The sequence below is a fragment of the Balaenoptera physalus genome (assembly GCF_965194825.1).
Source record: "Balaenoptera physalus genome assembly, chromosome: 4".
In the NCBI taxonomy this organism is placed as follows: domain Eukaryota; kingdom Metazoa; phylum Chordata; class Mammalia; order Artiodactyla; family Balaenopteridae; genus Balaenoptera; species Balaenoptera physalus.
In genome coordinates, this window is record NC_138891.1 from 71,914,614 (window position 1) to 72,058,792 (window position 144,179).

Below are 144,179 nucleotides of genomic sequence, written 5' to 3' on the forward strand. Positions count from 1 at the left end.
TGTTTCCTCTCTTTAGGAAGCTACCCACCAGACGTTCACGTGCTAGCTCCCTCCTCTGTTTCAAGCCTTTTCTCTAAGGCCTTTGCTGACTGTGCCATTTAAACCTGCACCTCCTGGCACTTCCTTCTCCCCGTCCCTGCTTGATTTCTCTCTCTAGTACCTGTCATCTTTTAATATACTATCTTACCCATTTATTTATTTTGCTTGTCTACCTCTCCATCTAGAATATAGGCTCCAAAAGAGTAAGGATTTTTTAGATTTTTATTTATTTATTTATATTTTTTATTTATTTATTTTTTAAAATTTCTGCTTTTCTACCATGTAAAGTCATGCAACTCCTCCTTAAGAAAAGTTCCATTAATAAGTATAGAAGGAATGAGGGAAATGATTAGACTACACCAGGAATGATTGCCATAGGCAAGATCCTTTGATGGACTATAAAATTAGTGGGCAGAAGTGTAAGCAGAAACAGAATATTTGAGTAGTCTTGAAGTAACACCCCCCAAACATTTAGGAAATACAAAGGGGAAAATCCTAACTGTACAGTGGCCAGTTCTGGTGGAAACCATCTTCACCTCGTGATCATGGTCAACAACAGCAGTGAAATAGAGCAGCATTGTACAGCCCCTGACATGCTGCCCTGGAAAGGGCTCACCAGCCCTGTGCCGTTCTCCTTAGTGACAAAGCTCCTCTATATAATTGTGAGAAAACATCAGACAGACCCCAGTGAAGGACACTCCCCGAAGCAACTGACTAGTACTCTTGTCGTATCATGACAGACAAGAAAAGACTGGAATTGTCACAGGTTGAAGGGGGACTAAAGCGACAAGATAACTAAATGCACTGTGGACCCTGGATGGGATCCTGGAACAGGATGAAATACAGTAGAGAAAATGATGAAATCCAAAACAAATCTATAGTTTGTACCAAGATTATTTTTCGATGATCAGTCCATGGTTATATAAGATAACCATGTCACCAGGGTGGGGTGTGTAACAGAGGGGAAGCTGGTTAAAGGGTATAAGAGAGCTGTACTATTTTTTGCAACTTTTCTGTAAGTCTAAAATTCTCTCAAAAAAATTTTAAGGGTCGTTGGAGTCAAATTTGGCAGTTATTTTTCACTGAACTCTAGGCTTTGGGGCTGAAAGTAGGGAAAATAAGTCTAGGAGTTACTATTAAGAGTGGAATTGTGGGGCTTCCCTGGTGGCACAGTGGTTAAGAATCCCCCTGCCAATGCAGGGGACACGGGTTCAAGCCCTGGTCCGGGAAAATCCCACATGCCACAAAGCAACTAAGCCCACCGTGCACCACAACTACTGAGCCTGCGCTCTAGACCTCATGAGCCACAACTACTGAGTCCACGTGCCACAACTACTGAAGCCCGTGAGCCTAGAGCCCATGCTCCACAACAAGGGAAGCCCCCGCTCGCCGCAACTAGAGAAAGCCTGTGCACAGCAACAAAGACCCAACGCAGCCTAATTAATTGATTAATTAATTTAAAAAATAATAATTAAAAAAAAAGCAGAATTGTGGAAGAAGGGTCTCCACAATTAGTTGTTCGAGCGACAGCCCTGCATGGTATCTTTTGAGTCCTCTTTCCCCACCATGACCCAGTCAGTCGCCAAGACCTGAACCTCTTTAATCCATTCCCCCCAGCCCTCCAGCCCCCCTTTAATGAAGGCAGGTCTCCACCCTCTCCTCTGCCAGGGCCTCCCTTGCACCAGGTGAAAACGGAAGAGGGTAACGAGTGGGACTCTGGAGAAAGGGTGCCCCTAAAAGCCCATAAAGAGAATCCCTTGCACACCACTGACACAGAGTGACCAGACAGGTGGGAAGAAAACGAAGGCACATGACATGGAAACCAAGGGGGAAAAGTTGCCTGACCTCTCAGCAAGTGAAAGGGAAAATCAATAAAACTCAAAAGGCCCCATCGTGGTCACTCCACAAAATCTTTATTCAGTGAGAGAAAGCGGTGGGCCCCGCACAGGGTATCAAAGACTGAGAGCCCACATTATCTCCATTTTTTCCTCAAAGAACCCAGCATATTTGGGTGTTTTTCTTTTTTTAATCTGCCCCCTTTCACTTATTGTCTCAGGGTAAACACTTGTCATTCATAAATGCCTGAAGAGTGAATCAGTATTCTCCTGTTCAAACCAGCAGAGGCCAAATCCAACAATAGCCCACAAGGTATTATTAATCATTAAATAGGCACATATTGGAACACTCAGGTGAAGGAGCCATTTTTCTTTTCTTTCTTTTCTTTTTTTTTTTTTTTTTTAAGGAAATTAACAAAGCCCAAACCTTGAGTTTGAACTATTTAGAAAAAGAAATGTGTTTTTTGTTTGTTTGTTCGGCTTTTGGTTTTGGGGTGGGTTTTGGTTTTTGTTTACCACTAAAGACTTAGTCAAATTCAAGGCAAAAAGAGCAAATATTTCAGGTGGGAGAATGTTCTTTCCTTTGGAGTCTTCCTTCAGCCATTAAACAATGGACTGAGTGTCAAACTGCAGCACTCACTTTTTCCGCATTCACATGCCCAAGAAAAATGGATGTTCTCAGCCATGGTTGGTCAGTGCAAGAGTCTCTGGCAGCATTGCTATGCTGTAGCCATAACCTGGGTGCAAACTCGCAGGTGGGGAAGCTTGGACCACACCTGCTCTATCGAAGAAGAAACAGAGTCATGTCAAACATGCCTTAAGCACAACCATCCAACCATCACAGGGCCTCCCTCTGACCCTCCCTTCTCCTATACACACTAAGGTCCCCTAGGTTCAAAACTGGGGCTTCTCCCTGTATGGAAGGTAAATCAATGGCATCACCTTCCAAAGACGAAGAAATTCTAAAACATTAGTGACTTAAAAATAATATTTCTTAGGAATTCCCTGGTGGTTTATTGGTTAGGACTCCAAGCTTCCACTGCAGGGGGCATGGATTCAATCGCTGGTTGGGGAACTAAGATCCCACAAGCCGCATGGCATGGCCAAAAAAAAAATTTTTTTCTTCTTAGGAAGCATCTCTGATAAAAGATATCTAAATAGACAGATGAACAATCTAGGACCTGCCATTGTAGGCCCACAGAACTACGACGGTCATGTGTCCCAGTTTTTATGCCAATTGTCCTGACATAATTGTTAATAGCATTAGTTTTCACTCTCAAAAGTGTTCCAGTTTAGACCATAAATTATATCGGCATCTACAAGCAGGAAAGGTCTCAGACGTTCGTCTTTCCCACCCGTCTTACCTCATGGAAGTGTGACTGGCATCCAGGGAGGGCCTGCCCATGTTTACTCTTTTGGATGAAGTTCCCTCGACAGCCCTTTCCGGTCCCTCGTGTTGTCGGCGAGGGGGAACGAATCCCCCTCCAGTCCACAGCCTGTGTGCCTGGTCCCTGCCGATGCCCTTGCCTCCATCTGGAGCTCTACTTTCCATGGGCCTGAGGCTCATTTTAATTATTCCAGGCAGGGCTACACCAAGGTCTGCACCTGCCCACAAACAAAGCCACCAGAGTGCTTAGATGGTAGAGACCCTCCTCCCTGGAAAAGAAGAAGAAGCCAGATAATTTTTTAGGTTCCTCCTGGTCCCACAGCCTTTGATTCATAAAAGACTGCTGAAGCTTTTGATCTGTCAAATACCTGTAGACCAATTTATCACAGTGGTTGTCCATCCATTTCTTTGAGAATATTAACATCTGAATATTTTTTAAATGAATGAGTGTCTATCTTGTATGCCAGATATAAATATAAACATATATATGGCATATATATAGCAATATGATAAAAGTATCTGAGAACTTACATTGTATTTACAATATGCCAGGCACTGTTCTAAACATATTCCATATATTAGTCCTCCTAACAATCCTATAAGGTCAGTACTATGAATTTCTCCCCATTTAACAGGCAAGTAAAGTGAGGTACAGAATAGTCATGTCACATAGCTAGAAAGTGAATAAGCTGGAACGTGAACCCAGGCAGTCAGGCTCCAGAGCCTTTGCTTTTTCGCCACCCTGAACATATATAGAGATATGCGCTCAACATTCCTAACAAATAATCACCGGGTCAGTCAAATCTCAGCTGTAAAACATTGAGGAAGGTGCTATTTAAATATAAGAGGCCATTTCACCTCGACTTTACAGCCCCCTTTATCAATAATGCTCAGCATCGTAAAACAACAGGTGTGTTGGGGTACTCTATAAAAACAGGTGTTTTTGTGTGCTGTATTGACACTTTTTTAACCCAGTGTGTCTGGGCGTGATTCCTACATATTCTTGGTTACACGCAATCTTCCACGAGGGGCTGGCATGCATAGGGAGGGTGAGGGCAGGAGACGAGGTGAGCAGTGGTCCTTCCTGGGGACCAGGTGTAGGCTTCCGCACCTCCCAGTGACTGCCCACCAGACTCACCTTTCCCAGGTATCCTCCTTGTTTTCTTTCCCAGTTTTCCAGCAGGACCAGTGATCTCTCCTGTGGCCTTTTTCCTTTCCATCTGCTGCCCAGTGGTGGAACCTGCCTGCTTACATCTTACTTATTAACTATACGTAGATATGGCAGACTGCGATTACAGTAGAATTGTTTGGGAGCTCAATATCTCGCTCCTTCCCACGTACCTTACCCTGGGAATTGCTTTGTACTTTCGTATTGCCGTGTGCTGGTGTGTCTTTAATAACCATCAATAAAGATAGGCCTGGGAAAACACAGCCGTAGATGCCTCTCAATTCTCCTGATTGTAACAGAGGAGAGCTGTCCGCAGGGGTGTCCCTGCTGCCCAGAGGTGCTTACCTGGAGTCGTCGAAGTAAACCCACTCCCTGGACTCAGCAATCAAGGAAAATTTAGAAAAGTACCCTGACCCTCTCAGGGGTCCATTGAATTGCCAGTAAAACATTTTTTTAAGTCGAATTCCACTCGTGCATTTATTGTCCAAATATTTGGGGGTGCCGACTCTGTGAAAGATATTATAACAGACACCATAAAGAGTTTCTTTGCTTCTTTATCAGAGAAGCAATAGAGATGAAGAATGTGGAGAGTAAAGGGGCAATTTTTATAATATAAACCTGGGATGTCACCCCTCTGTACAGATGGATAGCATTTGAATAGCAGGAAAAGATGGAAGTAACTGTCAAAGTAGACATGCAGTTTTGCCCTCCACATAGTAGGTGCTCGCAAATAGTCATTGACCTGAATTAAGTTAAACAGGCAACTGGAGATTGGACGGCTTTCACCCCTGACGGGATTGACTGGCTACCATCCACACAGGTTCGCTCCATACAAAGAAGACAAGCTGAGACTCCACCCTCTGTCCAGATGACTTGGAGTTCTAGACACCAAGTCCAGGTCTGTCCCAGGGGCCGGGACTTTGAGGGTAAGTGAGGAGGGTGTAGAGGGTTGAATAGCCCCCCAGGCCAGGGAGCTCAAATACTTGAACGTGAGTACCAGGTCCCTCTGTGACTGTGGGAGCCTGGTGAGATAAAGGCCACAGCTGGATCCGTGGATGAGACCCGCACAGCTTGGCAACCTGCTCCAGGAGACAGCCAACGCTCAGGGACTTTATCAAGAGAGCTCCATCGGTCAGGCAGGAGGTGCCGCCACTCACAGCCTCCAGGTTCCTCTCCGATTTCAGTCAAGGGGCCTGTAGAAGCCCAACCCTGCAAAAGGAGCTTCCTCTCCTCTACTTTCCAGAGTAGAGGCAGAGTTGGGCTGAGGGGACCCAGAATGCACTGCAATATGTGGGCAGTTGCCCACACGGTCAGGGAGCTGGAGATGAACCCTGGGTCCTCGGTCCTTCCCCTGGCACTAGAAGAATTTGATGTGCTTGCCTTCCCCTCTGCTCTGAGTCACCCTGCCGCCTCCTCTCCAGGACGACCACCCTCAGACTGGCTACAGAGCAGGATGCAGTCTCCATACTGCCCCTATTCCCTGCCATCACCCCAAACAATCCCACTGCTTTTTCTAGTCTGTGGGCTCTTGTGTTATGCCTATAGCAATACAAAAGCATAGAACAAATAACTAGTGAGGAAAAGTGATGTCGGTTCCAGAGTTCTACAGGCCCCCCAGTCACAGGCCCGGTCTCCCTTCCTGAGATTTTCCAGGAAGCCTCTCAGAAGGTACCAGATGCTGAACTAAGCAGCTCAACCTCAGCCCAGTGAAAACTATGGTCATCAATTTTCCATGTCCTTTCCGGAACCTGCTCAGTCATCTTCTTGCTAAGTGGGATTCCTTCCCCTCACCTTCTCCACCCTGGCTTCCTGCCACAAGAAAGTACCCTTCCTCCTTGCTCCCCGCCCAAGATGTGTCCTCCGGATTACTGATACTCTCTAACAAATTGACAGTCATCTCCCTTCTTCCCTCTGCTCCAGTTTCTTGACATCTTATTCTTGCCGGTGGCTGAAGGAAAGTCTGTTCTCTCCTGGCCTCTAAGCTCCCTGCCCTGTTTCTCTAGAGGTACAACTTTCCAGGAAGCTTGTCTATCCTATATCCTGTGCCCTCGACAGCCCATGGTGTCCTGAACTAATCACTTGAATCCTCTCTCTCCCCCTCCCTGGGCCTTCCACCATGTCTTTCTAGGCTAGGTTATAAGGATATATATGAGGACAAAATGCTGTAATGAACTATAAAGTGCCTTGTCCACTGTCAAATACTACAAGGCAAGAAGACAGGTACCCTCCGACTCTGTGGAAGAGACCAGAAGCTCCCGAAATGCTAGAACCCACCAGAGTCTTAAGTGGCAGTTGTGGCAGCTGCCCAGACTGTCTTTTCTTGTTCCCTAAGTCTGATACCTAAAAGGAAAACGTATATCTCACATGCAAATACCATCTCTCTACCACTTGGAAAAATTCATTCTTTTTCTCACCTCTTCCTCTGCTATTCTATGTGGCCCCTGCGAGCGGCTTCCGGTCTCCTGGAACTCAGAAATCAAGATCTCTTCTTTTCCAGAGGTCACAGGGTGGTGAGCAAATTCTAGAGGGAATCACGGTGCAGCAAGCCTGGCATTTAACCACGCTGTGTGCTGGGCATATTCTTTCACACCACCACACTCGCATACCAGCAGGTAGCTCCGGTTCTCAACCGGAAAATCCATCTTTGGTGGTAATGTTAGTCACTTGCTGTAGATGATATTTCAAAATGTTCTTCTCATACAGATACAGAGGGGCGGGTTTCTGGACTGGTGGGTAGGAAACTCGAGCCTAATTCTGGCCTTCTCTTCCCTCTCTGGAGAGGCTGTTACACCTTAGTCCAGTCACTTCTTCCTAGGCTCAATTTTCCTTTGCATTCAATGAACGGACCCATTAAGCCACCTGTTAGGTCTCTTACTTTGCCTCCCCTACCCCTTTCCTGTAAGCCGAGGAAAATAAGCAAGGGTAACAATGACAGTGACTTTGATTTAAAATATGCCTTATACATTCATCCCATATCACTTTCTGGCCCTAAGTTTTATCCAAATGATTCTCTTGGTTAGTTGCATTATTTTTGTTTTTGATTTTTTGAGAAATTTGATCTGATGTCACAATTTGAGCAGCTATCAGCAAGCCCAGCAAACCCATGTCCTGGGTTTAAAGGGGCTAAGACTTCACCCCACCTTCCTGAGTCTTCCAGAGGCCCCTACAGGCACCAGCCCCCGTGCAGTTCTGAGCCTTTCACACACAAGGGTGCAAGTCAGCAAACGTGCAATCCCTCAGAAATGCCTGCCTTCATCCCTGGGCTTGCAGGCTTGCCTCACTGCAGCCCTGCTCAGAGAATAAAAGGTTAGCTGAGAGCACATTTAGAGCCTGCCCGCCATGGCTGCTGTGGCCAAATGTGGGAGTTAAGCTGTCCCCGGTGCCCTGCCCCCGCCCCATGGGAAAGGCTTTCCTGGCAACCATCCTCTTTTTGGGCCCATTAGAAAAGTGCACATTCCCTTGGTCCCACTGGCTGTGGTCAAGTTTTCCAAAGGGCTGGGGGGAAGCAGAAAGCATTACAGTCTGCTATGAGCCAATGCTTAAAAGTTTGTTTTTCCACCTTCACCCGCGATTTGCAGTTCGAGGTCCCAGCTTGGCCAGAAACCAACTAGGCAGTTTTGTTTAGAAGTAGCAACTTATTTTTATCAAAGATGGAATGCAGAGCTGCGGTCGTTTCGAATGCCACTGCATGGCAACCAGGACTCTTGCTGCAAGCATTCCTGAATCCTCTTCTGTCGGTAGACACTTGGCTTTCTTGTCTATCCCTTTCTCCATCCAAATGCTGGGTGCAGAGCCACTCAAGTGCCTCAAAGTTAAGAAAAAAAAAGTTCTGGAAATTCAAAGTATCTTTATTAAAGTGTCTATTTTATTTTATTTTTTTTATTTATTTATTTATTTAAAGTGTCCATTTATTTATTTATTTATTTATTTATTTATTTAAAGTGTCCATTTCAAATCCAAATTCTGGCAGTGATCACAACTCTATAAACACATCCTCAGTTTCCCAAAGCCCACAGCACTGTGGCGTGATGGAAAGGGCTTCGAGCTGGCTTCTGGCCCCCACTCTGGCCCTATGTTGCTTGAACCAGTCCCTGGCCCTCTCTGGGCCTTAGAGTACCCACTTGTAATCAGAGATTGCCTGGAACAGCTTCCTCAACGTTTCTGGGTCAAAAAAGCTTTTGAGATTCTGCTAAAAGCTGTGGGCCTTCTCCTTGGGGGCGGCGGGGGAATGATGCATTTGTTCATTCATTCTAAAAGTATTTATTAAGCTCCTGCTAAATATGCATGGAGAGACATAATTTTGAATTCCATTTCAGGGGGTTCCCTGGGGGTTCATCGTGAACCTTAAGGTCAGAAATCCCGGTCGTGAATTCTGCTGTGACGAGCATATATGGACTCATCTAGAAGGACCACAATAATGATTTTAGTAAAGGATCACAAAACTACCAGTCAGGTAGATGCCAGAAGATGAAGGCAGCAAGGCAGTCATTACATCATGCAGGTGACGCCTGGCTTCCCTCGCCTTCTCGGTGCCCCCAGCCAGCACGCGCGAGGGCAAACACGCGCGCACACCGGGGCAGGAACGTGCTGTTTCTGGGCACTTGTAATGTGGGGAGCTGGCTGCAGCCCTAAAGAGACAAACATCTCTTCTATCCTGGGCTTTATTTTTCTCACGGTCTCTGAAAGGGCTGCGATCAGGTGATAGGTGTGGGACTGCTCCCTGTACAGGTGCGGAGCAGGTATGGAGGGGAGGGGAAAATCCGCCCAGTGTGTACTTACTCAAAGCTCTTTCAATAGCCCTCCCAGGATAGCTCTTGGCAGGGCAGCTACCACGTCCCTGGCAGGCTGCAGGGAATCTGAGTGTGAGAAAGTCAGTCAAGCGGAGGAAAAGGGGAAAAAAAAAAAAAAAAGCTTCAAGTCCTCAGGCAAAATACCTTTTTTCTTCTTCTCTCACTCTTTCTCCTTTCTTTAGCTTTAAACCAAACCCACAAACCATTCCGATACCCAGGGACAAAGGGGTGTCTCACTAGAGATGCGGTTGTTTTATGGTTTAAAGCAAACAGGTGATGCAATAAGATGGAGAAAAATCACCCTTCATGGGGCAGAAAGGGGGAAGGAGACAAACACAGCAGCCCCTGATTGTATTTATTGGGCATGATACAGTGGGAAAGATTCCTGGTGTTTTGCTGGTCTCACATGGGGATCAAAGAAATGACCTCCGCTGATGAACAGGGTTCAGTTTTCTCTGTGCTTTGGGAGGAGGGGCGGAGGGGATGAGGAAGACGGAAAAATAAAGGCTGTTTCTCTCTAAGAAGAGCTTTCCAAATCCAAAAGGCTTTTCTTGAGTTTAGGAGCTTAGTTACCCATTTGAGAAGGTGCGGAGAGTGTCCCGTTGGTTGGTACTGTTTTCACTGCCCAGGATAAGGATGCTGAAAAATAGCCTCTGAGCACATTTGCAAAGAAAGTTTCTACTTGAATGGTTGGGATGGAGGGCTGACAATTTCATGGCTTGGTTTTTTGTTTGTTTGTTTATTTGGTCCAGAAACAACTTCATGGCAAAATTTTGACCAGCTCTCTCTATCTGAAAATGTGTGTGTGTGTGTGTGTGTGTGTGTTTAAATTATTTGCTCATTCTACCAGTCTAAGCACTCCTAAAGTGGCAGTAAACGAGTTGTTGATTAACTATTTGGCCAATGAGGCTGTTTTAGGCACTGCAGTGAGACCATAACTTGACTATGTTCAACATTCTCCACGCACCTTCAGGGTGCCAAATCCTCAGGAGATGACAGAATCAGGGGATAAAAAAAAAAAAAGGCTCTTAGGCTAGAAGGGACACGGGGTGGCATGCCCTGCTAGTTAATTAGGGCCCAAGAGAAGACAGCAGTCAATGTCATAGCAGAGTTTAATAGAGGAAGTCACTGGCTCTCATAGATTTGGGGGTAACCTGGAAAGGGTTAACAATCTTCCCTGGGAAGATTTTCATTCCTTGGAAGAATCTGGGTCAGAGTATTTATGCAGTTTTTAAAAAGTCAGATGCTGAGCAGAAGCATTTTAAGAAGCTTGCAAAGTCTGTACAGCAGAAAGCAGGGTAACTCATAGTCTCATCACCTTTCACCAAGAGGATGTCAAACACACAGGGAAACTCCACTTTTTTCAAAAGCAACAGACAATTTTCTGTCATCACCACTTTTCCATCTGTTTAAAATAAGAAAGAAAAGTCCTTCCCCACTGGCCCAGGTTGCAGGTCAACAAAGGAGGCATTGTTCATCATTTCTTCAGAACATGATAGGGCACAGCCCACTTTGCAGTGTGTAAAGAAAACACAGAAAAATCCCAGAGAGTAGCCTGAGGGGCAAGAGTGAGTAAACTCAGCCTGCAATGAGGTACAGGTTTGGCTGCAGACTTGAGGGCTGTCCTGGAAGACGGAAATGAGGCTTGGAAGGTAAATTCGGTCCCAGTCACAAGGATTCCTTGGTTGGACTCCAGGTTGTGGGGGAACATTGCAGTAAAGGGTAGGCAGGTTTCTGCAGAACTTGGATCATTGGACAATGTGCAGTCAACGCCCAGGTGAGCTAGTTCTAGGCAGGTGCTTCCGGGTGAGTGTCAGTCTACACCTGTCACCTAGGAACCTCCTTTACTGGTTTGAACCTCCTAACTGGGCCCTCTGCCTCTGAACCTTGCAAACCACTCTCCACGTTTTCCCGGAGCCATCTTTCTAAAGGAGAACTGTGATGTCCCTTCTCTGCTCGAGAGCATTTCATAGCTCTCCACTGTCTGAAGATAAATCCAAAGTCATTTAGCAAGATGTTTAAGGGCCTTAAGTCTCCTCCTCCTCCAGTGCCTTCTTACACTCCTGGCTGTCACACACCCTAGGCTCCAGACCATGTTCCCTGAATAAAGACCTCAAGTTCCAAAGTCTAGGCTTTCAGTGCCATGGGTACTGCCATCCTCCCCAGCCCCATGACTCACTACATTTCCAATGCCCCAATCCTACCTATTTTTCAAGATACAAAGCACAGGACACCTCCTCCAGGAATTTTTCCAGGATACCCCAATTTATGAGTAATTCAATTATCCTAAAACTTCATAGCATTTTACTTCTATCTAGACACATAACTGTCTCTCTTGAACCTAGGACCTACAAAAGGAATATACGTGGAAATAGGCAGGTATCAGCTGCACTTAAGAGTTCAGTGTCTCTCTGCCCTAGGTTCCCTGAGGGCAATAACTATTGTATTTATCCCTGTACCCCCCCCCCCATATAGACCAGAAATAGTGTTGCCCATACAGGTGTGGTTCAGTGTTTCTTTTAGGTTCTCCTGATCTGATGGCTTGGGCCATCATCCAAGCCCTAAAAGAAAGGAATAATAGAGGAATGCTCGGTCATCAATCAGGAAATCAGTCTGTCTGCCTCCAGAGTTGCAACTCCTTACAGGCTGCCATTCTATCTCTCGTCGTGGTAATCCCAGGGTTTAACACAGTGTCTGGCACAGAGCATGCGTTCCGTAATGAAAAGAAGAGAGGGGCTTGCCCAAGGTCACCCAGAGTCGGGAACCGCTGAATCTCATCCGGGACGAGATCTGGTGAAATCATTTACAGCATTATCTCAGTGGGGAGCTCAGAGGAAGGAAGGAATGAAGTGGCTGAGAAATGTGTGCCAGGCCTCCGGCGGCCTCTAAGCCTAGGGAAAGGCTGGGAGGGCGGGGGGCGACATCAAACAAGACGCGCTCGGCTCCCGGGCTGCCCCGAGCCGCCCGAGCAGCGCCCCGAGCTCCCGGGCGGCGGGAAGGGCGGAAGGGGTGGGGGCGCGGGGCCCGGCGACCCGGGCAAGCGGGCGGGAGGGAGGGAGGCGGCGGTGGCGGCCGGCCGACCGGCCGGGGCTGTGCGCGTCGCCCGCCCTGCGCGGCAAATCCCCCAGGGAGGCCGCCGCCAGAGCCCTGGCGCTCCCGGCCCGGCGCCCGCCACGTGGCACCCGGCGGCGGCAGCGGCGGCTCCTCCCGGCGCGCGGCCCGGCCAACCGGCAGCACGCAGCCGCCCGCGCCGCCCGCCTCCTCCCGGCCGCCCGCCGGCGGCCTCCCGGGCGCAGCGAGGGGGAGCTGCCCGGCCGCCCTGGACCCGGGGAAAGGGCGGGCGGCGCGAAGCTGCTTTAACCGCAGCCGCCGAGCGGAGGCAGGAGGCTGACCCGGCCGCTTCCTAAGTGCGGTCAGGCATCTCGTGACCGCGGCGGGCGCCGGAGGCCCCGCGGTGGGAGGGAGGGCCGGGGCTGGGAGCAAACAAGAAGGCCCCCACCCCTCCCCCGGGCTCTTGCTAGTGAGGCTTTCGGCAGAGTTAAAACCTCAAGCCCGAAATCAGGGGTGGAGTGGGGGGTTGGAATAATTCCCCACTCTCCACCCCAGGGCGTGCGCTCCCCGCCCGGAAGGGCTGACCTTGGCCCGGCGGAGTTGGTGGGGGTGGTGGGTGGGTGGTAAGCTCCGGGGCTCGGCTCCCGCCGCCCCCTCGGATTCCTGGCCCGGCGGGGACCAGAGGAGGGGGGCCCGGACACACTCACACACACACACACACACACACACACACACACACACACACACCCCCCACACGCAGCGCGCGCCAATGAGCCCCGGCCAAGGCGCAGGGGGCGGGGTTTTCCCAGGCTCGAGCACAGCAGCTGCTATTTACCTTCTTGGCTTCTCCCGGGGACCAGGAACCAGCCCCCGCGCTCCGCCGCCCGCCGCCGCCCCCCGCCTCCCTGCCCCCGGGGCGCGCGCACACACACTCACACACGCACGCACACACACATCCTCCCGGCCCGGCCGCAGCCGCGGCGGCAATAAAACATCCTGGCACGTGCTTCGGCTCCTGGCGCGCCCTCGCCGGCCGGCTGATGTCAAACTGCAGCTCGGCTGGTGTAGCTCTTAAAGGGCCCGCGCGCGCCGGGTGCCGAGGCTGCCCCGGCCGCCCGCGGGGCGAGAAGGAGGGAGAGGCTGCCGCTCGGCTCGCCACCTCAACATGCGGCAGAATCGAGAGCCGGCGGGTGGAAAGGGAAAGGGTGGCGAGGACGCGCGCGCGTCCCTGAGGCATTGCCATGAAAGCCCCCCTTGTTCATCTTTCATTTGAAATTCCATTTCCTTTCTGCTCAGTTGGAAATTATTCTGATTGTTTCCTGGGGAAGCGCGGGGTCCAAGCCCCCAACTCCAGAAGAGAAATGAGGGCCGGGTCGGGGTGGGCGTGTGGGGGGGGGAGGGCGGGGATCAAAAACCACCTTGCTCTAAAAAACCTGCAAATGTAAGATGGAGGCACTTTTCCTGCATGCAAAAGAGGAATTTTTTTTGGTCCGTTTTCTGCATTGTCGACTTTCACCCCTCTCCTCCCCCGAATGTGCGGAGTCTGAGCGGCAAATCACTTGGATGTTTCCGTAACTCACACCCTTACACAATTCCCCCCTTTTAACCACTGCAATTATAACCTTTTATCCTTGCCCTTCTAAACCTTTTTAAAAATATATTTCAAATGAACTTATTAGCGTCAAAGCAGCTCTATTACACATGAACGGAAATAAGGAGCAAAGACCCTAGCCCCAAAAGAAATTAACTAGACCAGAGCAAACCCAATGCGGAAAAATCCTCTGTAAAGCAAAGCCCAGCAGGGAGAGTAGCAAAGGGTTAAAATCCTTTTGATTGACGTTGTAGCCTCTGGTGCCCCGGGCTCAGGCGCGCGCCATTGGCCGCCAGGCCTTGTGCCTGGCGGCCAATGGGGGGGCGCGGTCCACGAGCGGTGCCGCGTGTCTCCTCCTCCCATTGGCTGAAAGTTACTGTGGGAAAGAAAGTTTGGGAAGTTTCACACGAGCCGTTCGCGTGCAGTCCCAGATATATATAGAGGCCGCCAGGGCCTGGGGATCACACAGGATCCGGAGCTGGTGCTGATAACAGCGGAATCCCCCGTCTACCTCTCTCCTTGGTCCTGGAATTGCGCTACCGATCACCAAGTAGCCATAAGATATAGTAATAAACCCTCAGCACTTGCTCAGTAGTTTTGCGAAAGTCTCAAGTAGAAGGGACATAAACAAAACAATTTTTGTGTGTGTGAAGAACTCCAAAAATAAAATTCTCTAGGGATTTAAAAAAAAAAAAGAAAGGAAAAGAAAATGCCAGCTGATATAATGGAGAAAAATTCCTCGTCCCCGGTGGCTGCTACCCCAGCCAGTGTCAACACGACACCGGATAAACCAAAGACAGCATCTGAGCACAGAAAGGTAAGGGCAGTACCTGCATCTCTTGCAGCCCCAAGAGATTAAGACGGGGTTGGGGGCGCCTTTCTCCCTTAAAATCAAGGGGTGAAATGGCAGGTCCCATGGGAACTCAGCGCTCTTTTTTTTTTTTTTTTTCTTTACAGTCATCAAAGCCTATCATGGAGAAAAGACGAAGAGCAAGAATAAATGAAAGTCTGAGCCAGCTGAAAACACTGATTTTGGATGCTCTTAAGAAAGATGTAAGTGAATAATTCTGCTTTTTTTTTTCTTAAATAAAAAACCAAAATACTATTTCTCAGGTATTAAGAATGAAACCCCCTTGCCAGCGGGATCTCCGCCTGTACTGCATTCTCTGAGGCGGGAGGGCTGAGCCCCTCTAGCCAGGGTATAGGGATGTCGCCACCACGGCCGGGGTGGGGAGGGACCCCCAGCACTCCGAGGCCGCTGGCGGGGCTCTCACTTTCCTCCCTTGCCTTCTCTTCGGTGCAGAGCTCACGGCATTCTAAGCTGGAGAAGGCAGACATTCTGGAAATGACAGTGAAGCACCTCCGGAACCTGCAGCGGGCGCAGATGACTGGTGAGGGCGGCTCGCCGCGTCCCCCTCTTCGGGCGTTCCTCTCTCCCCGCGGTGATTTCTTCCAGACTTCCGCCCGTGGTTGTGAGAGGCATTCAGCTACATTTTACTGCCTTGGCTCACTCTTGCGTTCCCACGGTCTGGGGCTTATTTATAGCCACAACTCCAAGTTGTTACTGTTCCGGAAAGGGAGGGAGAGAGGTTGTAGCAGCGAGGGCGGCGGGCGGCTTGGCAGTGGGGGAAGCGGGTGGGGGCGAAAGGACTTGGAACCGTGGCGGTTTTTAAGCTGCGTGGAGCCTGGGGTCATCTGGTTTAACACTCCCTCCTCCCCCACTACAGAACGGGAAATAAGGCTAGGATGGTGGAGAAGGGGGGAAGGGCATTATCCAAGGTCACATCGCGCGAGGGTGGGGAGGAGGCAAATCTGAGGCTTGAGATCGGTTTAAATGGAGTGACAGGGAGCGGAGAGGGAGCGTCTCGGGTTCGGTCGCCAAGCTAGTGTGGAGAGGCGGATGGTTTTTCTAAACCCAGCCCGGTAGCCAAGAGGCAGTTCCGCGGGCGGGTGGTCAGGGAGGCGCGCCGCGGGGACCTCCCAGGGCGGAGGCGGCGGCTTCGGGGCCAGGGCTGTTCGGTGACCCGTCTGTCTCCTTCTGGCCCGCAGCCGCGCTAAGCACAGACCCGAGCGTGCTGGGGAAGTACCGCGCCGGCTTCAGCGAGTGCATGAACGAGGTGACCCGCTTCCTGTCCACGTGTGAGGGCGTTAACACCGAGGTGCGCACCCGGCTCCTCGGCCACCTGGCCAACTGCATGACCCAGATCAACGCCATGACCTACCCTGGGCAGCCGCACCCCGCCTTACAGGCGCCGCCGCCACCCCCTCCGGGACCCGGAGGTCCGCAGCACGCGCCGTTCGCGCCGCCTCCGCCGCTCGTGCCCATCCCCGGGGGTGCGGCGCCCCCTCCCGGCGGCGCGCCCTGCAAGCTGGGCAGCCCGGCTGGAGAGGCGGCCAAGGTGTTCGGCGGCTTCCAGGTGGTGCCGGCTCCCGACGGCCAGTTTGCCTTCCTCATCCCCAACGGGGCCTTCGCTCACAGCGGCCCAGTCATCCCAGTCTACACCAGCAACAGCGGGACCTCCGTGGGCCCCAACGCGGTGTCGCCTTCCAGCGGCCCCTCGCTCACGGCGGACTCCATGTGGAGGCCGTGGCGGAACTGAGGGGTTCAGGCCACCCCTCCCCCTAAATTCCCCAACCCACCTCTCTTCCCTCGGGACACTAAACAGGAACTTGGAGGCTGGGAAAGAAGGGAGGACTTTTGTGATTAAGTGGTTACTTTGGTTTTTTTAATTTCTAAAGTTACTTTTTTGTAGAGAGCTGTATTAAGTGACTGACCATGCACTATATTTGTATATATTTTATATGTTCATATTGGATTGCGCCTTTGTATTATAAAAGTTCAGATGACATTTCGTTTTTTACACGAGATTTCTTTTTTATGTGATGCCAAAGATGTTTGAAAATGCTCTTAAAATATCTTCCTTTTGGGAAGTTTATTTGAGAAAATATAATAAAAGAAAAAAAAGAGTGAATGCTCTTATGTCTTAGAACTGATTATTTCAGAATATGTAAAAAAGAAGGTCTCGGGCAGAATTTGAATTATATGTAATCTGAGAATTCAGGAATTGTCTCTTTTGTTATTAAAAGAACATTTTTAAAAATCTGTCCAACCTTCTACCAACCCTCCTTGAACTAAATTCCATTTAATTTGTGAGAGAACCCATCTGATATGGCTTCCCTGATCAATTTGTGGTCAATCTCTTAAAGGATTTCAAAAACTTTTCTAGTTGCAATTGGGTAGTTCATTCGGTCCTGGTGCTCATACTGGCTCCTTCTGAGGAGGGTGGAACAGGGCTGAATTCATGAAGTTCATCAATCCAGTACTATTGCCCACTGCACATTTACGGGTGGCTCCTGCACCACTACTGCCCTGGGGTAGCTCACCAACATCCAAGTGAAAACAGTCTTCATAGCTGCAGCCTCCAGCCTTCAAGTGTCGGAGTCTTCCTTTAATTAGTCTTTAGGTGCAGCTAGACATTTTCTGTACCAGCATCTAAAAGTTTGAAATGCCTCTCTGCACCCTCTTCAAGCAAGCTGAGAAGGTCAACAGATTCCTTCTGCCAAGGAACAGCTAGTTAGACTCCCAAGTGGAGCCCGAGTCCAGATGATTAACACCAGACATATGTTTTTGATAAGTTTCTGTGCTTGGCTCTAATAGAGAAAGCATGTGGGGGCCTTGCTGGCAAGCACACAGGCCATCTTCCCCTTTTAATACAAACAGCAAGCGACCCCTTTGCTTGGTCATGCCCCATTTCCAGGCAAGATGTGGGCTCCAGATAGAAGCAAAAGGGTTGTCTCCGGTTTCAGCTCACATAACCCTCCTTAACAAGTCCTAACTCAAAGCGGACAGCTTTAAACTGTGCCAGGATCTGCAGGGAATTTCTTCCAAATCCCATCACAAAGGCTTGTCAGATTTTGTCAGATTTGGCCAGGTGTTTGACTGCATCCAGGTGTTGGGGAAATGAAAACCACGAGCCCTGCGAGACCAGACACATCAGCGGCGCTGTGGGTCTGGCGGACGCGCCTTCCTCCCCCACCGACGGCCAGTCGTCCTCCCTGCCCGGCCCCTCCCGCCAGCCTCCTCTCACCCCCCTTCTTTTGGAAGGGCTTCTGGGAGGAGAAGGATGAGGCGGGAGAGATCAATCTTTGAAGCCTTCCTAACAAAGATAAAGCCAACGATTTTCTGTCTTGTTTCAAAAGCTTTACCTCTCCCCCGCCTAGCTGGTCTTTTCCACAGGCCAGTGTGGAGAGCCGCTCTATCACAGGAATGATCTAGCAGACAGCAGTCAGTTTTCTCAAATACCTTCCACCCAGTTTCAGACCTAGAGTGAGAGGTTTAAAAGATACTTTAAAAATTTTGGCTCCTACTTGCCTCATTTTGTGTCTGTGAAAGGTGTCCAACACACCTTCCCCCCAGAGAAATACACACACATACACACACAGCCTTCTTTATCATATCATTTTTCTGCCGTTTCTCTCTTGTTTAAACACAAACATAATAACAATTGCTCTTTTAAGACACCCATTCCAAGCTCAAATGCTTCACTTGGTAAATCTGTCCTCTGGCTCCGCTGGAAGTGTCCCAGCAGAAATAATGGAGACAACAGGATCTCATTTTTATAGAAGTACATTTATGTTCTTAAAAATTGACACACACACAGAGTGAGATCACTAAATCAACTCAAAACTAAATCTCTTTGTCTTTCCCTGTGCTGAAGGGGAACAACTGAAAAGAGTGGATTTTTATTAATATCATCAAAAGCACACAGATATGGGGGGAGTGATTAAGGAAAAGAAGTAAACATTTGTTCGTTTGAAAATAATTAGTAGTTTGAAAATGGTCTTTTCTCCCTGAATTTGGGTTTAAACTAGTAGATGAGGCATTTCTGTACAATATAGAAAGAAAGGGGAGACCCTAGGCCCCAATGGGGATTTTCAGGCTCTTGTGTCAGCTCTGCCACCAAACTCACTGTGTCACTTTGGATGAGTCATTTCCCTTCTCTGGAACATTTCCAAGTCCGTAAAATGAGTGGGTTTCTGTCTAAGGCCTTGTGCCCTCCTGCATCCAGGCTCTTTCTGGAGTAATTAGTTGGGGGAGAGGAGAAGCTTCAATCTGGCCCCCACCCGGATCCTTCGGGCCTGAACTAATTACACAGCCTCGGGTCGCACCCAGCAGCCCCTCTCCCCCGCCCCCGGGCGGTGACGATGGCTCCCGGAGATCAGGCGCGGCTCCCAGCTCCACGTCCGGATGCTGGCCGCCGGCCTCGCTGCCGCGTGCATTAGCCTCTCAATGGAGACCCTCGGGGCTCCGGCCCCCCGCCGTCCCCGGCAGCATCCGGAGCGGAAAAGGCGCTGAACTGGAAGGGGGCTCTCTTGGGTCTAGACGGGCGCCTTCTCTAAGCGGTGAATTGCTGCGACTGGGAGGCGAGACCCATTGCACCCCACGTGTTGCTGGAGTGGGGACCCAGGGGTTAAGCTGGACCCCCTCATCGTCACCGCCGTCCCGGGAAACCTGTCATTAAAGTTAATTAACTTTTCCCACACCCCTTGGCTGGTAACAACCCGCTGCTAGCTTCCTCCCCGGCTCCTAAGTGCAACCAGATGGGCGGCCGAGCTGCCCCCGCCGCGCGCCCGCCGGGGCCGCCGGGGGTTCCAGGGAGGCCGCCAGGGCCCGCGGCCCGGGCGGGGAGCAGGCCGGGGCGGCCACGCCGGGCCAGCCCCGGCGGCCCTGCAGCCAAGGTGGTTTGCTTAGCAGGCCCGGCTGCTTTCTGGCAGGAAATGAATAGCTCCCAGATGAGCTCAGGCAACCTGAGAGGTCGTGAGAACGGCGCGAACCCCCGCCTGTGCAGCCGGCAGCCTGCCAGGCCGCGGGGGGAGCGGGCGGCGGCGGCGGCGGCGGGAGGCCGGGAGGCCCGGCGGGCGGGCGGGCGGCGGCGGGGGGAGAGGGAGGAGGGAGCCGCTGACACACGAGCCCGCGCCCGCTCCCGCTGACAGGCAGGCAGCCGCCCGCGCCCGGCCGCCTCCCCCGCTTCCCCGCCCGGGGCCCCAGCGCCTCCCAAGCAGCAGGCCCTTAGCCGCAGAAACGCGGCCGCCCGGCCCGCCGGGCCCGGGGGTGGGGCCGCCTGCCAGTGTTTTTCCAGTTCCCCCGGTAGCTCCGGGCCGCATTTAGAAGCCGGGAAACTGGGCCGAGGCCAGTGTCAGGGCAGCACAGGCCCTCGCGGCCGCCGGAGCCCTGCCAAGCGGCAGGCCAAGCCTTGGGCGGCGGGGTGGGGTGGGGATGGAGGCGGCGGGGGGGGGGGGGGAATGGAGACGCGGGGAGATGGAGACGGGGGGGATGGAGGGGGGATGGAGGCGGGGGGGGTGGGGGATGGCGGCGGGGGGGGTGGGGGATGGAGGCGGGGGGGGTGGGGGATGGAGGCGGGGGGGGTGGGGGATGGAGGCGGGGGGGGTGGGGGATGGAGGCGGGGGGGGTGGGGGATGGCGGGGGGGGGTGGGGGATGGAGGCGGCGCGGGGAGCGGTCGGGCAAGGGCGGCTCAACGCACACCGTCGTCCCAAAAAAGACAGAGCCGACAGACGGCAACTCGCGACTCCGTAAAAAAGGAATCTCATCTTCGAAAACCCCAGCACCTACTAAGTGCCCAGTAAGCCCCCTGCAAGCGTTAAAAAGATAACACTAAGTCCCACCCAGCCCCTGCCCTCCCAGAGCTCTCAGTTTAGCTGGGGAGACAGACAAACATCCAAGTGACTCACCCCCGACCTGATGTGGGACGTGCCAGAAAAGAAGTTTCAACAAAGGGCACCTAAGAACAAAGAGACTGATTCTGATTTGAGAGGAAACCAGGTAAGGTCTTCAGAGAGTTGGCACCTGAAGCGGAGAGGTGACAGATGCGTTCCACAGGAAGAGATGGGAATGGAACTGTGAGGGAAAACGCAGAGAGAGGTAAATATGTAAGTCCAGTTTGGGGAATTTCAGGAAGTTTGCCATGGTTGTACTGAAATTTTCAAATATATGAATTGGCTCAGAGGTCAAAAACATAGAGCCAAGGTTGACTGCTTCAGTCCTTGGACTGCAGAATAGCCCAGAGGTTAAAAGCACATGATCTGGCTTCAGGTTGTTTAGGTTGTAAGTCCAGGCAAATAACTTATCTTCTCTGTGCCTCCTTTGTACCGTACGTGTCATTTGTACCTCACAGGGTGGTATGGCATAGAGTTGTGAAGATGAAATGCATAAATGCAGGCAAAGCATTTAGAGTGGTGCTTGGCATGTAATCCCCCAGTGCATGTCAGCTATTAATGATTCCTAAGCCACAGTGAGGGATGTTCACCAAACGGGAAAGTCAGCCCTGGCCTTTGCCCAGTGATTTCAGGAGCTGCTTGTAATTGCACCGGGCCCCATGTGAAAGCACCACTGCCTCTTCCCTAGGTTCTGAATTTCATGTATGCATTCAATAATTATTGAACCAGGTACCATGGAAATAAAGGGAGAAGAAAGGCATGATCTCTGTAGCTATAAAGCTCACAGTCTAGTAGGCCCAACAGACTAATTTTAAAAAAAAATTAATTACTCTATGTTAAGTGCCATAAAAGAGGAGTCGTGTACACTGGTGGTACAAAAAGGTCATAACAGGTAACTTTTGCGGCCTCCAAATCATGATTAATTTTTGTATAAATTTTTGTGACCATAGAAAGTGCTGGTATAGTAAATAACTAGTCAAATTCTACCTAAGAAAAATTAGTGTCAAATGGTTAATTTTAAGATTAATCATTTTACAATACTAATATCTTCCGAATGAGCAGAGTCACCTTGATATGGTCAAGGAATGGACTGGGGAGTCAGGGAATCCTGGTTCCAAACTGGCCACTGCCTGTGAGATGCTCAGCAAGTCCTCTTAAGTCTCTGGTCTTCAGTTTCCTCACTGACAAGGTGAGAAGCTTAGACCAGAAGTCTCTGAAGTCCTTCTCAAGTCCACAGTCTGTGATTATCTCCTCAGCATGCTTCCGTGTGCCTCTACAGCTTGACACTTGTGATGTGGCTACAAGAACCTGTATCTACAAGAACCTGTATCTGGCACATTTCAGAACTTTCAACCAAGGTCCTGGGATGATTTTACATCCAAGTGTTTTCATCTGCAGTTAAAGATTTGGAAACAGACCTGAAGCATGGGCCCTGTACTTCCATTGTTGCAAGGAAATAGGCCACATGTTTTCTTGGAGACCTGCTGTGTTAGTGAGAATCGTGTTCACTGTGTGACCCATCAAAGGAAGACTACATCTGACAGGATTAAATGTATCTAATATCTGCCACTAAGACCCTATCCTTCGCTGTGATATCTTGTTATCTTACTTGGAAAACAGAATAGCAAGAGTTAAAAATGCCATCACTTTCCCTCTTCACCCTAAGCACTTTCTCCCCACCCCCCCTTCACTCACACACTTCTTTTCTGAAAAGAGAATGTGGTCTGTTGATTACCAGACTCTCTCCATTTAGGAAACATATTTCCCCAGCTGGTTAGAGTTTTTCCACTGGTACATTTACTGAAGTAACTAAACTTACTGAATTAGTCTGGTTAAACAAGAAGAAATTAGTGAAGTCAGTCTGAATTAGTGAAAAATCTGAATTTTAAATATCCAATAGGAGGAAGAACAGTAAACTTGGCAAATACTTGTAGTGAGTCTGAATTCATAGTTTACAGAAGCACTTGCTTTCATCAAACGAATGCACTAAAGTCATTTAAAGACTGTATTCTCTTAAGCAGGTTAAACATAGCTCTTGCAGTATTATTTATACTATAAATCTTTATAGTAAGAATAAGAAGAGCCATGATTTGCAGCTCAAGTAAATAATTGAAGTCTAAATTAATAATAAGGCTTTACTGCAGCTATTCTTTCTATGTCTGGATATGCTTCCAATTGTAATTTGCCTTTAGTGAAGCAGGGATCAATGAATCTTCTTTTTTTTTTAGAATTGCAAGTATCAATGATAGTGATGTTATTTAAGGAACATTCTTTGTAGTTTACTATTTTGTTATTCACAAATGTGATCTGTTTTCATGTTAAACTAATTCTGCTAGTTTACTCATCAATATGAGACATGAAATTTATAAATCCAGTTGACAAAACCTCCAACCTAGAGAAAAACTACTTCAACTGACAAACACCACCACCCTAAACTTGATGTTTTCTGTGACATAGTTTCTCTTCTATCAGCTTTTCCCCTAAGCCATACATTTGTCCCTAAGGCATCAAAATGTAAAACAGGAATATTATTCCTTAAGGGGGCCAGGAGAGGGTAAATGCCACGTCAAATCAGTTTCAGAAGCAAGTACCATATACGACATTTAGGAGTAAAAGTAAGTAAAAGTACTCGAGGCATTTCTTCATTTTAGTGAATACCCAACAGATATCTGGGGTCAGGGATGAGATACAAACCATAAAGGAAGGCTTCCCGTACCCCAGATTTGTGAAGAACAAATACTCTTGAACAGAAGTTATTCTTTCCTGTGCCTGTTCCGTAATTAGGACCCATAAGATTATTTTCATACAAATAGAATCTTGAAGGATCAAACAGATATTTCCCTTAAAACTCTATATTACAAAGTAATTGTGGAATTGCCCATTAATACCTTACAGAGGAGAGCAAGTCTCTAAAAAACTCTGAAACCAAAGACTCGTTTGGATTATTTTTCTTATTTTGGAGTTGGGGGAAGGGCACGATGGGAAAGGAGCATAATGTGTGATCATCTAGAGAACTTGGAAACTACTGTGATCTCACTGAGATTTCATTTTAAGTTCAAACCAGGAAGTATCCATCCAAAGAAGAGACATTTTGAAACAGTTTAATGCTGGGAGCAGTTCATAAAGGATAATTTAAAATGTCATTCTTGCCTCAAATATTCGCACAGCTCCTATACAAAGACCTGAGGCTATAGTCATATTTACACGCATATGCTAGTTTAAAAATAGAAGTTGGATTTCAAACAATTGATCATCTTGAGACATAGCAACTGGTTTCTAACCTATGTGGGGTTGAATTCAACTTTTTTTTTTTTTTTAACATATTTATTTATTTATTTATTTATTTTTGGCTGTGTTGGGTCTTCGTTGCTGCACGTGGGCTTCTCATTGCGGTGGCTTCTCTTGTTGCGGAGCACGGGCTCTAGGCAAGCAGGCTTCAGAAACTGTGGCTCGCGGGCTCAGTAGTTGTGGCTCGCGGGCTCTAGAGCGCAGGCTCCGTAGCTGTGGTTCACCGTCTTAGTTGCTCCACGGCATGTGGGATCTTCCCAGACCAGGGCTCGAACCCGTGTCCCCTGCATTGGCAGGAGGAATCTTAACCACTGCGCCTCCAGGGAAGCTCCTCAACTTAATTTTTTAAAAGCCAAGTTTTCATGTTCAGCGTACAGCCTCCAACCAAGGGTTCAGATCTTGCTCTGTGCTGCCCCTCATCTGAGCTAGTCCCTCCTCAGCCTTTCCACTGTTCTCTCTGGAAACTTGTTCTCTTAAATAAATGCCCCTCTACCTGCAGCCTCGGTATGAACACCCCCCGCCCCCCCGCACTGCCGGTTCTGCTTTTCCTTTGAGCCTACTGGGTGGGTGACACATCATTGTGCCCACTCCACGTGTGAGTAGAGTAGGAAGCGGGGTAGGGGAATGAGGGGTGCGGGTCCCAGGGCTGCAGCGTGAGGACCTATTCCCAGTGCCATCCCCCCCCAACACCCTTGCCCAGACAGGGCTTTTCCTTCCACGGGGAAAAGTCTGGTGTCATCCAGCTCTCCCACTCCTTGGTTGTCAGGTCCTGGTCAGCTCTCCTTCTGACTGGTCCTGCCTTCTCCCCTTAAGCTTACTTCCACCTGGCTCCATCCTTCCCTTCTTTCTCAGGGACTGCACTCTGGATGCCTTTCCCCTTCATCAAGGATGTGGCCCACAAAACATCAGCTCTTATTCCTGAATTTTCAACCTCCTTTACATTTTTTACTTTTTCCTCAGCATATAAATACATTCATTTTTCTACCATCTTTCAGAGCCAGCTTCCACCACCCTGCACTCCTCTCTCCACCCGTGACTGCCCTCCTCCCTCCTCACCAAGGACCCTAGACTCTAGTTCTAGCTCATAGCCTCCCTTGCCTCACTTCTCTCTCACTGTTATCCCTGCAGCCAGACTTCTGAATGCCCCTCCCTCTGTGAACAAATCAGATGGTCCCTCTTTTGTTTTTTCCTCTGTCAACATTTGTGAGGTTCTGACCATGTGCAGACTCCATCCTGGACATTCTCTCCTTCCTTAGCCCCCCTGGCGCCCCTTTTTCCTGACTTCCTCCAACCTCTCTGGTGACTTCTCAACATCCATCATGGGATTTTTTTCCCACGACCTACGCATTAAGGTTGCTTCCCTGAAAAGTCTATCCATGCCCTTTTCCTTTTGTCACTCGTCACTCACCACAGTGACTGGTGTCTGCATGAAGACCACCACCAAATCTGGTATCTTCAATCCCAAATTCTGTCCTGAGCTCCAGACCGTGGACCTAGCCGCCCACGGGCCATCTCCACATGAAAGTCAGTACGTCCCCATCTCTGCGAGGTGTCCTACCCCTGTCTTCCCAGGCTTAATGCGTCTTCCTCAACCCCACCACCCATCTCCTCCCTGCATCCCACAAGACACCGGGAACCATCAGGCTTCCCTGTTGTTCGAATCTCAGCCCCCTTTGTCATTGCCTTTGTGCAGGAACTTCGAGGTTTCTGCTTTCACCTCCTTCAGTCTTGCCTCCCTCCAACCCATCAAGCACACTCCAGTCACATAGCCAAACAACCACGTCACCGAGAGAAAAGGCTTCCTATTGCCTCCACCTCCAGAGAAACTCGCGTGATTTGCTCCTGACCTACCCTCCTGCCTTATACCCTACAAGAAGTCAGCATCCCGTCCATGATTGCCCTGCACGCAAAGCTGCACCAGTGCCATGAGCCCTCCATCCCTTTACACACACCATCCCTGCGCCAGAAGCATCACTCTTCCACCTCTCCATCCAGAGACCTCCTACATATGCATCCTTCAAGACTTTGCTCAATTCACCTGCTTCCAGAAACCCATCCTGAGCCCTCCCCGTCCCTCTTGCCCCCTCCTGGAGCATTCAACACAGCACTGATGATACTGGATTATAGTGTCTCTTTATCTCTCTCCCCAACCCAGACTGTGCAAGTTTTGGAGGCAAAAACAATATATTTTTTCTCTACTCACAGCATGTGGCACAATGCCTACCATACAGAAATCCTTCAGGAAGCTATACATTACTAGTATAAGAAGAAGGAGGATATTAATAAAAATAACAACTCACGTTTGAATAATACTTTAAGGTTCACAAAATGCTTTCGCAAACACTCTCTCATTTGATACCAAAAGCAATCCATGTAGGTAAGTAGGACTGAAAATGTTATTCTCGTAGCAAATGTGGATAATTCATCTCAAAGAGAGGAAATGGTTTGGCCAAGGTGGCAGGTAGAGAGTGACAGAAACCTGTTCTCCTCACTCCTGCTTTGCTGCCTTGGATGCGTAACTGAACCTCTCAGGGCACAAGAAGCGCAGGTCCCTTCCATCCTCCTGTCTACCGAGCGGCAGAAGAATTAATGCAATCGAAGCCAAGTTTTATTTTTACACAGAAAGCTTAATGATTCTCAATGGAAAAGAATCAAAAAAAAAAAAAGAATATAGATATATACATAAATATATATGTATAACAGAATCACTTTGCTGTACACTTGAAACTAAGACAATAATGTAAATCAACTATACCTCAATAAAAAAATAAACAAACTGGGTGGAACAAAAAAAAAAAAAAAAGCTTAATGATTCTCAGCACAAATGAATTGCCAGGAACTTTTCAGAACCAAAAATTATAGAGAGAGAATGGGAAAATAAATCCTAAACTTTAAGAAGTAAGAAAAGTATCCAATTTTGAAGATCATATTTGTGTGGCTGGTTTGAGAGTCATTCTTCAATAGGTGAAGGAGTCACACCATGACCCAGAGAAACCAGTGGGTAAAAGCACCTAAGGGTGTAACAAGGTGTTCCAAAGCACCAGCCATGGGGGTGGCCACACCAGAACAGCTGCCAATACAGGGCGGCTATTTGCAACAAGATCAATACAGTCTCTGTAAGCAAAATGTCCCAGAGCCACGAAGCAGTTTCTGAATTTCCAGATGTAGTTTGGGCTTTTCTTTCCTGTCTGTGACTGCTGGTGTTTGCATCCCAGTTTTGTGGTAGATCAAAATGAGCATGTATTACCTGAGGGGTTTCTTTAGAAGAGACAGTTTGTTGAGGTCACCTGCAGCTCAGGATGCGATACCGAAAGCCAGGGGCATCCGGCACCAGTGGGTCACAGGCCCACAGAATAGCTCTCCATTGCAGCTGGCTAGTCATTCACCAGGGATTCGTGTAGCACCTACTTCGTGCCAGGCGCTCTTCTAGGCACCAGAGTTTCTTCAGTGAAAAAGACAGGCAGGCCACAGCTCTCAGTGAGCATATATCCCACTACGGAGAAGACAGTTAAAAAAAAGAAATTAAATAAATAAAGGAAAGAACGTCAGCTCATGGTAAATACTATGAAGAAACTAAAATCCGGTGCTGTGATAAAAGGGACAGAAGTGTGGCTGGGGGTCTAATTTGGGATGGATGATCAGGGAAGGCCTCACTGAGGAGGTGACTCCTGAAGCCAGGAAGGCCAGTAAAACAAAAAGCCCAGCCTGATTTTACAGGTCCGAAAATGTCACCTCTGGCCAGCCTGGGCAAGGTTTGTAAATGGCTGACTGTGGTACCCGGGGCCACAAAGAGGACCAGTGTCATTTGCTGCTGTTTCATGAATACAATTACTAAAAACTTCTCCCAGTTTGCAAAGCACTTGAAATATTCGAGGTAGAAGCTAATTCAGAGAAAACGGATGCAATTCCTTCGTTTCCTGCAGGAAGAAGTGGGGTCTATGGCGCGAGCTTTGGTTCTGTATCCATGTGTTCATTCCATAGATAATCCTCTGAGCTTTCACCTTGCACACAGTGGTGGACTGGGAACCCTGGGGATGCAGTGATGAACAGACATGAAGGCCTTCAGGAGGTCACAGTCTAGAGAGAGCCATGGTGTATGGACCATATTGGAGGAAAAGTGCTGAAAGCCGTCATCCCAACACCCCACCCCGGTCTAGCCAGGAGCCCTTCTCCACGGTTCTGTATTTCTCCATTCATTCATTTATCGAATATTTATTGTATACCCATTATGTGCCAAGCCTGGAGATACAAAGGAGAATAAGGCAGATGGGGGTCCCTGATTTCTCAGGACTTAAGTCGTAGCCAGGAGGAGAGAGACAATAAAACATTAAACAAAGAAATTAACAAGGTAATTTCTAAACTGATGAAGTCTTCTGAGGAACGTAAAATAGGGCATGAGCTAGCATGCTGGTGGGGGAGGGAGGAGTCCTCTGGAGAAGACTGTGAAGGGTGGAAGGATCCAGCAAGTCAAGATCTCAGGAGAGAACATGACAGGCAGGGACACGGTGGGAGAAAGTCCAGCAGCAGGAAAGAGCAACGGCGTGCCGGGGGAACAGCAAGGCCAGCGTGCCTGAAACATGCTGACCAAGGGGAGTGGGGCCCTCACTCAGCCTCAGAAAGGCTGGCAGGTCACATGGGGCTTTGATGGTCTCAGTGAGGAATTTGGGTCCGACCCTAAGAGCAATGGGAAACCACTGGAGCAGCGGTGCCCCATAGAGATCAAATGTGAGCCACGTGTGCGATTTAAAATGTTCTAGTAGCCACACTTTTTAAAAGTACAAAGAAACATTAATATTAATTTTAATATTTTATTTAACCCAATATATCCAAAATATTACTTCAACATGTAATCCATGTGTAAAATTATTAATGGGATATTTTACATTCTATTTTGGGGAACTAAGTCTTTGACATAGGTGTCTGTGTTATACTGACAGCAATTCTCAATTCAGACCAGCCACATATCGAGTGCTCAGTAGACACCTGTGGCCAGTGGCTGCCATCCTGGCCAGAGCAGCATTGGAGGGTCTAATGATAATCGTCTTCCCAGATAGCCAGGCTCAGGGCTATCTTTCATTTCTCCCTTCCCCTCACACCTACCTGCCATCATCATCCACCAGGAACTTAGACAGTTCCCTCTCAAACCACCACATCTATCCCGACATCTACCCCAGCTCAACTGTCTTCAATATTTTGCACACCAGTTATTGCTACATCCTCAGAATTGTGCTTTTTGCCTTTGCTCTATCTCCACCAATCTCTCGCCACCGGACTACTGATGTTTCTGCTAAAACACAGCTCCCCCTTCTCCCTTCTCCCCCCCAAAGCTTCCATAGCTCCCACTGCCCTCATATAACACAGTTAAAACCCAGGTCCTACTTGGTCCACTTCACCTCACTTGCACCAGTGACTTACGCAAGTAATGAAAGTCATGTAATTTTATTTCCCAGAATATCCTTAAACACTATGAACAGTTGTAAAAACATTGAAAGCTTTCAGGCTTTTGTTTCCATTTATTATTCCCCTTTAATAGTAATTTTTCTCTCTGTACAAAAGTGTTCTCTATTTTTTTCTTATTTGATAGTTTTTATTTTGTGAAGTTTTTTTTTTTCTTTTAAAGGCAATTTCAGTGACCTGCAACATTTGGATATGAGTTGCCTACTTATTGCTTGATTTCTTGGTAGTTCTCATCCCACAAGCCAACTGCTAGCAAAAGTGATACATGGCAAACATACATCATCAGGATAATGTACGTAATCACATGGGATGTGTGTGTATATAAACATTTAAGTGAAAGTAAATTTAATTGTGTTTTGAGCCACCTATGACATCACTTGAAATTACAAGAAACTCTATGAGCTATAACAAGTCCAGGCTGGAAATCCCTAAAATCTTCCTTGACTTTGGTTTTGACCTTATAAGAACAACTGAGCTGCCATCTTTGAAGGACAGTTGAAGGCCATTCCTCGTTTTTCTTTTTCCCCTTGGTTGAAACATTTAAGTAGCTGAATATGTAATTTTTGCAGACCCCACTCCAAAAGAGCCATCAAAACCAAAATTCACATGATGCCCACATGTCCATACAACTGCTCTTGACTATGGATGTGAGATATTAACTCCAGAAATAGACTGGATGTGAATTGAGTCACAAATTGCTATTGAAGGAAGTTTGCGCTTACATCCCTGGAAAGTAATATTAAAAGGCCAGGGGTTCACAAGCCTGCTGCAGCTGGAGTCCCCTAAATCTTGTCTATCAACTTGATTTGGCTTGATTCTAATTTGGTTTGAGAGCCTACTTCTGTTCTTTGCATGTATTTGAGTATAAATGAAGGTCTAATAGTACTTTTTCCTTGTCTAACAGGCACATAAAGGCACTTCTCCTTGCCAGACCATGGGGTCCAGGGCTTTTCTAAGAAAATCCACCAACAAAGCTCGTAAAACTTGTGGCTCCCCAGGCTGCCTCGAGTTCTGGTCTCCAATTTTCGTATTTCCTCCCAACATTAAACTCTTACTGAGCACCTACTATGTGCGCGCACTGTGTCACTATGGAGAGACAGATGAATGAGACACTAGTCTCTCCATCTCTGGAGAACTTAGGTATAAATAAAATATTTTCAAAAGGGGGGCCCCTAAGGTGATTCAAACAAAATGAACGCTTCTTTTTTGAAAGGCTGGGATGCCAGCCAGTTTGGCAGTTGAGAGCAGAGGGAGAAGTGAAGAGGTTAGAAGAAGTCCCGGAGCTGGGTGTGGTTTCCAGAGGGAGGGCAGAGAAAGGCCAGGTCTGACCGGTTTCATGTGCTAATGAGTCACAGCCATCAATCAATCCTTGTCCATGAAAGCTGCCTCTTTAAATCCCCTGGAGGGGGCCAGGTGGAGCCAGAACCTGACCTGGAGACGGGCCCTGCCCCAACTCACAGTGACCTCGGCAATGTCACTTGCCCTCATTTAACTCCAGTTTCTTTATCTGTAAAATGGGAACATTGGATCATATTGTCCCAGGAGTCCTCCCAGTAGGCCTGCCCCCCGAATGAGGGTCAGTATATGTGGACAGTGTGAACTGTGGAAGTATTTATGCCAGATGGTGCAGTTAGATGGCTGTGTTCCATGAGTTGCAAGTCTACATTATCTGCCCCCAGACACAGAGCCCCTTTCAATTGCTCTTTTCTCCACCCTCGTCCCGAATCTCTACCCACTCCTATTTCTGCCTCGTTTGTTTCCCTCTACTCCTTTCTGTTTGGTTCATGTTTCATTCATTCATTCAACAGCTACGTTTAGCACCTTGCTGTGTAGTGGGTACTACATCAGGTACCCCTCTCTCTCCCAGCTCCACTCTGGGGTGAACTTCCAAGTGGAAAGGGAAGAAGAGAAGGCAGGGAGACTGGGCTGTCCTGCGCAGTCAGGCTGGTCCCAGGAACCTGATGCTGGGCTCCTGAGCTCCAGGGAGGGCCCTGCCACCCTGTGCGTGGGCCACGCGGCAGCAGCCATCCGTTTCCTGGATTCTCGCCAGATTCCCTGGAGGGTGAGGGGAGCTCCTGTTAACGGGGTCCTGCTACACTTCAGGCTCAGCCTTTCAAAATGAAACGGCCACTCCCTCCTCCTCCCACACTCCTCCCTCCCCAGTTCTTTTTCCCTCTTGCGTTACAACCATTTCAGGCCCTTTGGCCTCCTTACGCTTGAGGATATTTGGGTTTGTTGATGGGCCCAGAGAGGAGGCAAGTGACCCCAATAAGTGGAAGGGCGAGTGTGGGCGTGACAAGCCTCAAGGAGAGGGCACTGGCCCCCCAGCAGAAGGGTAAAGCTGAGTTAGGAAGTTGCGCTGGGGGAGGGACCTCCGATGGAGCGAGGCCCCTGGTGAGGCCTGACGGTAGCTGAGTAACTAGGTTTCGGGGTTCAGGTTACCTGACAGCAGCTGGCATTTCTCTGCCACCTCCAAGTCACCTGCTCTCCCCTCCCTGTGGCTTCTATTTCTTTGAGCTGGGAGGGGCCGTTGTGGAATCTGATTGAGACTCAGAGCCGGAGGACACCTACCTCAGGGGAGCCAGGGCGAGCCCCTCACCCCGCTCCATGGACCAAGTGGCGGGCCTGGGTCCCACCCCACCTGGAGACTGACATCTCCATGAGGGGAGCCGTCACCTTTCCTTCTGTCCTGTGAGAGTCCCATCTCATTTTTCTTGCTCCTGACGAGTGTTTCTGCATGTAAGTAAGGAGGTGGTGAAGGCAGGAAGGGGGAGTGTTGAACCAGGGACCCAGGGCTGCCCAAAGTTGCTGCAACTTCCGAATGAAAGAAGAAAAAAAAATCTCTGAGTTGTGGTGAGGAGGGCTGTTTCAGAAAGAAATGAATTGGGATGAGAGTGGGGTGGTGGGTGTGGAGAGAGAGAGACAGAGAGAGGGAGAGGGAGCGAGAATGAGAGTGATTTATTCTGAGAGCAAAAAGTTAGACTCTGGTCCCTTGCCACAGCCTGAGAATCTCCGTATCTCAATCTCTCTCACTTTCCTCGCTCCTCCTGCCCCACACCCCTCTCCCTCTCTGTCTTCTTTTGCTTCAGTGGTTTGTGTTATCATTTGCCAAGATCCTTGGGTCCTGGTGTGTACTTCAGCCCCAGCTCTAAGTCTTTCCCCGACTCCAGGAATGGTACACATAAACCACTGAGAATGGAGCCCTCCTCAGCAGAAACAGCACACGGGCTTCTGCTCAGCCTCTGTGGCCTTGGACCAGCTCTTGGGATAGGCTCCTGCCTGGAGACAGGCACCCCCACAGCCTGCCTCACAGACGCTGGCCCGGCCGGCCTAGGGAGCCTCTACCTCCCAGGGGAACTGGCAGGCCATGCCCACCGTCACCCCTCACCCTGGGCTAAGCCAGGTCCAAGGCACAAGGCTTCTCTCCCTGGGGACCAACCATATAACTCAGTGACCTTGAGAAAGTTATTTCTGTCTCTACAGACTTCCCTTTCTCTGTTTTAAAATAGATCAGAGACTTAACGCTGCTTAATTCATAAAGAAGCTGCATGGAAAAAGACTGACTTGTCCTGAAGTGTTTTGGCTTCCTGAGAAGAGCCCAAGGTTCCAGGAAACCTCCTTGAGCCACAGAGACGCATGCGCGCACAGACACATGCACGATGCACAGGTCAGCCCCCACGCTCCCTTCGCACCACACCCATTCCCAGACGGGGCTGGAGTGCCGGGGATGGGGACGTCGTTTGTGCACTAGTGGATCCCATGCAAAGTAGTGCTTGGAATAAGGTTAATGCTCAATAAATATGTATTGAATGAATGAGCTTGACAGATACTGCCTGTGTCCCCTCCCTGTGCCAGTCACCATGCCCTCAAGTTGCTCACGGTCCAGGAGAGAGACAAGCACGTAAACAAATACAGCCAACACAGAGTGAGTGATAAGGGCCACCAGGACAGAAGAGAATGCAGGGCACGGGAAGGCTCAGAAGAGAGAGTTTGGCTCTGCCCTGTGGGGGGCTGGGGAGACAGGGGTGTGGAGGTTCTGAGCATTGCAGGAAAGGTGGGATTTCATCAGTTGGACAAGAGGGGCAGGGGCAAGGGCTGGTGGCAGATATCTTCCAGCAGAGGGAAAACATGTTCAAAAGCACAGAGCCCTGAACCAGCATGGAAGAGTCATGACACCCACGAATCGTCCCTCCCCGGAGCTGGACCACAGGAGGGAAGCAGAGCACTAGGAGATGAGCAGGGGAGGCTGGAGGCTGGGCAAGGAGGGCTGGATCCTGTAGGTCATGTGTCTCAATACTTTCAAGCGATTCCCATACTAAACTTCAACATTCTTCTTGGACCCTTAAAATGTAATAGTCTTACTCATCTCTCTGCTGATTGAGAGACTGTATAAACATGACGGGTGTACAAAACCTCCACAGTAACTCTGAGACTCCCCCCACCACCGTGCCTGTCTCCACATCAGCGTCTGTATGTTGGAAAGCATTACTTAGGAGGACCACTTAATTTATCATTCAAACTGGTTCACTTTGGGGAGTGAAAGGGGTCACTATGAATAACTGCACCAGGGCAACAAGCAAGAACTAGGACCATTCTGGGCAAATCAGGATGTCGGGTCACCCTAGCTAAAGATCTTAGGCTGCACTGAAGGGTTTTATAGAGGTAAACAGTGTGATCAGATTCGTGTTATTGGAATTGAGTTACTGTCTCACTTTCATTTCTTCACAGAACAGAGGGAGTAAGAGGATAAGGATGGTTCAGATGTTCTCGGAGGCCCTTTCCAGCTTCGGCACTCTATAAATCTGTTTGGTAGGCATTTGAACAGTGAGAAGGGTTGGATAAAATATAACCTCAAGGAAGTTTTGGGGGTGGACTGCAATTCAACCTAAACTGTGAAGAGCCATACCAATATCCTGTGGTTTTAGTTGAAACCCAATGAATGTACCCAAGAAAAACACTCCCAAGGAAACTCCACTCATCCCCCGATCCAGGAAGGGAAAGGCGATGCCCATGAAAACATTCCATTGAAATTAAAGCCCTGCTGCCAATCAACCTCTCCCACAAGTCCTAGCCCTCCCTCCCTCCTCCTCCTGACTCTGGTAGCAAGCAGGTGAGATGTGAGTGGATCTGTATAAGGACGTGAGCATGAAATGCTTCAGTTAGTGCGGTAGGCTCAACTGCCATAACAACCCTCTCCCTCTAAAAAACGCTCTCTCAGGAAAAAAATCTTCATGGCTCTTCATTGCCTAGAGAACTAAGCACAAACTCTTCAACTTCCATTTCAAGATCCTCTACAATATGAAGACAAGCCACTTTCTTCATGCACCTTTTCTTACAATCTAATTGGACCTTGTGATGACCGCACTTTATATTATTCTCTCTAGGTGCTAACTCAGGTTATCTACACCCTACTTATCAAAATTATATCATTAAATTTCATCTCTTCCATGAAGCTTGTCTTTCCTCCTCCCTCTCTTCTTTTCTTTCAAGTCACTTAAACACTTATCTTTCAAGATACATATATACTATACTTCTAAATAAAGGTATAATTAGTGAGTGCTGGTATCTATCTCTGAATCCTCTTTCCTAAGGAACTGATAACAAGTGTGGTTTAAAGAAGTTTAGATTCGCTTCTATGTGTCCCACAGTAGGCTATTTATGTCCAGTTTGGAGATGCAAAGGAACTAGAATTAGCCAAACACTTTTGAAAAAGAACAAAGTTGGAGGATTACAGTATCTGATTTCAAGACTTATTTGAACGCTACAGTAATCAAGACAATATGGGGCTTCCCTGGTGGCGCAGTGGTTGAGAATCTGCCTGCCAATGCAGGGGACACGGGTTCGAGCCCTGGTCTGGGAAGATCCCACATGCCACGGAGCAACTAGGCCCGTGAGCCACAACTACTGAGCCTGCGTGTCTGGAGCCTGTGCTTCGCAACAAGAGAGGCCACGATAGTGAGAGGCCCGCGCACCGCAATGAAGAGTGGCCCCCGCTTGCCACAACTAGAGAAAGCCCTCGCACAGAAACGAAGACCCAACACAGCCAAATAAATAAATAAATAATAATTAAAGGTGCTAATAATTAAAAAAAAAAAATCACCTTCTCCCAAAAGAATTCCTTAAAAAAAAAAAAAAAAGACAATATGATATTTGTGTAGCAATGAGCAAATAGGTCAATGGAACAGAGAATCCAGAAATAGACCCCACATATATAGTCAACTGATTTTTGACAGACAGGCGAAAACAATTTAATGAGGAAATGTTGATCTATTCAACAAATTGTGCTGGAACAGTTGGATGAACAATGCAAAAAACCAACAAAAAAAGACCTTTGATCTATACTTCACGTCACATTGAAGAAAGAACCCAAAGCAGATCTTAGTCTAAATATAAAACCTAAAACTATAAAACTTCCAGAAGAAATATAGGAGAAAATCCTTGTGACCCAGGGTTAGGCAAAGATTTCTTAGATACAACACAAAAAAGTGTAGTACATTGCAAAAAATTAATAAATTAGACTTCACCGAAATTCAGAATGTCTCTTCAAAAGACATTGTTTTGAGAAATTAAAAAAGAAAAACACTGGTGAAAAAGAGAAAAAAGAATTTGGAGAAAATATTTGCAAATCACAGATTTGATAAGAACTGTATCCAGATTATATAAAGAACTTTCAAAACTCAATAATAAGAACAAAAAAACCAATTACAAAATGGGCAAAAGAGTTAGACTCTTCATCCAAAAAGAATATGGATGGCAAACAAGCACATGAAAAGATGTACATTCTTAGTCATCAGGGAAATGCCAATTAATATCACAATGAGATATGCCCCCATGACACACCCTCTAAAACCAGTCAAAAACTAAAAAGGCTGACTGTGTTAGGTGTTGGAAAGGATGTGGAGTAACCAGAACTCTCACACACCACTGGAGAGAATGTAAAATGGTACAACCACTTTGGAAAACAGCTTTTTAAAAACTTAAACCTATGCCTAACATATGATGCAGCCATTCCACTTCTAGGTATTTACTGAGACAGGAAAGCATATGTCCTTACAAAGACTTATCCATAAATATTCAAGGCAGCTTTATTTGTAATAACCAAAAACTGAAAACAATACAAATGTCTATCGATAGGTGAATGGATAAACAAATTGTAGTATATCCATACAATAGACTCAGCAAGAAAATGGGAAAACTTGTTGACCTATGCAACAACATGGATGAATCTCAGAATAGTTATGCTGAGTGAGAGAAGTCAGAAAAAGAAGAGTATGTCCTCTATGATTCCACTTATATAAAATTCTACAAAATGCAAACTATAGTGACATAGGCAAATCAATAGCTGCCTAGAGACTGGGGGAGAAGGGCAGAGAGGGTGCTGGAGAGGACAGAGAGCGATCACAAAGGGAGAAGGGGAAACTTTTGAGGGTGATGGATATACTCACTATCTTGATTGTGGTGATGGTTTCCTGAGTGTACACATGTGTCAGAGCTTACCAAACTGTACACTTTTTTACATGCATTTTTTAAATTGAAGTATAGTTAATTTACAATGTCGTGTTAGTTTCAAGTGTATAGCAAAGTGATTATATGATAGGAAACATATATATATGTTCTTTTTCATATTCTTTTCCATTATAGGTTATTATAAGATATTAAGTGTAGTTCCCTGTGCTATACAGTAGGTCCTTGTTGGTTATCTATTTTATATACAGTAGTGTGTATCTGTTAATCCCAAATCTCTAATTTGTCCCTCCCCCACCTTCCCCTTTGGTAACCATAAGTTTGTTTTCTATGTCTGTGAGTCTGTTTCTGTTTCATAGATAAGTTCATTTGTGTCACATTTTAGATGCCACATATAAGTGATATCATATGATATTTGTCTTTCTCTGTCTGACTTACTTCACTTAGTATGATAATCTCTAGGTCCATTCATGTTGCTGCAAATGGCATTATCTCACTCTTTTTTATGTACCACATCTTCTTTATCCATTCATCTGTTGATGGACATTTAAGTTGTTTCCATGTCTTGGCTATTGTAAATAGTACTGATATGAACCAAATTGTACACTCTTAATATGAGTTTATTTTATGTCAAGAATCCCTCAATAAAGCTTAATTTTCAAAAATAGACATATTTCTAAAACCTAGGAGCTCAGAGTCATGGGCTCACTGAAGAGACACCACTAGAAGAGAAGAGTTTTCGTTTGTTTGTCTACTTTGTTTTAACCGCATCGAGTCCAGCATCCTCCACAATCTGGCCCAGCAAACTTACAATGGACTGCTCTTCCCACAAAGCTTCCATACCGGCTACTGGGCCATCTGGGTGGGAGGAGGGGTAAATATCTAAGTCTGATTTCTTGAGACTTGCACCAAATGCTTCTGAACCACAAGTGGTCCCCTGGGATAGGATTGAAGGACTGGTCCCCAGGGCCTTAGAACTGAAAGGGGTTTTTGGGGTCTTCTGGTCCCACCTCCATCCCATGTGGGAATCCCCTCCACTTTGGAATAACCATCATCTCCCCTCTGACAATATCTTCCAGGATGGAAAACTCCACTATTCATGAATAGAATGCAAGTAGCTACATTCCAACAGGAAGAAACCAGAGGAGGACAAGAGGAAGTGAGAGAGCTGTCCTCTTGACCCTGAAACCCATCAGGATCCCTATCCTTTCTTTCAATGTGGTTCCTTAGGAATCTTAAATTTGGGAGGAAATCAACATCTTTTCGATAGACAAATACATTTCCGTTGCCCTGTGATGGAAGAGGGATGGGGAGAAAGGGAGATAAATGAATTTGAAAAATGAGACTTGAGTTGCCAACAAATTCTTTTAAAAAGGAAAACAGTTTGCATTTCTGACCCAATGGGCTATTTCTGTTTGGTTGGAGCAGTTTATACGTTAGTTAGCTCCAAAGAATTTTGAGCACATCTCTTAATGTTTCATTGTCTTGGCTTTCCCAATTTTGTGCATTTAGAATCAAGAGCCTGGGCTTGCCTTTCTCCTGCTCAACAAGGCTCATAAGAACACTGGGTCTGGGGAGAGAAAAAAGCTCTGTACAGAAAGACCAGGGCTGTGTCATTTCTATTTCTCCTTGACACCTTTTCAAGCTTGGTGATTTCGGCTACTTCTATCTGAAGGGAATAATCTTTTAAGCTCTCCATCCAATCTGTTCTCAGACAGGAGTTTAAACTCTCTCCCTTTCAAAGTTTATCAGACAGATCTACAGAGACTTCCCGGGAGGATGTTTACAAAGGACTTTGAGTGTTGCCAAGAAAAGAGAGAACGAGAAAGGTAGGGTTTCTGAAGGGCAGTTTCAGAGGCGGTGAGGTTAAAACATAAAAGGACCTTTCATTCTCTTACTAACAGGTTGTCCTAAGGCCAGTGGTGGGCAAATCAGTGTGCGACAGGGGCAGATGTCTTCCCTGTTGGAGAGGGTCCTCATCATCACTTGAGCTAGTGGAATTTGCTTCTCAGGGTAGACTTGCTCTCTCCTGTTGCAGAGTTGGAATTATTCCAGAGATTAAAGCTCATAGTTCAATTTCCCCTCACTCCTCTGCTTCTTTTAGAATCACTTTATTTCTCTGGGGGTTCTTCTTAAAAAGCGATGTCATGCTTAGTAACAGAATCAGATCGACATGACTGCGTAGCAGTAATCGTGTAAGAATAAATTCTTCTCCACTGGGGAGAGGAGAATTCTAGAACACGGTAATCACCATATCCAATAAATCATGTGATACAGGCACAGTGCATTTGGAGTATGGCTTCAGTAATATCAGAATTATTTAGAAATTGTGTACCTATTCAGGTATTTGCAACCCTGAAGGTCCCCAACTGTAGAAATCTAAATGCATTTGGTTTATTAAGTTTGGATACATTATGCGAGAAATTTCTCCCCATATTTAAACATATGTTAATACAAAGTTAGGTCTGGAGAATAACTTCTTTTTATGTATTACTTAGGTGTTTTTTAAAAAATTCTATAAAAACAAACACTTCTACAGCCAGTCTTAAGAAACAATTTTTCTCTCCGATCAAGATGTCTTCATTTTATCCAGTAAAAGATAAGTTTTCATCATCATAATCAAGCAGAAGAGAAATGATTCCCAGTGAGCTGCACGGCAAGTTGGGTAATGGTAGTTAATTTTAATTAACAAGCTCTGTCTTTGAATTGTTAATCACCATTCCTTTCATTTTAGTCAAGACGAAAACTAAATGGGTTTTCCCCCTCCCTCTTCAATGAACTATTACATTTCAAATGTCTTAGGAAAAGAAAATGAACTTCTGCCATTCGTCATAAAGCTGAGGTCTTCAACTGTAGGAAGAAAGACCTTGTTACGCATGGCAACGTCCTTGTGTGATGAAAAAGAAAACCTAAAAGATCTTCCAAAGAGTATCCACTGCAAAGTGAGTGGGTGGGAGGGCTGTGTGTTGGGAGAGAGGAGAGGAGGGTTGGCATTCAGCAGGAAATTTCCACGTGGGCCCAATAGACAGGGAAATCATAATATTAGGTACAAAGCTCTAGCCTTCAAGTCATGTAACATTAACATGAAAAGCTGGGAACCAAATTTTATGTTTCATGATACTGTTTTCAACACAGCATGTGCAGGCGAGCACACACACACACACACACAAACACACACACTTTCTTTTTGGCCGAGTCACGGGCTTGCAAGATGTTAGTTACCTGACCAGGGACTGATCCCGGCCCTTGGTAGTGAAAGTGCAGAGTCCTAACCACTGGACTGCCAGGGAATTCAGACACTTTTTTTTAATTAGTCTTTATTTCTTAGAGCACTTTAAGTTCAGAATATTTTTTTTTAAAGAAGAAAAACCATGGGTCTCTACATATTGCCAAGAAAGACCTCTAAGAACAAAGAGTAGCAGTAAGATTATTGAGAATTAAGCAAAATCCTAGAACAGGCTTCATCGATCTAAGTTACTTCTACCCACCACTGGGTGGTAGTATGATTGAAACCTTCATTCCCAGGTAAACTGTCCTCAAATCTCCCCCACTCTCCTCAGGTCACTGATGTCACCAGCTGGGACGTGTGTTTGTGTGTGTCTGTGTGTGTGTGTTTCTTTCAAATCAACAGAATGCTGTCCTGACTGAATGTGATCTGCAGCCATCGTGACAGAGGGTATTGTTCTGCCCTTTTCAATCAATGGTTTTCCATCCAGGGGACAGAGGGGTGGCTTAGAAAGAGGTCACCACGGGGCATGTGGCCTGCACTATGGTCCTGGGCTTGTTTTATGACACCAGAAGATATGCATAGTCAGCCCAAAGGAAAGAAATCAAAGTCTTTCAATTAAATTTTAAACATACACATGTCCATGCCACTGCCCCACTGAAAGTCAAGAACCTTACAGTCGCCTGGTGTAAAGGATCTCAAACTTGAGTCAAACCCCTCTGAGCTACAAGTTTGGAAAGATTTTTGCCTGTCAATGTGTTACTTTTGTTAAATCATAATTGGATTTCTCATTTTTCATTAATTAAAGCTACTAACAATAACAGCTGCCTTTAATCAAGGGTACACTATGGACCACCCCTAACAACTCTGTGACGTGGATGTGATTATCGGCCTTATTTCACAGGCAAGGACACTGGGGTTCAGAGAGATCAAGCCGCTCCATCAAAGTCATCCGCTCAGGAAGTGGATGAGCACGGCGTGACCCCAGACCTGTCTTCCCGTCAAAGCCCAGGTGATTCATCACAATTCTGTTTGGCCCAGCAGAGCCTCCGGTTGCAGGAAGCAGTCCCCGGTGCACCCACACGGCCAAGAGCAAAGGAAGGGGGCATCCTGTGGACACTACAACCCTTATCCAGGCAAATGCGACATTCCTGGCAAGCTCTCGGAGATGCTGAAAATTGTTCACAGGCCTCTTCTCATCTTCCCCACCATTAACACCTTGATCCCAGAAGTCTGTGGGCTCAGAGATAGAGAATCACTTGCTAAGTCCCATCCCCTCTCCTAAGAGACAGTTTGATTTTCGGTGGGGCTGTGCAGTGGATATCTGTTCCAGGACACGGAAAGTGTGCCTCCCAGCCCCTTCCACTGTTGGAGACCCCCGGAAGAGGAGAAATGGTATACAGGCTTAGGCATGACATGACTCCTTATTTTCCTTATTATTATTATTTTTTTCCTCTGCAAAATTGCTTTCCCTGGGATGCTATTCCTCACTGCCCAAGAAGTAAAGTCTTCAGCCTTGACTAACAAATATTGGAGAATTCTACTGTTCTTTTTTTACATAATTCCTTCAGTTGTATGACGTTACGAGCGTGTGATCTGCTTGCTGTCTCTAAGATTTCGGAGATACCACATGCTGACTGGTGCTGGCCATTTTGAAACAATCTGGGACCTAAACCTACAGGCCAAGAAAGACAAAGAGAGAGCCGGGCCATCAATCATTAGCAGATGTCCTGAAGCTGCTTTCTCACACTGCAGAGGTGGGAGTGGGGTCGGGCAGAAGGATGGGAACATTTAAATAGATCTTACTGGGACTTAAAAAATGAATTAGTACCATTAGATCTTTGAGACAAGCTGAGTCGATGTTGAAAATAATATTTGAAGAACACCACGAACCCAGCTTCTCTTTCAGGTGAAACGGCCCAGGAGCTCACATTTCTGTTGACTGTTAGCTGCTGGGGGCCTGGCCTGAGCCTATTCATCTCCGTGTCCCCCAGTGCCTCATATACAACTTGGCAAGGAAATATGGGCTTTATTACTAAAGTCCAGAACCTCCAGAGTTGGCACTGGAAGAAGACTAGCTAGGGAGCAAGATGGGGGTCTGGGGAAGGCAGTTCCAGGGAACCGCATTCCACATAGGACTCGCCTTCTCCTTGGAGTGGTACCACTCTCACCTCCATGATGGTCTCAGGGAAGGGCTGGACTTCCTCTAATCTGTAGCTTCAACCATCTTTCTAGGCGAGGTCTGGAGCCTGCTGAGGGAGGCAGGAGCATTAGAAAAGACTCCACCAAGGGAACAGAAAATCCACAAGAGGGAGGTAACTAGATCCAGCGAGTCTTGAGAATCTGGCTTTAAAACATGGCTTTACATATCAACACCTTGCCGGTCACCGTGGGCCCTTTTCCCTGCCTCTGTGTGGCAGAGAACATATTTCACCCACATCTCCCAGCAGGGATGCCTTAAGCCTCCAGAATTCTCCATGTCTGCTGTCCGAAGACATTCCACTTAAGTAATTCAGAAGTTTTACAAGCATTACAGTCAAATCTATACTTTTTATAATATAGTTAGAAATATTTTTAATGAGAGAAAGAACTATACTATATTAGTACATGGAATTATACTATATTAACACATCGGAGACCACTAACGGAAATCTATAACTCATTTTAGGGCTGACTTTAGAATAAAAGTTGCTACCTCTACATACATGAGGAGTGTCAATTGACGGCAAAGCCACCCTCAGAAAAATTTCCCATTTGCAACCCGGACATGATGTAACAAAATAAATTACGGAAATTTATCCAATGCAGAGGCTCATAAGACAGGAACTGGCACCCCGTTCTCCAATTTCAAGATTTTATGTTAGTCAAGACAAACAGCCTCTTGTTGAGTTGATAATTGTCATACAGTTGAACATAGAAAATAGGTTTATACCAACGAAACACCACTTTTATTTGTTTTATATATTGGGTTCCACCTCAGATTTTATTTTTTATTATTATTATTATTTTAATTATTTATTTATGTATATATGTATGTATGTATGTATTGGCTGCGTCGGGTCTTCCTTGCTGCGCGCGGGCTTTCTCTAGTTGCGGCGAGCGGGAGCTACTCTTCGTTGTGGTGCGCAGGCTTGTCATTGCGGCGGCTTCTTTTGTTGCAGAGCACATGCTCTAGGCGCGTAGGCTTCAGTAGTTGTGGCTCGTGGGCTCTAGAGTGCAGGCTCAGTAGTTGTGGCACACGGGCCCAGTTGCTCCACGGCATGTGGGATCTTCCCGGACCAGGGCTCGAACCCGTGTCCCCTGCATTGGCAGGCGGATTCTTAACCACTGCGCCATCAGGGAAGCCCTCAGATTTTATTTTTTTAAAAAGACTTCTGTGTCTTAAAAAGTTTGAGAGCCCCTCCCTAAAGCACTTAAAGGAGGTTGAGCCTTTGCGCCTGCTCCCAGGGATCCTGAGAGTCACCTACTCACAGACTTGTCCCTATGCTTTGGAGGACTGAACAGGAAAACTGGGTCTCAAGGCAATTCAACCAGGAGGCACTTGAAGCGGGGAGGGAGCTGAGGGAGAGGGGGGTGGTTCATGAAGTCCTTTGCTGACTCCCCACTTCTCTCCTTTACGGTGGTTTTCTTGGGTCTGGGGAACCATTTTTCTCTTCTAAAGCTGAAGGATGCTGTCGGTTGGTCCACCACACCCCAGCATAAACTGAGGGGAACAGCCATCAGAAATGCTTTAACGGATAAATTTCTTACACACAACAGCCCAGCAACTGCCGAGATTATGACAACATCTTTGCACATCAGTGGCAAAGGGCCCTGCAGAGTGACCTAGACCAAGCTGGCATTTACCTATGAGGACACTGAGGCCCAGAGAGGGAAGCAACTTACCCAAGGTCACACCACGATGCTCCCTCCTCTTTCCATGGTGCCCCCCCATGTCCTCACTCGCGATGGGGATCAGCTCTGAGGTGAGAGGGTTAATCTTCATTCTGAAAGACGTTAGTAGTGATTTATACTTTTAAATGTGGCTAATGGTAGAAATAAAATGGTAATGAGAAAGCAACATAGGCTTTCAAAGTAACTGTTCACCAAAGCGAACATTAAACCTGATTTGATCACACCCATTAGAGATTTCAGCTGAACATTATAGGCATGTTTCTTGGGAATTTGTCTGATGGATGTGGCAGGGTCAGCTGCTAGGGATAAAGACCATCTCTGAAATGTCCAACTAGATAAATTTTTATCAATTACAGGTATAAGAGAATTTGAAACGCTACACGTAAATCAAATTATTTCTAAAATGAAGCAGCTATTTTTTAAAATTATTTTTTATAATGCAAGCCATTTTACCTTTATTGGCCTGTGTAATAAGTAAAAAGGTGCTTGGGGAGGGTAGGTTTTATTTATTAATTGTTTCAGATGTTGGGTTTTATAAAGTGAGAGACACCTATATGGAGAGCTTTAAGTCTGGAAGGTACCTTACAGACTATCTAGTCCAACTCCTTCATTTTCTGAATGAGGCAGCTGTGGTCCAGAGAGGGGAAGGGACTGTCCCAAGGTCACACAGCAATCAACATCAGAGCCAGCACTACAAAAACACCTCCAGATCCAGGTCAAGGCGTTATTTGATTAATAGCCAGCAGAGTTTCCTGTGCTGTGAGTTGCAGGAACAAGATTCCAGAACTGAAAACACAAAGGCGCACAGTCTACTTCCTTTATGTCATTTTTTTCACTTTTAAAAATGTAATATTTTTACTTATTCAATTTTCAAAATATTTAAAAATGGTATGCAATAAGGCACATGCAATTAAACAAGGAAGGAAGGGGGAGGGGAAAGAGGGAGGGAGGGAAGAAGGAAAAAGGAAGAAAGGAAAGAAAGAAAGCAGAAATCAGAACGTGTATATAATGCACACACTTATGTATGGTGTGTGTCTGGTCTTGGGCGGCGGTCAAGGAATACCTATTTTGAGTGAAATCAAAACCTCTAATAAGATGGTCACTAAAATTGATTTAGATCTGAGTTTCCTGGTCATAAAATTTTCATTTGTTTATTTATTTCCCAAGAAATCTTCAATAGAGGTATAACTAGAGATTCTCCCTTTCTCCCCTCCAATCCCATCACATCTCCCTACACACCAGCCTGAGAGCCATGGAACAGAGCTGCAGCACTTGGGAGCTAAAGGCTCCTTAGACACCACTAAGGCCATCCCTCCAGCTGACCGAGGGACAACTGGAAGCCCAGGGAGGGAGGGAGTTTGCTATAGTGATGGTGGAGTCCAAGAAAACTTACGTCTGAGTTTCAGGGATGTTAATGATTTTTTTTTTAATTTTTTAGACTTGTTTTTACAAATATCCCCAGATGCACAGCAATAGACAGCATCCCTGATCCCTAGCCACCGCCCCAAGAACCTTGAGCCTGATGGTCACGGAACGCTTTACTCCCATGGTGTTTTAGTTACAACATTCTTTCATGCCTGGCATGTTCCATGGAACCACAGCTAATGTCTGTGAGGCGAGAGGACAGAAGAGGAAATTGGGCCTCAAAGAGTCAGATTCCACCCAAGTCAAGCTGCTGGTGGATCAGCTCCGGGCTGTGAATCAGGCTCCTGAAGGCAAGTCCACTCTTTCCTCTCCACCCTGTAGCCTCGATGAAAAAGCGAACAGCAGACAGTGACAGAGGAACTAGGGCATCCCAATGCCCACTGACAGAGCCCCGATTAGGACACCGGGATAGCTAGTTAGGGCGCCAGCTCCATGGTCCAAGTACCATGTCTTATAAGCATTAAACATGTAGTACAAGGGGATTTAAGTGAAATGGTTGTTTTAAAGGGATATGGTATTTTTTCGAGGTAAAGCATTCAAGGACTTCGTGTTTGAAGTTTTACAGAACACTAAGGATACCTCAACAGATGACTGGCAAACCTCATGATCACCCAGGGGCTTCTGGGCATCAGGTTAACACGTTCATGATTCAAGGGAATTAAGAGAAACTTCAAAATGAGATTCACCAGGTCTTGAGGAGGTAAGAACCGAGGGAGGCATAGGGAAAAGTAAAGCAATTGTCAAGCATGGAAAAAAAAAAAAAAAAAAAAGAATTCTGTAGTCAGGATCCTACTTCTGGACCTGAGCCATAAAGTTTAAAATAATAATAATAATAGTCATAGTAGTAATAGTAATAATAACCTGGCATCCTGATTCAATTTAAGTATGAAATCCAGTGTCCACAGGCAGCTGCTGAGCTAGGCGCATCCTGCCGGGGCATCCATGAACACATTGTCAGAGACCCAGGAGAACTGGAAGCAGAGAGGGCCCAGCTGGGCCATCCCCACACCCCCCCCACCCCGCCCAGCCCCTGTTTGAATTTGCAATGCCAGCGGTTAGAAAAAGTGTCTCCATCTTGTAAACACAGCAAATTTGATCTGGAAATCATTGAGAAAACATAAACACGGAGCCTCATGTGGTCATGTTTACACTGTTCCAGCCCCGGTGAAAGATGAGCCCGTTATGGAAGGATTGGTTTTTTTTCAAAGGCGCTTTTTCTTTTTAAAATGAAAATCCCAAGTACACATTACCATGAAGACCAAAGTCCTAACAGAGACACCATAAGTGCGTGAACAAGTGTTGCTTAAGCAGGTAATAGACATAATGTGACATTTATGCATGTCTTCTGCAATTGCAGAAACTCTCCTTTTCCAAAAATCAATTATTTTTGAAGTGGAAATTTACAGTACACTACTGGAGCAGTTTCTAAACTATATCTTTCGTTAAGAATATGGTTTCATGGGGGACTTCCTGGGTGGCGCAGTGGTTAAGAATCCGCCTGCCAATGCAGGGGACACGGGTTCGAGCCCTGGTCCAGGAAGATCCCACATGCCATGGAGCAACTAAGCACGTGCGCCACAACTACTGAGCCTGCGCTCTAGAGGCTGCAACCCACAACCACTGAGCCCACGAGCCACAACTACTGAAGCCCACGTGCTGCCACTACTGAAGCCCACGCGCCTAGAGCCTTCGCACCGCAACGAAGAGTAGCCCCCGCTCACCACAGCTAGAGAAAGCCCACGTGCAGCAACAAAGACCCAAGACAGCCAAAAAAAAAAAAGAATATGGTTTCATGACTATTTCATGTTTCCCAAATTCATTCTAAATTTGCAGTAACATGGACCAGGAATTTAGTCCAGTTCCTTCATTTAACCAATAAATAGAGACACAGATGGAGAAAGTGACTTATTTAAGGTTACAGAGATTTTTAGTGCCAGAGGCAAAAATAAGACAGTGATTTCCTGATTTCTACTGGTTCTTTCAGGATATGTCTCTTTCAGGTGTTGCTATTTATGTAACATTTTTGTCCAAGGGCATTTATTAGATATTGTGTTCTATATGGAGCAGGTAATAGGTTTTATTCCACAAACACAGGCATGAAAGAAATGCCACATGATTTTTCTAAAAACAAATGAATTCTTATTAGAAGCATCCAGTTCATTAGGTTGGTGGAGAAATTTACCCATTCGGTCATGAGTGAATGGGGCTCATCCTGGAAGCGGCATTGGGACCATCCACCTGGGGGCCATGGAAGGGGCCCAAGGTTTGGAAGTGGAGCAGCTGTAAGGGCCTCTGGTTATTGATGTCTTCATAGTCCAAGGTCCCTACAGGCCGTCAGCTCACCTGCTCCTGGGCTGTGACCTCTGCAGAAGATGGGGGACCCTGGGCTCACCGAGGCTCTGCCTCTACCCTGGGGCCCTGGGAGAGAAGAGAATAAGGGCCCAGAACCCCAAACTGCTTCTCTTCTAGGTCTGGGAGAACCTCTCCAGCCCACTCTCCCCTCTCGTCCCCTTCTCTCCCCTTCCGCTCCCCAGCCTCCCCTGCTGCCTCCTTCTCCTGTCAGCACAATCCTCTCTAAAGTCAGGCCAGAAATGGGGAGAGAATGATCTTGAAGAACTCCTGGTTTCAATCCTACAGCCCAAAGAGTCCTGAAACAAGGAAACCCAAAGGCTTAATTATCTACCTAGAACGAGAGGGGGAAAAATACAGTAAGAACAAAGTCCAAGTGGATATCTCAGTAAATTTTCCTGCCATTTGTACATGCCAACTTTACCGTGCAGAATTCCAATCCTTTCGCAATGAAAACAATAACACACTTGTACAACATCTGATGGTCTACAGGGCACTTCATACTCACTAGCTCGTTGCATCCTCAAACACTGCAAGGTGGGTCTTTGTTACCCCATTTTACAGGTGAGGAGACCAAGGCTCAGTGAAGTGAGGAGATATTTGTGGTTCTTTTTTTCCTGGTTCTGAGAAGAGGGTGGCAAGCCATGCATGTCAAATATCCTCTGAACTTGGCCGAACTCTCAGTAAACCCACACCTGTCAATACCACTCCATGATATATTTCCTCCTTCCCCTCTAAACAGCCGAATGAACTTGGGTGAAACACCAAGGCTTTCAACATTCTTCTGGGGTGAGCTCCATTGTTTTTGTTCATTCAGCTTCAAGGTTAAAAAAAACAAAAGACCAAAGATCATAAACAATCTCCCTATTTTTGTTCCTCCTCAGCATTTGAAGGTTTTGAAAAGAAATCCAGTGAATGATAAAAAGAATTGTTAAATTCCCTAAGGCTATTTGGTTGAGGTCTTTGTGCCCTGGTACCAAGACACCTGAGACTGTGTCCTCAACCTCTATCTGTCTCCACATGCCCAGCCTGATTCACACCTCCAACAGGGCCGTGGCACTGACTGGTGTCAGCTTCCTCGTCTCCCTGGAGAAACAGGCTGCAAACCTACGAAAGCTTCCTCAGTCACTGATATGTTCTGAATGTTTGTGTCCCCCCAAAATTCACATGTTGAATCCCTAACGCCCAATGTGATGGTATGAGGAGGTGGGGCCTTTGGGAGGTGATTAGGTCATGAGGGTGGAGCCCTCATGAATGGGATTGGTGCCTTGATAAAAGGGACCTGGGAGTGCGCCCTTGCCTCTTCCTCCATGTGAGGACACAGTAAGAAGACGACCATCTATGAACCAGGAAGCAAGCCCTCACCAGACACCAGATCTGCTGGTGCCTTGATCTCAAACTTCCAGCCTCCAGAACTGCGAGAAATAAACTTGTTTGTTAGCCTCCCACTCGGTGGTGTTCTGTTTTAGTGGCCAGGCCAAACTAAGAGAGTCATTCATAGCGTCCAGTCACTCAGCAAACATTTACCGAGCAGCGCGATGTGCCAGGCATTGTTCTAGGCATGTGGATATGGTCACAACCAAAACCAAGTCCCTGCCCTCGTGGAGCTCCTGTTCTGGGGGAGGGAGGGCATGACAGATGGTGAATAGAAATAAATAAATAATACCCCAGGCGATGATAGGGGCATGAAGAAAATACAGTAGGGTAAGGGGGGGATCTTCTTCTAGAGAGTAATGTCTCCAGAAGGGCCTGGGTACATTTAGCAAGCACTCAGACCTCTCTGCTGGGTGTGTGAGCAGGCAGGGAGCATGCAGTATTAGCACAGATGTGCCCTGGAAGCTGTAGAGGGCTGTGCCCATCCACAAAACTGCCAGGACACAGAGGCCATCCAGCCTGGGGCAGGTGGGCGTGGGGTGCAGCTCCAGGTTGAAGTTCACAGCCATTTCCCCATCCCCCACCCACTCTCAGCGTGGCCTTCCCTACCTCACTTCACCTCCCCAGATCCAAGGGTCTTCGTTTATAAAATGGGACACAGCAGGCTGAAAGGTCTCTCTTCCATTCATCATTTTCCCCTAGGACTGCATTCTCTGAGACTTTTATTCCACTTTCTGTCATTTTATTTTTGATTCTAACTAGTTAAATCCGAAAATGACCCAATGAATGGCCGGTAGGCCTGGTCAAAGATCTGCCTTGGGAAAGGATGGGACATTCCTTCTCCAGCAGAAGATGAAACGGCCATCTAGAAATCAGAGCTATTTGCACAAACTCTGGGAGGGACAATGTAAGAAAGTAGCCAAGAGAATTTTGAAAAAGAACAATGAAGGAAAGCTTATCTCACCAAACACCACAACATCACAACGTAGCTAGGACATTTTCAACCAACTTCCTGTAATGGTGCAGGAATAGGTAGACACCCGTGAACTCGAGTACCTCCATAACAGCTGGGAAATGGCTACTGACCCGAACCCCCTGTGTGCCCTGCCCACCCGGCCCCCCATCCTCTCCCTTGGGACCCCCAGGACCCTGCTTCAACACTGCAGGCTGATGGCCAGCATCTGTGCTGATTGGCAGATGTCATTTAATATGTTTAATATCTCATCACCCCCACCACACCCAGCACTCCCATACTCTGTTGGTGGTGGTTTGTCCTTTTGAAAGTATAATATAATTTGGCAGTTTCTAGCAAAGTAAAAGTATGCATACCTTTCGGCCCAGCAATTCCACTACAGTTATTTTTTTTCTACAACATATTTTACATATACGAAACACTGCAGAGATGTTTCTTGCAGTCTGATTTATAATAACAAACAAACAACAAATAAAAACACCACAAAAATCATCTTAAAGCCCAACAATGGAAGCCTGGTTAAGTAGTAGTTCATCCAGGGAGTACCGTGTAGCTATTTCAATGAAGACCCCAACAAACAGCCCTAAACTCTGCAGCAGTTCATTGGCTTATTTAGTGGAGAAGTCCACACGGAGGGAGGGTTTCGGATTCCGTGTTTCTATCATTCTCTTAGCTCACCCTCCTCCATGCATTACCTTCATCCTCTGCTGGCTTCTCTCAGAGCCGACAAACTTCAATAGCCCTCCTGGGCCTGACATCTGCACACAGAGCAGCTCAGACAGAGGGACAGAGGGGTCTGCTCTTCCGGCGGTCACCCAGGAACATCTTGCCCCTCCCCGAGATGGGAGTGATCCTGAGCTCACTGCTGAGGCTGATACCAACCATGCTCATCCCTAGAACTAGGGACGAGGTCAACCGCACCCAAATGCCAAGGATCCTCCCCAAGGGGGAAGGGTCAGAGTGGATGGGCGGGGGCAACCACAGTACCTAGCATGGCAGCCACGAAAAAGAAGAAGGTGCATCTCTACTTGTAATGACGTTGGAAGCTCTTCATAATACATCATTAGGTGAGAATATCAAGGTGCAGAACAACATGCAGGGTATGAGCCCACTTAAAGTAAAAACGTTACTAACTAATATATTCATAAATGTACCAATAATTGTATGTAAATTTTGGAAGGATATAGCCAAACCATTGGTAGAGGTGTCATCTGGGAGTGGAGTGAGCAGGGTAAGATTGTGGTTAGGGTAGGAGAAAAGGAAGGGCGGGGCTTTTGTTTCTAACTCTAAATTTATATTTTGTTCAAATTTTAAAAATTAAATAATCGTATATTGTATAGATTTAAAGTGAAACAAAAAGCAGTATTACTTGGCTAGGCCATGGCTGTCTTTTCACTAAAGTTTCAACTCTAGCGTCCCTCTAGGATGTGACCTTGTCTGACTCTCTAACATCTGCTCCAGGGCCTCCAAGTTCAGGCAGGCAGGCTGTGCACTGCACAACTCAAGGGGGAACCATCACACAGTGCCCTGTTGATTGTGAAAGTTGGGACTCGTCCTCTCCAGAAACTTTTCTCCACCACTGACCTCATGCCATCACATGTTCCCGGTTCACCATTTCTTTTTTTTTTTAATTTATTTTTGGCTGCGTTGAGTCTTCGCTGATGTGTGTAGGTTTTCTCTAGTTGCAGTGAGCGGGGGCTACTCTTCGTTGCAGTGCGCAGGCTTCTCATTGCGGTGGCTTTTCTTGTGGTAGAGCACAGGCTCTAGGCACGCAGGCTTCAGTAGTTGTGGCACTCAGGCTCAGTAGTTGTGGCTCATGGGCTTAGTTGCTCCGCAGCATGTGGGATCTTCCCAGACCAGGGCTCAAACCTGTGTCCCCTGCATTGGCAGGCGGGTTCTTAACTACTGTGCCACCAGGGAAGTCCTGTTCACCATTTCTGAGATACGCAATGTCCTTTTGTTCCCCTTTACATACACTGTCCCTCTCTTAGGAAAGTATCTCTTCACTTTCTCCAGCCTTAAACTCTTACTCTTCCAAGACCCAGTTCAAGGGGACTTCCCCGGTGGTCCAGTGGTTAAGACTCAGTGCTTCCACTGCAGGGGGCGTGGGTTCGATCCCTGGTCAGGGAACTACGATCCCACATGCTGTGTGGCACGGCCAAAAGATTTTAAAAATAAAATAAAATATGTCCACAAGTTTAAAAAAAAAAGTCCCCATTCAAATCTCTCTCTTCTTCAAAGGTCCCCCAGCACAATTTCTTTATTTTGTCCCTACCACTATGACTTCTCCTACCATACTGGTTTGTAATTTTCCCAGTGAACTCCTGGGGACAAAAACTTAATGTTATATTCATTTGGTTTCCTCAGAGTGCATTGTGTGTAACATGAACAAGGGGATCAGTGAATGAACACCAGTAGCAACCCTAGAACCTTGATTTTTTTTTTAAATTTATTTATTTACTTATTTATTTATGGCTGTGTTGGGTCTTCGTTTCTGTGCGAGGACTTTCTCTAGTTGTGGCAAGCGGGGGCCACTCTTCATCGCGGTGCGCGGACCTCTCACTATCGCGGCCTCTCTTGTTGCGGAGCACAGGCTCCAGACGCGCAGGCTCAGTAATTGTGGCTCACGGGCTCAGTTGCTCCGCGGCATGTGGGATCTTCCCAGACCAGGGCTCGAACCCGTGTCCCCTGCATTGGCAGGCAGATTCTCAACCGCTGCGCCACCAGAGAAGCCCTAGAACCTTGATTTTTAGCTTGATTGTCCAAAAGGCTTTCACTATTCGACTCATGCTTCTCAAACTGTTCTGCAAAACATATCCCTTAAAAGGTTAATCTGAATTTTAAGATGAGATTCAATGGACAAATATTAGGAGAATGTTGCATTATGATAAGAGTTTCTTTACCTACTCAGAGGTTTTAATATGCTAATAATTATTTTGAATCACCAAGGAGGGGAAATAGGAAACCAGTTCCAAACTTCCTTGATCACTGACCTACTTTTTCACAAATACCTATTCTCTCAAGAGATCTATTGTTATATTGGGTTGGCCCAAAAGTTCGTTCGGGTTTTTCTGTAAGATGTTATGGAAAAACCCAAACGAACTTCTGGGCCAACCCAATACTTTCTCTATACCTAGTTTCCATACTCCCTAACCAAGCAAAAGCGAACCAATTGTTTCATACATTAGTAAAAGTAAAGACAGGGGGAAGGTTGGGGCCAAACACTGGAGGACTTGCAACGTCGAACTAAGGATGGGTTCTAGTTGGTTGGCAGTAGGGAGACCCTGGGAAATGTCAAGTTGAGGCTTTGTGTTTTAGAAAGTCACCCTGGAGTCACTGGGGAAAAAGGATTGTTAGGGAGCCGGGGTGGACGAAGCAGGAAGACAAGTTAGGAGGCTGTGGATGTATCCTGGCGAGAAGCAGTGGTGGCCTCGTATGGAGTGGTGGCAGTGGAATTGAGAGAGGGACAGAGAGACCCTCAGAAAAAGCTGTAAGGTGGAATTAGCAGGATTTAGGACTTGGTCACCAACTAAATTGCCTCAGAGAGTTGGGAGGGGTTTAGGTGAAGTTGATACCAGTGTGCAAAATTGAAGGAAGAGTCAAAAAAACTCAGTGATCAAGATAAATACCATTTTTATGCCATATTTTTAAAATAAAAACGAATGCAAAATATTCATGATATATAAAATATGAAAAGTTTCAATAAAGACAAGATATCTTACAGAGTTTTTCCTTCTGCTTCCATCTGCAATACGGCCGAGCAGTCATACTGAAGGTGGGAGGGCTCCCAGTTTACAAAATTGTGGTGCTTTTAAAAAGTCAGTGGAGAAGGAATTGGTTTGGAGTAGAAGTTAGTGGGTGTCATTTTGGCTGTTACTGGTATGTTCAGACCCCTCAAGCTGCAGCTGAGGTCCATCCAGTATAGGAAGAAAAAGTCATCTCTGAGACTGTGTGGTGGAAGAGGGAGAAGAGAGTTTCGATTCAGCATGGAGACCATCAAGTTCACTCTCTTCTCAAAATTCACTGTAACCTTTACTTTGCTTCCCACATCAAACGGAATGCTTCGGGAGGAAGTTCCCTGGCAGAGCCCATTGCTTCAAAAGTTCAAATTGTGCAACACACCATCCCAGACCTTCACTCCAGTGTCTTAACCAGGGCTGTGATCATCACAATGACACTCTTGTATTCGTTCATTCACCAGTTTCTGCTCCTCCTTTCCTCTTCCCTCTCCCCTCCTCTCTCCCTCACCTGCCCCCTCCTTCTCCTGCTGCTGCCGGCTCTAGGGTAGGAGATGAGAAAGAGGAGGAGGAGGGAGAGAAAAGTGACAACAGTGGAAGATGAAGGGAAGAGACAGGTTGACAGGAAGAAAGGAGAGAAAAGAAAAAGAAGAAGGGAAAAAAAGAAGGTGAGAAAGAAGCAACGATACTAAGGTCACTGGTTTTCTAAATTATACATAAACTATTTCCTGTGAATGTTAGAGCTGAAAACTGCATCCCTCGGCCCCACAGACTACAGTGACAAACAGGGGAGTGATGACAGATTAAACTTTTTTTCAAAATCCAGGGCACAGAGCTGCCCTCAACCAATGCTCCCAACAAGCACCCTGACTAGGGGGACAGAGAGGGAGACGCCTCCTGGGCACAGAAGTGGTGCTTGCGCTCAGCTTCGCAGCTCCTCAGCTGAATCCTACAGACGCTCGTGAAGTTCCAGTGAGGACGAATATTCTAAAGATTAGTGACTAAAAGAAATAACTGCTTTCTCTTCTTTGAAAAAGAGAGAGAGAGAGGAAGGGAGAAAGGAAGGAAGGGAGGGAGAGAGAAAAGAGAAAGAGAGGGAGGGAGGGAGGAAGGGAGGAAGGAAGGAAGGGAGGGAGGGAGGGAGGAAAGGAAGGGAAGGGAGGGAGGGAAGGAGGAAAGGAAGGCAAGGGAGGAAGGAAGGAAGGAAGGGAAGGAAAGGAAAGGAAGGCAAGGGAGGGAAGGAGGAAGGGGAAAGAACGAGTTCACCGGTAATGGCATCGTTGCTACTGTGAATCTCAAATTTAACTATAACGACCAATCTTGGACAAACACACTGGACAAGAGAAATGAGCTGGAGGGCGCTGAGCCGGATGGAGCGAGTTGGGCAGGGAACTGAGTTTCTTCCAAGTGAGGTTTTGGTGACGTGAATGCGGCCGCCGTAAGAGGCAGCTTCCCTGTAATACCAGTGTGCTGCCACTCCCTGTCACTGCGGGGCCATTCCTCAGCCCTGCAGTCGGAATCGCACACATACAGCTGCGGGCGAAAGGTCCCAGTCTTTGTCTTGGACTCAGGACACCCCCGCCTAACTTATCAGATGACCTTGAACAGACCATGACCTCTTTCCGGAATTCAGTTTTCACATCTACACATTGAGGGTGATGATGTGGGAGTAGATTTCCACGTCCTGTGGTTCCCAGATATATATCCACCAAGCAGCCATATCAGATTCACCAAAGGTGGGATGAGGGGCCGGGGCACTTAAACACACCTTCGGGGCCAACCCCTTAAGTCTGATTGCACAGGTCCCGGAGCCACCAGGCTGGTGCTGATAACTGTTAGGTAATCGCTGGACTTAAATGATCTCTGCATCCCTTCCGGTCCAGAGACAACCACTGAAAAAGGCGACTGTAAATTACATCAAAGTCATTGGGGATGGAACTTCCTTTCAAAGGGTATGGAAAAAGAGGACAGGACAGCTCACAGATTTAAGAAGGTTTAAAAAAATAATGCTCATCATGGGAAATCCAATCCACATAAATAAACAGAGTGGAAAAGGCAATTTTTAAAAAACATTTCCCCTCAACTTCAACTCCTTAAATCTAATCTATGTGCGGTGTAGGAGGGTCAAAGAGGGAGGCAAATCTCCATCTTGAAAGTGATTTATAGCGGAGGTCACAGCGGCCCCTGTTTGGGCCTGTTACAGTTCGCTAAGCTCCACTAAGCTTAGGTATTAAGGGATCCTTCCTTGGAACATTTGTGTAGGAGGAAGGGAGGAGGCTTTTTTCTTTTTTTTTTTTTTTAGCTCTGGAGCTGCCTGAGGCCTAATCTAAATCTTGGGACCCAACACTGTTTGTCTTCCTTTTCTATCCACATTGCTGATGGCCCAGGCCTTCTCTGCCCCATTGCTCAGTGTTTGTTTATGGCAGCGAAGTAGAAAATTGTAATGTCTGTCATTGTTATTGGTTTGCTGATTGTGTGACCACCTGGTTTGCTGGCTCCAGGACAAAGGCAGTAAGTCCCCCTTTAAAGCCCAAGCTGTGTGCTTTAGGAGTAGGAAGAGGGGAAGGGAACGTCTGTGTGTCTTTTGTTTGTGTCTGTGTGTTGTTTTGTAAAGAATCATTCAAAGCTGAAATTAGTTTAATTAAAACAATAAATCCCCTTTAGCACACTCTTCGTGGCACAAGTTTGCACTAGAAGGCCTTCTTTTTTGCAAGGAATTGCCCTGAAACTGAGGAATTCCTCCATAAACAACTTTATCCTTGATAGGCCGGGTTGGAGTTAGATGTGTCGTTTCCAGATGTTTTCCAAAGGGCCCTGTGCCCTAGGGTCCACTAACTGCTCTGAGACATCCCTCTGGTCTGCAGAGACCCCACAGCTGTTTGAGCAGAAAATTATTTTCTTTTAATTTCATATACTGCCACATTCAACATATGCACCTTTCATCCAGAGAGGCCGCTAAGATGTTCAAAGGATTCAGAATTACCGACCCACCCCCCTACCCTCTGGAGCCATACACACCAAATATTTAACATCTGTACTGCTGTACCACCCAAAAGTTTTAAATTGAAGGAAGATGTGTTTCTTGCACTAAGTTACCAAAGGAATTTTCAGAGTAGAGCTCAGTTACCTAGGCTGGCCAGGACATCACTGCAGGAAAACCTTTCTATTGGGTTTTCCTTCTAATATTTTTCTAAGCGCTGGAGGACGGTGAATGGTCAGCCCTTCCCTCTGCATCTTGCCCAGAGACACCACAAGCAATATCTGGTTGCTAGCATTTAACTGGCTCTGGTATGGTAATACCAATAATAACTGGTTTCATTGGGCGCTTACTATACACCAGGCCTTGAGTCCAATGCTTAATGTACATGAGTTCATTTATTCCTCATAGCAACATTATTAGGACTGTATAGTAGCAGTATCTATTTTATAGAAGAAAAATATATATGAGACTCCGAGAGTTTGGGTGTCTAGTGAAAGATCACAAAAGCTGGTAAGGTAGAGTTTGAATCCAGGTTTGTCTGACTCGGTGCTCACAGTCTCAGCCATTAGGCCCTGTTGTCCTAATGCTACATGTCACTGAGGTCAGCTGCCTTGTCACCCAGAGCAGTGCATCTTACCAAGAAAGAACCTGCCATGTACAGAGCTGTGGAGTAGGGTCAGAAGTGAGGTAGAGAGATGAATAATCAATGCCTGGCCCTTGCTAAATTTGCTAACAGAGTGACCAGCAGTCCCAGGCTTTCATCCCAGATGTAATAGGCAGAATTCTAGGAAGACTCCCCAAATTCCAAGCCCCTGCTGTACACACAGCCTCCCCCAGTTATTCAATCAAACCTTAAATTTAGGTATTGCTATGAGGGGATTTTGCAGGTGTAAATAAATTGACTTTAAGATAGGGAGATTAGCTGGGTGGGCCTGACCTTATCAAAGGAGCCCTTTAAATCCAGGTCTGGAGGTCAGAGGGTGAAGTCAGAAAGATTTGAATTACAAGAGGATCCAATGAGGCTTTGAAGATGGAGGGGATCACATGGCAAGGAATATGGATAACCTCTAGGAGCTGAGTGGCCTCAGGCTGACGACTGGCAAGGAAATGGTGATCTCAGCCCTGCACTGCAAGAAACTGAGTTCTGCCAGCAATCTGCATGAGCTTTGAAAATGGATTTTTACCCAGAGCCTCCAGATGAGAACTCAGCCTGGTGGACACCTGAATTTCAGCCTTTGAGACTCTGAGCAGAGGACCCAGCCATGCCATGCCATGCCTGGACTTCTACCCATGGAGCTGTAAGCCAATATGGGTGTGGTTCTAAGCAGCTAAGTTTGTGGTGATCTGTTATGCGGCAATAGAAATGCAATCCACCAGGAAATGCTTTAGTTCCCTATCCCCGCCATGCCCCACCCCCCCAGGCAAACTGGGACAACTGGTCACCCTAGATGAGTGTAGGCCCGCATGATGTGTGTTGCTGGGGGGGATCTGTCCAGTTTTCATGGAGGAAGTGGCCTGTCCCTTGGGTAGGATTTAGACAAGGGGGAAGGGGTCAAAAGGTTCTTTAGAAGGAGGATGCAGCATAAACAAAGACAGACAGGCGGGAATATGCAAAGGGTGTCAACCGAGATGCCACCAGTGCACCAATTAAATCCTTGAGGGGGTTAAGTGTTTGGGGGCAGAGACTTTGTAACTTCAGCATTTGAAAGAGTTTGCTCCAGGGTCATGAAAATGGCAGTGAGATTAGCAGCCTGTGGTTGCGTGTTTCTGTTTCTGTCCTCCTGGCACTCCTGCAGGTCACCCTCCTCGAGGAAACTCTGCACTCCTTGAAGGCGGGGATGTGGCTTATTCAGCGTGTTACCCTAACGCCTAGTGCAACGTCTGACACATCATTGCATGTTCAGCAAATGCTAAATAAAGATATGGATGAACGGTTTAATGTGGACGAAACAATACCACTTTCAGGCAAATATGTAGCCACGCTGTCCCCGGAAATACTAAGAGGTTAGCAAGGCTGACCCATCCCACTCTCCCCCATCCTCCTCCAGGATCTGACCCTTCTGCTACGTACAGGAGCCTCCCGTGTCCTCCTGCTCAGGACCTGGGACTCTGAGGTCTGACAGCCCACCTCAGTGTTCTCCGCACCAGCTGTTTGATAATTGGACAAGGAACTTAATTTTTCTGTGCCTCAGTTTCCTCATGTGTAAGAAGGGCACAATAGGACCCGCCTCACCAGGGGATCATAAGGATTAGATGGGTCAATACAACACACAAAGCCCTCAGCACAGAGCCCAGCAAAAGGTAAATTTCAATAAACTGAGTTGTTGTTATGATGAATTTTATTTTAAATAGCAATGACATATTTCCTGCCCAAATTCAGGTGGAGACCCTCTCTGCACCCCATCCCAACCCAAGGACATTTTTGTTTTACTAGAAGATTCTTGAAATAAAAAAAAACTTTGAGCCCCAGTGGAAGGACTGCCCGATGGAGGTGGGTCAGACGGGGCCCTCCCGTGGTCAGCCACGCCCCCTATAAAGCTGCTTCTCAAAACCTAGTTGGTGGAGAGGCAGAGCCCCAGCCCTCCTCCAGACCACCTGAGTCTGAATCTGTGTTTTCACAAGCTCCCTGGGAGAAGCGGTGGTCTACATGCGCTCCTATCAGCCCTACTGGCAGCACAGCATCCCTCTGACCTTTCCTGACAATTTGCTTTAAAAGTTAAGGTCTGGCTTAACTCAAGCATAGAGGCGAGCCAGACCACAAAACTCTAGCTGGCAGGAGAGAACCTCATTTCTAGGGACGGTTGGCTTTCTGCATGTTTCAACAAACTGGCATTATCCAAGAGCTCTAATGGTCTGAAGTCAGGCTTAAAACTCAGCAAAAATAAACTTTCCAGGAAATTTCTGGCACTCCCACTTTTCAAACCCATCATCTCAGGAATTTTATCCAAGCAGTGGCCTCTTTCCCCACATTTAACTCCATTTCCCGGTTTAGGACCATTCGCTTTCTGGCCTTGAACTGACAAAATACACACATACACACAAAGGAGAGAAAACAGGGAGGCCACCCTTAGTGTGGGGCTTTAGATAAGTCTTTGGGAAAGTCCATGATCTCGTTTTGGCACAATTAGTGTTCTGCTTCTTAAGGCAAATATTATTTTCAAAGCGCATCTTAAATCTGAGGTATATCTGCTCCTGGTCACTGGGGTTCAAAGAGGCCTATTTGTAAGTAAAAGAAGCAGAACCCACAGTCTGCCTTTATGAGGTCAACAATGCAATGATCTCCATTTCTTATTTCCCAAGTGAGCAGAATGTGCAAATCTTCCTTGAGGACCAAAACTCAAATCAGTCACATCTTTTGGACCCATTCACAAATATTCATGAATGGACTGTTGTGTGATAGCAGCTCTAGGGAAGATAATAAGGCATGATCCCTTCACCACAGGAAACTCACAGCTCAGAAGGGAGAGCTGTTTGTATACCATATCCGTCAGGGTCTGCTCTAGTAATCAACTGTTGCATTAACAATTCACTCCAATTTTAGCAGCTTAAAACAACAATCATTTTAGTATCTTTCGTAGTATGTGTGGGACAGGAATTCAGGAAGGGCTCAGCTGGGCAATTCTGGAAGAGGGGGGGTGTCTCCTGTAGTTGCAGCCAGATAGGGTTTGCTGAAGCAGCTGGGGGCTGGCCAGGCATCTCTGTTCATATAGTTTCAGGGCCTCTCCATGTTCTCTCTCTGAGTGGGCCAGCTTGGGCTTCCTCACAGCATGGCAGCCTTAGGATAAACTGTTTACATGACAGCTCTCAGCTCCAAAGGTAAGTTTCCCAAGAGACTCAGGCAGAAGCTGTATCATCTTTTACGAGTAGTTCAGAAGTCACAGTGTCATTTCCTCTCAAGGGAGAGTTGTCAAAGTCATATTATAAGATAAGAAGAACATGTGGAATGGCAGATGTTGTTTTAACCATGCTTGGAAAACATAATCTGCAGGAGTGTTCCAGCAGAAAACAGATGTCACAACCAAATTAGGATAATTCAAGGAAGCTTAACGAAGGCACTAGTTATGAAGATATAGGCAGGGCATAGGGAAACAAGAAATAAGTGTGATAGCCTGAGGTGCCTGGTAACAGAGAAATTGTTACCCATACCTACTGGAAGGAACAAGAAGAAGGAGAGGTTGCAGGAACTCAGGAGAGAAGAGTTCAGGAAGGGCTCCCTTGAGAGTACAGCTGGGGGGATAAATGCCCTGACCTCACTCTTCCCATCCTTCTAATCTCCTGCCAGGCTCCCCATTGGCTGAACCCAACAGGAAGTCCAAAGCCCTACAGCCCACATTGACCAGCCTCTGGGGAAGAGAGCAGAGTGGAGAAGAGCAGAGAGTGTATCTGGAGAGGCAAACAGAAGACATCCAGCAGTAAGCAATATCTACAACACAAGGGAGATCATCATCTGATGCCAGTAGAAAAGTATATGTAGCAGGAGTATATCTCTTTCTGCAAGAGGGAAATTTTGAGCTATTTCCATGTAATCTCACAGAAGTGTAGATATGGTGAAGAGAAGTTCACCAGCAGTCCTCTGGATACCTGAGATGCCACCCTTCATCCTGGGGCAGTTGGAAAGGGAGTTGTCCACACAGGCAAGCCAGATAGGGACTATGCAAACTCTCTGGGCATTGACAGGGGTGGTTCCTGATCGTCCATGGCAGTGGTCCAACAGGAAGGACAGCGGCTGGGGTTCCTCGACACCCACAATGTGGTGGGATGGAGACTGGCTGGGATGGAGACGGGGTGGTCTGCAGAACCACTCTGGCTGCCAGCGCCCGTGCCCACCAAAGCAGAGCCTGCCTGATCCCTGGAGGCTGATTCCTCTTCTGTCTCAGTGGTCCCTCCAGGCCTGGTTCTCTCACCCCAAATCCGTTTGAAACAGGAGGGAAGGGGGGAGGGCATAACCTTTAAAAGAATGACATAGCCCTTGAGGAAGTGACAGAAACTGGTTAGAACCAACTAGGTCCAAGATTGTGGAAGATTCAACTTCCAGTAGACCTGGAGCCTCATTATACACAGATTGTAATATATTAGCATATGCTAAGTGACACACCCACAGGTGCCATGACAGTTCCGAGGCCGAGCATAAAAGGCCAAAAAGTGGGTGGTGGCCCAATTCCTGGAAATCTCCAATCCTTCTCCAAAATAGTTTGAATAATCCTCCCACTCGTTAGCCTATGAAATTACCCAGCCCATAAAAACTAACCACCCCATATTTTGGGCCTCTCGCCTTCTGAGATGGCCCACACTCTGCCTATGGAATGTGTTATCTCTCTAAATAAATCCACTTCTTACCTATCATTTTGTCTCTCACTGAATTCTTGCTGCGATGAGACATAAAGAACCTGAGCTTCATTAAGTCCTGAGACCAGGTGTGTGATCTCAGTTAAAAGACAGGGTTCAAGTCCCAATCTGAGCTGTGCAGTTTCACCATAAACCTCGCTCCCTCATCAAGTTTCCTCCAACTCTCCCCTCTCCCAATCTGAAGACTCTTCCTCTAAACTAGGGGTAAGGAAACCTGGTTTTTAATCTAGTCTTCCAAATCAATTACATATATAAAACACAAACTCAAAATCCAGCTTCTCGTAACTCCACAACCTCGACTTTTGAAACTCAAATATAAGACCTGACCTACTTGCTCTCTGCATTCTGCACAGGTGTCCCTTCATTGAGGCACAAAGTGTGAAAATTTGGGGTGCTGGAGAGGGTCACAAGGTGTGTGATGATGGTTGTGGGTGAAGGCGTGTCACAGAGCAAAAGTACTATCACAATTTAAACTAAAAGGTCTAAGAATCCAATGGATCACTTATGGGGGTGGCCAGGAAAGATTTCATTTGATTCTTGGAAGAATAGATAACATTTCAGCAGGAAGAGATGGAAGAAGCATTCCAAGAAGACAGAAGAGAATGAGCACGAGAATTCAAAGTCAAGAAAGGACAGTTGAATTTATAAGAAATGTAGGAGTATTTGCAAGTAGAGGTAGGGTAATTGGGTCTGAGTGGTGCTTTAGAAAGATTAATACAGTGACAGCGCATAGGACGCAGACCCTATGGTCAAGGCGTTGGATGTTCATTTAGGCATAAACTCATCGGCACCTCCTGCCTTCAGCTTCCATCACCACCTGGTTTGCGAGTCCGCATGTTTGGCTGTGGGCCCTCCTGACCCCAGACCTGGGTTTCCAACTCCCCACAGGGCTTGTCCACCTGCATGTCCCACAAACTCCTTAAATGCACCACAGCTGAACTTGCCATTCCTTCTCACCCTACCCCCAACCCCTGCACCACATCCTGCCGCATTCCTCTGCCCCCCATATTCCCCTGGATATGCTGTAGCCCCCAGGCCAGAATTCTCATTTGCCTCAACTTCCCTCCCTCATTTCCCCTCCCCGGCCTCACAGATGCCTGCACTCTCCACACTCAGCATAGCCAGGTCCTTCCAATCCTCCCTTCTATTTTTTTTCCTATTGAATCCATCTCCCTTTTATCCTCATTGGAACTGCCCCCGGTCAAGCCATCAGCACCTCTCCCTCTGCAATTACCTCTACAACAGATTGGTATTGGCCTCCCTACTGCTAACTCTGTCTGCTACCCCTATCTACTGTGCAACCACAGTCTATTCTAAACACTAAATCTGATCATGGTGTTCCCACTTTAAAGACTTCCTCTGGCCATCCCAGTCCTATAAGATCAAGAAAACACTCTTTCATTCAGCATTTAAAGTCCTCATAAGCTGACCCTGGTTACTCTTCTATCTTTGTCCCTTGCTATTCCCTAGTGACATGCAGGAATTGATGCATGGCTCTCTGCATTTGTCTGAGACACCCTTCCTGAAAGCAGTAAGTGATGGGATTAGGCCCCAGCTGTTTGGACCAGAGAGGAAGGGCCTGGGGCAGAAGGAAATCTCAGCTGTTCATACGTCTGCTGGAGATGGAGATGGGAGGGGAATAAGAATATAGCAGTCAATTCTTCAAAAATATTATCTGCCACCCAGTCAAATAAAGAGGCATATGCTACCCAAGGAATGTTTGAATTGTCTTATGTTTAAAGACTGGAAAAAAAGGCTTCAAAAGAAAAGCAGATTTGGATAAGATCTTACTCTCTGAGGAGCTGCCATGGTGAGACCTCAAGTAGGTGTTTTTATAGGTTCCTCTAGAGACAAAGTAGAAGATTAGAGTTTCTTCCTCTTGCAAGACTCAAAGTTTCAGAGAGAATGGGAGGCCAGTTGAACCTTAATAAACACTCTTCAGAGAAAAAAAGGAGGAGAAGGAATTGAAGGCCAATTGGTGAATCATAACTAATTAAATTGTTTTGTCTTCCCTGACTCTCTGTCTTTATTAAATAAACATAGATGATCTTAATAAAATAAGTTTTGGCTAACTTTACGGTGTCCTGTTACCAGCCCTGGAGCCAGGAGACCTGGGTTCCAATTTCAGGTACGTCTTTAACTAGCTGTGTGATCTCGGGCAGTCCTGACCCTTCTCTGAGCCTCAGCTCCCCTGTTGATATAACCAGAGGACTGAACTCATTGACACAAGTCCCTATATACTCAAGTCTACATTTCTTCAATTTTAGACCAGTAAAATATTTCCCCTCTTTCTATTTCTCTACCTCTGAATTTTACTTTTCGAATTGCTTCAATCCTCATCTTCTCTTTATTTATTTTTTCTTCTCATTCTATCTGCTCAGTCAAGCAAGACGTAGTACTTGTCCGGCTGTTTTCCAGACTCTTGACTTAGGTTTACATAGAACGTTCTGCCCACTGAATCTGTTCAGGAGTTGAACTTCCTTGGCGAGCACTCCAGCAGCCAACAGATCTTGGACCCTGTGCTGTCTAGGATCCTTTCCAGGCCCGAAGGAGATGAGACCCAGGACTCCGATGCAGGAGCTGTCGTGCTAACTGCTGCCCAACTGCACCATCCTCTCTCAGTGTTTCCCATTTGAATGACCCTATTAATGAAAATAATTTTTCACAAGGGAAAGTAAATCTAACAGTAATGTAAGCTGCCCTAAACAATACAAAACAAACAAACAAACAAAAAACAGTGACCAAGCTAAGACCATGGCAGTCGTTCTGATGGGAAGGAAATCATTCAATCAGTCCCCTAGCTCAGCAATCTTTGTACAGTCTCACCACTGTATATATTCTTTGACGCCTTCAAGTTAATGGACTCCATGATAAGGACTTTATGTTACCAAAGGTCAGGGTTTCTACTCCTCAAAGACAAAACATCTGGATGAATGACTGAGCTTTCCACTTAAGAAATGATGTCTTGACATCACCTTAGCTCAGATGAGATAATGAACCACCCAACAACAACACCCCAGGCACTCCTGAACGAGTGGCTAGGAGTACATGGTAGGTTCTTCTCCATCAGCCTGTGAAGATGCTTATGATGTTAAAATTCTGTCAGAGATCAAAGATGGCCAGACACCAGCTAAACTGAGAAGTCAGAAAACTAATACAAACTGAAAATACTGTGTCCAATGGAGTTGTGCTACCCGTTTAGCTTTACCTTATTCACCAGCCTCAGATGACATGGGAAAGGACCCCTGAAGAACGTTTTCAGATTGTTTGAAATCTTTTTCTCCCGGTAGAAGTCCTTTCTAAGTATATGAGTGTTCAGTTTCATTCATCAGCCCAGCCTTTCAGTCACCTGAGGACAGAGATGTCATCAGCACCTCGGACCTCTTCATTTGACAATATTCACTGAGCGTCTGTTATGTGCCAGGCCCTGAGTCAGGATGGCATGAAACTGGACAAGACACAGTGCTGACCTGGGAGGGCTCATGGTCTAGTCAGAGAAAACTACACTTAACAAAGAATGGCAAATAATGAGATGTGTTCCAGGAAGAGAGTTCACATGGAAAGTGAACTCAGCCCTGTAAGGAATCAAAGAGAATGGCTTGGTTTTCTCAATAAGCCATAGACTATCAGTGCCAGGAAGGACTTTACAGGTTATCTGTTCCAACCCTCCCCTCCCTGCCAATGTTATAAATGGAGAGACAGAGAGGAAAAGTGGTCACAGAGTTTTAAAGCCGGAGCCAATAGATAAATTCTTTCTCCTTTCCTGTCTGTTAACTTATTGTATGTTTCTCAAATAGTTTTTGAAAGTAGATGAAATGAAATCATACATATACTGCTGAAAGAAATTCATTTTGCTTTCCAACTAAAAATATACAAGATATATCTCATCAATATTTGTTAAGCCAGAAGAGAATTACTCTCCCAAGATTACTAAACTCAGTTCATGGTCATTTACCTTGTCTGTTTGTTTTAAAGTTGTTCCTTTATCCCAGCATCCTACCTCCACTCTTAACCATTATGGTCCTTCATAGAAAGCTCATCATTTTTATTGTATTCTCTACATTTGCACAGCACTTTGGAGTTTAAAAAGTATTTTAAAGCCCATTGTCTCTATTTTGAGAATCAAGTTGTAGGCTTGATAGCTTTAGAGGGACATGAAAAGTGGGAGGAGGTTCAGAACGGAGCTAAGCTAATGATTACATTGGGAAACAAGACCTAGAAAGCCAAGTGATGGGAGCCAGGATGCCCGAGTCCACTCCTGTGGGTCAGACCAGCAGAGGAGTTCAGGGGAATGGAGTCAAGGCCATGAAGTCTGGTGGACTGGAAAGAAGCAAGTCAATAAACACTTACTGAATAACTCCTGTGTGTCGGGCACCACGCTGAGTGGATTCAAAGATGAATAAGCAAGTCACCCCCTTCAAAGAATGTTTGGATTGTTGTACAATCTCCCTAAACCACAGGGAGTGGAAGGCATGAGTCAGCAGAAACCACAGGCCCGAGAGGAGAAGGAGGGGTACCGAGTTCCTGAGGTGTGGCCTCGGCTTCCCCAGTGGGTTTGGACCCGTCCCAGCTAGCGACACTGGGAAGGAAGAAAGGTGCCAAAGACGGTGAACATGACCACTGGACACATTCGGGCAGAGGTGGAGGGTGACCTGCCACAGGAATGGTAGACTTGAGCCTCTTCCCACGAACACCTTGTAGGGTGAACTTTTGAACAGTGCTTCCTTCTAAAGACATTAAGTGGATTCTCATGAGTGAGTCTACTCAGTTTATAGACAATGGGATTTTAATAATGTTTACATAGGCTGAGAGGCCAGAAGGACCATTTGTGTGATATTTAAAACGTGGAGCTCCATGGCTGAGTGCTACTGGGGGCGCAGAGGAGCAGCTAGGGCGAATGAGAGGTTGATCACAGAGCTGGGACAGGGAGGTTCCCGGCAAGTTATTAACCACCTGCAAATCTATGAAGAGTACTGAGAACTCTCAAATCAAAATTAGGAGATAATGGGGCGGGGGCGGTGAGTAGGGGATATGGGAGCCAGAGCAGAGGATTGTTAGAAACCGAGAGTGAAGACGGAAACCTCAGAAAGGAGGGACAAGTTCGGAACTCAATTAACAGAGACATGAAGCTAGTAGTTAGAGCTTCAGCCCCACTAGGCTCAGCTTCAACCATCTGGACTGCAGGTTCTTCTTGCTTATTTAAACTAGTCCCTGTCAGTGCTTACCAGATTGGCTGCATCCTCCAGGCAGATAGCTGGACCCTCCATGAGCTGGCCCCGCCTCACCTTCCCAGCCTCCTTCCCCTTGGCTGGTACCTGCCCCCCTTCTCCCCGCTGGTTCTAGCCTCTATCTGGATCCCTCCCCAATGATCTGTTGATATCCTCCCCATCCTTCAAGACTCATCTTCTATAAGATGCCTTCCTGAACCATCCTCCATAGCATGTCCTGCTTCTTGGTGACACTGTTGTTTCATACTGCATTATAGTAACTTGTGTGCTTGTCTGAGCTCCCACCTCCACCCCTCCCTACAGAACTTCGAGGATGGAGACCCGATCGCTTTCATTCATGCACTGGGAGCAATGGGAGCAGGAACTAGTGTGCCAGAGACCCTCAATTACAGCCAATGCACACCGGGGACAAAGCTTCTGTGACCCTTTAGAGGTGGCGAGCTGGGCTCTGGAGTCAGCCAGCTCAGGCTAACACTTGCCTCCATCACCAGGTAGGTGACCTGGGGCAACTTACTTGATCTCTGTGCCTCAGTTTTCTCATCTGTAAAATGGGCATAATAGGACCTTAAAGGGATTTTGTGGTAGTCTCTGTAAAGCCCCTAGCATGCTGTGTAGACACATTGAGTGCTCAGTAAATACAGGGAATGACTAAGAACATGGGATAATAGGGCTGCAATCTCCTTTTGATCTCCGAGGGGGCTCTGACTCATTTGCGCTATATTTCCACCTGCAAGTCTTTGTCTTCTTCAAAGTTCATATCTGCACGTAGCAGCTCTATATCATTTCAATGCTGACTGCGTATGCCCAGGAATGCTAGTAGGCAATTTGTTAACAAAAATTCAAAATAACCAAGTCAAAGACATATTCCTTAAAGCAATTTACCAATTCATCCACCCATCCAACTTGTGCCACTATGAGCTGTGTAACGTCTACAGAAAGGAAGATGAAATGAACAAGACAACATCCCTGCTCTCCTGCTGTATCAGTCTCCCCAGGGCAGAAGTTGTCAATATCCAGATAGGGCTACAAAGAAGGGCTGTGAGCATCCAGAATGGAAGGCAACCGTCTCTGTGCAGAGCGAGGGGAGTGGGGGCATCAGGAACGTCCACAGGCTTCACCGAGGAGGGAGCTGCACCCTACCAGGTGGGTAGGAAGTTTGTCGGAAAGAGGAAGGTGGAAGCTACTCCAGGTACAAAGAACAACATATGCAAAGGGATGGAGACCTGACAGTCCACATTCAGAAAACAGTGAGGTCCCAAAGTCTAAAAGGCACTGAAAATCAATCCCTGTTATTCTAATACTCAAGTGGACTTTATTTAAAACAGAAACATTTCCACCAAATCAGTTATGCATCCCAGGAGAGACCATCTTATTGTTAAAATAAGTGTAAGTTCTCTATTTCTTCCCAAACGATTTGATGGCTTTTCTGAATTCTATTTCTGATTTCTGTCGGACAACAGGTGCCTTCAGAAAGTCTATTTGGTTGAACTTATTTACAAAACAGAAATAGACTCACAGACATAGAAAACAAACTTATGGTTACCAAAGGGGAAAGGGGGGGAGGGATAAATTGGGAATTCAGGATTAACAGATACACTTCTGTATATAAAACAGATAAACAATAAGGACCTACTGTATAGCACAGGGAACTATATTCAATGTCTTGTAATAACCTATAATGGAAAAGAATATATATATATACATATATATATATAAACTGCTGTACACCGGAATCATTGTACATCAACTATACTTCAATTTTTAAAAATAATTTTAAAATTAAAAAAAAAAAAGTCCATTTGGACCCAGGAAATAAAACTCAAAGGCAGCCCAGGATCAGCACTACTTAGTGAGCTGGTCCAGGGCACAAACTCTTCGTATTCTCTGAACTATTCCAACAAATGGAGTGATTTCAGCTCTTCAAAGCCAGCAAGGAGACAACTTAGGGCTTCTAAACTCAAGATGGACAGGCACAGAACTCATTATACCCTGTTTCACTTGTTCCTCCAGTTACCCTCTGAGGACCATGGAAGAAGAATGCAGCCGGAGGCCGCTTTGATAAGAGCACAGGTAGAGGAGGAGATTTTGTTAATGGCTTCCTGGGACGCTGTTTGGCCAAACGCAGTGACTGGGGATCAGAAAATACTACTTTTTCTCTCCAGGGCAGAGAGGAGGTGAGACAAAGACTTCGACCCAGAAGAAAGAATCTCAATCTCTCTCTCTCTCTTCATGTCAAATTAGACATAACTTCCACTTCTTCTGGTGGGAATTGTAGTCCTACTGGAATTAGAGAGGCAAAACTAGGGTCCTATTACACTGTGCTCTATCTGTCAGTGATACGTGGTCCCTGGGGAACTAGTTGTTTAAGAGGTGTTTGCATGTCCAGAATTTATGATCTGAGTATTTTTTTTTTTTCCCTCAAAAGGCAACACAGCCTGATGGGATGAGGACTGCTGTTTATTTGATGGTTTTCCTTTCGGTCTCAGGCCTGGGTGGGGCTGGGGTCCTGGAGCTCTGGCTGCAGTGGAGGGATGGGACAGGATTGACCCTGAGGCCTTTGAGTCCTGGTTCCAGTTGTCCTGTGTGCCACCCGCTCCTATGGTTGCTTGCTCAAGCCTATACCTTCTCTCTGATACTTTATATGTGTCAAAAAGAAAGAGAACTGGGCTGTGTCCATGGGGCTTGAATAAAATACTTCTCCTTCCTAGGCTTCAGTTTTCTCATCTGTTAAAAGGAGGTGGGGCAGGGTGGAAGTAGGGGACTAGGAAAATCCTGATATTCTCAAAATTTTCCCATTTAATTGATATGGAAATGGGATTCTTTCTACCATTTTGGTTTAGGGATATTTTGTGGAGGCAGGGGAATTGTGGTTCCTTGAGTTCCTTAGTGGGGGACCACAGTGATTACCGGGCAGTGAGTGTTAAGCTGGCAGTAGTCAAAGACGGCTGTGTGGAGACCATGCCTGCTTTCCAGAACCAGGGGCTTCACAGGTGTTAAGCCTGTATCTTGGAGGCATGCCATTTAGGAAAGAGCACCAGACAGAACAGAAATCCTAGCAAGATGACTATCTAGCCACTAGACTAACTCATTGAGATTGTGACCAGGGCACATCCCCATCTTAGGGCCTCAGTTTATTTGTGGGTGAAATGAATGTGGTGGACAGACTCTAAGGAGACCCCCATGGTTCACACCTTCTGGTATCCACACTCTTGTGTAATCCCCTCCCTTCAAGTGTGGACAGGGCTGTGGCTTGTTCCTGACCAACAGAATACAGCGAAGATGATGGGATGTCACTCCCACGATGACACCATACAAGACTGTAACACTCGCCTTCCTAGCAGACTCTCTGTATTGACTGTCTCCCTCGCTGGCTCTGATGGAGTAAGAGAGGTCCACAGGGCAAGGAACTGAGGGTGGCCTCTGGCCGATGGCCTGCAAGGAGCCAAGGCCCTCAGTCCAACAACCCCCAAGGAACTGTGCACAACCACGTGAGCTTGGAAGTGGATCCTTCCCCAGTCAAGCTGAAGATGAGACCCCAGCCCTGGCTGACTCCTGGATTAAAGCCTGTGAGAGACCCTGAAACGGGGGACCCAGCCAATCTGTCCCTAGACTCCTGACCCACAGAAACTGTGGGATAACAAATGGGTGTTGTTCTACTCCACAGAATTTGTGGTAACTTATTATGCAGTAATAGATAACTAATACAATGAAGCAGTTGGCATCTTCTTTACCTGACATCCTGTGAGTATGATAATTATATTCTTCTGCTATCAGCATCACACTACTCCATCATGACATAGACAAACGCACGGTAAGTTGCTGTCCCTGTGCTGGGGGGAGAATAATTTCTCTTCCTAGAACTCCTAGGGTACTTGTTCTATATTTAGACTCTCATTTACTCAGGCCTCATTTCCAGGCTTTGCGCTGCTGATTGCAAACACTTTACTCACAGGCACAGGTCCACCTTCACACACATGGGTCCCAAGTTACACTGAATTTAATTAGGGATCAGCTTGAAATAGAACGGCTCCAACAGGAAAGAGGACTCCCCGGAGACAGAGTCTAAGGGCACATAACACGAGGCTTTGGTACTATTATTTGGTAGTGTTGGTTCTGTGAGAAAGGGTCAAGTAAAAGAATCTGCCAACTCAGCCATAAAAATGAATGAAATAATGCCATTTGCAGCAATATGGATGGATCTGGAGATTATCATACTAAGTGAAGTAAATCACAGAAAGACAAATATTCTATGATAGCACTTATATGTGGAATCTAAAAAAATGATACAAATGAACTTATTTACAAAACAGAAACAGACTCACAGACTTCAAAAACAAACTTATGGTTACCAAAGGGGAAAAGTATGGTTACCAAACCTTAGGAGGTTTGGATTAACATTTACACACTACTATATATAAAATAGATAGTCAACATGGACCTACAGTATAGCACAGGGAACTCTACTCAATACTCTGTAATAACCTATATGGGAAAATAATCTGAGAAAGAATAGATATATGTATAATTAAATCGCTTTGCTGTACACCTGAAACTAACTCAACATTGTAAATCAACTATACTCCAATATAAAATAAAAATTAAAAAAAAAAAAAGAATCTGCTCGAAAGAATGAAGCCAGAAGAAGAATTAATCTAGCAGGGGAGCCCCATATCTATAATTTCTTTAAAAAAATGGCCACTTGTATTTTAATAGCAGCTAAGCTAATCGGACTTCTTTTTAGGTACAGATTTGCTCAGAGAGAGTGTGGAAAGAGCCTTAGTAAGCTGTGTGTTAGTTAACACATTTTGTTCCTTTCCGAGAGTTTGCTTTTCTGGAATCCTGACATCCTCTACACATATTCTAAAATCAACGTTATGGACGGCCTCATTTTGGACATGAACGAGACGAGACCGAAGTTTGGCTAGTGTCTGAGGTACTGGCTGTCGGAACATTCCAGAGTGGTGCTGAGGAAATCTGGCCCACACACATCTTCAAGTTTGAGGAGAAGCAAATCTGTGCTTTTACCAGCAGGGCTTTCTAGGCTGGTGAGGGAACCAGACACTGTAGCGTTTGGGAGGTGCTGCTACTGCAGCTGACTTAGGAGCAAGATGTGACAGGAGCCAGAGGAGGTGAAGACACCCTGAGATCAGCACAGGGCTGGGGGTTCAGCGAGCAGCGCTTGGGAAATATTTTTGAATGAGTGAATGAATGAACAAAGCATTAATTCCTGCCCTTAGAGGCCTAGCAGCTACATTTCCCCAGGGTTTCCCCTAGCACTTCAGCTTTGTCACCAAGGGAAGAATAAGGTCCACCACTTCCCTTCAAGAAACTTACAGACAGGACAAGACTCGGAAGTGACCGAAGAGAATCCAATAAATAAAGACAAGGGAGGGCCCAGCCCATTGAGTCGGGAGGAATCTGGGGAAATTTCAGGGAATTTCTGGTGATTCCTCCCAAACCATAGCAAAAGGCTGAATTAGGCGAAGGGTTGTGGACATTTCTTGATGAACTGATTGAAACTTTAGAAGTCCCCTGCTGCCTGTGGCCCCGGCAGAAGGCCCTTGGAGTTCCAGGGTGAAGACAGTTGGTTTCCTGGGACTCAGCCCCTCTGCAGCCGGCCCAGCGGCGGGGCGGGCGGACCGCCCGGAGCCCCGGGCCGGCCTTTGTGCGCCGGCGGCCGCTTTTGTGCGCCCCAGGCCCGTGCGCCCCGCCGGGCGGCCGCCTCTGCACGGATCCACCCCGCCGCGCGCCGTACCTGGCCCTTTGTCACCAGCTGCCAAAGAATTCAGAAAATCAAATTTATTTCCCGATTACCGCCGGGGCGCCCCTCCGTGCGGCGAGGTCTCTTTAACCGTTGCGATTCCAGCCGAGTCTGTGGAGGCCTTGAAGAAAAGCCGCCGCCTCCCGGCCCGCGCCCAGCGCCCCGCTGACTCCCGGCCCCCGTGGGAACTCGCCGCTGCGCAGTCTTCTCGCAGTAAAGATGCTAACGAGCCCCAAGGCATGGGCTTCTCAAGGATCCTGCCTGCTAACGGGGACAAATCAATAGGCATCTTGAGTTCGGATGGTGTGTTTCCTTCCCCCCCCCCCTTAGGAATGCATGGATGGACGCTAACTCGATGTCTTACCAGCCCAGCACCGTCCTCAGCCCGCGAGCAAGTCCAATTTCACCCTCTGAGCGTTCCCTCTTACCAGCTCCTGGCCAGTGCCCGTCTGCCCGAAGCCACAGGCCGATCTTAAAATGCTTCTCTTCGGCCGGATTCTCAGGTGTCTTGGGCACCTGAAGATGAAAAATGGTACCATTATTTTCCTTGATTAGGTTGAGATTTCCAGAAATGAATACAAAATACTGCCTTGCCTTGCCAAGTTTTGGCGGCAGTGGGGTGGGGGAGTGGGTTTTTTGGTTGTTTTTTGGTGATTGTGTGGGGAAATACATGTTTTTCTTTGAAAGAAAACCAGTTTTTTAAAGATAACGTAGGGCTTCCCTGGTGACGCAGTGGTTAAGAATCCGCCTGCCAATGCAGGAGACACGGGTTGGAGCCCTGGTCCGGGAAGATCCCACATGCCGCGGAGCAACTAAGCCCGTGCGCCGCAACTACTGACTCTAGAGCCCACAAGGCACAACTATTGAGCCAGCGAGCTACCTACAACTACTGAAGCCCACGCGCCTGGAGCCCGTGCTCCGCAACAAGAGAAGCCACCGCAATGAGAAGCCCGCGCACCACAGCGAAGGGTAGCCTCCGCTCGCCGCAACTAGAGAAAGCCCCCCGCGCAGCAACGGAAGACCCGATGCAGCCAAAAATAAATAAAATAAATAAATTTTAAAAAATAATAATCTGCCATCAATTTAAAAAAAAAGAGAAAAGGTAATGTAGAGTAGGCCCATCCCTACAACATATATCACCTCCACTTTTTTTGTCCACTCATAAATTAACGTGTAGGAGAGATGGATGCACAAATCCACCAACCCATCAGCATCATTCCAATAATACCCTCGAATGAAAACAGTTTCAAATACCATCATAATTCATTATAAAATAATATATAGCGCTCTAATTTGAATTATATAGTCATGAAGCAAATAAATCCATAGGAAAATTAAATCCAATAGGAGAATTTGGTCCATTGATTGTAAATTATGCATGTTCTAAATCTTTTGCAAACACTAAAAAAAAGGTAATGATATATAGCACTTAGCAGGAGTCTTTTTTTCTTTTTTTCTGCTACCTCTTTTTTTTTTTTATCATGAGAATTTGGAGATGCCACTCAGTTACTCTGTGACTAAAGGAAGGGAGTATAAATCAATGCCACATTTGCTAACAAACAGCATTCCTCTCTTTATCCACATCTGTGTGTCTCCACATACACACACACACACACACACACACACCCGCCCCCCCACACACACACCACAAGCGCTTGGCCCCCTCAGCTTCCCCATAATTTCGCAAAAGAGTGACTCTAATGTTTTCTGCTTCGTAGGGAGCCAGTGGGCACAGCAGTGAACTGGATACCTACACCAGAGAAGGCCTGAGAGGCGTAATCAAATAAGGGAGCCACTTGAACTGAGCTCCCAGCAGGAGCAGGAGGGAGGCCTGGAGAGGTTACAGGTACTTTTTATCTAGCCTCGCAGGAGAGCACCAACTTCCTGCTGCTAGAAATTTGTCTGCAAATTTTTTCCTCATTCAGACAGAGAGCTGGGGTCCAGGACACACTGGGTTGATATGATAACTTGATTAAGGCTGGGACAGATGACATGGGAGCACCAAGTCAGCTCAAAGGAATCCGTGTTCCCCTCTTTAACCTCTCCTTGGGAGCCTACAAATTATATCTATTAATGTATCAGCCCCCTGGCATCGCACAAATATGCCGTCCGCTTAAATGTATGTCAATCATTCACAGGAGCCTTTGTGGAATACCCACCACGCTTTCATTTGTCTTCTCCCTTAAAAAACAAAAAAAGTTTAACCTGTTGGGTTACGCAGACAAAGGCTCGTAGCCTGTCTCCTCCTGCTGCAATCACTTGGGAAGTAGAAGTCGAGCTCTCAGCCCAAGCGTTCAGAGAATCATTTAAATGGGCCCCGGGCAGCTGGATCGGATCCAGGGGAGGGACACTCCGAGGAGGAAGGATTTGGAAACCATGTTCAGTGAAGCACGAATGGAAAAAACTGAGGATTAGCTTGGAGAAGAGAAAACGCAGAGAGAACTTGAGATCTGAAGAAGTGCTGAACGGAAGAAGGATGAGCATCTTGCATGGGCCCCAGGAGAGCCCAGGGAGAGACAGGTGTTCCCAGAGAGCCAGCAAAGTGCCTGCATGAGAAATGGGCCACGTGCTGGAGCCACCCCAGGCGGATGTGAGGAAATCTGCAGTGTGGTCACAGCTGCGGAAATCACAACTTCCCCTCCCAGTATCTGAGCCGGGAGACAGCCAACCATTGAAAGGCTAAGAAAACTTCAGCTCCAAGTACTGGGGGGAGAGGAGGTGAATTGAGGGTTAATTTAGCAAACAATACAATGGACAGATTTTTTAAGTGTACAGTTCAATGAGTTTTGACAAATGGAAACTAAGTAACTACCAGCCCAGTCAAGATAGAAAACATAACCATCACACCAGAGAGAGGGTCCCTTTGTACCCTTTCCAGTCAAACTGCCCCATCCCACCCCTACCCTGGCAATCACTGTTCTGATTTCTCTCACTCTAGATCCATTTTGTCTGTTTTGGAACTGCATTTAAATGGAATCATTCAGTATGGACTCTTTTGTGTCTGGCTTCTTTCACTTTATGTGCTTTTAAGATCCATCCATGTAGTTTGCTCCTTTTTATTGCCTAGTAGTTTTTCCAATAAGGATACAGCACATTTTGTTTGCCCATTCTCCTGCTGATGGACATTGGGGTGTTTCCAGTTTGAGGCTATTCTTAATGCAGCTGCTACTAACGGCCTCTCACAATTTTTCATTGCTGGCTCAAAGGGTATATTCCAAATGCCATTTCAGATAGGACTGCAAAGCAAGGAAAAGCCTGAAGCCATAAGGTATGGGACTTGACAGTTTCTGGGACTTGACAGTTTCCAGTTTGCACATCTTCCCCGGAAAGCACAAGTTGTACCCCTATTCCTCCCACTGGTGGGCAGCAGACATCCACCAGGACTGATCTGGGCAAGCTGGGGTCCTTCATGAGTGAGAATATCTATCTCAACAAAGTTGGTGTTGGCCATCATTTAAGTCTTCTCAAAATGTTGGAATTCTCATCTACTGAGCTCCTACCAAGTGCCAGGCCCTGTGGGTGTGCTAGGGGCTATGGGAAGGGAGAGAGGAATTTGATGAGCCTCTCTTTAAAGTGCTTGCAGTCTAAAAGGAGGATTAAATGAGATGTAAACTATGAAACCATAATTCGGTATTCAACAGACATTCACAGGTCAGCTGCTGTGCTGGTGTGAACCTGGAACAGGTATTGAGAGCCCAGATCTGTTGTGTCACATTGGCACACGGAACCCGCCCATGCTGAGTGTCCCCATGTCTATGCATCTCCTCTTTCAGATGGTCCTGAAGGTGACATTGGCAATGAGGCTTTGAAAGTCACATCAAAGCCATCAAAACACAGAATGTTGGTGCTGGATGGCCCTTTAGAGTTCATGGTCCACTCCATTCCAAGGACAAATGGAGAAACTGAGGTCCATGCTGAGAAGTTCCTTCCCCAAGGTCCATGCTAAGAGAAATTCCTTCCCCAAGGTCATGGGCAGAAATGTTTTCCCTCCCAGTACAACCATTATTCTACAGTATCAGTCTATCATTTATGACGAAGTCCTCACTATATGACAGAGAACTATTTATAATGCTGGTATTGGAGGGATATGATTAGTACAATTGCTGTGGTCTCAGCGGGTTGATCAATCAGACTTGGCCTGTGAGCAGTTGTTACATTTAGAGAAACATGTTTGAATCCAGAAGTTATCCAAACTGTGTGATAAAAAAAGTAGACCATGTTATGATAGAACCCTATGTGATTAGGGTTCATTTGTCCTCTGTACCAAGTTGTTTATCTAATTGTTGGGCTTTTGGTTTATTCCCTTGTCATTTGTCTATACACAGGTTTGACAGCTGTGTAATCACAGAATACTGTATAAACTACTTTATATTTTGCTTTTTTTCTATAGGGTAAAACTTTTCTAACTTCTGCCAAACCACTCTTGCCTTTAAAAACATCGATGTGTATTGCATGTCTACAAAGGGGGACAAAAGGTTGTGAATATATTGAAGTTCCATACTGTCTTCCAAACAGTTATTAACAGATTTGTGTCAAAGAAAAAAAGAAATGAATTTGGATTTATGCAAACTTGGCAGGAATTCATTCAAAATTAATTCGCAAATCAGAGGGGACAAAGATAGCAGTGGTCATGATTCCTGCTTTGTGGTTTTTAAATAATACCAAAAATTATGAAGTACTTTATCCACGCACAACACTTTACAGTTTTCAAAATATCTTTATATCCATTCTTTTACTGGAACCCCTGACCAATGGGCAAAGCCTGTGTTATTGCCATTTTGCAGATTAAGAAAACAGCCTCAGTATCTCATAATAACCTATAATGGAAAAGGATCTGAAAAAGAATATGTGTGTGTGTGTGTGTGTGTGTGTATATAACTGAATCACTTTGCTGTACACTTGAAACTAACACAACATGGTAAATCAACTATACCTCAATAAAAATAAATAAGTAAAAAAAAATAAATAAAATAGAAAAGAAGACATCCTGGGATAAGCCACTTATCCACGTTCATGTAGGAAATACATCCACGTGGCCTCCACGACACCACCCTCCACCCACGGAGCGTCACAGCACATGCCCAGCCCCACACAGCACCCAAATAAAACACGAGGCTCTGCAGCATCCACAGAGCAGTTCTTCTTGAGTGAATCATGAGATCTGTGATCATGGAACATTTTTTTTTAAAACACCTAGTATTCACTTTCTATGTGTCTTCTGTCAGAAACAGAACTGCCTAGGTAATCTGGAGGACCCAGTGCAAAATGAAAGTAGAGAGCCCCTTGTTCGAAAGGAAGAAGGTGCCATTAAAAGTCCTAAAATAGAAAGTTTTTTCCTTTCTTCTGTAGTCTCGCTCTCAACTTGTCAGGGTGTTTTTTTGTTTTGTTTTGTTTTTTAACATCTTTATTGGAGTATAATTGCATTACCATGTTGTGTTAGTTTCTGCTGTATAACAAAGTGAATCAGCTACATGTATACATACATCCCCATATCCCCTCCCTCTTGCATCTCCCTCCCACCCTCCCTATCCCACCCCCCTATCCCACCCCCCTAGGTGGTCACAAAGCACGGAGCTGTTCTCCCTGTGCTATGCGGCTGCTTCCCACTAGCTATCTATTTTACATCTGGTAGTGTATATATGTCCATGCCACTCTCTCACTTCGTCCCAGCTTACCCTTCCCCCTCCCCGTGTCCTCAAGTCCATTCTCTACGTCTGAGTCTTTATTCCTGTCCTGCCCCTAGGTTCTTCAGAACCATTTTTTTTTTTTTTTTTTAGATTCCATATATATGTGTTAGCATACAGTATTTGTTTTTCTCTTTCTGACTTACTTCACTCTGTATGACAGACTCTAGGTCCATCCACCTCACTACAAATAACTCAGTTTCGTTTCTTTTTATGGCTGAGTAATATTCCATTGTATATACGTGCCACAACTTCTTTATCCATTCATCTGTCGATGGACACTTGGGTTGCTTCCATGTCCTGGCTATTGTAAATAGTGCTGCAATAAACAGTGTGGTACATGTCTCTTTTTGAATTATGGTTTTTTCAGGGTATATGCCCAGTAGTGGGATTGCTGGGTCATATGGTAGTTCTATTTTTAGTTGTTTTTTTTTTTTTTTTTTTAATTTATTTATGGCTGTGTTGGGTCTTCGTTTCTGTGCGAGGGCTTTCTCTAGTTGCGGCAAGCGGGGGCCACTCTTCATCGCGGTGCGTGGGCCTCATTATCGCGGCCTCTCTTGTTGCGGAGCACAGGCTCCAGACGCGCAGGTTCAGTAATTGTGGCTCACGGGCCTAGTTGCTTCGCGGCATGTGGGATCTTCCCAGACCAGGGCTCGAACCCGTGTCCCCTGCATTGGCAGGCGGATTCTCAACCACTGCGCCACCAGGGAAGCCCCCTATTTTTTTTTTTTTTTTTTTTTTTTTTGAGAACAATTTCCTAATTTTATTCTTGAACTTGAGTACATTCATTTTATTTTATTTTATTTTACTTTTTTTTTTTTTTTTTTTTTTTTTTTTTTTAAATTTTTATTTATTTATTTATTTATGGCTGTGTTGGGTCTTCATTTCTGTGCGAGGGCTTTCTCCAGTTGCGGCAAGCGGGGGCCACTCTTCATCGCAGTGCGCGGGCCTCTCACTATCGTGGCCTCTCTTTTTGCAGAGCACAGGCTCCAGACGCACAGGCTCAGCAGTTGTGGCTCACGGGCCCAGCCGCTCCGCGGCACGTGGGATCCTCCCAGACCAGGGCTCGAACCCGCGTCCCCTGCATTGGCAGGCGGACTCCCAACCACTGCGCCACCAGGGAAGCCCTATTTTACTTTTTATGGTGAAAGTTCTTAGTTTTTTTTTAATTAAGGTTTTTTTTTTCACACACACACACTGTATTTTATTTTTACAAGAGATAAGTAGACTGACACCAAGCATTGTACATGGATGACCACAACAAAAGCAACAATGATTGCAATTACCAAACATGAAACACACTCATACTATGTCATAATATTGACATTCAGTCCAGTAATCCTCCACTGTAACAGCTCCTTTACTTTGCAGTGAAAATTGATTTGTATATTCTTTGCCTCTGAGTCCTTGTTGGATTTTTTTTTTTTTAATTCAGACAGAAAGTCACAAAAATTATACTCATCCTCATCAGTTCACTCAGTCCCATGTAATTAATTTTTTTTTTCATCTTGATCTTTTGTTAGCACTTTTATGAGTTCATCAGTTTTTCATTAGAGTTCTGAAAATTCAGTTCTGCTTATTCATTCAGTTCAGCAGTACAGTCAGTTACCAGAAACCTGTACTTGTCAGAGTCTTTTCCATGAATTTCTTAAAGATGAAACCCTTCTATAGGAACATATTTGCAAAAGCATCAGAGTACACACAGAACTGTCTGTAAATGACAAAAGACTTAAAAGTGATCACAGTTAAAAATTTGATGAAAGTTCATAATAATGCAGTTGACAAGAAAATTAGTTATTTCTGAGATATACATTTTAAGGTAATAACTAGGATTATGACTTATAACATTATACCAGAACATATAAGATTTTTAGAAATTTCATGTAATTTCTGAAACATTTATATTAACATATTTCCATACAAATAACCCAATGAAAGTTTAGTATTAGTTGTTTTGTTTGTTTTTTTATATTGCAGGTTCTTATTAGGCATCAATTTTATACACATCAGTGTATACATGTCAATCCCAATCGCCCAATTGAAGCCCCCTATTTTTAGTTTTTTAAGGAACCTCCATACTGTTCTCCATAGTGGCTGTATCAATTTACATTCCCACCAACAGTGCAAGAGGGTTCCCTTTTCTCCACACCCTCTCCAGCATTTATTGTTTGTAGATTTTTTTAATGATGGCCATTCTGACCGGTGTGAGGTGATACCTCATTGTAGTTTTGATTTGCATTTGTCTAATAATTAATGATGTTGAGCATCCTTTCATGTGTTTGTTGGCAATCTGTATATCTTCTTTGGAGAAATGTCTATTTAGACTTCTGCACATTTTTGGATTGGGTTGTTTTTTTGATATTGAGCTGCATGAGCTGCTTGTATATTTTGGAGATTAATCCTTTGTCAGTCGCTTCATTTTCAAATATTTTCTCCCACTCTGAGGGTTGTCTTTTCGTCTTGTTTATGGTTTCCTTTGCTGTGCAAAAGCTTTTAAGTTTCATTAGGTCCCATTTGTTTATTTTTGTTTTTATTTCCATTTCTCTAGGAGGTGGGTCAAATAGGCTCATGGTGGTTTTGATTTGCTATTTACTGTCATTCTAAGTAAAGCAAAACGAAAATTTTAAATGATTGGCCCGAGCTTTACTGTTCATCTTTAGATTGTACAATGCCAGTTTTGAATGCAAACAGAAGAGCATTTAATTCCTATGCAGAATCACCAAAATTACAGAATTTTGATTTCGTATCCTATATATACATATATTTTTGTTCTTACCAGAACAGCGGAAGTGCCACTCAAAACTAACTCAACTGTTTTTATTTCACTTCATAATACACACCTGTTCCCCGAGTGCACTCTGCCTTTGGTTTACTGAGGAGGCTGCTGAAAAGGACAAGCAACTCTGCATCCTCCTCTCTCTCCCTTTCCTTCCGTCGTCATTTTCAGTGTGAATGATTGGTCAATATGGGGAAGTCCCATGAGTAAAAAAGGATATGATGGGGTTCTTTGGTCAGTCATGTTTCTTAGAAAACCACTATCTTCTTTCTGCATTCTTCCATTCTGGTTTGAACAGAAAGCATGGCCTCTTGGGGCCACCAGCGACTCAGTTGTAGACATAGCGCACCTACCTTGCTTTGAGTGTCACTAAACTCCCTTGACTGTGGGCCCACGGGGACTCTGTTCACCTGGGCCGTGAACAGCAAGCAAGGAATTGCAATGGACAGGCACATCGCACGCCTTTCCCTTGCTCCATCGGTTCATTGGACTTCATTTTACAAAACAAAGTTCAGAGATGAAATCATTAAGCATGTCAACACAATGACAGCAGGGCATGAAACCAAGCACAGGGCCCTTCTGAGCACAGAGTCCTGCACAACTGCACAGGTCAAGTGCCCGTGAAGCTGGTCAGAAGTCAAAGGCATCTTCGATTATTACTAGTCTAGAGGCTTTGAGGGTATGGATATGTCTCTCAGGCCTGAACTGAAGCCCAACTTCTGGACGAGTTCCAGGGCGGAACCCCTTCCTCACAACACACCCCACTGGTGAGGCTCAGAGAAGTGCCATCCCATAGGGAAGGTGAGACACCAGTACTGCTCCACTGAACAGCCATGTGCCTGTAGCTGGGTGACTTGGGGGTGAGGAAGGAAGCGGGGGGGGGGTACAAATCAGCTGGGCACAGCTAAGGTACAGTGAAAGGAGAAGTCTTGTCCAGGAAATGATATCATGCCCAGAAATTAAGGGGGAAATCCAAAATGTCACCATAATCTTGTGGTGCCCTTCTTTCTCCAAAAAATAATGTGTTTAAGCAACTCATCAGTGAAGATATCTCTCTGGCACACACATCTACATGATCTCCATTCCCAGGAATATCTGTGATAGAGTGGAAAAAGCCAGAGAGATCCAAGTTCTGGGTCACAGCTCTGATTCTTTCTTGCCGTATGATTCTGGGCAGGCCACCTAACTTCTCTGCAGCTCAGTTCTCTTAGTTGTAAACTGAGAGCAACGATTCCTCATCCAGCGGTAGGTGCCTGTGAGAATTAAACTAGACAATGGCCATAAAGTGGGGTGTAAGCTGAAAATCACTGTGTACGTGGGAAGGCGCGTTGGTATCCAGTGTATAATGGTATATATCACATACAGACCCCATCAGGAAATTTCACTCTGGGGCAGAGTGATTTACAAAGCCTTCTCAGAAGTGGAGTCAATTAAGGTCAGCTTTCTATGTTGCTAAACAACAGGGGATTCTGGGTTCAGTAACGTTGAAAGGCAGACCCAACACACCCCTTGAAACCCGGCTTTTGAGAGGGTTCAAAGGAACGCGAAACAAAAGCCTCTCTTTGTGATGTTTTCCCTCTCCCTTCATTGTCCCCTTTTACCCTCCAAGGGCCTTCGTGTAAAGAAAGGGGCTGCTAATGTGGCGAGTGGGAGTTTAAAATCGTCCTGGGCCAACAATGTTGGCACATTCTGCCCGGCCTCATTACAGAATCATCTGAAATGCTTGAGAAGTGTTTCCCACTCATTAGCATAAATAGCAGAAAAACTCTTTCACAAACAAAGCAGGTTCCATCTGCCCCCAGTATGTCCTCACCTTGACTTCAAATGGCCAGTCCCTCCCCCAGCACAATACCAGGGGCGCCGGCCTCGGAGGCCCCAAGCACCCCACTTCAGAACGGCATTCAGTGAAATATCAACACGGTAACCTGCATGTTTATTCATTGGCCGGCCCCCTCCTTTTAATGGAGTCCCTTCCCCATTGTGGCCACTTGATGCTTTCACAGACCTAAAGGGAGAGGCTTCCTTTCCAAGCTGTTGGGATCCTTAGCAACCCACACCTTGTGAGTGGGTCGACCAGGCTAATTAGGTTTGTTCTGCCTTTTTGGCCCAAGCGTACTTTGTCAGGTATTCTGCTGTGGGATTCAAGAGTCATTAATCACTCTGACCTAACGCTGACAAGGTGGCTTTTACAATGAAGTCCACTTCCTTGGTGCTGGCCGGAGCCAAGGCCAGGTCTCTTTTGCATTACACTGCAGAATAATGTACTCGCTTCTCCCCAGTCAACCTCAGGACACCTACCACAGCCCCAGTCTTGTAGGAGCCGGTGCCAGGGCCAGAGATAGCATCTATCTGTAGGCAAACTATGCTCACAGCAGCTGGGTGGAGTCGGGTTCTGGGAAGGACAGTTCATAGAACCAGATTCTAGCATGACAGAGTTGGGGTGGGGGAGGGACCTGAGTCACCATCCAAGTAACCCCACATTTTACTGAAGAAAGCACTGAGGCTCAGAGAGGGGGAGGGACTTGCGAAGGGCACACAGCGAGTCACATGGAAAGCCAAGAATAGAATGGGCATCTCACCATGCTTCAGAATCCAAATCTAAGCTTTTAAACCATTTTCAACACAATTGATACTGCTGTGTTTGGCAATTCAGAGAGCCCTGAGCCCTTGAGAAAGAAGGGAAGTCATTTTCATTCACCAAGTGCTACAACAGGCTAGGCACTGAGCTAGGTATTTTGCATGCAAATGGTTTAATTTAATTTAAATGTCATTTTGATGGAATGACAGGTGAAAGTGCTCAGCAACTATCAGTTGTCACCCAACACCACAGTTTTCCTAGGTAAGTATTATCATCCCTATCTTTTATGGATGGAAAAACAGAGACACGGAAAGTTTAGGTAATTCATTCACAGCCTATATTCTTTCCCCTGTGCCAGACTGCCTTTGGAAAAGATGAGAAGAGTTTCCTAAATCCAGGTGTTCTTGTGAACTTTCATTATTACTTATGTAAATCATAAATTAAAAGTTTAGGTCAGTCATTTAACATCAGGTTATCAGGATTTATTGTTTCCCTTTTATCTCTTAGATGTGTGATAACTTTTTCTCTGCTGATGTTTTCCTGTCTTCCTTTCTTCCTTTATCCTTTCATCAACTTAACAAACATTTATTGAGCACCTACGATGCCAAGTGCTGGGAATGCTGAGATTAAAAAGGCATGGCGGGCTTCCCTGGTGGCGCAGTGGTTGAGAATCTGCCTGCCAAAGCAGGGGACACGGGTTCGAGCCCTGGTCTGGGAAGATCCCACATGCCGCGGAGCAACTGGGCCCGTGAGCCACAACTACTGAGCCTGCGCGTCTGGAGCCTGTGCTCTGCAACAAGAGAGGCCGCGACAGTGAGAGGCCCGCGCACCGCGATGAAGAGTGGCCCCCGCTTGCCGCAACTAGAGGAAGCCCTCGCACAGAAACGAAGACCCAACACAGCCAAAAATAAATAAATAATAAATTAATTAATTTAAAAAAAAATCCTTTAAAAAAGGCCCCCTTTCTCATGAAGTTACTGGGAAAAGAGCTCCTCACAAATTCAAGAGTAAACCAAGAAAGAGGAAGACATGGATGCAGGAAGCAGGAGCTCCAACTGGGAAAGAAAGGAACCGCAGGGTGCTGCAGGGGTACCAGGAGGAACACCAGGAGTGGAGGCCCCACCCCCAGCGCTGCAGGGCAGAACTCTGGGAGGGGCTTCACACAGAGATGAGTTTGATAGAAGACCTGATCCTTCAAATAACTGTGGAGAGGATTTAGATCTTTGGCAGAGTTTGAACTTTAATTATTGCTTAATACAAAGGAAACAAAGCAGATGAAAAAATAAGATAGTTACTAACTCCAAGAAAGGAAAAATAATCACAGTTTACCAAAGGCTCCATTATAAATATAAATTTTCATAATGTTGTTAAAACAAGACAACAGGCCCAAAATGGAGTCACGTATGCTAAGTTCCATGTCACCAAACCAAGACTTAATTACAGTTCCGGTTCTCCCTGAAATGGAATCTTAAACCAGTCCATCAGGAATCGCCTGAGTAGTACTAGGCAGGTCATTTACCTGATAGCCCCTGCCATCCCTAAAAGGAACTTACGTAGTATAACTTCCTGTTTCTGCTCCTTTCTGCCTGTAAAAGTCTTTCATTTTATACAGCCTCTCAGAGCTCCTTTCTATCTGCTAGACTGGATGCTGCCTGATTCATGAATCATTGAATAGATCCAGCCAGCTCTTTAACATTTATTGGGTTGAATTTTGTTTTTAACAATGTAAACACAGAATTCTGAATAAACTACATTCGTATTTAACAATCTTGGGAGGATGTGGAATGGAAGAGGAGTGTGCAGTGTAAGGGGGGGTGGTGTCCTGGCTAGGGCAGAGAATGAAAGAGCAAAACTCATCTTTCCTAGTGGGAATTCCAGAGTCAGTGCTTAAAACTGGAAAATCAGAAGAGAAACACAAGCATATTGAAGGCAACCCTCATAGAATGATTTGACTCTCCACATAACGTGCATGTAAAACTTTGATAAATACAAAAACTAAAAAGTCATTGACTGATGTAATTTGAAAAATAGACTTTGCGTTGTTGTCTAGGGGTTAACAACATCCTTGGGAGACTGTCAGGTGAAGAAATATTTGTTGTATACCTGGGATGCTCTGGCCCTGCTGGGCTGCTGAGAGATGAGGGAAAGGAGCAGGCAGGTTACAGCCAATGCCTTGGCAGCTGCAGCTGAGAAAGGGGAGGAGTCCTGAGGGATGGGTTCCACGAACGGTGGAAGTTTGGAAGCAGAAGAAAGAGGTAGAACATTGGAGAGAGAATCCTCAGGCCCTGTCTGGTGAGGGGGACTGGACAGGACAGGTAGCCTGAGCCAGGCCCAGTTTAAATCCCAGCTTCTGTACTTACAGGTCACATGACTTTGGACAAGCTACTTAACCTCTCTGATCCTCATTTTCTACATCTAGAACAGAGAAAAATAGTCCCCCTCCCTCCCAAAAAACTTGTTGTTGGTCTAAGAACCCCCAGTAGGTTTTAGGTTTCCAGTTAAACAATAGGATCAGAAGTGTCATATTCATGTTCATTCTAGAAACATTCTTTTAAATACTGCCTATGTTCCAGCTAATACACTATATTGCTAGAGTTGCTTTTGTTTTCCTTAGCTATACAGTTTTTAAATTATTCTTATTAAACATCCTTTGACCATCTATTTATCAGTCACTTTGAATTTTCCTCGTTTAAAATATTAGCAACCCTTTTCAACTTAGTGTTAACTACAAACAAAGTAAGCATGCTTGCCTTGCTACTACTTCAGTTCAAGCACAAAGAAAGAAAGAAAGGAGAAAGGAAGGAAGGTAGGAAGGAAAGAGAGAGAAAGAAAGAAAGAAAGGAAGGAAGGAAGGAAGGAAGGAAGGGAAGGGAGAAAGAAAGGAAGAAACAAAGATAACATCTCCCACACAGTATTATTTTTAGGGTTGATTCAGACACATTTATAAAACCTCTACTAAATATTTAACACATATCAGGCACTAAATAAAAGCTAGTCCTCAAACGTATTATCAGCAGAACCCTTAAAGTCAATGTTTTTTCTTGTTTCTTTAAAGTATAGAAAATACATGCAGAGATGATCTATTCCAATCTACAGAACGACTCAAAATCAGAAAGAAATCAGCCTTACTCTGCATTTAATTCCTGAATGAAATTTCCTGGGTCTGGCTTTCAATTTGGAAAGATGCAACCAACTCATCCATTAAGGCCATTTTCCTTACACACACTTTTTTTTCTCATGTCAAATATGTTCTTAGTTTAGTCAGAAAAGTACACAGGCAGTCTGGCCTTGTGTCATTTTCCCCAGGTCCTCATCCGGTGGATCTGTCTCTCTGTGTCTCTCTCCTCAGGCCCGGGGATCCTCCTCTTCTCCCTTCCTTTCCTTCCCTCTGAGGTTCATCCTTCTGCCCAAGCTCACAAATGGAAGCCTTGCTCTCCTCCCGGCTCCACCCTTCTGTCATCAGCGTGTGCACACAGCCCTTGTCAGAGTCTGTCCCAAAGACTTGAGCCTGTTTTTCAAAAAGATTTAAGATTGCCACAACAAACAAAAATTTGACTTCGCATTAGGAAAAATTATAATCAGAGGCTGGCCTCCCAGACTTTCAGGGGGTGGAAATGGGCTCCCCAGAGGGTAGGTTGAAAAAAAATCAATATAAATGATATTTACTTGCAGTATTTTGGAGGGGAAGAGAGGGTAGAGAGAAGAAAAAAAAATCTGTCTGAACAAGAGAGGTATAATTCAGAAGCTGCCACAAGGAAAGTAGGAACCTCCAAGGACAGATCATCATTCTTTATGATTTGACAAGGTTGACGGGAGAAGTCGTGACTGGACTTGCACCTGCTCTTCGGGGAGCATGAAAACACTGCCGGCCTCGCCAAGCCCCGTTCAACAGTCCAGGGTAGGTGGAAAAGGCTTAGCAGCACTGGAAAGACCACCTTCCATAAAACCTATATAATCACTAAGCTAGGGGATCATAATTAACAGTATATCTTATAACTATAACTAACATCATATATTATTAAAATCATAGCTAATATTTATTGAGCATCTGCCATGTGTCAGACCCTGTGCTAAGTATTTGGCATGCAAATATATTTGCATATATTAAATATATTGCATATATATCCATGAAGGGGTCTCTACTACAATTTTCCCTAATTTACAGATGAGGAATGAGGCTTAAAGCGGTGGCGATTTGCCCAGGTAAAGTCAAGACTCAGACAGATGCAGATTTTCCCTGATTGCAGAGCCTCAGTCTTATGGCAGGACAATTTTTAAAGTATAAATTTGTATGCATTTTTCCTGAGTTTCCACAAGCCCTCCAAGCAGAGAGACAGTCCTGCTTCAGGGATTTCTGCAGGCAGTAAGCAACAAAGCCTGAAAGTTGAGTCTCTTGCTGTCTTTTGTAGAAGTCAAAGCACAGAGAGATGCCAGGTGTCCTGGAGGGACCTTTGAAAGCAGCCTAGGAGAGAAGAGAGATGAGAACTTTCTCCAGCCTTGGAGAGAGGTCCCTGGAGTCCTGTGTGGTCTCAGCCATTCGGGGAGGTGGCCGAGGCTCCTCGGGTTGGCTCCATGGTGCCCCAGAAAGGCCAAGCCTGGGAGGGCTGGGGGATCTCAGCCTCCCCTGGGACCCACTGGGGAGAGTGGAGGAGAGAGCCCAGTAATGACTGGGATTGAGTTCCTCCACCTGAAAGGATGGGGGCATAGAGAAAGATTTAAGATCATTTTAAACAAAATAAAGTGATATTTCTTGCACAAATAAATTTACATACCAAGACCCACACCCATCACAAAATCACACACTGAGTAGGGGAGGAATGGGCAGTCCCTCCACCTCCAACTTCTATTTGCTGCCTGTGGGGATTTCGCCAGGTGGGGTCAGGGGACTGCCATAAAAAGTTGAAAATGCCAAGTTTCACCTTCATCTGCGGCATAGAGGAAAACCAGTCTTCACACTGCAGAGAACTTTTCCCTAGCCACCCTCGGCCCAGAGATGACCCACTGAGCACATCCTCCTGGCTCCAGGAGGACCCCACGTGCCATGTACCAGGAACTGGGGGTTCTTCACTGCAATGGAGAAAGCATCTGCCCAGATGCACAGCCCACGATCAGGGACTCAGCCAGAAACCCTCCCCCAAGCCACACTGTCCCCTCCCCCAAAGCTTGAATATTTTTAATATTAAGAAAATATCTCTTTGGGGGGAGTAGGTCCATCTGACCTTACAATCCCCACAAGGTGCTCATTTATCAACTCTCATTGCATCTTTTACTTCCCCTTCCCAACACAATTTGTATGACATGCTTATTTGTGTAACTGTTTGTCTAATCTCTGTCTTCTATGTTAGAAGTTCCATGAGGAGAAGGACTGTGCCTTGTCCTTTGCTGTATTCCTAGCATGTCATACAGTTTTTGGAGCTCAGTAGGTGCTCGGCTATGACTTCCTGAATAAACATGGAGCAATCACAGGTGGCCAAAACCTTAGTGATCAGCTAGCCCAAGGCTCTGAGAGGCTAAGGCCCAGAGGGGTTGAAACACTTGCCTGAGATTTCAAACTTGGTTGAAAAAAATCCAAGGACTCCGGGCAGACCTTTGAGTGACTTTCTTCTTTTTTGACTCTAGGATCTTCAGTCTCTAAATTTATCATGGTTGAACCAAGACCAAATCCTGGACCACCTGTCCAGTCACCCATCCTCATCCTTTCTTTATGCTCTTAAGCTCCCCCATTACAATATTATCTTAGGCTTCACCTACCTATATTTTGGATGCCCTCTGTCCCTACAGTGTCTCGGTCTTCCCAAGACCTGAAAAAAAAGTTGACCTTTCTTCTTGCAAAGAGTTTTGGGGTTTTTTTTGTTTTTTTTGTTTTTTTTAAATTTATATTTATTTTTGGCTCTGTTGGGTCTTCGTTTCTGTGTGAGGGCTTTCTCTAGTTGCAGCAAGCGGGGGCCACTCTTCATCGTGGTGCGCAGGCCTCTTACTTCACGGCCTCTCTTGTTGCGGAGCACAGGCTCCAGACGCGCAGGCTCAGTAGTTGTGGTTCACGGGCCTAGTTGCTCCGCGGCATGTGGGATCCTCCCAGACCAGGGCTTGAACCCGTGTGCCCTGCATTGGCAGGCAGATTCTCAACCACTGTGCCACCAAGGAAGCCCCAAGAGTTTTGCTTTTTAATATGAGATTAAAGGCTTAAAACTTGTCCTTATTCAACAGATATTCACTGAATACCTATAAATATGGACCCTGTTCTAGAGTAGGGGCTGCAGCAATAAGCAATATAAGCCTTCATGACGCATACATTCTGCTGGGAAGACAGATAATAAAGGTAATCTAATGAGTAAAATAATTTCCAATAGTGAAAAGTGCTATGAAGAAAATAAACATGGTAAGGACTTAGAGACTGGAGGGGTGGGCTATTTTTGATCAAGAGTTAGAGAAGACTTCTGTGAGAAGGACATATTTAAGTTAAACCTGAATAATAAGAAAAAGTCAGCCTGCAGAGTTCTTGGGGAAGGTATTTCGGACTTGACTACTGCAATGGTCCTGAGGACCCAGCCAGTTGCTGAGCAGAGTAAACAAAGCTTGCAAGAAGTCCGTGAGGCGGGCAAAGGGCAGATCCCATAGAGTCTCGTAGGCCACCGAGGAAGACTGAATTTTATTCTTTGGCATCAGGAAGCCATTAGAGGTTTTTAAGTTGGGGAGTGTTATGATCTTTTCACATTTCAGATGACCAAAAAGACTTGGCTGCCAAGTAGAACAGCAGCAGGGAGACAAACTTATAGGCTACTGCAGTGGTCCAACTAAGAGAGGAGGGTTCAAAGACTAGGCCGACAGCAGTGGAAACTGTGAGAAGTGACTGGACTTGGGATGTAATTTGGAGACAGAGCTGACATGAGTTACTGCTGGATTGGATGTGGGCTGTGAAGGAAAGAGATGAAATAAACATGACTCGTAAATTTTGGCTTGAGAAGAGGTGAATGGTGGTACATTTCCCAATATAGAGAAGATTGGGTAAGAAGCAAGTTCGTAGGGGTGGAGGTAACCAAGAATTGATTTTAAATGCTTTAAGTTCAAGAGGTCTATTAGACAGCCCATGGAGATGCCAATTAAGCAACCAGGTGTGCAGTCCAAGGAATATACAATAATCAAGGAATTTCTGAAATCTAACAAGAAGACTTGGGCCAAGGCTGGGGGTAGGGAATGGGAAAGGAGAGACTCCTAGTTCTTCTTAAGTCTCACCACCCAGCCATTTATAGGTGACACTCCCCAGTGGTTTCTATACACGAACCTCTTTAACTTAGTCTTCCAGGAAAAGGGCCCAGGTCTAATGTCTCAGCTGCAGGGATTGGGGGTTAATTTCACAGCAGATGTCTAATGAATGGCTTAGCATTTCTGAACTGTGAAGGTTTACCATTACGTCAATGAACTGGGGAACAACTGCAATTCAAAACTTTTCTTTAATTAGTGAAAATGTATGTTCTTTCTTAATCCCACTGTCTACAAGGACAGCCCGCAACTGTGGGGCCAGTTCGGGAAGCGCCTGTTGCGAGGCTCCTCGTTAGGTGCTGCAATAAATGTTCTTATTCTTAAAACTGCTTAGAATTGGGTCTTCCCTTCCCTTCCTTCCATATACTTAGGTTTCCCACGCAGCTCACCCCTTCACGCATTAAGAACTCCTTTGTTCTAACCACTCCACTTATCCATTCATCCTGCCATGTACTGGGCACTCAGTAAAACATGGTGAAGAAATAGACCGTCCTGGTGGTGCCCGTCTTCGTGGGTCTAAGAGTATGGTGTGGAGACAGACTTTATGCAGGTAAATGACTAAACGTATCATTACAAATTGTGACCAGTGCACCTCTGCTGGGAAAGGAAGGTGAGCTAGGAGAAGACAGCCTTCGGATCTGATCATCTGAGAAGGCGTCTCTGAGGAGGTGACATTTAAACTGAGACCCAAAGGATGAGAAGGATCCAGATGTGGAAGAGAGGGCAGTGGAGCATTTCAACAGGGGGGAACAAGCAAAGTGCTATGTGCTTCCATCTCCTCCATCTCCATCTAAACAGAAGCTCCTGCACATCACATATCCTCTTCCTTCTGACTTAGTGTCACCGCTCTGAATCTGAATGATCTTAGGACCCAGGAGATGGAAGGGATGTTTGAGCCCCTTCACTAAGCATCCCATGGTTGCCATATCCTGAGTGCCACCAGCACCAACCAGCCAGACCCCAACACCTGTGTGCCATTTACAAAGCTTTTAAGCAATCCTGTTCTTGCCCTCGAGCAAATAAAACCAAGAACAATAAAGTTCCTTCCCCTTGGAGTTTGTCCAGGAAGGCTTTTTTTTTTCCTTTGCTTTTTTTGGATGCACCTTTAGATTCCCCTTCTGAGGGGAATGAGATTAATGCTGGGAAATAGTACTCAAGGTTTCCTTCGTACTGTTTCTCCTACCCTCCCTGGTGGCTGATCCTGGTCAGGGAAGCTGGCCTTCAGAAACCAGTGTCAATTCCGGGGATCCAGAGTCAGGCAAACCTTGATAGCCTTATTTAAAAATCAATCAGAGAAAGATTTCAACTTGTTTTGGTAAGACATCACCATGGCATGATGGTGATGTAGACAGACAGACCTGGGTTTGAATTTAGATTCAGCACTATGACTTTGGGTACGTCACTTAATCTCTCCAAGCCTCAGTTTCCTCATCTATAAAGTAAAGATCATAATTTCTACCTTATAAGAATTAACCTCGATCATCCATGAAAGGCACCCAGCCTGACATGTAGTCGATACTCAGGAAATGTTGTGTCCCTTCCTTTCAAGGCCTGGCTCTTCAGTTGGCTAATTACATCTTTTGAGGCATTCACATGGGGTTACAGCCAGTGCCCCTTTGAGAACATTTCAATTACAGGTGCCTAAGTGGCGCCTTCTCAGCTGGAAATTTGTAATTAAATCAGCAATGGCCGCAGGCTGCTCAGGTGTGTCAGAACAGCTCCCATCCAGCTCACCTTTCCTCCTAGCTACCCCATCAAGTCAAGTCCAAAGTCAAGGGGAGCTATAGGAATAAAAATCCTTTAACACTTATCAAATATTGAGCAGTTTGCAAAGTGATCTTACCCTCAGGGCAACATTGGTGCTGGCGTTATTATTGTCCCATTACAACGGGAAGGAGGAAATTGAGGTCTAGAAAAGGGAAGCGATGTACTCAAAGTCTCAGAAGCTGCAATGCCAAGTCTTTGACTAAAAATCCAGTGCTCCTGCCACACAGCCGCATCCTGACAAGGGCAATTTTGTCCTTTGGTGGAAAAGTTCACTACCAGCAACTGTCCTGACTCTTGATCAGCAGCAAAGAATCCGCCCCCTAGATTGCCCTTCCTGCCCCATGCCCTCCCTTGCTCCGGTTCTGGCAGCTTTCTTAGACCGAGGTCAATTGCTTACTCTCTGGTATGGAAGAGTCCGGCTTTATTCTAGGGCTCTGACTTGCATTTCTCATCTCTGGCAATGTGCAATGACAGGTGATAACAGGCCACTTTGGAACCCTCTCACCAGAACTTGTGACCTTTCCTCTAAGGCAGGTATGGGAAGAATCAGTCTGACTTTGATCTGAACCTGGTTCTGGTGATGGCTTGAGGGTAATGGGCACTGGGTCATGTAACCCACCCACTTACCCAAGGCTGACACAGGTAAATTAAGGGCCACTCTGTTGTGCCTTCAGGAAAGGACCCAAACTGAAGAAATGGGAAATAAAACTCCATCCTCAGAAAGCCAGGATGGAACTCAAGCAAAGCTCTAATATTTGCCTTAATTTCTCCAAAATAGAAGACAAGGGTCAGAGCTGGCAGAACTCTTCTGATTCAATGATCTCATTTCACACAGTGGGAGACTGGGGAATGGAGAGGAAAGTGGCCCATTGGAGGCCATACGGCTATGCGAAGCAGGGCTAGGCCCCAGGCCCCAGGACTCCCAGTTCTTTTTTCTTACTGAATCATGCAGTTCACTCAAGAGCCCTAAGCATATTCGATCTGGGTGATCCAGCTGATCTCTACCCCACCGCTTCCCTGCCTCGACCCGCCACTCCCAGAAGGTTTACACTGCAGTGGATGCATGTCATGAACTTGGATGATGTGGACCTATGCTATGAGATACTGATCCAGGGAGAGCTGTTTCCAACAAGGGCTATCCAAGCAGCCCTCAGCTGGGAGTGACCACCACATAAAACCTGCCCAGTGAAGCAGGAGGAAAAGATTTGCATACACCTGGGTGAAACCGAGGATTCATGGGATAAGCTTTTGAGTCTTCCCAGCTTGTGGGATCTGCTGAGACAGGATGATGGAAGGACAGACAGAAGCTGGTTCTTGTTTTCAGTAACTGTGCTCACCCTTCACCTCCTTCTCCACCACCATCACTTCCCACACCACCTCTTTACTTCCTTTTCCACTTCCTTTATATACACCATCACAACCAACTCCACCACAACCACCACCACCATCACCAACACCATCATAACCATCACCACCACCACCACCACCATCATAACCATCACCACCACCACAACTATCATAACCACCACCACCATCATAACCACCACCACCACCATCTCCACCACCATCATAACCATCACCACCACCTCCACCACCACCATGACCACCACCATCACCATCATAACCATAACCACCACCACCACCTCCACTACCACCAGCACCATCACCATCATAACCACCACCACCATCATAACCACCACCTCCACCACCATGACCACCACCTCCTCCACCACCACCACCACCATCACCATCATAATCATCACCACCACCACCACCATCATAACCATCACCACCACCATCATAATCATCACCACCACCACCACCATCATAACCATCACCACCACCACCACCATCATAACCATCACCACCACCACCACCACCTCCATCACCATCATAATCATCACCACCACCACCATCACCACCTCCACCACCACCACCACCATCATAACCATCACCACCACCACCATTACCACCTCCACCACCATCACCACCACCACCACCACCACCTCCACCACCATCACAACCAACACCACCACCTCCATCACCACCACCACCATCACAACCATCACCACCACCTCCACCACCACCACCACCACCATCATAACCATCACCACCTCCACCACCACCACCGCCATCATAACCATCACCACCACCACCATCACCATTACCACCATTACCCCCTCCACCACTACCTCCACCTCCACCACCACCATCACCACCTCCACCACCACCTCCACCATCACCACCATCACCATCTCCACCACCACTGCCATTACCACCATTATCACCTCCACCACCACCTCCACCTCCACCACCACCACCACCATCACCACCTCCACCACCACCTCCACCACCACCTCCACCACCACCACCTCCTCTACCACCATCACCACCTCCACCACCACCACCTCCACCACCAGCACCATCACCACCTCCACCAGCATCACCACCACCTCCACCAGCATCACCACCACCTCCACCACCACCTCCTCTACCACCATCACCACCTCCACCACCACCACCTCCACCACCAGCACCATCACCACCTCCACCAGCATCACCACCTCCACATCCACCACCATCACCACCACCTCCACCACCACCTCCACCACCAGCACCATCACCACCTCCACCACCTCCACCACCAGCACCATCACCACCTCCACCAGCATCACCACCACCTCCATCAGCATCACCACCACCTCCACCACCACCACCACCTCCTCTACCACCATCACCACCTCTACCACCACCACCTCCACCACCAGCACCATCACCACCTCCACCAGCATCACCACCTCCACCACCAGCACCATCACCACCTCTACCACCACCTCCTCTACCACCATCACCACCTCCACCACCACCACCTCCACCACCAGCACCATCACCACCATCACCACCTCCATCACCACCTCCACATCCACCACCATCACCACCACCTCCACCACCACCTCCACCACCAGCACCATCACCACCTCCACCTCCACCACCATCGCCACCACCATCGCCACCACCATCACCACCACCTCCACCTCCACCACCACCTCCTCTACCACCATCACCACCTCCACTTCCACCACCAGCCCCATCACCACCATCACTACCTCCACCTCCACCACCAGCCCCATCACCACCATCACCACCTCCACTACAACCACCACCTCCTCTACCACCATCACCACCTCCACCACCACCTCCTCTACCACCATCACCACCTCTACCACCACCACCTCCACCACCACCACCACCTCCTCTACCACCATCACCACCTCCACCTCCACCACCATCACCACCACCTCCACCACCACCTCCACCTCTACCACCATCACCACCACCACCACCTCCACCTCCACCACCATTGCCACCACCATCACCACCACCTCCACCACCACCACCACCACCTCCTCTACCACCATCACCACCTCCACCTCCACCACCAGCCCCATCACCACCACCACCTCCACCACCACCTCCACTACAACCACCACCTCCTCTACCACCATCACCACCTCCACCACCACCACCTCCACCACCAGCACCATCACCACCATCACCACCTCCACCACCACCTCCACCACCACCATCACCACCTCCTCTACCACCATCACCACCTCCACCACCACCTCCACCACCACCATCACCATCACCATACCCTGCACCCCCTCCTCCACATCCTTCACCACCACTGCCTCTACTCCCACCATGACCATATCCTTCACCTCCTCCTCCACTACCTCCATTACCTCTCTCACCTTCACCACCAAACCACCTCGTCTACTTTCTCCTTCACTACCTCTATAGCCACTTCATCCTCCATTTCTTCAACACCATCATCACTATGACCACCCAGCTCCTGCACCCGCTCCGCCTGCTCTACCCGCATCTCTTCACACCAACACCAGTACCATCCCTACCACCTCCAGCTCCCCTTCCTCCTCACCACTACCTCCTTTATTGCCTGTACCCCTACACCACCACAAGCAGCTTCACCACTACCTTATCTATAGCATTAAAATAGGTCTCCTACCAAATATGCTTCTGAGATCTTAATGCTTTCAAAGTCAAACAGGCGATCAGTATTTGAATCTATAGCCAGAGTCACTGAGATTCATCTCACATTTGAAATAAACCAGGATTAACTCCCTCTCTTCCTGCTTATTTTGAAACTGCTTATCTGAACACACACACACACACACACACACACACACACACACACTCACCATCTCTCTCTCTCTCTCTCACCAGAGGACCATAGGTACTCTGAAATGAAGCAGACAATGGTGGCCTTGTTGCAGGAGCCTGATATTAATAGACTATTCCTTTTGATTTCAGCCTGGAAACATTGGCAGCAAACCAATGTGAGGAAAGAAGGGCTGTGTAGCAAGAGTTTAAAAAAGAGATGAAGAAAAACCCCAACCCAGCTTTGATCACAGGGGTCTAAAGATGAATTGTGGTCATTTCACAGGTCTCTGGGTGGAGGTTAATGTCATTTTGAAACAAGGAAACTGAGTTAAAAAAAAAAAAAGAAAGAAAACCGAGAAGAGGTGCACTTTCTGATGGAACAGGGCCCCCACGCCAGAGGATCAAAGCTGCTCGCTATGCAGAGAATGAAGGATTATTCACTTTCTATTTTTTCACGCCTGCAGCACACATGGGGATCTAATTGGTCAGGATGCGAAATACAGACAGGCAGCCGCAGCAGCAGGGCAGAGCCCGAAGGGGGAGGCGAATGCTTTCTGCAGCTGCAAACCATTAAGGGCAAGCTCACCCCCATGCGCCACTTTAATTGCTCTTCTGTGTGTTTCCTCAGCTCACAGCCACTAATGTCTACTTCCCAGTCTTTCTGATCTCAGAGGTGATGAGCTTGACGGCTGTCAGGCCTGCCGGGGTCAGAGAAGGCGAGAGACACATCTCTGGAGAGTGAGGGCGGGACCGCTGGGCTGGAAGAAGCGTGAGTGCCCGGCAGGAACTCGGCAGGCTCTGCCCAGCCTCATACTTGTTCTTGCTCCTTGGGGTCTTGGGGTATAAAGCCAAGGATCTCTCTCGGTGTGGTGTTGTCTTGGTTCTGACCCATTACAGCAGGGGAGACAAAATAAAAAACCCCACCACTGTGCAGTGTCTGACCTCAGGCCCGTCACTCAACCTCTCTGACCCTTCATTTCCTCGCGTTTGAAATGGGGTGTGTGCCTAACAGCACCCTGAGGATTACATGACGTCGTGAAATGCTCATCAGGGAAGGGAAGTCCCTGTTGGTTGGTATCACCTCCACTGGAAACTTCTCTGCCAGCCTCTTGATCTACTTTAGGGCTGAGTCCCACAAGTCCTCCTTTCAGCCCTTCTCAGTGCCCCTCACTGGTGAAAGCCGCACTGACCCTCCAGGTCTGCAGGAGGGCAGAGCCCCCGCCATGCTGAACACCACCTGTCACTCATTCTGGCTCCCGTCTTTCCTCTCTTAGATGTTATCCTTAGCCACACCCTCCTGGCTGGCTCTGCCGCCTCCAGCCCTTCCCTGCCTCCCCTTCCCCCCGCCCCCATTTCAACCACCACTGACCTACACATATGAAGCTACAGAATGCAAGCCCAGCCATTCACTTCTCTGCTGAAAACTCTCTGGCAGCTCGCTGTTCTGTTCTTGTGCTGTCCCTTAGCGGGGAATGCCTTCACCCTTTCTTGGTCTGACCCATCCTTTAAGACTCACCTGAATTATTATCTCCTCTAGGTGGCCACCCTCATGCAGGATGATGGCCTCTGCTCAGCGTATTTGTGCGTTCACAGTGCTCTGTCGTTGACCACATTGGATTAGAATCATTGAGTCATTCCTCTGCTTGAAGGTGTCTGTCTCTTCCACTGGAGTGTGAGTTTTTGGGGAACAGGCCTGCATCTTAATTCATCTTTATACTCCCAGCCTGTGGCATGGCTAGCAGAGTGCCTGGAATATAACAGGTACTCGATAAATGTATTTATGGCTTTCAACTGTTATTTATTTGTCTCTCTGCCTAAACGACCCAATTAAGTTGAAAGCATTTGGTGAGATGGAGATGCGTCTGATTCATTTTGTATTCTGCAGAATGCCCAGCACACAGCAGAGACTCAAGAAACAACAGCTAGTTCTGCTGCGTCCGACTTGCTCAGGGCTCTTTCCTCAACATCTAGAACAGAAATTTGCACGCAGGTGCTCAATACATATATTTTGAATGGATATGCAGACTAAAAATTGTCGCTCGCCATCTGGTTCCATAAGAATGAAGTCACTAGTCGCTGCAGTCGTTAACCTTCAACACACCCTGAAAGGAGTTCAGGGCAGAGATCAGGAATGAGGCACTCTGTGCTCTGGGAAAAACTGGCAGAGCAGGCCTTCAGATAGTTAGATATTTTCAGGGGAAGATTTTATGAGCCCAATTTCTTGCATTTTCTCATATCTAGAAAAGCACTAAAATCATTAACATCTGCTTCTCAAAATTAGCAGTGACCCTGTGCCAACATGTGTACTTGATTGCACGTCTCCCCCTTCACCAAAATCACATATACACTGATCCCACCCCCACCTCTTTGGAGCAGTTCCTCAGAGCTATCTGAGAGGCTGTCTCCCGGGCTATGGCCCTCATTTTGCCCCAAATAAAACTTAACCCACAGCTCTCATGTCGTGCATCTTTTTTCAGTCAACAGATGAATAGTGTGGCATTGTAGGAAAAACACCTGTCCTGGTTAGAAGGCCTGAGTTCTAGTCAGAGGCAACAAACTCAAACTTAATGAGGCCAAAAGAGAACTTCTGATTTTCTCCAAAACTCAACTCCTCACCCCAACTCCCAGCAAACATTCCCCCATCTTGATAAATGGTACCAAAGCATCCAGTTACTCAGGCCAAAATCTAGAAGTAATATTTGATTCATCTATTTTCTTCACATCTCACATGCAATCCACTAACAAGTCCTTCAAGCTCTACTTCCAAAATATATCCAACCTCTGACCATCACCTTTACAGCCACCACCATAATTCAAGCTGCCATCATCTTGACCTTGCAATCGGTCTCCCTGCCCCAACACACACACGCACATAAACACATACACACACATACCCCCTTTTCATTTCATCACCTTGATCTTTTTTGTATCACTCCAATACCTTCCCACTTTACTTAGAATAAAATCTAAACTTCTAATTGCAGTCTACAAACCACACACAATGTAGCCCTGCCCCCGTCTCTAGATTCCTCTCCTCCTTGCTCATCTCCTTCCAACCACACTGGTCCTTCTACAATTCCTGGAATATTATGGATTATTCTTACTTCAGAACTTACTCCCTCTACCTCAAAATCTCTTCCCCCAATATTCCCACTCTTAGCTCAAATGTCACCACTAGGCCTTCACCAACCCTAGGTGTGATGATTCATTTTACTTGTGAACTTGACTATGCTACAGGGTGTCCAGATATTTGGTCGAACATTATCTTGGATGTTTCTGTGAGGGTATTTTTGGATGAGATTCACATTTGAATGGGTGGGCCAAGTGAAGCAGAATGCCCTCCCCAATGTGGGTGGCCCTTATCCAATTGCTTGAAGGTCTGAATAGAATGAAAAGGCTGACCTCCACTGGGTAAGAGGGAATTTCCTCCCGCCTGACTGCTTAAGCTGGGATATCTGTCTTTTTTCACCTTTGGACTTGAACTGAAGCCTTGGCTCTTCTTGGATTTGGAACCTGCCAGCTTTCAGGGAGGAACTCACATCACCAGCTCTCCTGGTCCTTAGGCCTTCAGACTCAGACTGGAACTACCCCATCAGTTCTGTGGGTTTCCAGCTTGCTGACTGCAGGTCTTGGGACTCTCCAGCCTCCATAATCTCATGAGCAAATTCCCTATAATAAATAAATTATAAAAGTTTTAGAAGAAAAAAATAGGTGTAGATCTTTGCAACCTTCGCCTAGGCCATGGAGTCTTAGATATGATACCAAAAGAATAAATAACCAAAGGAAAAAACAGATAAATTGGACTCCATCAAAATTTAAAACTTTTGTGCATCAAAGGACACTATCAAGAAAGTGAAAAGACAACTCACAGAACAGGAGAAAATATTTGAATTTTCTGCATATTATCTGATAAGGAATTTCATCCAGAATATAAAAACAACTTTTAGGTTTAATAATAAAAATTACACAATTTTAAAATAGGCAAAGAATTTGAATAGACATTTCTTCAAAGAAAATATACAGAGGACCAATTAGCACATGAAAAGATGCTTAACACTTACTAGGATGGCTAGTGAAAAGCAAACAAACAGAAATTAATAAGAGATTGCAAAGATATAAAGAAACTGGGAACCTCATACATTGATGGTGGGAATGTAAAATGGCAATTGCTCAAAAAGTTAAGCAGAGTTACCATACGACCCAGCAATTCCAGTCCTAGGTATATCTCCAAGATTACTGAAAATATATGTCCACACAAAAACTTGTACATGAGTGTTCATAGCAACATTATTCATAATAGCAAAAAATAGTGGAAATAGCCAAAATGTCCATCAACTGATGAACGGATAAACAAAATGTGGTACATCTATACAGTAGAATATGATTTGGCCATAAAAAGGAATGAAGTACTGCTACATGCTACAATATGGATGAACCTTGAAAATATGTTAAGTGAAGCCAGACACAAAAGACCATATATTGTATGATTCCATTTACATGAAGTGTTCAGAATAGGTAAATCCATAGAAATAGAAAGTAGATTAGTGGTTGCCAGGGGCTAGAGGGTAGGAGGATTGGGTACAGGATTTATTTGGGGGTTAATAAAAATGCTCTAGAATTAAATAGCAGTGATAGTTGTATAACTGTGAATATACTAAAACCTACTGAATTGTATACTTTAGAAAGTGAATTTGATGGTAGGTGAATTTTATCTCAGTAAAGCAGTTATTTAAAAAGTGTTCATTATTATTATTGTTTATACTAGTAAAAAGGAGATATTCAAAATGTCGTTTTATAAAAAAAGTTGTTATAATGAATCTATTTGACAGAATATTGTACACTCATTCAATTATATCTATAAAATTTTATAATACTATATAGAATGATTATGAGATAATATTAAGTAAGGTATAATCAAACTATTATATATTTTTTTAATCATATCACTCTGACTTTTTCTTTAAAGTCTGGATGAAAACCCCAAACTTTTAACAAATGTTGGCTCTAGGTAGTGAGATTTGAAAAATTTATTCTTCTTGTTTCTACTTTTCTGTATTTCCTAAGCTTTCTTTAAATAACGCCTATTTTTTATAATAAAAATATATTTTAAAAATGCCATAACTGTAGTAGTTAGTTACAGTGTCAGAGTTTCAGCTTCCAGGAAGAGAGCAGAGTGCAGCCTGTCCCAGGGACACAAGCCCAGAGCACCAGTGGGTGACACACAGCGCTGACACGGATGAGTCCAGACCTGGCTGACCCGGGGCCAGGGCGGGGGCCGGGCAGCATCTTTACAGGCTGGAAGCCTCTTCTTTTCCTGTTTTAAGTGGTGCTCAGTTTTTAGAACCCCATTGTCATTTTGAAAGCGGCATGAACGCACAGGTCCCCAGGCCTGCATCTTTCCTTTGTCTGCGCTCTCCCCCCACTATTTATTTCCTTTTCCATCTCGCAGTGGCCGCCCTTCAGGCAGTGACAACAGCGATGTTGTTACAGGTGTTAGCTCACTCTGGTCTCATTTGCTCTGGCAAGAAGTCTGGTCGGATCAAATGCCCCTGTGGAAACTCAGCTGAATTGTCTTCATTTTCTATCATTTTATTTTAACATCCCAGCAGTCCCCGCCTGTCAGGGTCTCTGCCGGCAATTCAGCCATTCATCAATTTAAAGTATGGCCATACGGCTCTGGACAGCATCCAACCCCACAGAAGAAATCACTTCTTTCCTTTCCATTTTTCTTTCGAAGCAAGAAAGAATCTGCTCATCTGGACACAGGGATACTGACTTTTGAGTCAATTTAGGAAGCTGCTTTTAGGTAATAATACTCAGTATTTCAGTCACAAGCCAAACAATTACCCCATGTAATTACTGGTGCCATCGAGAAACCGGTAAAGTCATCTTTTTATTTAATAGTAATTGTACATATTTATTTAATTAATCATATTTCTCATTTAATAATAATAGTAACATTTATTCCACGACAGGACTTCTCTTGTATTAACTCATATAACTCTCCTTACAGCCCATAGTATCCCCATTTTGTAGATGAGGAAACTGAGGCACAGAGAGTTTCATTGACTTGCTGAAGTTTCCACAGCTGTTATTGGTGGAGGTGGGATTTGACCTCCAGCAGTCTGGGTGTAGGTTCTATGCTCTTAATCGCTGCAATTCTCAGCCTTTCAATGAGAGTCATAGTAGCTTACCACTCGGCCAGGAAAAAGGGTAGCCAGACTAAAGGATTAAGTGAGCATTAGAACTAAATTAAGTACTTTTTCAGGAAGACCAAGTTTTGCTGGAGTCAGGGTGATCTTGCTCCAAGTTGGTTTCATCCCCTAGTAGGAACTCAGTGGCATGCTGTAGGGTGAAGCAGAAAAGAGACAAGGACACAAGTCGTCTCTCGTCGGCTAGGCCTAGCCATGCAGGGAAGACAAGATGGTGTCCGATGGGGGACCGCACTGACCTCCAGTGGGAAAGCCACTGTTTGCTAGAACGCCTCCACCTTGGAGGAGAGAGACACTGAGCCGCACCAGACAGCCAGTGGGGTACTGGTCCCATCTCAGGGCGTGGGAAAGACACCCTGGAGGACAGCCCACTGCTGGGCTAGGAGGTGAAGGGTGCCCCTGGGTTGTGCAGTGTGGATTCTTATCTCTAGGTTTTCTGGAAGAAGTGTCTTGTCATCCTGTAGAGGTGGCTGGGGGAAAACTGCCTGATGCACAAACTCCAGACATTCCTGCCCCCCAACTTCTGGGTATGGCCCCGTCCATAGAGTAGCCAACTTCTCCTCTGCAAGGGAAGTGGCAGGCTGGTGCCCTGCTTCCATTCCGCTGTGGGTTCTTCTCAAAGAAACCTCATCGGCATCTGTCATTTCACATTTCCAGACTTCTTTCATATTCATAAACATCTACAAATGTTTCTCCTTGCATTGCTGTTTTTCAAAAAGAATCAAAGGCACGGTTTCCCAACCTTCTCTAACCCAACACTGTGCCAGGCTTTCTCACCTAACCTTCTCTGCATCTTGAACAGACCAAGCTCCCTCAGGTGGGGCTTTACTTTCTATGGTTTGCATGTATAACTAAATCAGCAAATGTACTTTTTCACACTCTACTTGCCCTCACCCACTCACTCTGAGGCAGAAATCACTGCTAGGTCATTTTTGCCATGGTGTGATCTTCAGACACCTAAGACTTTCCCCCTGGATACTCTCTGTCTGTTCCCACCATACCTCTGTCTGGAATATTCCACAGTTCAGAGTTAGTTGAGGCCCAATGAAAAGTAGTAGTACATACAAGCCAGCCTAGCTGGTCTCATTTTACAAACATCACATCATTTATCAAAGTGTTTTGGATGGGTCCCGAAGTACCAGTGAGGGAAGACTTGGAAGGGCCCCATGTTTCGTTTAATGCTCTGTTGTCACTGTCTTGAAGTTCTTGATAATTTTTGAACAAGTGACCCCACATTTTGGATTTCGCAATGAACCCCGCAAGTCATGTAGCTGGCCCTGCCACTGCCTGCTGCTGCCATTCTCCACTGCCCCCTCACCACCCCAGCCGCAGGCCCACGTTCCATGTCTCTGGAACAGAGAGGTTTGGCTCCCAGCAGAACTTTGAGGTCTGGTTCTTGAAGCTGTCACATGATATATTATTGGTTCCCTTTTCTGGTGAGGAGCCTTAAACAAGAGGCCTCCCTGAAAGATACAAAGATCATTACCCCGGTTCTGCAGGTGAAACAGAAAGACTCGCGGTTTAGGCACAGCCCCAGGGCTAGGTAGGAAGAGCTCCAACTCTAGGACCGAATTGCTTTTATCAGGTGGGGTGAGGGGTGGGTATTTTGTAAAGTGGTCAAAAAAATACCAGTGCCGAACAGATTGTCTTTATAGGAAAGCATCGCTGTAGTCCTCTAGCATCAAGAGAAAGGCAAGGGCTCCAGGCAGATGGGCCATGTCCCCTAATCTAGCCTGCAAAGTACTGCCTAACAAGGGAGCCTAATTCTTATGTCTACAAGGGGACCTTGAGACGAGGAATCTGGATGTGAGCAGCTGTCCCAGAGGCAAACTCCCTAAAAGATAAAAGAAGAATTTGTAGTTGACACGCTATTTTGAGATCACAAAGGGTCAATCAGAGTGAGAAGGCAGCGTTTCACCATGTGTTGATGATACAGGCCTGGAAAGTCCCTAAGTCAAGCACTCCTGGAGACAGGACTGTTCTCTCTGGCAAACACCATGGTGAGATTTGGGGTAGGTGATTTAATCTCTCTGGGGCTGGTTCCCCTTTTCTAAATGATAATACTTTTAGTACTGACTGCACAGCATTGTTGAGAAGAATAAAGTAGGTTTTATATTAAAAGCAATCAAAATAGTGCCTGGCATACTGTAAACACTCAAGAAGTAATAGTTACTATTACGATGAAGGGGAACCTTCTAACTAAACAGTGGATACAGGTAAAGACCTTGAGTTTTCTAGATGTTGTCTTGAGCCATTTCCTTCTCAGTTTTGCCCCCATTAGATCCCAGCGTCCCTACTCCTAGGACACATTCTTTCAAGATGGCATCCCAGATACTGGGAAGAAGAGAGACCAATAGTTGGGGGACTGGACGGAGGAAAAGGATACTACTCATGAAGGGCCCTTGCTGGAAAAACAAACAAACAAACAAACAAAAAACAAAAACCCAGGAAACTGAATCTGGGCAGCCCTCTAGACAAAACAACAAATTTACAGAAAATCTAGGGGACAGAAGGACCTTAACCATAGACAAACCACAGGGGTGCATTCAGCAAAATCCATACTGTGGTGACCTCTATAGGGCAAGTGACCTGGTTTCTTCAAACAACGATAATGAACAAACAAAATGTAAGAAAAAAAAATGGAGACGGAAACGTATAGATTTTAAAAATCTCGAGGGACCTATCACCCAATTACAATATATGAACCTTATTTGTATCCTAATTCAAATAAATTTTTTGAGTAGTTGATGATACGACTATTAAAAATTTTTAGGTGACAATGGTTTTAAGGTTAAGGTTTTTGGAAGAATCTCTATCTTGTGGAAACACAAAATGAAATACATATACACAACGTATCTGGGATTTGTTTCAGAAAAAAATCAGGGAGAGGAGGGGATGAAGATGAAGCAAATTGGTCATGAATTGGTAATTAATAAAGCTGGGTAATGAGAATTCATGTGATTTTATTCTGATATTCTTTTTACTTTATATATGTTGAAATATTCTACAAAAGAAAGGAAAAGAAAACCCAGTTGCATGTGTGGGTTTGGTGATGAGACGCTTCCCTGAGGAAGGATTCTGTCCAGGTGGCCTGTCGTCATGGGAAGGTTTGAGGAGCTACTTATCTCTCTTTGCCTCGGTTTTCTCATCTGTCAAATGGGGATGGGATAATTGCACACTCCTCGTGGGACTGCTGTGGATATTGAATGACTAGATAGATGTAAAGCAATTACAACAGGGCCTGTCATGGGGTAAGTGCCATACAACATTTGCTATTATTACAGCATATTTAGCTTCCTGCAGTACCTCATGGCATCAACCAAAACTAAATCTCTACAGAACTTCACAGCTCACAAAGCACCTTCACAGACACCACCTCATTTGAGCTTCACAATAGCCCTTGGAGATAAACACTAGTCTTATTCCCATTGGGCAGATGGGAAAACTAAGGCTCAGTCCATCGTGATGAAGCCAGTTAGTGGCCAAACCTGCACCAGGGTCAGGTGTTCTGACCCCTTCCCAAGTCCTCTCCCGGGTACCAAGGCTGTCCTTTAGGGATGAGTCAGAGGCTAAAATTAGATCCTCAAAAACTCGATTTTGTCTCTTTTGCACTTTGTAACCAGCACCCCCTTCCCCTGGCCGGGGAATGCTAACTGTACTCATACGGAGCCAAGGCCCCGGCCTCGGCAGGAGGAGGGCACTGGGTACAGGCAGCCCTTCTGTCTAGAGGTTCGCCCAGCCAGGCCTCCCTCCTGCGGCCCAGGAGCTCATCACAGCTGAACGTGGGGTGGGCCTGGGCATGTGGCTGCCAGCAGGGCTGAGGAGACACAGCAGACAGAAGCCATAACTCAGGAAGGAGGCGCCCTCCAGCCCTCCGCGGGGTGAGGGGCACACAGGTGGGTCCCCAAATACAAGCCCAGGATTTCAAAACTAGCTTCTCTCAGAGGGGGAGGCCCTTGGGCAGCAGTGTGGTTGTCCGTCTTGGTCATTTCTTCCTGAGAACAGGCCTGGGGGCTCTGGGCTCTTCGAATGTACATGAATAATAATCACAAAACCTACCATTTTTTGAAAGCTAGGCACTGCGCCAAGCACGACAGACATATTTCTCATTCAGACAATCCTCAGTCACAGTATACTGCGAAGCAGGTATTGGTTTGTATTCGAACGACACAGAAGTTTAGGAAGTGAGCCATGGAAGTCTCCGTCCACATCCCAATCCCGATCCCGCCCTCCAGAGGCGGGCCTTGTGTGCAGTCTGTGCATTCTCCCAGACACTAGTCTGAATTTCATCAGTGCTATATATACACACCCACTGGGTGCGTACACGCGCGCGCGCGCGCGCACACACACACACACACACAACACAGCTTGCTTGCTTTTATGAAAATAGGATCATACCTTATTCAGCAACTTGCTTGTTTCACATATTCATCTATCCTTTTCTAATCCCGTACATACGAATATGTGAGAGGCTGTTGCCCCAGAATCATACCCCTGACCCTCCCTCAAATAGAAACCAGTTATTCTTACCTAAGTTTCGGGAGGAAGTTGCAAGAAGTAAAAAACAAGAACAGGTCAGAACCAACTAGGCCCAAGATGGTGGAGGATTTGACTTCCAGTAGACCTTGATCCTCATTACACGCTCACTGTAATACAATAGCAACCAAATGACACACCCACCAGCACCATGACAGTTGACAGTTGCCATGACAGCAACAGGAAAAGCCCATACAAGGACTGAAAAGGAGAGCTGCAACAGTTCTGGGTCCAAACCACACCCCTGTTCTCGGATAATTCATGAATATTCCTCCCACTCTTTTTAATTCCCTCCCTTTTACCTCGACCGTCCTATATATTTGGCATCTCCGCCAGAATTGGGTTGAGAAGTTGCTTTGTGAACTTACATTCCGTATTCTCCATTCTTTGCCCGTTGAATAAAGCTTGTGCTGTTCCAGTCTCAGCATTGGTTTCGTTGTTACTGGCTACGTGAATACGATCGGAAAAAGAACCTCCCTGGCCAGGACAGGGGGTCTGGGCCCGGGCTAGGACCCCAACGCGGGTCCAGTTGACCAGTTCGGTGACAAGACCATAAGGAAATCTGGAATAAGCAAAAATTATTACTGGGTATCTCTAAGAGAAAAGTACATATTGTTTAGAGCACACCCTTCCGAGCTATCTAATTCCAGCCTCTGAGTTCCTTCTGCAGCTCTATAAGTTGTAGGGAACTGAGGACACACAGGGATTCTTGACTGTGGACACACAAACGAGCTGGGCAGCCCCTATTCCCTGTGCAAAAGCCAGTTCACTGTGTCCATTTGAAAATGCATTTCAAGATTTCTGATCTACACGTGTCTGTTTTTAGGATTCTCCCTTGAACCAACTGTAACATCTCTCTAGTTCACTCATTAACAATAGATTCAATAAAATCATTCACACGTGTTCATTTGTTATCTGAGGGATGTGATTTTACCTTCTTTGAAGACCCTCTGGTAGCAACAGGCATGACTTTTCTCTATTGTAGAGATGGGGAGATTGAGACTTGGAAAGGTTAGCATACCGCTCCAGGTAACACCATTGGTGAAGAGCAGAGTTTGGATTCAAACGCAGGTCGGCCTGCCCCTACCCCTACTCCCCGCCCCAGTTACCATGCCATCCTGCCTGGATAATTTTAAAGGAATGGGCACTAGCTTTCTGTCAGGTACTAGTCTAGATATTTTAGCTATGTTAATTCATTTAACCCTCCCCTTAGCCTCTGAAGTGAGCGTGAGCCTTGCTATCCGCACCTTACAAAAGATCAAACTGCACAGAGAGGTCAGGGAGTCAAAAGGGGATGCAGAGCCCGGCCCCGAAGCTGATGCCTCTCTTTTCCTCCATCTGTGATTTGGTAAACTGAAGCCACCTTGGTTAGTCATGTGGATGGTTATCTGCAAGGTACCAATGCCAAGAAACTTCAGTCTTGAAAGGACTTTGAGGGAGTGTATTCATTTCCCGGCACTAAGTGCCACAAACGGGGCACCTAAAAACAATGGAAATTTATTCTTTCTCAGTTTTGGAGTCTAGAAGTTTGAGATGAAGGTGTGCGCAGGGCCACGCTCCCTCTGACACCTCTAGGGGAGAACCCTTCCTGTCTCTGCTAGCTCCTGGTGTTCGCTGGCAATCCTTCGTGCTCCTTGGCTTAGAGATGCATCTTTCCCATCTCTGCCTTTACATGGCATTCTCCTTGCATGTCTGTGTCTTCATATCCTCTTCCCTCTGTGCCTGTCTGCCTGTGTCCAAATTTCCCTTTTTACAAGGACACCAGTTATATTGAATTAGGGCCCACCCAAAGACCTCACTTTAACTTTGTTAAATCTGCAAAGACCCCATTTCCAAATAAGGTCGCATTCTGAGGTACTGAGTGTTAAGACTTCAGTGTTTCTTTTTGCGGTGTTGGTGGGGAGACACAATTCAACCCATAATGGGCAGCATACTGAAGTTCAGCCTTTCCCAAAGTGTGTTCCTGCTGTGCTCTTCTCAAAGAAGCTCTGTAGAGAAAAGGCTCCTGTGGTCTCAAACATTGGGAAAACTCTGCTCCCTGCCTGCTAGATGCCATGGTGGTGAATCTCAGAGGTCATTAGCATGCAAACATCCTTAAAAGAGCTGCAGAAAGAAGCCTGTTGACTTTGCTTAAGTTGGCATTTCCCAAACTTATTCAAGCACAGAAGTTTTGGGGTGTCATTGTTGTGTTAACAGTGTTCCATGGAACATACTTCGGGAAACTCATAAGACTAGAGCATGAAACTAGAGAGGCCTAGACTTGCATCGTGACCCTGCTAGTACTGAGTATGTGACCTTGGGCAATTTATTTTCCTCTCTGAGTCTCAGTTTCATCTGTAAAATGGAAGTGAGAATTCCTAATTGATTACTTAGGGTGGGTTCGCTGCTATAACAAACAGACCCCCAATAGTATAATGGCTTGGAAACAATAGGATATAAGTTTACATCTTGCTCAGGACTGGGCAGGGAACATACTGGCTGAGCAGTCTTTCTTCACACAGGCATTCAGACCCCCAGGCTGACAGATGTTCTGTCATTTTACGTCTGTGGCTTCCAAGGTCATCCTGGGGGTTGCCCCTATTCCATCCAGGCAGAAGGGGGTAAAGTTTAGAGAGGGCTTCCTGGGAGGTTTTTATGGGCTAGGCTCTGTAGTGGAGCAACTCACTTCTGCCCACAAACCACTGGTCAGAACTCAGTCCTCTGGCTGCAACTAGCTGTAAAGGGGGCTGGAAAGTGTGGTCCATGAATGAGCAGCTACTTCCCAGCAAGAACTCAACCCTAAAGAAAGGGAAGCAGGGACTTCTGGTTGAAGGTTAGCCATCTCTGCCACACTTACCCTGCAGGTGTGTTCTGAGGATTAAATAAGGCTTTTGACATAGGCAAAGTCTTAAGCATCCCAGACAACTAAATAAATGGCAACCATTTAAAAAGGAAAAAGATATGAAAGGGAAGTGCCTTGAGGGATGAAATCAGAGACAGGCCCCGGGCACGGCAGATGTGTGGGCCCCATCCTCCTCTTTCTTCCCAGGGCATCCTGGTGGCCTCTGTCTGGTGTGTGGCGGGGAAAGGGGAGCACAAGTCCTCAGGGTGTCGTTCAGCCCAGAGCAGCTTCTCCCCCTCCCACTTCCTTCCCAGCCAGATGGGGCAGCGTGTGCTCCAGAGTCTCGACAGCCTCACGGCTTCCCGGCGGTGGCCCCCAGGACTGCAAATTCCACCTTCCCGCAGTTGCAGAGCCAGCTGAGGGATGGGCAGCACGCCAGGCCCCCTCAGCAGCCCCTGGAGCACACGCCAGTTGCAGACTCTCAGGATGCTGGAGGGAAGAGGCGGGGCTCTCACCAGATCACCATGACCACAGCCTCCCTAGCAAAGGCCTCCAGACGACCGACAACCCATGGTTTCCTCTCGCTCCTGGCTTCCCCAGCTACCTGGCCACACAGCACAGGTGAGAACCATCTCTAGACCTCCAGATCTCTGGCCTCCATTGTTCCGCAAGGGGGCATAAGGGGTCAGTAGAGCAAACCCTCTGCCTTCCAAAAGAATTCATGCTTTAAGTCCATATTAATGATTAAGACAACTGCACCTCAGATGACATCCCCAACCTCTCAACACAAACACAGTTCCAACAGATGTCTCCCAGCAGCCCCCTCCCGACCTTTCTCGCCTGTAAATAAGCTTTCAGAGCTGCCATCAATGTATACATACAACTCTGCCCCTGACTCTTCTCGCTGAGCTTTGTATACACTTTCCCATGGATCTGGGTCATCCTGGTGTTGAATATTTCACAGGACTGCAAAATACACGGAAGACATATTTTGTTTTAGAATCTTAACACCCAGACCATCTGGGTGACACTCCGACAACTGGAGAGATTCTGGCTGATGCTGCAAATCCCCAAATCCAAGCCCCCTTGCAAACAGAAAATGCTGTGTTCTGCATCTGTACATACACACATGGGTTTTCTCCAGCACAGTGGACTGTGGGGTGTGACAGTTAGTGATTTCTTCCCTGGAAGTGGCATGACCTGCAGGAGTTACCGTTGGCTGGAGATGCGAGTACAGCCCAAATTTATTGGTTTTGATCCCCTCGCCATTCCCTGCGTAAATTAAAATGTGACATTATTACACCCTGCAACAGCCCACTGGCGACCTTTAGCACTCTCCCACCTCCACAGCCATTATTCAGCATAATTCGACTGGTTTGAGGCAAGTTGGGAGAGTGGGGAGGGCTGGGTGGGGACAGGGGAAGGCAGAGCCCAAATTAGAAACAGATTTAAAGAGCATTTGCAGGGAATTAGGCAGCGGGCCAGGAGTGCTTGCTGGCAGCATGTGGAGCCCCTCTTTAGGGACTGTCAGCTCCTCCTAGGTTTCCACAGCGGATGTTTCCCGGCCAGAACGCAGCTGGGTTTCAGTTGTCAAACCCTCAGCCAAGACATCTGAGAAGGGGGTGAGTGCCTGCGTGCACGCGCGTGTACGAGCCCAGGCCACGTTCACACGCGCCCGTGACCCCGAGGCTGCCCCCTGCGTGGTTCCACACATAAACACCTGCAAAGGTACACCCTGAACCGTACACGCACCCCTCGACATGCAGAGGCATGGACAGACACAGGTGCACACGGAGAAAACCGGGACAGGCACAATTACACGTGCACACACACAGACTTGGGCTGTGCCCCAGTCCACACTTTCTAAGAGGATTTCTGGAGCAGGTATCTCAGTCCACATCACCACCCCGCAAGGCTAGCTGTGTGACCTTGGGTTAGCCCTTCAACCTCTCTGAACTTCTGTGTCTTCAACTATGAAGTGTAAATAATGGCAGTTGTGATGATTGAAATGAGATAATAAAGGTGAACACCCAGGGAAACAGATGTGAGAAATAGTGAGGGGATGGCGGTGGTGGTAGCAGTGAAGATAACTAACCTTTGCTTCACATCCTTTCTAGAGGAGACATGAAGCACTTTGCTGACTTGATTCCTATCTCAATAAAAGGGGTGTGAGGCCCTTTCCATCACATGGGGAGAGCAAGGGCCCCTGTGGCCGAGGACAGGCACGTGCAGACAGCTCCCATGGTCACAGCTCTGTGGGCACGGGGCCCAGCAGGCTGGCTGCCCCCCGGGTGCCTGGGACATGTCTAACAGGGCACTGAGGCCGGCAACTCTGCTCTGCAACCCCCTCCCTCCCTCCCTACACCTCCTGCTCCCCTGCTGTTCCTGCCAGGACATCTCCTCCTCCACCCACACTCTTGGTGACAAATATCTCCTCTTTTCCCCTCTCCCTCCCTCACCTTAGGGGCTTCCCTCCACTCATCCCAACTCCCAGAGCCCTGCTCCTCCTTGAGTCTCTCCAGCTTCTGATCAATCCAAGGGAACCACCTGCCCTTTCCTGGGAACCTACTACGCACCAACAAGCCCTTGTTCTGGGCGCTGCGGGGATGGCGGAGGGTGGTCAGATAGGACTTAGATGTCACCCCTGCCTGGGGATTCACAGCCCAGTGAGGGGATCAGCCTAGCACAAAACACTACAGGAGACTTGGTCAGAAAACGCCAGAACAGGGCACGAGTTCTGGATAGGCCCTGGGAGGTCAGACCAGCAAAGCACGTCCTACTGTGCAGGTCAGGACACTGAACAAAGCACCCCAATACGGGGCAAGAACCAGGATGGGTGATGCCAGTGCCCAGATACAAACTTCCAGTGGAGCTGGTCCCGAGGTTCTTGGATGCGCATCAGAGTGACCGGTGCCAAAACCCGGAGGGATGGGGTGAGGGGGAGACACGAGGGTGGCAAGGGGTTACGTGGGGAAGCAGGAACTTCTAGATCTTCATTTAGTCAACAAATATGTGAGGAGCCCCTCCCGTGTGCTGAGTGCTGGGAATGCAATGACTAGTAAAACACAGATGCTGCTTCATGGAACTAAGTGTCAAGTGAGAACAACTGATACACAAACAGGCGATGCCAGGGCCGTGGGATACGCGCACTATAGGAATGGGCTGCGTGTGCGGTGCTCTGAAGCACAGAGAAGCCATCTCATTCACACGGGAGGATAAGAGAAGGCTTCCGGGAGAGGTGGATGGACAGGGAGCCAAAAGGAGCTCAGGACGGGTGCCAGGAGTGAGGGGAGACATGAGCCTAGACAGATCCCCGTGGACGGTCTACACTGGCTCACTCACTTTCACTCACTGATTCAACAAATATTGTGAGCAACCACTTGACAGGTCCTATGCCGGGAGCTGAAGCTGCAATGGTGAGCGAGACAGACACAGGTGGTTGAACCAACGTTGTTAACGGTGGGAATGGAGAGAAATCAATAGCTTTGAGAGAGCGAGAATCAACTTTAATTGGATGATGGGATGGGGAGGGAAGGATCTAAGCTGATTGTCAGGTTTCTAGCTGGGGGCTGAGTAGAGGAGGAGCCCTTCCCTGTCAGAGAGGGTCACACAAATGGAAATCGGTTGAGCAGTCTGCTTCCGTCTTGCCTGTTTGCAGGGCCAATGGGACAGTGGCAATACCCAGCATCTAAGCTGGGCTGCGCAGTGAGAGCTGGTGACAATCCAGACTGGAGTAGAACCCCAGCTGAAGACACAGGGAGCATCCGAGAAGGTGTCAAGAGATTAGCCAGCTGCCTGAGCCCCAGCTCAGAAGAGTGGAGTTTTGGATAAAGTTCTGGTCCTAGAGGGGAACTGGCGGACTAAAGGCAAAACGTCAGCTTCGTCCAGGTGCTTCAGATACCGGGATTGTGGTAGCAACACAAAGGCCAGCGCCCTTCTGCTGGTGGACAGGCCAGAGCCGGCTGCCCGAGCCCTCTGGAGGAAGCTGGGAAGGAGCCACCAGCACTCACGTGGTAACACTCGTGTTAGGTCTGCCCCCCCATAGCACTCAGCACAGAGCTGGGCAGACAGTAAGTGCTCAAGAAATACTCTCCTAGGAGCACGTGGACGCTCTGCAGAAAGCAGGAGACTCGCGATGGTGAATGCAGCTCTGGGCCTCCGGTGGGCCCTGAGTTCTCTTTGCATTGAATTGGAGCTGCCGGCCCCTTTGGCTGCATTAGGAGAAAGTCCCATTTGCTTAACATCCCCCGTAAAGATGACAGCTTTCAGTGCCAACCTTTACCCTTCTGGAGCACAGGTCAGAGGCTTAAAGCGTCCGCTCTTTGAAATCCCAGACATTAGCCCTACAACTGGGTTCCCTAAAATGCTGCCATTCTGATGAAGTCCAGGCTGACTGTTTAACACAAATACTCAGACAGCACAAATAGGGCTGAAGTTTAGGGCCTGGAATAAAGGAGAATAAACAGCCAATCAAAGATGGAAAGAGAATTTTCAACGCTAAAGCTTATCCGCTTAAGATGAGTCTCCTCTGAAGAGGTAAGTTTCAAAAGTTTATGCCCAAGAAAGGCTGTTTCATCAGCAAATAAGACAATGTGGGGCTTCCCTGGTGGCGCAGTGGTTGGGAGTCTGCCTGCCAATGCAGGGGACACGGGTTTGAGCCCTGGTCTGGGAAGATCCCACATGCCGTGGAGCAACTAAGCCCGTGAGCCACAACTACTGAGCCTGCGCGTCTGGAGCTTGTTCTCCGCAACAAGAGAGGCTGCGATAGTGAGAGGCCTGCGCACCGCGATGAGGAGTGGCCCCTGCTTGCCACAACTGGAGAGAGCCCTTGCACAGAAACGAAGACCCAACACAGCCAAAAAATAAATAAATAAATAATAAAAATAAAGGAATTCCTTAAAAAAAAGAATGAGGATGGTGTTGCTGGTTCACCCAAAACATTCAAGAGAAGCTAACATTTCTTAATTCTTAAATACTGTCAGCTAATTAAGACTTAAAACACTGCAGGACCAAATTAAAAAAAAAAAAAAAAGACAACGTGCAAGGCCAGCCTGGAGTGATTCGATTCGAATTTTTTTCCTGCTAAAAAGTGTCGGAAGCTCACCATCTGGGAGAGATCTCACCCAGCTGCACTACCGGACAGAGGTTGGGACGGTCAGCAGCGGGAGGCCTGTTTAATAGCACACTACCCGCACACGATGGGGGTGACCTGCGCCGACGCTGTGGTCTGAGCCTCCCCGGCAACTCACCACAGCACCGGGCACCTGGGCCAGAGCCCTTCCTGTAATCTCAGGGCCATCGTTAGTGACGTGGCTCCCTCAGCTCAGCTGATCCCTAAGGTTGGAGAAGAGGTAGCTGAGAGGGAGGGCCTTGCCCGAGATCCCCAGCTCAATGGCAGCAAAGCTGAGGCAAGAACACAGGAATCTGGCTCCAGCTCTGAAGCTGCTCCTCAGATGTGCTCTGAACATGAACTCGGAGCAAACTCAGCCTCATCTGCCTGTACTTCTCTTCATATGAAAACCATCTTCTTGTCATGTCTATTACTCTCCAAGAAATAGATTTATCTAGAATCAGTGATTATAATGCATTTTGCATATACAAAAAGGATATGAGAGAAATGCCAATATACAGAGACATGGATCCAATCGAGTAAGTATATCACACTTCTGGTTCACAGCTAGTGAAACCTGGGCTCAAAAAAATTTATGTTATGATAAAAATTGATTTTGTAATATATACTCCATTGACTACATCACGGATGATTTGTTTTTTTTTTTTATTTTAGGAGGAACGGATTGGATTGGATTGGATTTATTTTTAAAATTTTTATTTGCATTTATTTATTTGGTTGCGTTGGGTCTTCGTTGCTGCACGTGGGCTTTCTCTAGTTGCATCGAGCGGGGGCTACTCTTCCTTGCGGTGCACGGGCTTCTCATTGCAGTGGTTTCTCTTGTTGCGGAGCTCAGGCTTTTAGGCCTGTGGGCTTCAGCAGTTGCAGCACGTGGGCTCAGTAGTTGTGGCGAGTGGGCTCTAGAGCGCAGCCTCAGTAGTTGTGGCGCACTGGCTTTGTTGCTCTGCGGCATGTGGGATCTTCCTGGACCAGGGCTCGAACCCATGTCCCCTGCATTGGCAGGCGGATTCTCAACCACTGCGCCACCAGGGAAGTCCTGGATGATCTGTTTTTAAAGGTATTTTCAGAAAAATAAGTTCTTTTCTTATCACATACTTGGAGTTTGAAATAGATTTGCATTAATATATTAAACTTAATATGTTGCACTTAATGAACAATAAAGTAAGTGGGAAAAGTATGAAAAAAACAAATCGCAAAAATATCTCCTCATCTCTACCCAGATGCTGGGTCAGAAAGATCTCCGTTAGAACCTGAGAGGACCTGTGGTTGTCATGGAGATATAAAATGCAAGGAAAACATAAACAACTAAGAAAGAGACTGAATGTGGCAGATCCTAGGACTAAAGTGAGCAGTCTGGGCTCGTATCACATGCCTGAGGGGCGTGTGGTCCCCGATGGCCCGAGAATAGAACCAGCCCCCAGCGGGATGGGAGTGGGCCGTGGACTTCCTGCCGTTTGGTCAGACAGACTGCCTTCCTGAATTACTAGGTCTAGGAAGCGGTGGTGACAGGGTGGGGGTGGGGTGGAGAAGCTACACGTGTCCCGGACAACACCCACACGGCCCTCTTCCTCGCTGCCGCCTCATTTCCCCTCTTACAGACCACTTACCTCATCTGCAACACGCCCAGATGGTATCTGGGAGCTCTAACGGCTCTGAAATCCCACAATTCTAGAATTCAGACACAACACCAGTTGGTAAGAGGCAGGCAAAATCCCACCCCCGAAAACCAGTGCTTCACGTCATAGGAGATACACCGAGTGTGGGATCGAGGACTCAGACAAGAGCTGCTCTGCACCGAGCACGGGGCATGCACTCAGCCAGGCGGCGTGCCTTTCCGTGCACGGTCACGGTTCGTGCCCACGTGGGCATTGCCAGCACCGGTGGGGAGACGCAGCTTACACAGGTTGGTCCACCAGGTGTCTAATCCGTAACCCCCTGTCTCTCTCCATCTCAGCACGCTGGACACTGGCTTACACTGGAGGTGTAAACCAAGGTGAACCTAACCTTTATCCCCACACACCCCCTGACTGGGCATTGCTAGCACCGGGAGAAACACACCCTCACCTCCCTTCTCCCCAGAGAAGGAGGCTTCATCTAACGGGTAAGTCTGGGAGAAGAACCTGTGCCTGCAGGGGGCAGCTTTCTGGCCTGGGCCAAGATATCCAAAAGATCATCATTTCTATATGTGCTCAAAAGCCACATGTGGCTAGTGGCTCCTGTGTTGGACAGTACAGTCTTAGAGGCTAACCAACTGACCTCCTATGTCCTGGCTTGGAGACTTCCAGGGGAGGACAGGTCCCCACCTTTGGAATCACTCTAGTTACTTGGTGGGCACCTCTGGTTGCTAGAAACATCTTCACATCAAACTGAAATCTGCCTCCTTATAATTTCCCACTTCTCAATTCTAGCCATGCCCCCCGGACTACCTCACCCCCTTGACAGCTCCAATATTCGGAGACAGGAGAATACACTCTCCTAGTTCTCCACAGCCTGGCTCTTCTCAGGGTTAAACGGCCCCTGTTACTTCCGCTGTGTCTCACATGAACCTGGGCCTCGGCCTGTCACGGGCTCATCCTCCATTGGACCCTGGTCCTCCACTCAACTTGCCTCTGTTTCCCTGAGACACAGTCAGAAGGGAACACAGGCTCTCGGAAAGTTTCTCAGTCTTTTTTCAAATACCTACCTGCTGTCCCCTGAGTCAGTGCCCAAGACTGGCATTGTTTGCTGGGACAGGGCTTCCCGTTTATTCCTCGCTTGAGAACACTAGATTTATAACTGTCGTGGACACCTGTTGTTTTTGACTACCCAGTATGCAAACTGTCTTCCCAATTTAGAAGAATCCCAAAATAGGTGAAAGCCAGGGCCCTGCCCCCCAGCCGGCGGAGGCTGAAAGGGAACAGACTTCCACCCCCCGCACCACAGGCTCATGCCTGAGCAAACGGCGTGAGGTCCCTCCCAGCTGTGATGTACTCGATTCCTGAGTTTTTCATACACTCTTTCTGATGATTAAGAGGTGTGGCTGAAGGTGCAGGGGAGAGAGGTCCAGAATATCAAACTTCCTACTACCAGTGCTTCTACACAGTTCTCCAGAAGTAACTCTAAAACCACCTTGAGGCTCTGAACTCAGAATGATTCTCTAAAATTGAGACCAAGACTGAGATAAAAAAAACTTGTGCCTCTCCCTGCTGTCACCAGGGATTACCGTTTCCACCTTGGAGAGGAGCCCTGAGGCCCTGGATGTGGGTGGCAGCAGGGAACAGCACAGGACTTGGAGTCAGGACAAGCTGGGCTTCATCCCAGCTCAAACCCTGATGCTGAGGGACCCTGGGCAGATGGCTTTCCTACCTTGGGTCTTGGGTTTTCCACATGGAAAAAAAAGGACTGAGTGACTTTTAAGGTTCTTTTTCATTCTGATTCTCTGTGACTCTGAACCTCGCAGGAGCTGTTATTTCCTTGAGTTCCTACTTACTGTTTTCCCCCTTCTTGCTGGCTTTTGTATTAACACTTTACAAATTTGTGAATGGATAAACAAAAGGTGATATATCCATACCATGGAATATTATTCAGCCATAAAAAGGAATAAAGTACCAATACATCTACAATATAGATGAACCTTGAAAACATTAGGCTAAGTGAAAGAAGCTAGTCACCAAAGACCATAGATGGTATCCTTCCTTTATATGAAATGTTCAGACTAGGCAGATCTGTCATGATATAAACTGAACTACTGGTTACCCAGGGCTAGCAGGAAATGGGGAGTAACTGCCAAGAGGTATAGGATTTCTTTTAAGGGTGATGAAAATGTTCTGAAATTGACTTTGGTGATGGTTGCACAACTCCGTGAATATACAAAAAACCTTGAATTGTGCAATTGAGATCAGTGAATTGTATGGCATGTGAACTGTATCTCAATAAAGCTGTAAAAAAAAAAAAATCAGGCAACAAGTTTAAGAGAAATCTGATATATTTTAAAGCTGTGCTCATGGCATTGGAGGACAGCCTTGGAAATTAAATCCACTCACAACCCAACAATTCTCTGTTGTTTGGAGTTTAAAGTCTCTCCCTTGGTCAATTAACCAAAATTAATTGATTTATTTTAATGTAACATCTTTAAAATTGCCCCTTCTTGGAAGGTCTAATTAACAGTCTAATGGGATCAAGAAAAGGAAAGATGGTGTCTGACAAGTTTCCACACTTGATTCCAGAGAGTTCACTGGGGGTAGCTTCTCTTTTCCCTAGACTTTTTATTAGGTTCTAATGGAAACTGTCCTCTGAAGAAGCATTATAGAACAGTGCCTGTCATACTTTGATATGCACACCAATCACCTGGGGGTCTTAGATTCTAATTTAGTAGGTCTGGGGTGGGGCCTGAGAGCCTGCATTTCTAACAACTTTCCCAGTGTTGCCCATATGCTGCTGGCCCGTGGACCACACTTCAAGTTGCCAGGCTCCAGGGCCACATTGTTCAGTGTGCCTGCTGAGCACTTGTAATGTACTGATCTGAATTGAAATGTGAGGTGAGTGAATGAGAGAATGTAAGTGATGTAAGTATAAAATAGACACTGGATTTCAAAGACCTAGCGACAAAACAAAAGAATGGGAAATAATAATTTGTACATTTGTTGCATGTTGGAAAAATAATATTTTGAATATATCAAATTAAATAAAGCGTATTTTTTTAATTACAAGTTTTGTTTGTGGGAGATACCTATAGTCCCCTGCCCCCCGCCATTATTCATCTCCTCATCTTCCTTAATAATAGACTTTCAGCTGGGCACATGGTGGTCACCTGGAATTAAGACTACATTTTCCACTTCCCTTGCAGCTAGGTGGGACTACCTGACTAATCGCTGCATGGAATGTAGGGAAAAGAGTCCTGTGGCTTCTAAGAACCTTTCCAAAGAGATTATATAGGTGCACTGTGCCTTCTTCATTCCTTCCTCCAGCCTGCTGCCCAGAATGCAGAGAAGTTGCCATCTCAGACCATGAGGTCAAGGCCATGCCCAGTAGAACAACAAAATGTGAAGTGCATGATGGCAGAGATTTTTGTTTGTCCTCTTTTTTCCTTCCCCTACTTCTATAATGCCAGTGCCTAACTGGTGCTAAACAAATATTTGCTGACTGACTGACTGATTAAATGAATGAATAAATGAATATGTCTGGATCTCTGATACTAGGGAGGTGACATCAACCCCAGGCCACCCACCTAAACTTTTACATGAGAGAAAAACAAACTTCTACCTTCCTTAAACCCAAACCTAATTCTAATCAATACAATATTGAAAAGTCCTATAACTGCTTTATGCCATAGAAGGTTTACTTAAAATGTTAAGCTAAACCTCATAAACCTAATCACATTTTAAATGCATCATATTCATCTTTTCAATGTTGTAGATTATTTTACCATGCCTAAATCCATCCGTTTGTTTGTTTAATAAGTTGAGGTTTCAATATTTCAAGTTTCTAAAACCGAGATATGTCTCTCACAGGTCTTTCTTACTAACAATTCAAAGCACTGTGGAAATTCAACCCAGCAATGTTTTTCCTAACAGCCGTAGCGTATAGGTGAGTTAGAGTCAAAAAGTAGCATTTTATACGATAGAGATGAGCTGATTAAGGGAAATTCTTCCATGTCATTCTCCGTCCATTACACTTCACTACTTCTAAACCAAGAGGGAATTTTACATCAAAGAGATTAGTAAGAGCAGATTTTAAGCAAAAGCAAATGTCTTTTTCTTATTTTTAAGAAAAACATCTCATTGCATTCACACAAGTTTTCAGCCCGGCTAATGTCTGAGAAGAAGTACGCCTTTATACACTGCTCCTTAAAAGAAAAAATTATCTGTGGCTCTGGAAAGGCCACCAGACTACCTAACTCTGGTGTGCAAACAGGTGGGGATGAAAGTCCCATCAACACTGTGTGGGGTACTCTGTCCTGGTTCCCTGTTCTCAAGGAAGCAAGAGAGGCAGGAGGATTTCAATAAGCCCTGAGTGGACAACAGGTGAGACCAGAGACGGGGTTGAGGTAAGGGGGCCAGAGAGGACCAATTTGAACTGGCCCTAGGTGTTTGCACTTGGAGCTCTTTCCAAGGACAAGGAGGCTTGCTGTCACCCATCAGCAGGAGGGCAAGGAGAACGCCCATGTGATTTTTCACCCTTCCAATTCCTGTAGCCTGGAGGCCTCATCCTTCGTTCCGAACTTGCCAGGCTTTGAAGTTGTAGGAAGCCAAGTACCAGCTGCTGGTCATGTTGGATTAATGAGTGGTCACAGTGACAGGTTCTACTGAAAGTTCTGCTGCCGGGAGGAGACCTCTGCTGTGTGACTCCAGAGGAATTCTGGAGGAGCAATTTAGTCAAATGGCATCCAAACTGGTCACACCATTATTCTACTGGACTGGAAGCCTGATGTTTACTGTTAAGAGAGTTGATCCATAAGCTCAATGCCAGCACATTTCTTTTCTGGATGTTACAGGGAAGCTTCTAGACAGAAAGCACCTGATATATAAGTTCCCTTTTAGTTGAAAAAAAAAAAAAAATATATATATATATATATATATATATATATATATATATATATATATATATATTTTTTTTTTTTTTTAATATACCATTAGCACAGATTTTCCCAGAGCTAAGTTCCAAACTAGAACTGAGTGAAATACCTTTAAAAACTGTGTTTAAAAACTCCAGGGCCACAAGATGCTATTTAATGACTGATTTGTGACATCTTGGAGAGGATGGGAATTCTGGGGTGTGAGGAGGAGGGAGAAGGTAACTACATAAAAAATGCAAGAGAGGAGAATGCACAGGTGGCAAGCAAAGGATGCTAAGGGATGAGGCTGGAGAGACCGACAGAGACCAGTGGAGAACAGTTCTGGCTAAGGAACTGGACTTTGGCCTACTATGAATGGGGAGGCATTGAAGATTTTAGACGCTGAGCAGGACAGGGCCAGATGTGTATTTTGCACAGTGGTTGAATGGATGGAGTTGGGAGCCACTGAAAGCAACTACTGCAACTGCAAGATGTAAGACCGTGACGAGGCAGGGGCATGGGGAGGAGGGGATGGTGGCTGCTTTGGTGGTTGCTGGTCTTGGGGTAGGAGGAAGCAAGCCTCACCCGCAGATGACCTTCAGATTTCTGACTTGGGATCGGGAGAGATGGAGAAGGAAGAGCGGCTTGGAAGGTGGCAGGTAGAGATGAGGTCTGTTTTGGACAGTGAGTTTGGGATGCTTATGGAGAGCCACATGGGAGACTTCTGCAAAACTGCCTGGGTCCTGAAATGAAAGGACAATGGGCAGTAACTTGAATTCACAAGAAGAAATAAAGAACACCAGAAAAAAAAAAAAAAAAAAAAAACCTGCCTGGGTCTACATGACCTACTGAGGGGTATCTTTCCACTTATTCTCACAATATCCTCTCCATGTGTCAGAGGAGGATGCTGAGGCCCAATCTGGAAGCTGACCCTGAGCGCAAAGTGGCTTCCAGCAGTAAAACTACTTCCTTCCAGGAGCAATTGCCACCAGGCTTCTGTGCTTATTGTGTGCCCAGCACTGGGCCCCCAGCTTTCCATTCATTCTCTATTTATCCCACAACAACACTTTGAGGTAGTTATCACCCTATATCTCATATGGGCAAGCTGAGAACTAAGACTGAGAAAGAATAATTTACATGCCTAAGTTTTCAAAGCTAGAAAGTAGCAGAATTGGTGTTTAAACCAGGCCTTCAAATTCCCCCCAATGAGCTTAGACTCAATGATATCATATTGCTTCCAGATGAGGATCTGAAGTGAAATCTAACCAGTTCTGTAATGGTTTCACTTGCAAACTCACTCATTCATGTATTCATTCATTGAATTAACACTGAATTCCTATTAAGCACAAAGTATAAATAGAGTCAACGCAATGTGGGTACTGGGGGTGGGAAGAGTGCTTGTGGTTGTATATGAACAAAGGAACCTTTGTCTTCAAAGAGTTCTAAAGCAGAGGTCAGCCAAATACAGCCTGGGCACCAAATACGGCCCACTGCCTGTTTTTGTGAATAAAGTTTTATTGGAACACAGCCACCCTATTTGTTGACATGTCTATGGCTGCTTCTGCACCAGCAACTGCAAAGCTGAGCAGTTACCACGGAGACCAAATGGCCCACAAACTTAAAGTGTTTACTCTCTAGCCCTTTACAGAAAAAGTTGCCAACCCCTGGTCTAGAATCAGAATCGCAGAGGCCACTGACTATGATAAAATCTAGATTATTAAAATGGCACAAATAAAGAGCTGTGGGGACGCCGAGGAGAGTGACTAAAGCCACAGGCAGGATTCACCCAGGAGGAGGTTTTCAAAATGGCCCCTGACAAAGGGATATTAGCAGCAGACTCCAGCCCAGAGCACATCCCCCTCCGTGTGCCTGTGCTTGAATGCACACAGTCCACGATAGGGTAGGAGATGCGAGGGCACTTGGAAAGTAATCATCCAAATTCTCTTTCTGGAGCATCAGAAGTCACAGCAGTGCTTCTGGCTCTGCCATTGCTGAGCTGAGGGACTTTAAGCTCATCTACTTACCTCCTGGTCCCCAGATACCAGCCATCTCTTACTGGCTTATCAGGTGATGAGAGGCAAATGTGGGGGGGGGGTGGAAATCCCTGAGTGACTTGTGAAAAATTTAAGCACTCTACAAATCCTGGGGGTCCTTCGGGTGATTGTATGCACCAACAGACTACCTTGGAGATCATCACACGTAGCGCTTAGAAGCAAAACTGTCAGCCCTGAATGCACAATTGCCTTTGTCCCTGGCTGAGCACACTCAATTTTTTATTAATTCACTCAGAATGCAGCTTGGTAGGTTACGAAAGAGTCCTTCCCTGCAAGGAGTCACTTTCAAGCTGGGACTGTGTGGACATCCCACCCCAAGAGGTGGTCGTGTGTTTCCCGGAGGTGGAGGCAGCCTGGAGGCTGGAGCTGGTCTGAGTTTATGTTGGAGGTCTGAACCCAAGGGAACACGTTTTGTCTGGAACCATCACAAAAAGGTCTTTGCAGATCCTCAGCCAGCTGGCCCGGCTCTGCTAGACACTATGTTCCCCGCTCCCTCACCCTTCCTCTAGGAAGCACCTCTTCTGGCCCGGCTTCGATGATGCTCTTCCGCTCACACCCTTGAACCCACATCCCTGGGCCCGAGGGGGAGTCCGCAGCTCTGTCAGTGCTGCCTGCCCGCGGCACCTGGCTGGCCTCCCTCCGTGCTGGGCCAAAGCCTGGGACGCAGGAGAAACCAGAGCTCGCTCAGCTGGCCAGCGCCCGGGCTTCCTGTCCAAGTGTTTGCGGCTGGGCTTCCTGCTGACGGAAGGGCGGCTTCAGCGCTCCTCTGACATCCCAAGCGGTGGCTCCCAGGGCCCTGGCCGCCGAGCACGTCCAGCTGGCACCCGGCGCAGGAGCCACGGCTGCACTCCGTGCAGCTGTCAGACAACATTCACAGGGACGCTGGGGTCAGGCCTGGAGAGCTATAAAGGGGATTCCTTTGGGGAGGGAGGAAGCTGTGAATCAGCCCAGAAACCCGGGAGCTCAGGCTTGTCCTGGGCAGACAGCCAGAGCATGCCTCACATACACCCCACACTCCACACTGACTGACCCCCTTGCTTCACTCGGGCCCACCTCCCTCGTCACCTGCACGCTTTTGCCTGTGTTTGTCTGTGAGTCTCCACCACACAGCTTCCCTCTGCCCCAGGTGGCCTGGGAACAGGGCCCAAGCACCCACATGATAGCCCACCCTGGTTCTGACCTCACTCCCTTGAGGAATTTAACTTCACGGAGAATCAGCTTCCCCTTCACAAGTGGAAACTGGAGAGTGAGAATATTTTCTGAGCATTCCATGTTTATTTTCCCACATTTCAAGGGCAGTGACACAGGAAATGGGGTTAGACTTGCTCTGTATAGCTCCAGAGGTCAGAACAAGCATTCTACAGAGGCAGAATTCTGTTTAAATAGGGAAAACGAACCCACAAAATAGGCTGTCCTCTAAGGTAATGAGCCCCCTGTTACTGGAGATCTTCAACAGAAATCGTTTGCAGAGACCTTTCAAGTGCTAGACTGTAAGCTCTGTGAGGGTCCCTATGTGTCTCCATTCCTGCTGCAGGACCAGAAACCAGCGCAGTGCCTGCCAAAGAGTAAATGCTCCAAATATCTGTGGAAGAGAGGAAGGAGGAGGGAGGGAAAAAAGCAGGGAAGGAAAGAGAGATGGAAAGGGGGAAGGAGAGAGACAGAGAGAAGGAGAAAAAATGGAAAGGATCATCTTCAAAAACTTTGGAGAATAGATTCCTCCTTTAGGAGAGAGTTTGGACAAGCTGACTGCAATTGTCTTTTTGACTCTATAAGACAAGGGGATCAGGTGCCCACTCCAAGGGGACACATCAACTCCAAAAGCAGGCTGAGCAACTCTCCTGTGATGGTGTGTGTTCCAGGCACAGGCCTTTCTACCCGAGTGCTCTATAGTCTACAAACCCACGCACGTACATGTTGTCCCTCACTTCTACAGAACTCTGAAAAATGCAGAGTCCCCATCTGAAAGACTGGTACTGAGGTTCAAAGATGGTAAGGGACTCGTCTGAGCTGGGTCTTACCCTCAGGTCTCCTGATCCTGAGTCTAGTACCCTCTCCTAATAGGCATGTTGGTCTGTCTTACTGCCTGCCATAGAGCTTTCTGCACCTGAAGACTGGTATTATGGTCTAACATGAAACCTGGTGCTTCATTAAAAGCATCTGGGGGGTTCCCCTATCCTTTGAAAAATGTAAGGAAACATCTTTCTCACACATACCAAAAAAATCCTCCTTTTCCCCTGTCTCACTCCCAGCAGGGATAATGCTTGGGCATCACCACTAATCCTGGTGACCAACAGAGGATCTGGGACTGTTTCCAGAGTTTCCAAGTTTACTTTCCAGGACCAACCCTCCTGGTCACCCATTGTAAAGATGCGTTCTTTTCCAAAGGTCTGACTAGCAGGAGATTAGGCAGGTCATTTGCTTGTCTGCCCTCCCCTCCACGCTCCTCCTCTGTCTCTCACAGGCAACTGGCCCCAGCAGGCTACATTTGCCCAAGTCCCAACCATCCAGGAGACTGGGGGGGGGGGGGGTGAGGAGAAGGGTAGAAACCAGAGTCTTTCTCTCCCTCTGTCCCTTTATCTGGCCGATCACCTCTGGGTCCCAATTCCTGCCAGGGAACCTCTGCCAGGGTTCCAGTTCTCTCTGGGTTCTGGAAACACTACCTCTTCTCCGACCTTTCAGCAGGAACGGTGCCATTTTCCCGTGGCTGCTACCCTCCAGGCTGCTTTTCACCCAAGTCTGCCCTTTCATCTCTTCCAATGGCTTTATTTCTGGAAAGGGTTATGTTTTCTGCCTGGACTCTGATACCATGTCAGTGTGGGTCGGAGGAGACCCAGCCAGAGACGGTTAAATGGATGGAAATATGGCACAGTTCTATCCTGACCACCTGCAGGAGAGTCAGAGGCAGGAGAGCCAGGAGTCTGGGAATGAGGAGGCAGCCAAGTGCACCTTGGCTCCGCATGGGGACCAGAGGACCTGGAGTCTGCCTGCCTGTCCCGCCGCAGGCCCCTTCCCCTCTCACAAGGCCCCCCCCCACCCCCGCCCAGCATCTTTCACTGCAGGACACAATCAGCGCTTCTCTCACACCTGGGCCAGACAGCGTGACTCAGCCTCTCAGAGCTCTGAGAAAGCCAAGCTTCTAGGTCCAGAAGCCTCTACGTCAACCTCCACTGAGGTGGAGAGAAGTGCTCCCTCAGTAGCGCCAGCAAAGAAAGCAGGTGCCTTTCCTCCCCACTCCCAGACTCCTGGCATCTGGGACTCAAAGAGAAGAGAATCACAGCCTCTTCCTTTTCCTCCCCCCACCCCACCCCCAAGGCCCCTCACTCCCTTAGGCGAGGTCTGATGGGGACTTTTAACAGGCTTGCCTGGGCAGGGACCCAAAGGGGAGGCTGTGTTCTCTGAAAATATTATTCATGTGGGCAGATACCGCATGTAGAAAGGAGGAAAGCTGGGCCTCGCCTTTAGATTTATGTGGACCTACTGCATGCTTGTCGCTGAGATAAGTACTTTTACATATTCTATGTCATTTCATCAGACTATAATGGGAGAGAATCAGACCCCCCAAAATGCATCAGGCTCCATTCAACATATCTTTACTGGGTACCTGCCAGGTACCAGGTGATCTGCAAGGGTCTGGAATCAGCCAGACCCACCTGGGTTTGAATCCAGCCTCCAGCAATTAGTATTTATGTGACCTTGAGCAAGTGACCCTTGCCCCTGAGCCTCAGTTTCCTCACCTATGAAAAGGGCACAATGATAATCTTGTCTCATTGAGTTGGTGAAGGATTCAAGTAGGTCACAAGCTTAGCAAGTGTCCAGCAAATGGTAAACACTCTTCAACAAGTGGCAACTTTTTTATTAATTAATAAATCTAGGATACCTGCACGGCCCTATGGCAGCATCTGGGGTAAAAGCATTTCTGAAGGCTGCCCAGCTACTTCTGTTAACACTGGCAGTACATCACAAAGCCTTCTGACTCCAGAATAGGATACAACATGGCTCTTCCTGTCTCAACCTCAGAGGCACCCCACACACCCTCAGTCCCCCTTGGCAGGTCCTGCCGCCACCCCTCTGAGTTGCGGGATGTCCGCTGAGGTCCAAGGTTTGGAGAGTTTCTGGGCCTGGGGGGTCACACTGCAGCTGGGCAGTGCCTGGCAGCCCCACGCTTCCTGGCAGCCAGGCCTCCTCCCAGGTCTCTGAGAGACGGAAAGCCCGGCTCGGCTCGGACTTTTGCCCTAAGGGAAGCCTTGCAGGGAGCGTGCGGGCGGGAGGAGGCGGGAGCTGGGCGGACTCTGCTCCCCTCCACCCCCTCTTCCAGACACACAGACAATCCAGTCTCTGGAAGTGCCAAGTGCTCCTCCTAGTGGGGAAGGAAAGATGTGAGATCCCATTCGGCTGCCCCTCCCCCCTCCCCATCCCAAAAGGTGGGGTGCCTTCACCAGGCCTATCAGATGACAGCAATGTCAGTCCCATTCTACAGCCCCTCGCGGTTGAAAAAGCCTCTTCACATCCCAATTCCCAAAACTTGGTGCTTTTTCAGGGGGCACATTCTTAACACCCCATTTCACAGATGAGAACACTGAGTCAGGCTCTGGCAGTCTTTGGCAGAGCTGGAACTAGAAACCGGGTCTTTTCATTCTCCCTTTCATTGGCTTTTGTCAGTGCACCAACCTCAAAGAGGGAGATGTGGCCACCTCCTCGCCCACTGCCCACCCCCCTCCACCCCGACCCCTCACGCAAATATCACACCATCTTGAAAACAGAACTGGTTCTTTTCTTTGCCCCTTTGTGCCCAGGGGTAGGCTGATTAAACCCACCCCTTTCCTGCAGCATCATCCTGTGTTTTCAAACCGGCACGTCTCAGAGTCAGCCTCCCCTTCCATCAGCAGGCTCGCCCCACTGCTCCCAGGAGGAAAAGGCTTTCTGCTCACTGCGGTCAGATCTAGGGCACAGAAAGTCTCCTCTGGGTCAACCGCGCACAAGTTGCGCTGAGCCCGTGAGCTCAAAGTCTGAGGGGCGGGGGTGGCAGGGAGTGACTGCAGCCCCGTCAACCGCGTGCCCCCTGCCCTGGCAGAGACGGGCTGGAGAGGAGGGGGAGGTGACCCCTGCCCTGTCTTCTTCCCTGCAAACAAAGTCCTTCCTTTGAGCTCTCCAGAGGCTGGCCTCCTGCTCTGAATTCGGCCACATGCAGCCTTCGGGATCCCCAGTTCCTGGGGACGGCCCCAGAGGTCTGGCTTGGAGACCCAGCTGCCACTGGTGCTTCTCCTACAGAGCAGGGCTGGAGAGGTGGGCCTGGGGTCCCCATCCTACAGGGAGGGTCTCCCAGGCCTGGGAGCCTGTTCTCCTCCCTGGGCTCCGGGAGGGGGGCAGCTCGCTGCGGATCCTGCCATGGGACAGAGCTGGGCCCGGGCTCAAGGACGGGCCAGGCAGACAGTGAGCTGTGTTTTCTGGGAAGGCATCCAGTCCTCGTGCCCTCAGGCTTCCGGGCATTGAGGAGAGTGGCAGAGCAGGCCCCTGCCACCGTCCTCGCTCAGCCCAGCCCCGGTCTCTGAGCCAGAACATTGCAGCAGGAGGGAACCACAACACCCAGCCCTTTCCCCAGGCCACTGCTCGGTGAACTAAAGGGTACTGCATGGAGAGAGGAAGCGGCATGACCTGAGGCCTCAGCCCCCCACCCCATGCCCAAGTCTTCGGGCGTCTCCTCGTGAGCACATCCTAGCTCCCCTGCTAGGCTGAGCTGTCTGAGGGCAGAGAAAGGCATTTATTTGATTTGGCCTCCAAAACCATGGGTTCTCTTCCTGGGTAGTGTGGCCACCGCCCTGTGGGGTGGCAGGTCAGGTCAGCCCCCTGAGCCTCAGTCTCCTCAGCTGCGCTGGGGGAAGTAACCCCTGCTGTGCCCGCTTCCCCTGCGGAAGGAGCCTTAGAGGCGCATACTCGGATGAGAGCTTCTTGCTGTTATTAACATCTTATTGACCTGGTTTAGAACCCGCATTTCCCACACAGGGGGAGATGAAGGGGAGATGAGGAACAGGGGGAGTGTGAGCTGCTGGCCGGCAGACGGGCCTTCCTCAGCCAGCGACCCTGAGGCCCACGGAGCGCCCGTTCCAGGGCCCCACGTGGCTGCCAGAGTGGACGCTCAGCAGCCTGAGGGCAGGAGGGGGTGTGACCCCAGCGCAGCCCCAGCGCAGCCCCAGCGCGTGGCCACAGCGGCCCTGGAGCCCACCACCTTCCTCACTTGGTAGAGGGGCCTACCTGCCTCTCAGAGGATGCGGGGCCTCTCCCGGCCCCTCTCTGGGCTGCTCAGTGAGCACCTGGGAGCCACATTTCCAGGGAAGGAGATGGGGCTTGGACAGACGGTGAGGAGGGTCAGAACCGGGTCATAGGAGCGGAAGGGACCACATCCCCAGATGGAGGGAACTCTCTCCTCTCAGCACACTCATGGCAGAGGGGATTGCACCTTACTTGACCCCAAAGGGCCCTAGGGTGAACGTGTGTCTAGAGGGCAGACTTTGACTGCTCTAAGAAAGAACTTTCTACAAGCTGAGCAATCCCACACAGAAGAGCCGAGTTTGTGGGCAGTGACTTCCTGGTCCCTGGAGGTGTTCTGTGCTCAGACTGGACACACGTGGTGGTAGGAGGTGACTCTTTAAAGGGGATCACGAGCTAAGGACCTTCGAGACCCTCCCCACTTCCCGGGGGTCCCAGGATTTTCTGGTCACCGAGGGGTGCAAGCCTCTCCCTGGTATGAATTAGCCGGCACTGCCGCAGAGGTTTATTCAGAACAGAAGTGCTTGGCCAGCGCGTGCTGCCGGCCCCGCCCGTAGCGCTCCACATATTGTAAACATTATCCACACACAGGAGGGGCCCCGGCATCTGTGGGGACAGGCAGTTTAACGGGTTATAAACGGTCCTGTTCCCAAGCATCCTTCTGTTGACGCAAAAAAAGTGTCTCTCTCTCTCCCCTCACTGTGTAAATAGAGCCCACAGACGTTCCTCAACTCACTGCCCTGAAGCACGTGGCCTTCTCAGTGCCAGGAAAAACAAGCCCGCACAGGAGAATAACCCACCCTGAAACGTGGCAAGCCAATGTTTCAGGGCCGGGTGGTCCCCGGTTGCCACACACGAGTTTGGTGCGTGGCCTTCGCCCGCCAAAGTCCACACTCCAGTCACGCAGAGTCAGGAGGGAGGAAGGCGCTAGGCCATGGCCCGTTGCTCAGGGGGCTGGAACCCCCATGGCTGCCACGGAACTGCCTGTCAATCCAGCCACCACCTCAGCCCCGAACCCAGGCCAGCAGCTGGCCAGCTGTAGACCAGCTGTTGGCGTGAGGAAAGCCAGCAAGCAAGAGTCACCACGGTGGAGGAGCAGTTTTCATCTTAAAAGGGGGCCCCGCCCAGACGCCCAGGGAAGTGCAACTTGTCATGGAAGGGTGCAGGGTTCCTTCAGGCGAATCCGTATGGACGGAGCAGATGACGTTTCTCTTGTTTCCATCTGTGCCACAGCAGACATGCATGCCAACGGCCTGCCTTTTCAGGGCTGGGATGCTCAGAGGTCCCCCCGCAAAGTGAAGCCGAGAACCAAAGAGAGACTGAGACCGCCTGCCCCAGGCCCGTACCGTGGGAATTCGGCGGTAGAGCCAACCTAGAACCCATATCCCGAGTCCATTCTCTTTTTGCCAAGACCCATTTCCTGTGAGTCACAGAATTGAGGAGAAAATATCTGCCACCTGCCGCCTCTGGGACCCACTCACCTCATGTGGTCCTCTCCCTCCTTCCCTCTCTCTTCGGACCTTGGAACCAGCAAGCTTGCTCTGATCACACACTTGCTGTGCCCTAGGCCTGGAGTGCCCCTCCCCAGCTTCTGTGGCTGGCCTCAGCTCAAAAGTTGCCTCCTCCAAGAAGCCTTCCCTGACCTGCCCAGAGTTAATTCTCTGCAGAGAACACTCTGATATTTTCTTGTTTACACGTGTGTGTGTTTAATCTGTCTCCTCCCAATAAAATTTAAACATAAGGAGAGTAGGAACTGGGCAGTGCTTAACAAATATGGTTCAATGAACGACATAATTTCATTTTTAATTGCTGAAAGCCCAGAGTTGGGGGAAATACTGAATACTTGTGGAAATATTGTTAAACTGTATGTTCTGAATAATGCAGGAGTTTCCCTCAGGTGGCTCACAAGGTCCCTGCACCCTGAGCCAGCACCTCCAATGTAAATGAGATGCTTCATGCTCACAGACTCTGATGCCTAACAGTGAAAGAAGGATACAACACTTTCCTGGTCCCTTAAGAAGAAAATGGGATTTTCTGAGAATAACCTTCTTCTGCTTTCCTTCTCACTCGCAGAAGGAAAGCTCAGGAGATGGGGTCGATAGCGCCCACCCCTCCCTCTCCCTCCCATAATTGTTTCCCTCCCTTCTTCCTCTCTCATCCTGAGTATTTGTCATTCTCTGCTTGTGGCAAATTGCTTTTCATCTTTGAAAACCAAGAATGGTTGGTAACCAAGACAGCCTGGGAGTTCTCTTTTTTTACAAGTGGAGGGTGTTTAGAGATAGAAACACTATTGATCACTTCCCCCAATAACAGCGTCATTGAAATTCAATTGACTAAGCATTTGTGGGCAGCCTGTGAGGCCAGTACTTCACCAGTCGTCCTGGTGATGCAGAGACAGGTCCTGCCTTGGAGGAGCTCTCGGGCCAGTAAGAAAGATGATTTCGACTCAACAAATGTTTTCTTAATCACTTACTAAATGCTAGACACTGGCGGCCCACAGTGAATGAGGAATGGGCCTGCCCTCAAGCAGTTCATCATCGCGTGGAGAAGGAGAGAGTCCTGATAATTTCTATGCTCTGTTTGAGGTTCTGTGGAGGAGAAGAGCAGGTGAGAGGAAAGGGTGGCAGGTGCCTAGGGAGCAGGCCTGGAAGTTAAGCTAAGCATCAGGGGGAGGTGGGAGTGCACCAGGTCAAGGTGGGGTTTGGTCAAGGGGGCTAGTTAGCCAGAATGGGCTTCAGGCAGAGGGACAGCAGGGGCAGAGGCGGCCGGTGCTTGCTGGGTCCAAGGACTGAAAGGAGGCTCGCATGGCTGGAGGAGGGAGGGGGGGTGGCCTTGCAGAGACAGGCAGGGAAAGCACGGAGGGCAGGTTTGCAGAATGGTAAGTGGTCTGTTGCAACAAAACGATAGGGAAAGTGTGAGGGAGGGCAGTGAAAGAGCTTAGACTTTATCGTGTGAGCAGCGGGGGAGCCAGGTGGAAGTGGGGAGAGGGCAGTGGGGAGATCAGTCTGGAGGCTGTTGCCAGGGTGAGAAACAGATGACAAGGGGGAGGGAGTGCGGGATTGACAACTACCATGATAGTAGCGTGGTCTTTCCACCCCCCTCACCCGTCACCACATGAAGCCCACACTTCAAACGCCCTCTCAGACCCCATCCCCGGATCCTCTCCTCCACTCCACCCCCACTGCTTCGCTGCTCCCCGCTGGAGATGGTGTCAGCAAATAAGAGCTTCTAGAGAAGACCTACATTCAGATACGGGGAGACAAATGGGTCTGAGAAGTCGGAACAGCTCATGCTGAAAGCAGATGTCCATGAGGCACCTCCCCGACCAAAAGATTCCCACCCACTCCTGTGTTCACGCATGCGCATGGATGACCGCTTTATCTAAATTTCCAGCAACGGGAAATCAACTGGGAGAACAACATCCTCTTCAAGAAAGTCCATCCTGATTTACACCTGGGAAAGTGGGGACCCTAGGGCACTGGGAGACGCAGCCGATTGTGGAACACTTTTTCTCTGTGAGAAAGTGCATCCCCTGCTCCAATCAGCTGGTTTACAACCCTTTGGTGCATTGATGCATTGGGGCACCTGGATTTGCTTGGTTTGGTGCGAGGCAGCAGGGGGTGAAGGAGGAGGGGTACAGGGCTGAGCAGCCACGGAGCCTGGGTTCCCTTCCAGGCTCTACTACTGCGTGGGTTCCTTCCTTCTCTGGTCCTCAGTTTCCCAATCTGGAAAACAGGGTGTTGAGCGGCCGACACTGAGGCACCTATGACCTCTGATCTCTCCTCCCTAGGTGTGTGTGTGCCAGTCACTGGTTACCCCACCAGGACTGGGGAACGCCTTCCACCTCCTGCCCAGGAGCCAGGCCTTCCCATTAATGCCATCTGTCTTTTAACACTGGGCTGAAAAGGAGCGAACGCCAGGCACAGCTGCTAGCCAGCACGTAGCTCACTCACAGGGTGGCGTGTGCATCTGATGGGCGAAAGCCCCTTCCCAGCCGGCCTCCCCCAGCTGGGCCTAGGCAAGGTTTCAGTGGCTGCTGGTGGGCAGCGGCCCACCCAAAAGCGCTCTGGTCTATTCTACCCCCTCACGCCTTTCTAACTGGGCCTTGGATGGCTTTCAGGTTTCAGGCATGCTCACTGCCAAGGCCTCCACCCAGCCTGCAACCTGAGGAAGGTGCCAAAGGCCTGTGCCAGGGGCGCCAGCACCACCGACCACAGGCAGGCTGGGGAGCACAGCCTGGGCCCGGATAGGCCACCGGGGAGGGGAAAGAGCGGAGGAGGCGGGTGCCAGGGCTTTGCCTGTGTTTCCAGAGGCAACTGTGGAACCTGGGCTGGAAGGGAGCTGAGCAAGGCAGGAAACAGTGGTGGGGAAACAAGTCACCTGGTCAGAGAAATAAGGAGGGTTAAGGTGAAGGAAGTCGAGCCAGCGCTGCAGCAGGCCAGAAGGCAAGAGAAGGACGACCTCCTGCCTCCACATAGTGGGAGAAGCGGGGCCTGGGAGGGCGGGCAGGGCGCTGACCCCCTGAGGAAGCACTGGCCCCAGGCCCGGCTGGGTTGGCTGCAGCTCTTCTTGGCTCAGACAAACTCCCTTGGAAACAAATCTCTCGTTCCTCACGTCTTCTACTTGGCTAACAATGGAGTCAGAGCTGTTGGCTTGAATCCTTTTTTTCTTTTTAACCTTGCTCCCTCTTTTTCCCTGCTGCTTAAAAAAAAAAAAAAGTTTGAACCAAGATATAGTGCAAATGCTTTTACTTCTGAAAGCTTCTTTAAGAAAACAGTGGTGCTCACAACCAAACAGCAGTGACCCCAGTGTTTGCACGGCACTTTCGTGTGTATAAAATCCTCACGTGGATATTTGCTACAGTCCCGAGCTGCAAACAAGGCAGGTGTTACCCTCCCCACGCCCAGGGGGGGAAGGGGCTGCCCAGGTCACACACAGGTCAGGTAAGGACCCAGGGTCCCGGATTCTGCCAGAGAAGACCCTGGGGCCCATTCCCCTGCGGCGCCTCCAGGCCACAACAGCACCCGACGGGAAGGAAGCCCAGCTGCCCACAAGTCAAACTTCCCTCTAACTTTCTGCCTTGGGTAACCTCACTTAACGACAACTGGGTGGCACGCGGATACAATCAGAGTTGAGGAACTGCCTCACCGGTCCCCAAGGGGACAAATCTTCTCTCCCTCCGGGACCGAAAAGGAAGGGTAGCGAGTGCCTCTACATTTCTCGTGCTCCAGCATCTGCCAACGTGATCTCGTTTTCAACACAACAGCAACCTTGCAGAGTGGATATTAACGTTACCCCTTTTATAAGTAAGAAAAGTGAAGACTGGCATGGCACCACACAAGGAAATATGGAGCCAGGATTCAAACTCAGGTCTCTCTTGACTCTGAGGCCCACGCCCTCTTACTACCCCTGTGCTGCCACCTCCTGAGCGCACATGGCCTCTGTGCAGAGTTTCCCCTGCAGAGGGGCCAGCCACAGTGCGCGCAGTGAGCGTGGGTAGACGGCCCAAGGCGGTTCTGAACAAATCCCTTCTGGGGCCCTGAGGCAGAGCACATGCCCGCCATGGGGGCTGGACTCACCGCGTGAGCCCTGAGGTCCTTCTCCAAGTCCAACAGCTCTGGGACAAATAGGAAAAGTAGATTCAACTCTAAAACTCCTTCACTGAGTCCCTTCCACACGCCTCACACACAGCAAGGGACCAGGGCGGGCTTCTGCCATACTTGTCCTTGTCCTCACTGGGCTTCTAACAGGAAGGGAATGGACCATGAGAATGACACAGTCGCTTCTTCTGACCTCCTGTTGCTGTAGGTGGAAACAGGACATGGAAAGGTGGAGGGGCTACAGTCACTACAACTCAGAGGGTTGGAGTCCGCGGGGTCCTCAGCAAACTCTTCTCCACGGGCAAGCGCAGGGTATCCGTAACCCATTTTCCTGCCTGGTCGAGGAGCCCCTGGAGGGGGGGGCCCCTTTAAAGCACAGCTGACAGTGTGGTTCCCTCGCAGCCTCCTGGGCACAGGGGCACGGGCCTCACCACATAGGGACATATGCTCCAGGGGCTGGGTGGGGGGTTACGCGGTCTCACCTCTGAGGCCTGGGGGGGCTGGGGGCAGAGTTTGGGGACCCGCATGTTGGGGCTCCTCTCAGTAATTTCGATTCCACACTCAGTGGAACCTACTACTGCCATTCACTGTGCGGGGCTGGGAAAGACTTGGCATGTTGAAGCCCAGCCTTCAAGGGGCTCTTGGGCCACTGGGGCAGCCAGACCCGCTTTGGTCTAAGGAGAAGTCAAGGGGGCAAGAGAAGGGTAACTAGGTGCGGTACGGGTTCTGGCAGGAGGAGCCTCGGGGAAGGCCACACAGAGATGACACTGCGAAGGGGCTTGGAGGGTGGCAGGGTCTTGATGGGTGGAGCTGGAAGGGAGAGGGCAGAGATGGTTCTATAAAAAGAGCAAAGCGGGGCTTCCCTGGTGGCGCAGTGGTTGAGAATCTGCCTGCCAATGCAGGGGACACGGGTTCGAGCCCTGGTCTGGGAAGATCCCACATGCCGCGGAGGAACTAGGCCTGTGAGCCACAACTACTGAGCCTGCGCGTCTGGAGCCTGTGCTCCACAACAAGAGAGGCCGCGACAGTGAGAGGCCCGCGCACCGCGATGAAGAGTGGCCCCCACTCGCCGCAACTAGAGAAAGCCCTCGCACAGAAACGAAGACCCAACACAGCCAAAAATAAATTTTAAAATTAATTTAAAAAAAAAAAAAAAAAGCAAAGCGAAGTATGGACCCAGCCCTGGCCCAGCCACACCCCAGCTAGGGACTCACTTAGCTTCTCCGAGGCTATTCCCTCATCCGTGGGTCGGAGGAAGCAATTCTCGGATCCTGGGAAATACCGTCCGTGCACACACCCCTCACACACTCGCCATCCAGACCCTTTTTCCTTTCTCCCCAGCCACTCCTCCCTCAAACATACCCTTTCGGAAACTGGACACTCACAGAACAGAAATAAAACATAGAACATAAATGCTGGGATGGCCCTTGGCCATCAATCAGTGTATCCTGACGTTCTGCAAATATGCCTGAGGCCCGGCCATGTTGCATGACTTGCCCAGGGTGGCAGAGCCAGGATGAGAAGGTCCATGTCAATCACGGCCCTGATCACACATTTGTGACATCTTTAGATCATCTTCCTTTTGGGGAGAGAGGGTCAACGTTTCCCACTCCATCCCCTCCCTGGCCCTTGGAGTCAGATCGCACCCTCGCTATTCTCTCCCACTCATAGCAGCTTCATGCACCCACCCCGTCCTGGTGTCTACTGCTGCCACATGTCCAAGTCAGGATTTATGGGGTTAGTCCCCAGCTGTGGAAGTCAGTATCAAATTAATGGAACAGTTCCAGATCCAGACCAGAGGCCCTGAGGCCTGTCTCACTCGTGGGGCCCTGTCTGTCCTCACTGGGGGCCTGAGGGCTTTCTTCCTGGAGGCCCGTGTGGAGGACTGGACTGGCGAGGGCTTGTTAAGGGAGCCAAGGAGTCTGGGCGGCTGTCGAGGGGGGTGTGTGCATGTGATAGAGGACACCAGGGATAGGGCCTGTGTGAACAATGATTGCTCCCTTGACTGACATCTCACAAGACCCCAAATGTCAGCGGTAGAAGCCATCATGCCTGCGGCAGCAGGGGAAACAAGGGTGGCAGGAGGGTGGCAGGCGACACAGATGACACCCCGGGTGTTATTTCCAGGCTGTGGCTGAGTCTATCTGTCACGTGGGGGAGAACAGCTGTTAGGGCTGGGGGTTCCTGCCTGGGCCCGTGTCAAACTTCCGGTCCTCTCTGCAGGCTTTGTTTAGATTCCGATCACATCTCCCACTATGCCTCTGCTGGTGCACAGAGCCGGTGGGGCTCTTCCTCAGGGGGCAGGCGGTTAGGAGAACTGCCTGGGGAGAATTCAGACATCACAGGCCTCAAAGCAGAGCTACAAAGCCAGGAGCTGGCTGCTGCTCCGTGGCCCCGGCCTCCCTCAGAGGGCACTCAGGGTGTGAAAATAAACAGACATCTGCAGACATGCTTGCAGCCCACGGCACTTTCTAAGCCCCCTCCAGCTTGCGTCTCCTCTCTGATTGACACTTCAGCCTGGTTGAGTTTGATGGGACTCAGGCGCAGGAGCCCCTACTTACAGGGGAAGGGACCAAGCCTGCAAGGCTGTGCGTCCAGGCCCACACTGGGAGGGAAGGCGGTCACGTTTGGGACAGGATCTAGGCGGTACGGAGAGACCCCTACCTGCAGCAAATATTACAGAATCTCAGAGCTGAAAAGGACTTCCTTGGAACCCCCCATGTTACGGCTGGGGCCACTGAGGCCCAGGGCAGGGACCTTCTTGCCCTCTGAGAGAAGCAAGGGACATCGTGTGGACCCCAGGAAAACCGGGGATGGTTTCCCCTACCTGGAGGAAGCAGTGGGTCGGAAGCACTGGAGAACCGGCCCCTTAGACAGAGTGGGAGGACGCAATGAGAGGACTCTATGGGAGCATCGGCCCCAAAGTGCACAGTGGTCCCTGCTGCACACCTCCCACTGTGCCACCTGTTCCTAATGTAAAGTGCTCACAAAGCCAACACACAGAGGCCAACGGTGAACTCTCAGCCCTTACTGTGGTCGATAATTGCCAGCTCCTCCCTTAGAAACCAATCTCTAGGCTTCCATCAGGAAGCTAATGGACCAACATTGGAGAACGGCATCCTGGCTTCTTCTGACCTCCTGCTCCTGTAGGTGAAAGCAGGTCACAAGAAGAGATAAAGGTGCATGGCGCGGAGAACACTGGGGTGGCAGGAAGACCCAGTCCAGCCGAGGGCTCAGCCTCAGGGAATCGAAGGTTGCTTCTGACTGTCTCTGTGAAGTTTGCTAAAAGCCAGACCAATCAAGTGGTTACGAAGAGCTCCACACTGTCAACAGCAGGCGGGAGCAGAGCAGTAGTTCACAGATTGTACTGAGTGCCAAACTGTCTCGGGAGCTTGTAAAAATGCAGATTCCTCAGCCCCTCCTCCAGATTCAGGAGGACTGTCGGCCATGTGGCCTCCGGGAGCACCGACCAGCCCTCAGTGGAGGCAGGGAGAGTGCCAAGACTCCAAGCCCGCCACACAGTGTGGTCCAGTGAGTGAGCCAGGCCGAGCGGGCCTGGGTGGAAGAGGGGCTGGGGCGGAGCCAGGAGTCAGAAGCTGGGCTACCCTGCCAGGAGCGAGACGGGCGGAAGGCAAGGGGGCAAGGTGGGCAAACGGGAGGGTGGTCTGGGAGAGCGCCAGGCAAAGCGGGCTCTGAGTTCCCAACCGCACAGGGCCTGGGGCACAAAGGACACTTGCTGAGTGAGGAAGACAAAACTCTAAATAGTGTGCACGGGCCATTACAGCTGTGCAAAGAACACTAACAAAGAGAATATAGAGAGATGTAAAATAGCTACGTCTCATGATCATCAGGTTCCTTTTTTTTCCATAAACTTTGCTTAAGTTCGTAATAAAAAAAAAATAAACACAGGCAAATTACACTTACTTCACACAGTCATTTCTGGGTGGTAAGTTCTGTATTAAATTCAAAATTCATAGGCATGGGTTGAGCTTCCCACATCAGCCAAACATGAGCCCTAGGAAGGGGGGCAGATGTAGGGGCTGTTATACTCTCAAACGGCCCCAGAAGTGATCCTCTGCCCCCACCAAACCCTATGCCACCGGGGCATCCCCTGCTGTGGCCACACCACTCAGAACATAAAGACCTGAGCTCACAGGCTGGCAGGGCTTTGCCAGATTCAATTCTTCTCGTCCATTAGTGGGAAACGGGAGCAAGAGGAAGCCTGATGTAGTGGAGAGAGCACTAGACAAGAAGTCAAAATATTTAAGTTCGTTTCAAGAACCAGCTCGTCATTTGTGAAAACGGGTCGGTGACTTCCCCAGGAGGGCCTCAGTTCTCCCAGTTGCACAGTGAGAGAGAGCAACGTGACACAGTGACCCCAGGGTACGGGCTTCACACACCAGACGCAATCTCCTGGTTTCTCCACGGTTTCACGGTGGGTCAGGAATCTGGCCTCAAGGTCTCTCCCAAGGCTGCAGTCAAGACGCCCACCAAGGCAGTGGTCAGTCGAGGCTCAGCTGAGGGAGGAGGTGCTTCCAGGCTGGCTCCCACGGCTGCTGGTGGCCTCAGAAGACCGTTTCCAAGCTCACCCATGCAATTGCTGGCAGGCCTCGGTTTCTCAGTCTGTGGGCCTCTCCCCTGGTTGCCTCACACCCTAGCAGCTGGCTTTCCCCAGAGCAAGTGATTCAAGAGACACGGATGGAGACAGAGAGAGATGGAGAACCTGAGACAGAAGCGACCATCTTTTTATAACCTAATCTTGGAAGTGACAGCCATCAGTTCTGCCATATTCTACTCTCTAGTGGGCTGGTCACTAAGTCCAGTCCACACTCAGGAAGAGGTAACTGAGCTCTGCCTCTTGAGGGGAGTCATATCAGAGAACTGTGGACACAGCTTTAGAACCACCATAGGCAGTTAGATGCAACGATACCTACAGTTTCCAGGGCGGTGACTCTGGCTCCCCACTGCCCCGTTCCCCACTCCCCACCCCAGAGCATCAGGCATGTTGGACATAAAAGGATCAGAGGTGTCTGCTGACCTTTCTCCTGGTGGGCTGTGTTCTCAGGAGAGAGGACCTGGAGAACGAGAAGGTGTGCTCCTCAGAGGGATACACAGGTCAGGAGGGCCTAGGAGCCTTGTCAATGAACCCAGTGCCTTAGCACAGCTGCTGAAAGAGTTCTGTTGGCCAGTGGACAGAGCACCTGATGTGGGTGTCCCCATACCGCCACTGCCAGGTGTGGGTAATGCAGGATGTCTGACCACCTTGATGGTCTGGAACTCGGTAGCTGGGTGTGGAATCCTCCCCAGCCCACAGCAGGGACGGGCTGGCAGGGACTCCCCAGGTTTCCCTCATTCCTCCAAAGGGACGGGAAGGAGAGATGCTGCAGCATGGGGATGAACCAGGAGGAACAGAGTCAATACCTTCCTACAGACCAGGAAAAGAAGGGAGTAGAAACTCATTCAGAGTCAAATTCTCTTAAAGGGCCTGGTTGTAGTGTGAGGTCAATAGCCTAAGCTTAGCGTTAGAATATTGGGATTGAATATTGGTTCTATCATTACTAACGTCTCCAGGCTTGAATATTGGTCCCATCATTACTAACATCTCCAGGGTTTGAATATTGGTTCTGTCATTAGATCTGGGTTTGAATATTGGTTCTATCATTACTAATGTCTCCACGCTGGTTTCCTTATCTACAAAATTGGCATAAGATAGCCTATACCATAGCGCTGTGAAAATTAAATGAGATAATCCATGAAGGCCCTTAGAACAGTGACTAGGACATAATTAGTCCTCATAAATAACATATTATTATTAATATTAGGATTACAAAAGACATCAGAGTTCACCCAGTTCAACGGCACGCCGGGCACGGGAATCACCCCCCAATTCACTATGACAGAGGACAGAGGGTTCTCGGGGCACTACTTGAATATGCTGAGAGCCTGGGAGCTGACTACCCGCCCTGGACATCTGCTGACCCGCAGACGAAGAGCTCGCACCAGACCCAGAGCCAGCCGTAGAGCAGAGTGCCGACCCACAGGTGGACAGCTTGGACCAGACCTGGGGCCATAATCAGACCCTCTGTGGCTGCCCCCTGCACCTCCATCCCTTCTGCGTCCCAACAGCAAACAGTAGTTTTGAATTTCAAATAGCCCCCTAACAAATAGCCCCCTATCAAAGAAAAAAATAAAAGTATACACCCCAATTTAACTTAGTGCAAAGCCCTCATGGGCAATCCTGCAAACATTTTACTTATCCTTACTTATGTCTTGTTTCCTTTTGGAGCTAAATCATAATTGAAGCATTTAGTCTAAAAACCTGTGTGCTAAGGTGATGGGTAAGGAAGATGTTTATCCGTAAGGCTAGCTAAAACAGTTCACACTGGAAGTGTGTGGGTGGGTGTTTGGGAGGGGTTGCGTTGTGTGTGTATTTATAACTGAAAGGGTGTATGTGTGTATGAGTACATGGGAGTGAGTGGCATGGGTTGTTATGTGCATGTGTGTGTATGTGTATGTGTGTGGGGAGGGGAATGCATACCTTTGGGTGTGGGTGTGGGTGTGGTGAGGACCACCTTGGTGCTCTCTGGCCAGGATACAACATTTTCCAACTGCAAAACAATCACAAATTTGGGGGCGCATTTCTCTTCCTCCCAATTTTCCCACTCTCCTCAGGAAGCTGCAAAGGTTGGCCAGGATTTGAGATTTTTCTCATTGAAGCCTCTGGAGACACATTCCAATGGTGAACACAGAACACAAACCAAAGAAATAAAATCACACCTAGTGCCTCAAAGGCACAAGGGAGGAGGGTGTTGAAAACCCCAAGGGAAGATACAAAGGCTCGAAATTCTGCAAACCCACACCCTTTGGGAAGAGAAGAGGCTCAGCTTCTCCCCCACCCCAAATTCCCAGTCTGAATTTTTAAAATCAGCTCTATAAGCAAACATCTGCCACTCTCCATCTTCTGAAGGAAGGGTGAAGATCGGGATAAGGCATCTTTGTGTTTTCATTAGGTATTTTAGCAAATGCAATGAGGACATTCAGATTCGATTTCCCTGTTTTGTACGCACACAGAAGTCTGTGCTAAGAGGATTACTTTCCTGGAGCCACATCCTTCCTAAAGGCCCCGGTCAAAGGAGACTCTTGTTAAACAGCGTTTTCTCTAATTCCTCTGGCTTTCTTCCTGGCCTCAGCGTGCAGACATCTCGCCTGCTCCTAAACCCACCCACCTCACAGACTTCAGGATAAAGGTGGTCCGGCCCCTGCATTCTCCTCCCGCCCCTGGTTCCTTAATAAAGCTGAAGGTGAGCATTAGCGCTTGGTTCCACAGCAGCCGAAAGGGAAAGGGCAGCCTCGTCCAACCCCTGAAACCCCCTCGATGCCCCCACAGAAAAATGTAGCCTTTTCGCCTCTGCTCCAGTGAATGGCTCTTCGAGGGTTTTCATTAGGGCTGGGTCTGCTGGTGCAGAAAGCCTCACAGATGTTGACATTTTTTTCATCCCTGGGTTAAGATGTCTTCCATAAGCTTTTATTCCCCATTTGTTACTTCTTTATTATCTGGGAGGTTTGGCCTCCTCCCTCTTCTCATTTCTCTGAAGAGAGCAGCGGTAGCTGGGCCTGTCATTATCTCGGCCCTTTTCTCTGGCCTCTAGAGGCGGCCAGGGCCTCGGGCCCCATTGTGGG

At 47.6% G+C, this 144,179-nt stretch overlaps 2 protein-coding genes and 2 long non-coding RNA genes across 5 annotated transcripts; 1 reads left to right on the forward strand and 3 right to left on the reverse strand.

The window, feature by feature from the left end:
* Window positions 1–1,930: 1,930 nt before the first annotated feature.
* LOC309660674 lies at window positions 1,931–12,212 on the reverse strand. The gene is made up of 2 exons (XR_014263530.1): window positions 9,209–12,212; window positions 1,931–8,234 (listed from the first exon to the last, which is right to left on the reverse strand). It is a non-coding gene; the product is annotated as an uncharacterized lncRNA (long non-coding RNA).
* Window positions 12,213–14,301: 2,089 nt separating this feature from the next.
* HES1 (hes family bHLH transcription factor 1) lies at window positions 14,302–16,833 on the forward strand. 2 transcript variants are annotated; one of them, XM_082461559.1, is made up of 4 exons: window positions 14,302–14,678; window positions 14,819–14,914; window positions 15,165–15,333; window positions 15,911–16,833. In XM_082461559.1, exons 1-4 carry the CDS (start codon window positions 14,571–14,573, stop codon window positions 16,459–16,461), a joined length of 924 nt encoding a protein of 307 aa, XP_082317685.1. In that variant the 5' UTR covers window positions 14,302–14,570; the 3' UTR covers window positions 16,462–16,833. The 2 variants fall into 2 exon arrangements, with proteins under 2 accessions (XP_082317685.1, XP_082317686.1); XM_082461560.1 differs by having other exon boundaries at window positions 14,310–14,678; window positions 15,165–15,252.
* A 1,641-nt stretch (window positions 16,834–18,474) lies between these two features.
* On the reverse strand, window positions 18,475–25,410 carry LOC309660689. Its single transcript, XR_014263546.1, has 2 exons — window positions 20,613–25,410; window positions 18,475–19,373 (listed from the first exon to the last, which is right to left on the reverse strand). It is a non-coding gene; the product is annotated as an uncharacterized lncRNA (long non-coding RNA).
* A 30,023-nt stretch (window positions 25,411–55,433) lies between these two features.
* Window positions 55,434–100,159, reverse strand: LOC309660384 (uncharacterized protein; the record flags this gene model as incomplete). Its single annotated transcript, XM_082460976.1, has 4 exons — window positions 55,434–73,111; window positions 73,528–73,615; window positions 98,866–98,915; window positions 100,129–100,159. The coding sequence occupies 4 exons, from the start codon at window positions 100,157–100,159 to the stop codon at window positions 72,768–72,770; spliced, it is 513 nt and encodes a 170-aa protein (XP_082317102.1). The 3' UTR covers window positions 55,434–72,767.
* Between the last annotated feature and the right edge of the window lie 44,020 nt (window positions 100,160–144,179).

What these genes read in the sequence shown, in the direction of transcription:
- HES1 (XM_082461559.1), top strand. Translation starts at nt 14,571, where the DNA reads ATGCCAGCTGATATAATGGAGAAAAATTCCTCGTCCCCGGTGGCTGCT. An exon ending in CAGCATCTGAGCACAGAAAG is followed by an intron (nt 14,679 to 14,818) that starts GTAAGGGCAGTA and finishes TTTTCTTTACAG; the next exon opens with TCATCAAAGCCTATCATGGA. An exon ending in TGGATGCTCTTAAGAAAGAT is followed by an intron (nt 14,915 to 15,164) that starts GTAAGTGAATAA and finishes TCTTCGGTGCAG; the next exon opens with AGCTCACGGCATTCTAAGCT.